Genomic DNA, 143,426 nt, shown 5'->3' with positions numbered 1-143,426 from the left:
GTTCTAACCCTTCTGCCATGGGCAGGGATACTTTCCACCAGACCAGGATGCTCCAAGCCCTATCCAGCCTGGTCTTGAACAATGCCAGGGATGAGGCATCTGGAACTTCTCCGGGCAGCCTGTTCCAGTGCCTCACCACCCTACAGTAAAGACTTTCTTCCTAATATCTAATCTAAACCTACTCTCTTTAAGTTTAAAGCCATTCTCCCTTGTCCTATCACTAGATACCCCCGTAAAATGTCCCTTTCCAGCTCTCTTGTAGGTCCCCTTTAGGTACTGGAAGACCACAGTAAGGTCTCCCTGGAACCTTCTCCTCTCCAGGCAGAGTAACCCCAACTCTCTCAGCCTGTCTTCCTAGGAGAGGTGGTCCAGCCCTCTGATCATCTTCATGTCCCTCTTCTGGACCTACTCTAACAATTCTACTTCTTTCTTGTGCCGGGACCCCAAAGTTGTATGCAGTATTCCAGGTGGTGTCCTAGGAGAGCAGAGTAGAGGGGCAGAATCACCTCCATCAACCTACTGGTCACACCTCTTTTGGGCTTCAGCCCAGGATATGTTTGGCCTTCTGGACTGCAAATGCACCTTGATGGATCATGTCCAACATCTCACCCACCAACACTCCCAAGTCCCTCTCCCCAGGGTCGCTCTTGCTCCATTCTCTGCCCAGCCTATATTTGTACCTGGGGTTGCCCCAATGCAGGTGCAGGACCTTGCACTTGGCGTTGTCAAACTTCATGAGATTCGCACAAGCCCACCTCTCAAGCCTGTCCAGGTTCCTCTGAATAGCATCCCTTCCCTCCAGCGTGTCAACCACACAACATAGCTTGACACTGACAAGGATGTTAAACAGTGCCAGTCCCACTTCTGACCCCTGAGGAACACCAATTGTCACTGGTCTCCAGTGACAACACCATTGTCACTGGACATTGAGCCATTGACTGCAACTCTTTGAGTGTGACCATCCAGCCAGTTCCTTATCCACAGAGAGGTCTATCCATCAAATCCATGTCTCTCCAGTTCAGAGACAAGGATGTTGTGCGGAATAGTGTCAAATGCTTTGGGACAACTTCAAGTAGGTATCATCAGTCACTCTTCCACCACTGCTGTAACCCTGTCATAGAAGGCTACCAAGTTTGCCAGGCATGATATGTCCTTCTTCAGATGCATGATTTGCATCTTCTCACATGTAGTAGTCTTGCATTTCAGGAGTGAACATCCAGACTTACTCGGAATATCAATTCTCCGACTGTGAGGAGAACCTAGGATAGCAGGGTGATGTTTTGCTATTTATCACCATGAGAACTTGCATATTTCTGAAACCTGCAGTTTCACAAAGAAAAAATGTATGTGTTTCTTCACATCGGCTTCTCTTTCTTCAATCCTACCTGCCCCAGCACACCAACAAGTCATTAATATTTGCCAAATGTTGGTGTTGGAGTGAATGTTAATAAGTCACTGCAGTGGTTGATCTGCGAAGAGCAGATGCACTAAAGATGTCAGAGATAATCTGTAAAGGAAGTTTTGGGGAGATCTAGGGGAATAGGGCCAGCGTGGCTTTTCCAACTGAAAATGCTTTTGTTCCAAAAGCTTTGCAATATAAGGTCTGTACTATTGTTGTCAATGCTTAGTGCATGACTAAATTTCTATTTTTTTTTCAAACTCTGGCCTCATTCAACCTCAGTGAGCTTGCATGGGTCATTTAGAGTGAAAGCATGCTTGTAAGTAAACATTGATTCACTGTGGTAGACAAAGAAGAATGAAAATGAGAACAAATCACATTACATTTGCTTTGATGACATGTTCATGTACCTTACCGATGGACTCTCTGTAAGCACATATCTAAAGCTCATCTCAAAAGATAAAAATCAGAAAGAAAAAGCAATTTGGTAACAAATTAAATGTGCAGAGATGTGATAGGTGCAGAAGTAATGCTTAAGCAATCATGTTGACCAAAGGGTCTCACTGATAACCCTCTGACAAGAGTCCCACTCTTCCCAGGCCAGCTGGCCTGCTGAGACACACACACAGCTCTAGTAATTGCTGGCCTTTTGAGCTTTTCCAGATCCTTTTCTCTGCCCATGTTTTCTTCTCTCTATTGCTTTTACTGAGTGCCTTGGCACAAATTTCCTGTCCTCTGATGACTGGCTTAATGCATACATCACATTTCCTAAATTAAAGCTATGGGAACAGGCAAATACATATTCCAGGTTTGTTTTGTTCACATAGCTGAACTGTCATGCAGTCATGGTTTGTGGTAAAATAGAGACTAGGTACAAAATAGAATACTTTTCTGTACCACCTCTGAATATTCATTCATATGCCCCTTCTCCTTCTCAGGAGTGATTCCTTCCCTCTTCTGCAGACCAGTCCACGAAGATTGCCCAGACACATCACATACCACAAATCACTGCTTCTCCAGCCATGAGCTGTACAGCTCTGACAACTAAAGGGCAGCTGTTCCATTGTAGGCTTTGCCCTTGGTTCTTTCTGCTCTGTGTCATGGACTCAGGTCTCTTTGACCGTGGTCTTTCCTTCTCTCTTGGTAACACTGTTTGTAGGGCACTTGCTACATCAGTGACTCAGGCTGTTCCAGGGCTGTACTGCAGTTCTGGAGAAGATCCAAGTTTTCATGCTTCTGAGGGTCCTGTTCTTTCACTGCACTTAGTACTTTAAAAATTAATCTGGGAAGGTAGAGGGCATCACTGCACCACTTGCTTGTCAAGAAGACAACAGACAACACCTTAGAGCAGCCGTATTGTTCCCTGTGAGAGGACTACCCTCATCAGCTGTGAGATACATTGAGCAATGTGTTTTGGGGACTGCTGAGTTGACATGAGACATCAGTATCACATTTTTTATCTAAGAGTAACCTGCATGAAGCACTTTAAAAATAGGACATCATTCAGACTCATTAACAGGCCTTGCTGTGCCAATGCGGTATCATTTTTCCCTTTATATTTTTAATCTTTTCCTTCAAAAAGTCTCTAGAGGACTTTAAATTGAACAAGAAGTGGGACAGCACTGTAATTTAACATCTGAATCTTTTTTTCCTGGCACTTAGCCTATATTTTTCTTTTCTTGGTCCTATCCCATTGCTCTTCCCTGTATATAACAGTGTCCCAATTATGTAACTCACTTTGTGCTTTCCTATGACTTTTACAAGTGTTCATCTTTTCTCTTCCCAAAGGTAATCTGAGACCAAGGCAAAACTCTGCCCATCTGCATCCAGTGGAGTAGGCAGGAGGACAGGCACAGAAAGCATCATCCAGCAAAGCTGCACAGCTCCTTGGCATGAACATCTTACCTCTCCTTTAGGAGAGTTGTGCAGTTCAGGCCACTGGCTGGCTCAAAAAGAGTAGGAGGCTGATATGAATTACACACAAAAACTTGAATGTCCAGCAACATGGTAAAGGAGACGAGGAACTTCCCCACAGTATGTGTAACTATCGCACACAGTGTCAAATTCATGCTTCCACTGGGAAGTGGGAACAAGAGCACTTTGCTGGATGAAAGCATATTCTGTTCCTAAATGGTATTCCTAATTCTGTAATTAAAAAGGACTCATAAAACAGTTACTCTCTCCCAAAAATTCTGCTCTTTTACCCCCCCCCAGCATTGTGCATTACATGAAGAATCCCTGGAAGCCTCACATCAGTGTTCCTAGGAGTGTTTTTCCAGGGCTGAAAAGGTTAGTGGTTTATTTAGAGGTCAGGCAGCATTGTCTATTTTGCATCTTAAAGACTTCAGGAATTAGGTTTTCATCCAGTCTTGCCAGGAGGAGTCTTAGAAATGGGGAGGACCTGGGGAATGCCTCCTGAGAGGGTTAACTTGTTAGCAAAAGTGGCAGGAGTGTGGATGGCTGACACAGCCCTAGCTTCTCCCGGGCTCATCAGTCACTAGGAATGCATGGGCTAACAATCACAGAAAAACTCTAAAGTTGAAATGGTTCACTTAAAAAATCCCATTATCTCTGAATTGCTCATTTTCAGGTTTTTGCCTCTTGTAATGTCATGTTTCTGTTACTTCTCCAGACATAGTGTCTCTTAGAGAAGAGTCTGAACTTCCCATGTGAGAAAACAAGCAGGTTTTTATTTATGACACCCTCTGAATCACCCTTAAATATCAAGGAATAGGAACAAGGCTTTCTTTTCACAGAAAGACCTTCAAGAGCTAATTTATAAAGCTCTTTTGTTTCATTCTTCTAGGCTACCAACCATCTACATTCACTGTGGTGATGGATAATGCCAGCAGAAAGCCATGGTATCTTCTGCACTGTTTATCACAAGTCCAATGTTGACTTTCGTGTCACTTCCAAAGTGGGGGTGAAGCCTTATCCCCGTCACACAGTATCGTCCTTTTTCCCACAGTCTGCTTGGTTCACAAAATGTGAACAGCCCTGTTTGATCCAGAGATATAAAATAGGGTGAAAGGAACAGCACAAGGGCTTATGTCTCATGCAGACAGAATGGGAGAAAACAAACTAGAGGGTCAAAGCAGACTAGATGAAAGAAGAACAAACTGATATTGCTAAGAACTAAGTCAATGAATGCTCATACCACTCAGTTCCTTGTAAGATATGATTGAGCTCTGCAGAAATGATACTGAATGGTGAAATACAGTCTTGGGCAGAAGACCAGACAGGGTCTGTGCATCCCTTGCATCCTACTTAACCTGTATGGTCTCAGCAGTGCAAAAGATACATGCCTGGTCTATCCAGAAGACTAAATTTTCGCTTTATAATTTTCAGCAAAGAGTGAACAGTGAGAGTTTCATCGTGTTTAGGAGAGATGGGGTAGGGGCCTCTTTCCCACAGAAGCACAGCTGAATGTTTTACTCTGTTTCTTTTTGTTTTTAAGATGCTGCTTTTGATGTTTCTCCTGAGCAAGTCACTAAAAAGGCACATTGGTAGATAACTTCACACTTGTAATTTCCAAGAGGAGTCTCCTGTGGTGCAGGAGTCCATTTTGCTCACCAAACCAAGGGATTTAGCTAAAGTTTGCAATTGGAACAGTTTTCTTCAACAGTTTCTTTTAAGTATGGCTTCCATAAAGATAACATATCTGAGGTGGTTTTAATGAAAAGTTGGGGGGAATGGGGGTGGTGCATTAGATTAGATTTTAAAAATTAGATTAGGTTTTTTTAAAAAAACTCCCACAATTAAAGTGATGAATTATCTTCCTACTGTTGTTAAAGTTCAGGCTCTGTCTTGCTGCTATGCTGGGAGGAAGGACTTATCTGCTGATTCATAAACCAATTCTTTGGTAATGCACTGAACTTCCTGGCAGCACTGCATCTTCCATGCTGCCTGAGACACTCCCTGCCCCTCCTCTTGGGGACAGCAGGTGCTCTAGTGTGAGAAAAAACTCTTCCAGACAGTGACTCCTTGGAAGGAAACCAAACAGGAGGTCCCCACACTGTAGTTTTTATGAAGCACCAGAAGCAAGTCCAGATATGTTTCTGTTTACGTATTTCAGCCAAATTATTTGTCTAACTGGCTAACAACAGCTTGTTATATAATTTTTACTGCCTTTTGTTTCAAGAAAGGGAATGGACCCTCTTCCTAACAAATACTGGCTCCCCTGTGAGGGGAGGGAAGTGAGCCATTGCCATACTACTCGTGGCACAGACTAATGGGGTAGGGCAGAGTTACACTAATCTGTACCCAGTTCCTGTTTCAGTGCCACCCGTCCCATTACTGCAGCTGGAGAAGTGTTGCACCAGAAACAACAGTGTGACATTGGCCTGGAGGATGCCACCTTTGAGCCACAACCCAGTGGAGGGTTATATCTTGGAACTTGATGATGGAGATGGTGGCCAATTCCGAGTGAGAATTTCATTCAGCATTTATTTGTGTTTCTTTGTATGTGAGTTTCCTCTGGATATGGATTTGTTTCTGTCTGAGGGTGGGGAGAGGGGTTAGGTAAGACACAAGCTGTCAAAACATCCCTGCTTTTCCATTGTGTTGATGTAGAAAGCAGTGCAGATGCTGCTTATTAGAAGGACCACTGGCTTAGGTAGAAACTTGGCTGAGGTTATTCTCAAGCCTCTCGCAAAGCAGGCCTTGAAGCATCCCTGAAGTGTACCAAAGCAGAAAATCCCATACTAGCCTGCAGGAGCTGGAAGCGGTTCATGCACACAACATTGATTTCTTTGAAGCCCTTATTCTCATCTGTCCGTAGCACCCCACTTCAACAGCTGACATTCTTGCTCCGGAAATGCAACTCAGTTTTTCTTGATTCTCTGAGTGAAAATGAAATCCTGCATAAAAATACAGGATTTGTAAAACTTTTCCCTGGGAGTGGATGAGACCAGGCTGGTGGAAGCTTTCCACAGACAAGCTGTGATGGAGTTGGTAAGTATGGAAAGGCATCCCAAGTGCTGTACTTCAAGAACCTCAGGGTGAATGTCACAACTAATTGCTCCTGGTTGTTGGTGCAAGGTACTTATAGGCTCCCATCCTTTCCTGACATATCCTAAAAAACAAACTACAGAAGTAATGCAATCAGCTTTCTACCAGCCATGTCTTGCTAGAAGCTGTGGCTCTTCCTTGTCAGGCAGGCTTCAGGCTCCTGTTGCTCCAGGACCAGGCTGGCCCAGTGCTTTCCCTAGGAGCTAGTGCCTTGAAAGCATTTGGAGATCATTTTGGGGTACAGCTGTTCTCGTCACAAATGGGAAATTTTGCTAAAACCATGCAATGGCATTCCTTTGGGAGCTGCAAACTGGCTTCTCACTGGAAACTTAAAGATTTCTCAAGCTGAAAATATCCTGGCATGGATCCACCTAAGGAACTGCCTCCCTGTGCCAAACCACTACACTCACAACCAGTAAAGGTACCTGATTTGGACACCCCTCATTAGAAGAGGCAACAATATTGGCAGGACATTTTGAAGTGCACTATGGTTTTGTAAGGTCTCCTCAGTTCCTTGGTCCAAGTAACATTTTACAGGGATTTGGTCTCCATTACTGAGAGTCTAAAAAGATACTTTTGCGAATGGCTGCTGGGAGCTGCCAATAGAGTTAATATTAGTAGACAAGAGTGTTGTCAGTGTGCAATGAATGAAGAGTTAGGGACAAGGTGTTAGAATTCCAGTGTCTTTGATAGATGTTTTCAAATAGTATGCACGTCTAAATAAATACTTGTGAATAACAAGACTTCAGGCTGGTGCGCACCCAAGCTCATTTGTGCGGATGGGTTTTGTAACTGCCAACGGTTTTAGGACTGTTGGCATTGCCATGTCAAGATTTTGGATCGAAAAAGTTACAGAACCATCTCAATCCTTAAAAATATAGAGTGACAAGTTCTGAGGGGAATGCTCTGCTTGCTGTGGTAGAAACATCCTCAGCTTTACCCATTAAAAGATAAAAGGCAGGCTTCTCAGCAGTGCCATTTCCACAAGGGTTTACTAACTCTTTTAATGAAGAATTATATATCTGAAAGCAACTACATTGACCAATGTTTATCAGTATTTGGTGGGTGGATTTAAAGAACAGTTTTTGTCTCCCATTGGAGCAGAATCTGAATAAACAGAAACAGTGAACAGTGGTAAAAATGAAGCAGATTAGAAAATGTGAGAGTTTTCCTACAAATACAACTTTTTTGCACAGACAATTGCATGGACATGGAGACAAATTAAGTTATTCTAAGAAAACTCTTCTTTGTCTCCATGAAAGATCACCAGCTAACTCAGGACTCAAGAGATTTTGTTGTTTTAGCAGCCACCATGGTAGCAAAGCGGCCAAACACATGGCCTGCTGTAAACTTAAGTGATCCCTTTCCTATTCATCACATACTTAATTCACTATAGGTACATAGCAAAGAGCCCTAATCATCAGAACTGCTCCTAGGCATGTACTTAAGTGTCTTAACTGAACTGGGGCCTGAGTGGTCTGCTTAGTGACAGGCTTAAGCACTTCAGGGCCTTTGCTACCATAAACCTATGGACTTCACAGAGTCAGAGAAATCAGAGGGGGAAAGGAATTGTGTCTTTCAACCTGCTGCCAAGACAGGATTTGTTTCCTTTTCTGTCAATTTCTATTCAGTTTTCAAAAAAACCTAAGTTTCTAGGCTTCATTCAGTTCATAACAGCCTTTATAATGTGACTGATCCTCTTCATTGGTCTGCCTAGATGTTCCTCTTCCTGAAATATTTCACATTACACAAGTGCTTGCTGTTTTATAAATCTTTGCAGACTTTTTTGACGTCTCTGTTGTCTAGTTACTGTTTAGTCATGTGGTGTGTGTGATCCTAATTCTTAGGAGATCGTTTTCTTCTGGCTCTGTGTTTTAAAATTTCAAAATTATATTTTAACTCAGGCATGAGGTAACCTTTCTAACAGAATAAAAGTGCACTTACTTGGCTTTTTTATTTTTATATGTTCCCCTCTTTCTGTCTTACATAAATATAATAGTGGTCACAATGTGTCAGACACTAGGACTACTATCCAAAATAGTGGTTTGGAGTAGATATTTAGGAGAGGGGATAAAAATCAATATTTGTCTGTTGCCCTATATTGCTTTACCCTTCCAGCTTTGTCTTCACTTTAATGTCTCCACTGCTAACAATCCTTGATGTCTCCACTGCTGTGTCTGCTTGTGATATAACGGTATAATTGCCACATCCTGGGAAAAAATGAGAAGCTGTTCACTTTTGGCTTATATTTATGGAAGTCCTAACATGTGACCATGAGGCACAGAGGAACAGTTACACTATGTCCCTCTTTCTCTCTCTCCCTTTTTTTTTTTTTTTGGAATGTTTAGGAAGTATATGTTGGCAAGGAGACCCTCTGCACCATTGATGGCCTTCATTTCAACAGCACTTATAATGCAAGAGTCAAAGCTTTCAACTCCTCAGGAGTTGGTCCTTACAGCAAGACAGTTATTTTACAGACGTCGGATGGTGAGTTGGGTTTTTGCCAGTTTTTAAGTGAAAAGCTGCAGGTCTAAGTGGCATGACACTTGCATACCTTTACACCCACTAATGTGTTTGACACTTAGGGCATGGAGGTTTTGGATCATCTGAGAGAAGAGGTGAGGAACTGAGTGTGCACAGGAACTGAACTCTCTTCCTACCACTTTTGGTGATTTTCCATTATCAGTAACACACTTCAGGTTTCAAATCTTGTGATTTTAGTTAACTGTAAACATCTAGGATTTAAGTAAGATGCTTGCTTTAGCATACAGAAGTAGTTATGCAACTCATGTGGTACTTTTTGTTCCACTCTGTCTCCCCTTCTCCATATATCTTTGGGATTTGCCTTTTTCTTCACTACTGCTTCAATTTCCCAGCAAAGTTTGATAATACAGAGATGGGAATTCATGCTTGTTCCTCTGTAATTATACTTGACATCCATAACGACATTACAGGAAGTTCATCTTCATTAATGATATTGTAATGAATCAAGAAGTGCATGCTACTACCACTTCCACTTCTATGCTGTGTTGTCAAAATAGGCCAGTATAAAATATTTATACTTTAAGAGCTTTTTCATTTTTTTTTTAACTTTTTTTAAAAGAACTTCACTTTGATAAAATAGTGAAGTCAGTCCTAACCAGCACCGGCACAGTGGATCTCTATTTCCATTAAAACTGAGGTTGAACCAATTCACCTGTGTGAGCAGTTTCCACATCATGAAGAAGTTTTTGTCTCCTCAGTGACTCTCCTGTTACTGTGTGTGAACAGAAAGTCACTGTCCTTAGCAACTTAACTTCAGGGGAACAATCATAGATAATAAAAGGCATTTCTGAGCTGAAGAACAGCTGTGTACCAGCTCAGATCAATCTTGTGTAGCTGCCTACAGTACCAAGGAAAGATTGCCTTTATTATCTTGAAGTGCAGTGGGGTTTTTAGGAAAGCAAAATCCCATCCTTCTTATTGAAGTAGAGGAGTCACCACTTGGACACAGCCCCTCCTAATATAATCCTGCCTTTCCTTTTTCCCTTCCACAGTGGCATGGTTCACCTTTGACCCCTCCTCAGCTCACAGAGACATAGTGCTGTCGAATGACAACCAGACTGCCACCTGCAACAGCTACGATGACCGGGTTGTTCTTGGCACAGCAGCCTTCTCCAAGGGTGTGCATTACTGGGAACTGCATGTGGACCGGTATGACAACCATCCAGATCCAGCCTTTGGCATTGCCAGGATTAACGTTGTCAAAGACATGATGCTGGGCAAGGATGACAAGGCATGGGCCATGTACGTTGACAACAACCGCAGCTGGTTCATGCACTGCAATTCTCACACCAATCGGTAAGTGCTGCTTGCAAGCTTTTCTCATTACTGCATTTTTCATTTTTTCTGCTGTACATCAGAGGCAAGTGCCTCAGAGAGCCATCTAGTCTAACTACTGGCTAAATGTAGTTATTTTATTACTTCTTAAAATCACTAGTGACAGTGATTGCACCTTAACAATCTGTGTTGGTGTTTGTTATCCTCACTGTTAGCAGTTTTTATCTCAGGTCTAGCCTAAATCCCCCCTGTTGTGATTTAATCCCATTACTGTGTGTCCCATCCACATCAGCAGATGGGAGCACAGCACAATGGTATGTAGGGTTTGTCTCTCATTGCTGGGGAGCATAGGGAGAAAGGTGGTTGATTCTCTTTCGTAGGAGGAGTCTTTGCTGTGGGTTTGCACAACAATTAGGCAAAGCATTGGTGATCACCTATTCCAAATGCAAGTGTTTATTTCTAGTCCTGAAAGCTGATTAAAGGTAATGCTATAGGTCACACCTAGGCAAATCTGGACACAAGGGACTCTCTGACAGTAAGGGCTAAGTGACAGCTTTCGTTCAACTGAGCCATTGTACCGAAGAGCTTTGAGAAGCGTCTCAACTAGAACAAGCAACTTAGACAAAGGAGGATTTCAGAAAGCCCCCAAACTACTCTTAACTCTCTCTCCCACCTCTCAGAGGCTCTGTGTTCTCTATGCAACAGAGAAGTGGGGAGACATGTTCTAGCTGAAGCTATGTCCAGGGACGGATCACGTAGAGAAAATGACTGTCAGCACAGATCCTGTGTTGTGCCGACATGGCTGCATGACTTTCAGTGCTCAGGATAGTTCCTTCTGCCTAGTGCTGGCTTTGTTTCATTGAAGTGATGCCAGACTGTGTAGAGGAGACATGGCCAACTTTGCGTGAAGCTCCTGAGGTATCACCAGAGCAGAACTGCACTGCTCTCTCTCTGTGTCCCATGAGAGGGGAGGCCTCAGCCAAAGGTCATATGAGTACTACAGTAACTGAGATCCTTGAGAAGATCTTCTCTGAAGAGAAAATGAAAAATGGTGTATTTGTATACCTATTCTGTCACAATGATTGATGTAGGAATAAAGTGACTGATCAAGGATATGTAGCAGGTCTGTGGCAGAGCAGGAATCAATTTTGGTTTACTTTTCTACTGACTGTCCCAGCAGGTCTTCCACACTCATTACCTCAGGTGTTGTTTCTGTTACACCAAATGATTAAAAGAAAGTTTTGCAGTGATTTTTAAAACACTCAAATGCAGGTATCTTCTTAAAGGGATAAGTTCATGTCAACATGCACTGTATCCTAAGGTTGGTTGTAATGTCTCCTGTTGAAGTTATTTATACTCTGCAGCTTATCTGTATTTTAAGCAAATATATTGCAATTGCTGGGACTTTTTGTTTGAAATATGGTTTGACTTTGCAGTTCATTACAGACAGGTAGAAGAATCTTTTAGCTAGATCAAAAGCCATCTGAAGTCAATTGGGTTGTTTTCCATGACTCTAAAGACCTTCGATCATGTCCTACGACAAAATAGAGTAAAATAACATCAGTAAGACAAAACAGAATAAAATAACATCAGTATGATAAATATATCCAAAAGTTCTCTGTCCCTTTAACATCTTGATTCGATTTAGGGCGGAAGTAATGTTAAGCTGTATTAATTTTAATGCTCTGTGGAACAGCTTATGTTTTCTGGAAAAAGGCTGCCAACCATTCTGTGTACTACTGTCCCAGAAACCTATTTTATGGATTTGGTCCTCAGCATGCTCCTCCCGGCAAGCCACATGCAACCTAAACAAAAGGTTTTTTTCTAGGAAGCACAAACCATGGAAACACTTAGGATTTCCAATCATCCTTCTTAATCACGAGAAAAAAGTGCTTTCTGTTAATGATAATTTCCCAGTTTTTACCTGAAAAAAGACTTAGGCACATCCAAAGCATAGATAAACCCATGGAATATCTGTTCAAGTGAAGTACACTTGCAAAGGGCATGTAGTCTTATGAAATCATATGCGCTTCAATGAAATTAGGTCTAGGCATTATATTTTTAACTGTGACAGTCAACTAGGTCAGTTTTTTAACTCATTAGCTGTAATAGTCTTGTGGAAAGAGTTATTGCTGCCTAGTTGTTTTTCTCCACTGGATGCAAGTGCATGACAGCACTGTATCACGGTCCAAAGAATATTCATTGTCGACTTCTAGCCTCTTGGATGTTAGTGTGATGAAAGTTACACCTTAGTAATAATTTCATGCTTCCTAAGCTTCGTGAGAATAAATTAGGGCAATAAATAAATGACCATCCTCAAAAATAACCGGAGGTAGAGCTTGAAAGACTGATTCATGCAACATGTCACATTTAGAGGACTTTTCTGTTCCTTTCACTCACAGCATGCAAAATTGGATCTCTTTACATTCTTAAAAACTAGCATGATTTCTGTAAAGCTGGAAGAGGTATGAACAGAAGACTCTAATGCTAACAAAAAGCATTACTATAGGTCTACTATAAACCTCCTAGCCAGGATAATGACACTGATGAATTATTCTTTGAGGAACTAAGGGACTTAGTTCCCAGTCAACTGCCCTTGTCCTTATGGGGGACTTCAACTCGCCAGAAATTAACTGGGAGCATCATACAGCTGCTACAACCTGAGCCAGAAGACTCCTAAAAAACTTGGATGACAATTTTAAGGAACAGGTCCTAGGGGAGCCAGCTTGGAAAGATGACCTCCTTGGTCTGCTGCTTGTCAACAGAGGGGATCTTGTGAGTGAAGTGGAGGTTGGAGGCTGTCTTGGCCACAGCAACCACAAAGTGGTCAAGTTTAGAATCTCTGTTGACAGGAGGAAAAGTGCCAGCAAAACCTCAGCTCTGGGCATGAGGAGAGCAGACTTCAGGCTGCTTAGGAATTAGTAATTAAGGTCCCCTGGGAAAACGTTTTCTGCAGGTGGTGGAGTCCATCAGTGCTGGTCACTTCTTAAACATCATCTCCTAAGGGCACAGGAGGAGGTAATTCCCAAATGTTGGAAGTCAAGCAGGCAAAGCAGAAGGCTGAGCAGGGATCTTCTCTTGGAAATAAGGCAAAAAAGTGAGGTGTATGCACAGTGGAAGCAAGGTCAAGTGACACGGGAAGGATACAGAGACGCCGTTTGCTGTTGTAGGGAGAAAATCTGTGCAGCCAAAGCTCAGCTGGAGTTGAAGCTGCCAGAAATCTGGATGACAACAAAAAGAGATTTTTCAAATATATTAATGGCAATAGGCAGTATAGAAATGTCATTGTCCTGTTACAAGATGAGGATGGTCACTTCACAAACAAGGGCAGAGACAAGGCAGGAGTGTTTAACGCTTTCTTTGCCTTTGTCTTCAACACAGATGACAGACCAAGGGGGGTCTTAGTGCCCTGGGCTAGCTAGAGCACCATGGCTGTGAGAATTATCAACTCCCAGTCAATCCCAAAATTGTTCAGGATGTGCTGTTCAAACTGGATCCTTATAAATCTATGGGGCCTGATGGGATTCATCCCAGAATCCTCAAAGAGATGACTCATGTCATCGTAAAACCTCTCCCAATGATTTTTGACCAGTCTTGGGAATCCAGAGAGGTTCCAAATGAACTGGAAGCTGGTGAACATTGTCCTGATTTTCAAGAAGGGCAAAAAGGAGGACCTTGGAAACTACAGGCCTGTCAGTCTCACTTCAGTGCCTGGTAAAGTTACGGAGAAGATTATTCTGGAAGGTATCAAAGAACACCTGAAAGACAATGCAGTCATTGGTCACAGCCAGCACAGCTCCACGAGATGAAAGTCCTGCTTATCAAACCTGGTTTCCTTTTATGACCAGGTAACGCACCTATCTAATCAAGAGGAACCAGCTGATGCAACCTCTTTGGATTTTGGTAAAGCTTTTGATACTATTTCTCACAGGATCCTTCTGGATAAACAGTCCAGCACACAGCTGGATAAACATACCTTGTGGTGGGTGAGCAATTGGTTCATGGGTCGAGCACAGAGGGTAATAGTGAATGGGGTGACACCAGACTGGCAACCTGTCACTAGTGGGGTTCCACAGGGCTCCATCTTGGGCCTTGTGCTCTTCAGCATCTTCATAAATGTCTTGAATGCAGGACTGGAAGGGATACTAAGCAAGTTTGCAGATGATACAGAACTGGGAGGAGCTGTTGACTCCCTGGAAGGCAGAGAAATCCTGCAGAGAGATTTCGACAAATTGAAAGACTGGGCAATCACCAACTAGAAGAAGTTCAACAAGGAAAAGTGCTGGATTCTGCACCTGGAATGGGGCAACCCTGGATGTTTGTACAGGATGGGGAGTGAGATGCTGGAAAGCAGTGCCATGGAAAGGGACCTGGGGGTCCTGGTTGATGGCAACATGAACATGAGTCAGCAGTGCCCTGGCAGCCAGAAGGGCCAACCATGTCCTGGGGGGCATCAGGCAAAGCATCACCAGCTGGTCGAGGGAGGGGATTGTCCCGCTCTGCTCTGCACTGGTGTGGCCTCATCTTGAATATTGTGTGCAGTTTTGGTTTGAGAAGTGGGAACCCTACAGGAACCTCGTGAGTTTCAACAAAGCCAAGTGCAGAGTCCTACATCTGAGTCACAGCAGTATGGAGGATGAAGGGATTGAGAGCAGCCCTGCCAAGAAGGACTTGAAGGTGCTGGTGGATGAGAGGCTAGACATGACCTGTCAGTGTGCAGTTGAAACCCAGAAGGCCAGCTGTATCCTGGGCTGCATCAAAAAAAACTGGCCAGAAGGTTAAGGGAGGTGATTCTCCCCCTCTAGTCTGCTCTTGTGAGACCTTACCTGGAGAACTGCATCCAGCTTTGTGGTCTTCAGCACAGGAAAAACATGGATCTCTTGGAACTGGTCCACAAAAATTTTCAGACAGATGAACACCTCTTCTCTGAAGAAATATGGGGTAGATGCCTCATTCCTGAAAACATTCAAGGTCAGATTGGATGGGGCTCTGAGCAGCCTGATCTAGTTGAAGATGTCCCTGTTCAGTGCAGGGGGGTTGGACTAGATGACCTTTAAAGGTCCCTTCCAAAACAAACTATTGGATGAGAGGTGATGTATGCCTGCTAACAAGAGGCACTGGCATGCATTGCAGTAGATCCATTCCTTGGCAAAGTTCCCAAGAGCAGGAATACCAGGTGCTACATGTGATACTCCAGCTACTATGTGTTTATGTAAAGAAAGACGTGGAATTCACACTGAAATGTTTTACACTGAAAGACAACAGGAAGCCAAAATCTAGAGTATTTGTGTTTTAGTCTTAAAGCCCCCTGCAATCAGGAGAGTCTCCTCACTGATTTCAGAGATCTAAATGCAAGTTTTTTTCATCACACAAAAATGTTACGATCGACTGAAAAATACTGTCATTGACAATAGACAAGGTAAAATTGTTAAGTTGCTGTAAAGCTAGAGATTAAAATATTGTTAATGGAGAGTTAAACTAATTATTCAGTTTACTAAAGTGTTCATAAATTGTCAAAACTTATTTTTCAATAATGGTGAAACTACCCTTCCTAATTCCTCAAGCCAATTCATGCAGTCCTATTCAGCACATTGTCCAAGCTGTTACTGAACGCATCTTGGAGTAACAGCCTTCACTGCCACCAGCAACGGCATTTTTCATGGTAGCCAAATTCCCTTTTCTGCACTCCAGCCTTCCAGACTTCTGCACTCAGGATGTATTGTCACACACAGAAATCAAAATGCGCAGGACAAGCGGGATTTACTTGAAATAATGGAAGTGAGGCATATTTCCAGAATGGGATTATCATTTAATGATTGCTAAGTATTTATTGAGGAAGTGTTGTAACAAAAAAGTTGAATTTTCCTTTTCATGGCCTGCAGATTACTGGGGGTCTATGGTCTAACTGTCATTAAGTGTCTTAAAAATGCATTACAGTAAAGCAGCAGCTTTTATACATGCTGCCACAGAAGTGTACCAGGAGAGAGCAACATCAGTTTGTCTCTTGAGCTAGCTGGCTTCTTTTATCACAACAAAGGCATTATTAGAAAAATTATCCGTAATCCTGTCTAAATGGTGTACAGAAGTGAGGAAATGCCTTGCATAATTTTACTCATGAACCTTGACTCTCCCTCCTCTCCTCCTAAAGAAAGTGACCACGAAAGAAGTCCAAAAAGCACTGGAGTCCTCAAAGCCCTCTTCCCAAGGAAAGCGTGGGGTGCTCAATAAGAGCAGCTGTTCAGCCTCAGAAAAGGTCTATCCTCCCTCACAGTAGCACGGTGAGGAGCTCCTGCTTGCCTCTGTCCCTGCTTAGTCCTGCCAGAGTCAGACTCACTGTGGGGAGACGGCAGCCAAGGAAAGAGGCAATTTACCTGCTGAATTCCTGCAAGATTTGGAGCAGCAAGGAAGGGAGAAGGTCCCCATCCCTCTGCTCTGCCCTTGCCCCTGTGGCTCCTGGAGGGGCTTCAGCTGGGTACTGCCCTTTCCTAGGCTGGAATCTGCAGGCAGCATCTATCTCTTCTTCAGTGGGGCTGTCCCCAGGGGCTGCAGAGGAGTCACTCAATGTCATTGTGCAGCATGCAGCTAATTAGCTCACAAGAAACAAATTAGCTTATCATATAGGAAAGAACATAATATCAAAAAGGCAAATTTGCTGTTTCTGTTTCCCTAAGAGAATCAATGTCATTTAAAAGGATGTCATAAAATCTATATCAAGTAGGATATAAAATGTGGGGTCCTACAATCAAAGCGGATCCTAAACAGAGAAAAAAATAATGTAATGTATTTGTAAATAGCTCCAGATCATAGTATTTTTGCTTCCCACAGTCTTGTAATGAGGTTTATAATTGAGTTCTTTTAATAAAAACAGTCTAGATACTGAGATACTGAGGAGAGGTAAGCATCTTAACTTTTGATGGAAAATTTACTTAGTGGTTTTGAAGAAGAGCTTAAAGAGAAATCTACTAATGTTCATAGGAACAAAAAGCAAATCAAAAGAACCTCAAAATGGTGAAGTTTGAAATCCAACACATCTCAAAGCCAATCTGCAATTCATAGCTATATTATTACTGTTTGAAGAGCTTTAAATGGAGAAATCAGAATAGTATTACCTTCAGAGGAAATGCCACGTGCCACATTTAGTCTAAGGGAATACAGTTTATGACACCTAGCGGACAAGAGGAAAATTTCTTACCCTGCACTATATTCTTCCTAATCACATTCTCATCCCTACCCCCACTATTTTTTTAATGTTTTGTCTACCTATTGTGATAAATTTTATGTTAAAATCACATTAATCTTGTGAATGTTGTGTGCCTGAGGCAAGTGCATGGGACAAAAGACAGCTGCTTCCTTTCCCCCTGCAAATTACTTGAAATCTGATTTACCCTGAACAAATTGTGTCAGGCCGTAAATCCATTGCAGAGCCCCATGATATTAGCAGAGTAGCAGTGCCTGTGGCCAATCTGCATATCTAGTAGATATTTTTGCTCTGTGTTCTTTAAAGTAATACTGGGTTTGACTAACCCCCAAGTCAAACTGCATTAATGTCAAATCACTCAAGCATGTAATGGCTGGCTGAGTCTGTCCTGGCAAGCTCTGATACTACAGTAGATCTCAGCAGCTGCTCCTGACACAACCAATTCTCACTGGCATTAATAACCATGCCTGCACACTTGAAACAGCTCTCAACTTTCCCACTTGAAACAGTCTGATAGCTGAGCACCTTGTCTCTCTGGGAACTACACTTATTTGTAACCATCCCCACCTTCCCTTCCTCCACAAAACCACTGTCTGTTACAACTGTGCTGGCTCCCTGGACTCTGAAAATCTGGATCCCCTTGGAGCACACCAAGGTGAGTAGTTGAAGTCTGGGTCTTGAGCTGTTAGCAGGCATAATGATTAGAAATTAACACCTAGGAAACCAGCTTCCTACTTTTCATTTCCTGCTGTGCATCACTCCACTATAGTAGGGATATCTCTGACGTGCTGTGTCTCCAGGACTACTGTCCCCACTGGCTCACTTCCCCATATCTCAGCTGAGTGGACCCGTTAGTTCTAGACCCCATTTTCAGCTCTTAAATTGCAGTTGCAGGAGAGATGGATCTAATTTCTCTTTAGGATCCACCCATTAAGCTCCCATGAATGTGGTGCATATGTTTCAGGTGAAGGTATGGATCAGTCACTGCCAAATGCCACAGGGATAATCATTTCACTGTGCTGCCCCACTCTCCCTTTGCTTAGTAAGACTTGTCCTAGGGAGAGCAACAGCAATGGGGACCTCTGCCTTCACCAAGTGTGATCCCTTTGTACCTTAGGACTGAAGGAGGAGTTTCTAAAGGTGCCACTGTTGGTGTTCTCCTGGATCTGAACAAGCACAACCTAACCTTTTACATAAATGGGCAGCAGCAAGGACCTCCAGCATTTGAAAACATCGAGGGTGTCTTCATGCCTGCATTGAGCCTCAATCGAAATGTCCAGGTAAGTCCTCTGCAGTCCAGTCCCACTTACCCTTTTCACCTAAAGAAGAATGTATGCTGCCAGCATATCAGCTGCTGGAGCTGACAACAGCATTTGTAGGTAGTCAGTATGGATAGGGGCTCTTTCCTTCTCAGTCTTACACCTAGGCTACTACTACTTTTTGGACTGCATTTGACCTTCTGCCTTGCCTGACCAATGCAAGGAGTAGTGCTATAAAACCAAGTAAAAGTATCTGCACTACCCCACTAATTTCTGCTCTTATTTTCCTGCAACACTCTCCTTGGAAAGTAGCATCACTAACATTTCCTCTGCCAGTTTGACTAAAAAACATGTGTATCCCAATTCCTCTTAGATCTTATCTCTAGAGATAATTAACATTGGCAAAGGACTGAAACAGGAGCAGCAGAGCAGTAAGGAGAGCAAAGGCGACATAGGTCAGAGAATTAGTGCAGAGAAGAACCAGTCTGCCATCATTCCTGCTCTCTGTTCACAGGAGGTTTTCCGCTTAGAGGAACTATCTTTAAATATAATGCATTTTTACTTCAAGACCACTGCATATGGCTAGAAACGGGGCGTGGTATAAGGAAGAACCTATGGAAACATCCAGGAGCCTGAAGACTGAAGGAGGTCAGCTTAGGTCAGGCAGGACCAATGCAGCCAGGGTGGAATACTCATCATTTAAAGCACTCAAACTGAAATCAGAAACCTCACATGACCTTATTAGTACATGAACTTCCAGCATTTTTTATTGGTGGCATCCAAATCTTTCAAGAAACTTTCTCGGCTTTATTTAATTTGATGCACCAACGTGGATGACAGGGGCACTTCTCTAGGCACCTCACCTCACAGATTTTTACTCATAGCCTATCTTCAGTTTTAGCTACTACATCCTTTAAGTACCTGGCTTACATTTCTTACCACAACTGAATTAAGGCAGAGCATGGCTGATGAGGGGGCAGGGGAAAACTCTGAAACTAAGCTTGTGTTTGCTGTTGAATGGTGCTCTGGTCCATCTGTGTGGAAACTCTGACCTTGTAAATATGTTGAGTAATAGAAGGAGCACTAAAATGTCCTGTGCTCTGTTCTACCAGGACAGAAAAGATAAAAAGATTTTCTTATATTTAGTACATGAGCTCCACTGTGTGATATCTGTCCTGAAGTACTTGAGGTCCCTTTCAAACCCTGTGTCTAGCAAGCAGCACTGCTGGAGACCTACAACTGGTGGCTAGATTTGGGAAAAGACAGACACCTGGCTTCTAGGTCCCAAAGTGTTCAGGAGGGAAGGGGGGAGGAGATTTGTTTATTTCAGGGGCTGGATATCATCTGCATTAATATTCTTGACTTAAACTTGGCCCTGAAGTCCCACAGCCTTTCCCCTGTCATTTGTCTGCACTTTGCCTTCATGAATGCTCTCTGCTGAGGATGTCCCACTTTGAATCTACATTCTTCTTATTTCTTCTTTGTGCAGGTGACTCTGCACACAGGATTGGAGGTGCCACAATGTGTAAAACAGACCAAGCTGCCCAACAACTAATGAAGCCCCTGCCTGACACTGTGTTGGACTCTCTAAGCTTTCTCAGTGTGTTTTGGCACTTCTCAGTAAGTCAGCAAAAAAGCATTCTTTTCCTTGACTTAAAACACTGTGCGGCATGTTGCTCACCAAATAATCAGCTGGTTACAACTAGACCACTCCCTTTTTTAATTTAACAGCCATAGCAAGCACATCCACTGAACTGGCACTCAACTGAAGATGTGTACCTGAACATATCTACAATGCGTTGCACACATATGTATACTCGTGCACACACATGCAAACACACACAAAAAAAGTTAAATGAGTGTATTTTCCCTCTCATGGCTGGATTTGGGCTTAAATATTAGTGATGCTGGAAAAAATGGGTAAGACTGAGGGGCAATGGATGTTGGAGCAATTTACCAGTAGGTGAACTGGATTCCCTTGCCACCTGAAGTCCTTAAATCAAGAAAGCATATGTTTTGACAGCTGAAGTGGAGGCTGTATGCTCAAGAATTCCTGGTTGTCAATTATATTCAGGGGCTCAAACGACCATTAATTATTCCTTCTGGCTCTAGTCTGCAGTAAGCTATGGGATAATGTCCCTCTAGAAGTCTGTGGCAGAACTTACCTCATTATCTGTGACAAGAATAGGATTGGTTTCCAAACACTGCCATGAAATAGTTGTGCTCATTTTAGCTAACACCATGATACATGCAGAAATCAGATACAAAAAACAGAGAGAAAAACATCCTTGATAACATTTTAGTGTTGGTTATTTAGGCGTGACTGTGGAGACTATCATATCCAGCAGATTTGATTGTGGTTATCAGCACAACTCATGGAAAACAAGGTAGGGGAGATTCCTTTCAACTGAATTGATAAGAAATTTATTTAAATATGGCACACGCAAAGTCTCCCATGTTGAAAAATGCTGCTTTCCAGCCTTGATCCTGATAAGCCCTAGGCAGCTGTAGTTCCAATGTAGCTTTGAGATCAGAAGCCTTAATTTTCTATTAGATTACTGTGAGCTAATTAATGTCTTGATCCTAATAAAGCACTTGAGAGAGATTCCTAGCATTAATGCAAAACCTGTCCCTAAGAATTTTTCTGGATTGGGACATAAATCTTTTGCAAGACTTACCTGTGCCTGGCATCTCCCATGAAAACAAGCAGTCATTTCAGGTGCTACCCATGACAACTGGAGTCTGTGACAACTAGAGATAGTGAACTTCTCCCACAGCCATGGCACTGTCACCTGCCTGCAGTTGTCAGAAAATACACTGATTTGCCTGTGTGCTTTTTCTGAACCCAGTTAACTTATGCAAGTGTGTGTGTGTATAATGGCAATGCGTGAGGACAAGATGCAGCAGACTGGGTGAGCTCATGATATCTTGGACTCCGTCATTGTATCCTATGTAAGTGTGGTGCTATCAAACAAGAGAAACATAAACTCTTAAATCCCGTCAATGTTCTATTTCAGTTTTTTAAGTCCTGCTGCTTATACAAATTTTCCTCTTGAAGCATACATGTACGCACACACACGTTATCAGGCATGTAATTATCAAACCTGAAAACAAATATTCTAACCAAAATCCAGCTTATGGCCTTGCATTAAAGCACAGCCACAGAACAAATGGCCCAGGCCTGCCCTCGGGCAGCCTGCCAGCCCCCAGGCATCCTGCTGCAGGTCCCTGTATGGAGCACATCACTCAGGTAGTGCTGAGCGATGGCAACACTTCCCCGTGGCAGAGCACACAGTCATCCCACTTCAAAGCCATTGTGGGAAGGGAAAGGTAGCCCAGAACAGAACAGTCCTGGGCTATTGCACAGACAAAAAACAGTCTGCCATCCTGTTGCCTGTAACCAACCAAGCACCCTGTAGCCCACCTCTCCTGCAGAACAGCAGGGCACCTTCAGCAATGTCAAGATTGAAATAGTAAAACCAACTATGGAAAAGAATAACATATGCTTTTAAGTGAGAAAGCAACAGTACTTTCCTCAAAGTCTGGAATGGATTGTATTAGTAAACTTGTAGAGAATAGAATAACTGTGCTATGCTGGTCTTGGTTTTGTAAAGAATATCAGAGACCAACTGTGTTATAATCTTCGGTTTCATTCAATACCATACGAACTCATGCAAGATTTTCTAATTAGCAGGTCTGTTTTAACCTACCTCAGCTAGAACACTACCAGACCCTGAATTTCCTCTTGAGTGTGCTCTTCTATGAACGTAACAGTTGTAATCATAGTGTTGGCTTTGAGTATTGCCAGTCAGTAGTGTATGGGAATATTGTACATAAATTGCACATAGTTTTTTATATTGGGAAACATCCTGTGATAATTTGAATATGGAAGGCACTCTACCTTCACATGTATTAAAAGCAAGAAGGCATTGTTTGTTTTGGGACTGAACCTTTGTCTTTACTCCAAACTTCTGTAAAGGAAACACATGAATTTACATCTTTCCAATCTTCAACCACTGCTAGATATATAAAATTAATTCTGAATGGGTTTTAGAAGTGTTTGCAGTACTCAGTTTTGGTTTTCATAGTTGCTTTGGTATCGGTTCCTGGTGTATTATACCTCGGGGAGAACACACTGAGTGACACGTTATTAATTTCTAATGAAAATACAGACAATAGGTGGGATGTGCTTCAGAGCAGTAGAGAAGCTTTTTTTTACCCTCTATGCATTCGAACATCGTAAAAGTAGGGAACAGATTAGCTACCATTATAGTCTCCTTTTAACCTAGCAGAAATGCAAATAAAATAAAAGGAATACAGTTACAGTAGGCTACCTGCATTAGTAAGACTAATTTACCCTAGGCCAAAAAGTAAACAACGTGTTTGTGCGTGTTGGTTGTGTACACATTCAAGGACTTACCTTTGGCATGGCCCGTAGCAATAAACCAATTACCCTCATAGAGCGTACGTTTGTGACTTCAGCTGCATAAATTTTCATAGTTTGATTAACAGAAATAATGCTTAAGTAATTAAAATTACTGTAGGAAACTAATTATTCCACACACGAATATTTACGCAGAGTATCTGAACGGCAGTGGTCATTTGATAATAGGTAGAATAGAATTTTCCCTTTGCAGAACAGCATCAGCTGGGGAGAAGTGGGACAGTCCTATTGCTCTGCTCAGGCTAGTTAGTTTCTTTCTTTGCAGGTAACTTCCCCAAGGTCCATCTCATTATAAACCCAGCAAGTTTGCACGTTCTTCATCTACAGTATCTCTTATACCAGTTTTTGTTTCCTCCAAATCCTTTCTTTAGGAGGGAGTCAGCTTTTAGTCCTTGCAGAAACTGTGTTGCTGACTGTCCAGGGAGAACCCAGAGGGCTGAAGGGCAGCATAGATTTCCAAGGGGACCAATTGGGATGCTCTTGCTTCCTTTTCATTCCTCAGAGTATTTCTGCATCTCTCTGGGACTCCAAGCTCTTCTGGCACCTAGATATACACAAAGCTGCCTCTCATGGGACTCTTCGGCTCCCAGAGGCCAGGCTGCTCCTTACAAGCAGGAGAGCCAAGCCTTTTGCACTGGGATGAATCCCATCCACTACAGTACAGAGCCCGCACAGGGTAGCTGTAAACTGACTTAATGTTTTAAAAAACCCACCAAAACACAAACGAGCCCTCCCCTAATAAATATAACAAAGCTTGTCTTCTGCATACACAAATTTGGAAGCTCTGAACAGCTACAACATAAATAGAGCAGGTAAACTTTCTGTTCTGCAGAGCAACAAAGGACTCTCAGTTTTCACCTGTCCCTGTGAACCCCAACCTTACCCTTTGTGAGCTTGCTTCCTGGCTCTTTCCTCTGCAAATTTCCATCAACTTCAGTGGGAACAAACAGAAGTAGTGTGCCAGCACTCTCAGACTTCCCAAGGCATGCAATGCTATAAAATTTCCACTCCCTTCTTTTCCCTCATCAACTCAAAAAGAGCTCACAAGAAGTTCTCTTACTAAGACTTAATGTCAATAAAAGCACAGATGTAGCTGACAATCCCTTGTTCCTTCTGCTGTGGAAAGGTATGTGCTATAAATAAATTTGTATGTCAGTGAGGACAGTAGCATACTGTGATGTATCATGAATTTGGAAAGCAATTTGGCTTCTAAAAACAGAAAAAGATAGGCAGACAGCACTGTCACCTCCTATGTTGCCTATGCACTTCAGATACATAGAAGAAAATATATTGGACTGAACAAAATAAATAAAATAAGCATGAGCTTACATATATCAGAGTTTAAGAGGAAAAGTATTAAATGTAATTTATTATATGCATAATGTTCCATCATGTTGTAAATATTGCCATAATAGTGTATTGCTGTAGTTTGTTCTTGGCTGGTGATAGAGTTCTGTGGTAGTGCTGTGCAAGTTGGGTTTTGGGTTTTTTTTTTCTCAAAGTATAGTTAGCAAAGGTAGCAGAGAGCACCTAATACTCTGGCTTCTGAGTTGTTCTGGAGTAAGATGCAGCTTTTTTTTCTTTCTTTCTTACATGATAATATTTCTTAAACAAGATAAGAGAGATGAGATCAAGGCTAAGCTGCCACTACCACTGTATGAAAAACACCATGTCTGCAACTGCCAACAAGAGGTAGTGCATTTTTGGACCATAATTCGGATTACCCGAAGGGATGAGAAGGGATACAAAATTCCACAACCTGGTGACAGCAGCTTTCTAGTGCCATCTAGTATGTCCTTTGCTCACAAACAGAAAGATGAGTTAGGAGAGTTGTTATACCTTATCTCAGGCCTTACCAGCTTCGCAGCATCCTGCTTAAATAGCAAAATCAAGAATTCAACTTTGAACCACAGAAGACAATACAAAAACATCAAGCATCTTGGCTAGATCAACTTTGTAAGGGAGATTACAGTATCAGATCAACCATGTAGCAAATGTAAAGGGCACTTGTCACTGAAAATTACCAGGCAAAGATGGAGTCTTTTTTTTTGGTTGTTTTTTAATAAAAAAGTGAGCTGCTTCTAGTTTTTACTGACAACATTTCTGGTGATTCCTCTGCCCAGCTCTACTGAATGCTGCACACACACAGCCAGGTGGAGCAGCAGCCTGAAGCACAAATTTGCCATAAATCAGATGCACTTGATCTTCTGAGGTGCAGGAGCCCATATACAAACCTCAGAGACTGAATGTGTAGGGCTCCTGCATCTTTGCACAATACAGGAGACAGACTTGTGTTCCACTGACAGAGACACTCAGCAGCATTTTTCCTTTCTGTTAAATGACCTTTTTGTTACATTTGTTATTGCAAACAGTTCCAAGCAGAATTAATTACAAAATTATTTTTTATGCTAATTGAAGGGTTTCTAACATATTCTTATGAAGCAGTAGGTAGAAATATTCCCAGATCCTGATTGCATTCCATCATCCTCCACCTCCCTTAAATGTTGTCAATAAAAACACTAACCTTTCCAGGTAGCATGGTGAGAAGACATTATGTGATGAATATTAAAAATAAATGCATGAGGTAAACCTGCTGTTATTTCTGATTGTCATATGAAGCATGAATAACACTAATTTAAATGTTGGCAACCAAAAAAGTGCAAAGGAATAAGATAATGGTGTTCACTTCTGGTTAAATGAAAGACAAGAAGTTGTTTCTGTGTTTTCTTCTTAACTACAACACTTTTTTTTGTTACTGTCATTTCCCATAGCTTATCTTAATTTGGAGCTGGTGAAATATACATCTCTGCTATATGTGTCTATCGCCAGATCAAAAGGAAAATACAAACTTTTTATAATTTTGTACCTGTAGCAAATGTTTGTATTTTTTGAATTAGAAACAAACTGCTTTTTGTCTTTTGGTCCAACTAAAACTTTGAGTATTATTATTATTCCCCTTTTGGAAAACCTGATGTATAAGTTTATGCTGTTTTACAGTTTCTAAATAAATTCTTATAACATTGCCAACAAATTCAGCATTAGTACTGTATTTATTATTCCTGATTATTATAAAAAATATTATGTCATAATGTAAATGAGGCACTCATGCAGAACGCATGCCTAACTCTAACTGTCCATACCTGCTTTGTTACCACAATCAAGAATAATCCAGTAGCTGGAGAAACCCAAGAGTCCTCCCTCAGAGCAACCACCTGTGCCTTAACTTCAGACATACCCTGGATTCAGTGGCATGAAACACCTCTCTTTCCCAGTACCACTCCATTAGCTCTGGCTCACATTGGTTATAGGGGATCTATTATTTAGTTGCGTCCCACCTAAGACACTTTGGGTGATTTCCCAGACTCCAGAAATTTCTGACACTGGAGTAAGCAGAGCCTGAAAGAACTGTGACACCACTAGGATCCGACTGGAAAGCCCTTTGGGTAAAAGTCAAAATGGGCAGAAAGCCTGTCAAAGCAGGGGAGACAAAAACTTTGTGAGATGGTTTAAAATGACCTGTCATCTTGGAGCTGCACCCCTCTATCAAGCTGACGGCTCGTGAGAGACTGAGCAATGCTACAGAGGCAGCACACAGCCCCTGCAAAAAAACAGTCATTGAGGCCACACAACCTTTACAGATGTCTGCTAAAAAAGCAGAATAAAACATGGTGATAACAGTGACAGCAGTACCAGGGTAAGAAACAGGAACCCAGTCAAAAAACAATCAGGAGTAACTATAGATGACAGTGTGGAGACACCATCTATCACACCTTTTCTTTTTTTCTCCCACAAGAGACAACCACCTGGCATCAACACCTTTATGGAAAGGGGTTTGACTGGGAGAAAAGATAATCACAATGGCTTTAGCATATAGGGAAACAGGGAATAAGGATAACGGTTGTAGGAAAAGGCATGCAAGAGAAAGTAGATAAGGAAAAATCCTTCTGTTCTTCCTTTGTACTTCATTCCTGTATGCAACTGCAAGTAGAGGGCAAAATAAGATGGGCCCTGCTCCCCCTTTCCCATAATCAGTTATTCAGTCAACATTGGCATTAGTGTATAAGCATGTGCTTAGAAACCAACAGAGCTTACTGCCTGAACATAAACTTACATACTCTGCTAACTACCAGCACATGCCAGCCCAGGAAAACGCTGGTGCATAACAGGCTCTAAACAGTTTTATTTGCCAGATGTGATTGATGCATCTAGTAACAAAACAGGACTAGAAGTACCATGCTTACCTGACAACAGCATCCTACAAGAATGTAGCATGGCCAGCTCAAATCACCTTGGAGACTTGATATAAATAAGTAACCTATCGCCATGTAACAAAGCTTTCATAATGCATACACACCAACACCATAAACGAGTGTGAAGATGCAACACTTTGAATAAACTTTTTGTTTTCTTCCCTCAAAAACCTTAATGTTCCACTACCTACTCAGCATTTCAGTTTTCAGCCTTTTAAGAACAGATTTTTTTCATCTCTTTTTTACAGAGCTTACAAGCTTGAGACCAGGACTGTAAAATTAGACACCCCATTCTGACCAAGTTTCACTCCCAAACAGCTTTTGGGAGCTGTAGAGGTGGAAAGTAAACCCTTTAACTTACCTAAGCTGACTGAGAACATAAAGTCCCACAACACATACGCAAACAGCTGAACAAAACTTCATCAAGAAGTGAGCAGTGAAAACTAAGCTCAAGGATTAAAAAGGAATTAAAAAATACAGGTTATCCCACAACATCGAAGGCCCATCTGTTGCCTCAACAAGTCTTGATGCTCTGTACTCAATTCTTCTTAGTGACTACACCTTCACACGCCACGGTGATTTGACATTTCTATAATGTGAAATAAGACATTAAGTCTGTAACCTGATATGATTGTTAATTCCAGTTTGAATCTGCAAGCAATACTGAATAACAAGAAATCAAATTATGCAATTATGAAATGTGATAACAGCATTTAGCAACCCAACTCTGCACAACCCTCCTCTTCCCACACGGCTTCAGAAACACTCCCTTCCACTTTTTACCTGCCTCTTGATCCTACAGGCTCTCTCCCTCCTTTTAGTCCTCTCTGTGGTGGCAGAGCACTTTTCCAGGACCTTCAGTAAGGTGGAAGATGTGAAGGAAGGAGCATGCCAGAAAGCATCCCTTTCTGTGGTGTGGCCTTCCCTACCCCAGAACACTTTCCCATCCTGTGACAGGGACAGCCTCTGATGCTGCTGTTCTGTTTGCTGGCTGCAAGCTGACACAGACCCCACTGCTCACTCAGGGTTAGAGATCACCTAGCTCAGGCTCCCAGCCCACAGGGGTACTGGTACACCCAGAAGTTTCTTTCAGTTTGGAAGGTCACTAACCATTGCCAGTTCTAAAGGATACACCACCTTAAAAACAAAAATACCCTAAAAAATATTTAGCTACAGAAGACAAAAACTGTTCTTCCAGAAACACCAAACTGCTGAAATCCAAATAGCATCAAAACTTCAGTTTCGACAAAGATTTCATAGAAAAGCCTTAGAGGCACAGGGACACTCAACAAAACAAACACGAGTTATTAGGAACAACCAGCAGCTATAGAGTGTCTATGCCTCTTTTGGCTTAGTCTTACATGGTTTTGTTTTTAAAAACAAACCATCCAAGCCACCAAAACACTATTTGAAACTGTTTATTTGGAGATCTCTGCAGATGTTGAGTGTGTAACTCCTACTGTGACAAAACTTCAGAAAAATATTATTTTCATTCCAAAGCAGGTAATTTTGAAATCTTGAGGTTTTGCTGGACAAGAAAACTCTTGTGCAGTTCCACCATTAGTTAATGGATTAAATGAATATTTTACTTACAGCCAATAAGCTGATTCTAGAAAGTGAAATGTTTGTTTTGACATGTATTGACTAATAAAAATAGACTGTGTGACCTTCTTAATAAAAACTCTCATTTTTATTTATAAAATGGTAAATTCTCATATTCTTCCCAGGGCAGAATGGAACATAGAAAATGCTGCAACAACAAAATTTAAAAAATTAGGGCATGGTGGGAAAACGAGAGGCTCTGTAAGTCTGTGTTGGTAGCAACATGAATTCTATCTTATGCATATTGTCCATTTCACTCTATCATTAAGTTCATTTCCTAACTTTGGATGATTTGATTTTCTTTATGTCATGGCTTTGCAGAATCAAGGTCCCATCTCTGAATTTTCCAACTTGTCCTGCATGCCAAATGCTAGGCACTGATTTCTTCCTTTTGGCCTTCCTGAAATAAGAAGAGGAAAAACAATAATTAAGAGAAAAGCAGAAAAACATGAAAATGCTTAATATGGTGAAAAATGTCACCTATTTATGCAGGCAGTGTTTGGTATTAAGGAGTATCAGATCATAGCAAGTAATGATCCCAGAACATTTTACCTTCGTAGACATTCAAAATTTGCAGCATATTACAGCATGGATTTACATTTCTAAATGTTTAGAAATATAAAGATCTTTGGATAGAGAAGGAACATTAAGAGCACAGAGTGAACCTGTTACACTACAATTAAGAATGTCAGCTCACTTTCAAACCCCTGTATACTGTAGCTTGTATTTTGCAGAAATTATTTCTGAGGGCAAATGCTCTGAGTAAGTGCTGCATCGGCACACAGGGATTTTCATCCATCTCACCTCCAGCTGCAGTCTTAGACATGTTGGGACAGAACTGACATATTTTCAGTTAAGCTGTGTAACTAAAGCCTCTGAAACTGCTAGACAAAGAGCAATGTCACCATTTTTTGAGGAGTTCTGGATTTGGAGAAGTTCATTCCACTATGATGTGCATGACTTCTGGTACAGTTACATAGGGGATATGCACTGGGGAGACTATACAAAAGCAAGTTAATTTCAACTCCTTAAAAACAGCTCACCTCTCCTTCTGTTCTTTCTTCTTCTTCTTAAGAGAATCACCCTTATGTTCCTGTTTTTAAAGATACATATTTTAATGAACAAATAACAAACAGAACATGTTCATTAAACAACCACCTGCACATAAAACACGCTGTAGCCTTTGCTTCACAGAGCAGCAGGCACTTAAAGCCAGCTGGGAGACCTGACAGAACAAATGATGCAATGCATTGTGGAGTCACTACTAGGAGTGCCAAGAGCCTTTCCTGTCACCTTACAGCCCACTCATGCCCAACAAGCTGTCCTTGCCACGTGAGGAAGCAGAGGCTTGCTCCTTGGGCATATGACAGATCCTAGGGTCAAAAGATGGACTTGCCACCAGGTAGGTGTGCCCTGTCCCCCAACTGAGTGTATCTGTCAAATAACAGGGTTCAACATGCCTGGTCATGCAGTGGATGTGCTTCGAGCCACATGACAGAGGAGGAGAAGTAGGTCCCTGGAAAAGAGGGTGGCAGGAAAGCAGCTGCCAGAGCAATTACCCATGCCACAGCCTGCTCCCACCTACATGAGAAGGCTGGGAGTAGGCTCAGAGCCAGATGGGCTGTGCTAGAGGATGGATGCAACAGAAACCTCACCCTTGCTTTAAATAATGAGCAAGATCCTAGATGGAATTGTGCTGATATAAAAGTAGTTGAAGATCCGGCTCTCTGTGGTTAGACAACATGCAACAAACTTTAATTGAGGGCCATTTTTTTTATCTTAAAAGGATAAAAAAAACCAAACGCTGCTGATGTTGTGTCATCAGTCTATAAGCTTCAAAGGATGAGGCAATGAAACCCACCACAACACAAGATTAACTCTGTGCCCTTCATACTGCACACAACTAGCTTTCACCAATAAGGTTAGTACTGTGGGAGCCAGGAACCCAATCCATGGGGAGCAGCAGGTGTCAATCTCGGGCAGTCCTCCTGAGCCTGAGGCATTATATGTCAGGCTCTTGGGCTAGTTCTTACATGCTGCCTTTTTATACACAAAATTTCACACAAACCTTTTCCTTATCAGCATCTTTCACTGCTTTTTTCTCTTTCATTTTCTCTTGGTAAGTCCTGTAGTTCACATGTTCCTTTTTGGGGGGCTGCAACAAAGATTGGGAGGGATACCACTGATTAAATTTTAAAATAGGTTCAAAAATTATTGACACATTTGCATGGACAGTATTTTTCAGGTAGTAAAGGTGAAACATTAGAAATGCTTATTTCCTTTTGGGTGAGAGAAAGGGACTTAGAGGATGTAAGGTAGACACCTAGAAACCCCATTTTTCTTGGTGAAGACAGTAGAGAAAAACGATAATGCTCTGTATCAGTCCTACAAAGTTTCCACGTACATACCTCCCCCACTCCATAAAAAAATCTAAAAAATAATTTTTCTTTTATACTAGTGATGATAAAATGAAAAGTCCTCTCCATCTTTAACTCACTGAGAGAGTGAAGCTTTAAAAAGCAAGCCTCTCTCTCCAACAATTTAGTTTTGAATGGCTTGATTAAAAATTAGTACATGTTGTTTTTCAGCCTAACCAGTCACTACTTCTCCGATAACACAACTATACTAGTTTTCCATTAATCTTCAGAAAATAAACAAGACAGAATAGAAGATGTAAAAGTAAGGATGAAGTGGGAGAAGGGTCAGGGTAGGGGACCTTGTGTTTTAAAAAAGTAGTACCAAAGCCCCACATGTTCTTTACCACATTCATGCACTGTAATAGTGGGTGACCTCTCAGCACAAACCAAGTGACAATTACCTTGGCTCCCAGCATGATAGCACGCTCCTGTTCCCATATGCGTTGTTCATGCTTCTTGTAGCCAGTGATTCCAAACTTGTGCACTTCCAGACGAGCCTAGCACAGAAAATTGCAAGCGTTTCATAATTTGTCCAACCTGTTGTACAGTAATGCTTGGCACACCACAACAAAGTCATACTCCCAAAGAAATCCTGGCTAATGCTGGAAATCAGCACACTATAAAATAAACTAGCTGAGTTTGGAGCTATACCGCCGAACAGTTAACCACTGTCCAACTAATCTCTAGACAGTGAGGACTGCCAGGGGGACAATATTCAATTCTCCTCATTTCACATAAAACAACACACAGAATGGATCTCCTCCATATAAAAAAAAAAGAGAACCAGTGAGAAACATGAATGGGCAGATGGTGAAGCGGTTTGACTACACATATACATATAGTTAACACTATACAAGAATACTCCAGCAAAACCAGTGCTGAATTCATAATCTTTTTAACATCAGTGATTAAATCCTCACTCTTCTTAGCAGTACAGAGCTCCATGCAGAATCTCCAGTGAGATATTTCACAGGATCATAGCACATCCCCGAGCAAAGATTAGGTACATGAACAACTTGCACACATCTGTATATGAATTAGTATCTAAGGTGGCCAATGCTAGTTATGCTCATATAAGAACAGAAGAGAATAAAAAGACAAATGGAAAAAAGCCATCTATTGTTTCAATAGATGCCAATACACCTTTTTTTCCCTCCCCCATGAGATCAGAAATCCAACATTTAACACCATGGGCCTGAAAGAGCTATGCTAAACATTATGGGTACTCCAGTAGTTTTACACAAGTAACATACAGTGTTCCTTCTCAAATTTGCATTGAAAGACCAGAAGAAAGGCTACAGAATTGTAATAAGCCTCTCTTCACACAGAGCAGTTGATTACAGTCAGCATGTTCCTCCTTTGGCATGGCATGCAGACAGAATTACCTATTAGGAAAGCCTCACCGATAAGAGATACCCATTTCTGGAAGTGTTTCCCATTGGTCCCACCATAGCTTTCCCAAGGATATAAATACACACACCTGCACACTAAAACAAAGAGATTGGACAGGTGCTGCAGACTTACTTTTTCAAAGTTAAATTCTTGTTTGTTCACATTTGTCTCTTCGTTCGCTATTTGGGTCTATAAACAAAATAAAACATTTCAAATTAATATAACAAATAAAACCAATCTAAATGTTGATCGTAATAGTTTTTTTGAAAAGCAGTGAAATGTAAACTGAGTTGTAGGTACAGCTTTCCAGCAGTACCTTTTCCTAGCTTTATTACCTTGATCTATTAAAAGAGAGAGTCTCAATGGCATTTTTAATGTGTAGATATTATAGTGTCTTACTGGAACGATCTTGCACATTTTATAGGGTACCATTACAGTGCATATAGCTTTGTCCTGCACTTCCTTGCCTAGATCATCTATCTGCTAACGTTTACAAAGAGTTTCATAATTCAGAAACTTATTAATAGCTGCAATTAATTTATACACTTTCAAGAATAATTACATCTTATAAGAGAAAAGTCATTTTGTTTGAGCCAGGCAGCGCAGTGGTAATAGGTACCGACAGCTGGGGCAACACGCAGAACAAGCTTAATTCCCAAATGCATGTATATATACTAGTGCCCATATCCAGCTCCACTAATGCAAGACAAACTGCTCCAAAGGGTGCACTGTCAGCAAATGGCAGAACCCACTTAGTGGTGTTTAAAGAAAGTACTCGCTCAAAAGGAGCTCAATGAAAACCACATCTTTTCTAGTCCATGATTTACACAGAGACCTTCCCTCAGCAGTTCTCAGTTTGGAGGGGAACTCTCCAGGGGGAACAGGCTGTATCCTAGGAAGAAAAAGAAGCGTAAAATCCCAAGGAAAAGAGCTCCATGCTTGCTTGTTACAGGAGTGTCCCACACAGGACACTCTGGAGCACTAATAAATCTCCCAGGGTTATTTTAGACTGTGTCTGCTTCCTGATCTAAGGGAGGATATGCCAAACCACCTCTCTGAGTGGAAGCTCTGACCGCTCCCAGGCCCACTGATGTGGGCAGGCAGCACGAGCAGGGAAACTGCCATCTGCTCAAGAGCATCATCTGCTCATCTTTCCGCATTTGCTCTCAAGGCTACCATCCCCCCTAAGGATGCAGGAATACTACATAAGTATTAAAGCTTTTCCTTTTCACTCTCCAGGACCTTAAGCCACACTGAGTCATGGGTTCAGGCCTGAGGGTTACACCAGGGCTTCCCTCTGCATCCACTGCAGCCAAACTTCTCTCAGCTCTGCAAAAGTTTCTATATAAAAATGTCCTTCTCAATCACAAATAAAGCCGGTTATCTTCAGAGCATTTTGCTAACAAGCCTAACAGCAGTCTTCTCAGGTATAAAAATTTAAGCTGTAAAAAGCATAAGAAAATAAATACTTAGGGCAATTTTTAGAGGAAAACACGCTGGAAAAAGCACAAAAGTTTATGGATTCAGCCAACTGCTTGGTCAGTCTCTTGAACCTCCCAGTTCCAAGCAGTTCAACCCTAGATATCAGTAAGTCTCCCTGAATTCAAGACAGCCATATGTTGGCCCATCAGAGTTTATTTTAGAGTTGGGCTTCTGATGTTATGGTCATAAAGGCAACTCAAGGAAAACAACCAGAGAAGCAATAAAATCTGGAGACCAATGAACCAGCAAGGGATCCCTCTGCTCAGCTTCCAGCCAAGCCTATCCAGGCCTTCCCACTGAAGCAACTCAGTTATAGTTTTTGGTAGTGTGAGGTAATTTAGCACCAACAAACCAAACCAGAAGACTGAGATCTAATGCTGTCATGCCTTCCCCCATCAACTACCCAATACTGATCCTTGAAGACACATGTTTCTTGTCAACAGCCCAGTGTTGCTGTGATGCCAGAGAAGAGAAGAAAGATTTGGCACCTCACATCCACACCTATTGACAGGAACAGAGCAGCAAACAAAACACTCGGGCACTGAAGTAACCAAGAGGCTTTGCTTTCCATTTCATTCCCTTCCTGACGTATTGTCAGTCCTGTCTGCAGATCAATTTATTTTGCTGGAATATGCCTATTTCAAATATAGGATACTTAACCAGAGATCTTCTGAAACCGGAAAAGAGTAGTTTTCAAGTCCTAACCCCACCTCTGCTTCATCCAGCAGTCCCGCAGGATGAAGCAGGACTGGATGCCATCGAGCTGAGCACGCGGATCGCCAAAAGATCCCGGATTTCCAGGCAGCTGTATCAGCAAGCGGGACAAACCCAGGCACGGGAGGGGGCCGATGCCGTGCCCAGGGAGCGCACCTCCCTGTGGGAGGGCGCAGTGGAGTCCCCCTACCCTCCCGGCCCTACCTGGGCTCCTCCGGCCGGCGCTGCCGCGGGGCTGTGCCGCTCCTTCCTCTCACCTCCTGAACACAAACGAACCCTCCACCGCCGCGCGCGCCGGGGCGGCGGGGCAGCGCCCGGCGCGGCGCTCATCGGCCCGCGCTCCCCGAAGAATCGCGGACCCCGCAGCCGCCCACCGCCGCCGCTGCAGACCCCGGCGTCTCCTCCTGCTCTCCATATCCTCCATCTGCCGCCCGCCCCTGCGCTCCCTTCTCGACCGTCTGCGCAGCGCTGAGGCGCGCCGGGCTCCTCGCCTGACGAAGGCGCGCACAATGCACCGCGTCCAGCCCCGCCGCGCCGCCGCTCCGCCCCGCTCCGAAGCCGAACACGACCCGGCCCCCTCCCTTCCCCGGGCCCCCAGCAGACCCGTGCGGCCCAGCGCCCGGCCCGCCCAACGCGCACCCACCAGAGTCTCGTAGAAGGGCTCCAGACACCGCCTCCAGCAGCGGCGGGCTCCCGCGGCCCACATGGCTGCTCGGCAGCGGGCGCATCGGCGTTGTGATACCCACGGCGGCTCCCGTCGGCCCAGATGGCACCGCCCATGGCGCCGGTGCCCCGCCCTCACGCCCGACCGCACACGCCTTGACAGCCGGGTCGGACGGACTCGGAGGATGAAGCGCGCCGCGGAGAGGCTGCGGCGGGCGGAAGAAGGCACCGCGCGGAGCGAATAGGCAGGCATCGCGCGGGCGCGCGGTGAGCTCGCAGCGACAATTGGCGAACAGCAAGGCGCGCGCGCCCGAGGCGAAAGCCGGCGCGGCACGAGGGCGCGCCCAATGATACTCGGTAGGCAGCGAAGCAGGCGGCGGAAGCGGGCTTTATTGCCGGGGGGAAGGGGCTGCCAGCCTCAGCCACTGTGAGGTGCCGGTCACTCCGAAGCAGAATGGTGCAATCCCCCTCCGCTCTTCTGCCCCGACTTGGGTCCTGAGGAAGCGGGGGCCGCGCTCCGACAGGAGGGGCGAGGCCTCTCCCGGGCTCAGCGGGGTCGGGTCAGCGGGGTCGGGTGGCGGCCGAGCGGCAGCCGGACTTCTCCCCTCACCAGTTCACCTTCCTGGGCCCGCTTCTTTGCCCCAGCTGCACTTCCCGGACCTGTCGTGTCAGTCGCGACAGCCGGGGCTCGCGATTCCGATCGCCGCGTCTCCCCTCAGACCGGCTGTGGAAGGCCAGCCGGTTTGGGTGGAAGGTGGGACGTGGCTTTTTTTTCCCTGGCGTGGGCTGTGGTCCCGGAGCAGCTGTCGGGGGCGGCAGGTGTCCGGGCGCTCCGCAGGGTTTCAGCCCCGCAGAAGACTGACGTGCCAGCGGCGGTGAATACAGCGCTGGGAGATAGTTATGAGCATGGAGTGGCAGAAATGGGTTTTCCCGTGTTACATGGTCGAAATGACTTTATTGACCTTGTTTGTTCCCTACAGTTCCTTTGCCAGCTTCAGACAAGGAGGTTTGAGTGCGGGATGCTAAAGCCCCCCACCTCCGCCCAAGCATTTGGAGGAGGGGACTAGGGATAGAGGGAAATCGCTCCTTGTTTCGGCAGAGATTCCCAAACTTCTCTGTCGTCTCGTATACCAAATGCAACGCAAACACCATCCTTACATTGCATATCCTAGTTACATGGAAGTGGAGAAGCTCCAGGCTCCCGCTCTTTTGATTCTGTACTTTGCCACTGTCACAGTAACTGTGCCTGTCACTGAATTTTCTCATGTCCAAGTTTCCAACAGTGTTTTTTAAGTATGCTCTCTACCAGTTGGCAATTGAAGCTGAACAGCGGCTTGGCTGTAACGTGTAAAAGCAATGTTATAAATCTTAAGTCGTTGGCAAAGTATGTGGTTTGGCTCCCTCAGTGCTCTTTCAGAACAGGGTGTAAAAACAACTATTACCATGGAGAGAAATTAGTTGCATATCAAGTCTGAAAACATGAATGAGGAGCAGAGGCAGAGAGGTGATTTTTCACTGGGCTGTGGCCTTTGCAAAGCTCTGCTCACCAGAGCAGTGTTGGGGAACGGCTGTAGCAGTGCAGCGACTGCTGATGTGGCTGATGATGCCCGCGCTGAGTGCTGCTTTTCTTTGTCTGGGTTTCGTGTAGTTGCAAATTGCAGGATTTAAACTTTTGTAATTGACATAAATGTTGCTTATATTTTCTGAGAACTGACTCGTCACACACAGGTCTAAGAAGGTGTGTACTTAGAGCCGAATAATATTTCTGCTGCTATTCTGAGCTATCCTTTTTTTTTGCCATTACAGAGCATAAGGGATTTATTTCCGATTTATTATTAATCAAGAGGGTTGATATAAGGTGTCAACAGCAACAGATGGCTAATACAAACTCTTTCCAGTCATCTTAACAGTTCTTAACTTACTTAGCTCTTGCAAAATACCAACCAGTTTAAAGCTGTGGAAGAAGAAAGGTTGAAAACTGTAATGCTATAAACTGTACAGGGGGAAAAAAAGCCCAAAAAGTTTTACATGAATATGGGCCTGGATTTAATACCCTCTATAGGATTGTTTTGAAAGTCTTTGGAGAGTTTGTTACTGTGAGGCAATTCTTTAAAATGCAGTAGTGGAAAGAAAAGTTATACAATCTACTAAATGCGATTATAGTAGGATTGTCTCATTGGAGGACTCAAATCCCACTATGATGTTTGACCTTCTCATGTTCTTTTCTCCACACAGTATAGGCAGATTTGGAGACCATCCTTTTGCCTATACTTTGTGGTGAAAAGAACATGAGAAGGTCAAACATCATAGTAGGATTTGTGTCCTCTAGTAAAATGAAATTGGCTTTTGATGCAGTTAAAGCTTTGAAGGAATTTTTGTCGTTCTTCAGTGGAGATATTCCTGATTTGAGTTTTTTTGTTTTGTTTTGCCAAATTATTTTGTGTTGATAAATGTACAGTGATTAAAGGTTTGCTTTCTACTTTAAATGTCAACTACTCTGTTAGTGTTGCTGATGTGGCCTGTGGGCAGCTGGCAGTGGAACCTGACTCCTTCTCCCAGGGTTGAAAACCCAGCTGCCACTGCAGGGCATTTTGCTTATCTGTTCCTGGTGTTCTCCTGCATGTTTGCTGGCCAGACTTTCTACTCAGCACCAGAAAAGGTCACTGTAAGAGCCCATGAAGCAAAGTGGTTTATTTCTTCATTATCAGATTGGTTCTGCACCAGTCGTATATAGGAAGAAGAAGTGGAATGAATGAAAAGGATGCCTCTGCTACCCTTCGAGTGGTACTGTGGAGGAAGACATAAGCATTTTTATTTTTAGCATCTTCTTCTAACAGATATACTTGATCATAAGTGATACTTTTATATTTGTGTTTCACAGAGACTTACTCCAGTAGTCTCACTTCTCTGGTGACTAGTGTTGCTGTTTTTAAGTTTAGAGAAGTACAATTTCAGTCTTGGAAAGACCAAGGGGTCATTCATACAAACTGTGGTGTTATAGGACATAATAGGAGACATCTCTCTCCAGCGCAGAGATCTACTGACTCAAGGGGAAGAGTTTTTTCTCTGAGATTTTTGCAGTAGGATGGATATACAATTAGTTCTTGATGTGCCATTTGTTTTCCTGCTTAGCAATGGTATTGGTAACTCAGAGGCTGTGCTCTCTTTTTACCTTTGTGTGCACCATACAGCATTTTGATCTTCACATGGCTGACGGCGCTGGGTTTTTTGTTTGTTCCTGCTTGGCTATGTTTCATGTACCTTATGTCCAAGCTTTGTGAAAACTACCACGAGTCAGCAAGGTCCCAGATGCAACTTTAAGTAGCAGGGATCATTTTTTGTCTGTTGATGGTTGTGTTTTTATAATGTCAGTCATAGCATTGTCTTCATCAAGCTGTGAGAGTTGGAATCAAAGGTGTTTTAGTTAATACCTATTAATCATGGAGAGCCTGGAGGCAAGGGACTTTAGCTTTAATAGCCCAGCTGTTCTCTCAGCTTCTTCCTGTTGGGCAGAATTAAGTAACGTGGCATAGGGTGATTTGGGGATCTTTGCAGTTGAAAAGGGTTGGGGTGGGGTTTTGGGGGGTTTTGTTTGTTTGGTTGGTTTTTTGTTTGTTTTTCTTTTTAATTTCTTTCTGAATCACTGTTTCAAGCAGGTAATATTAGTTCCTGCACTCAGAGTGTGGAATACAGATGTTATTGAAAGCTAAAAAGAAACCCCAAAACGTTGCAGACATATTGCAACATGTAGCCAAGCAGATCACCAAATGGTTCAAGACAGTGTCTCATTCTTCATTTGTATGTTCCTAGCAGAAAGAGCTCACATCAAAGAAAAGAGATGAGTTTGAAGATATCTTGGAGGAAAGACGGTTGTCCAGTGACTTGAGATACGCAATGAAATGTTATACTCCTGTGATCTACAAGGGACTTTCACCTTGCAAGCCAAATGCTATTAAAAGTGCTGTTCTCCAGTCAGAGCAGGTTCAATATGTTATCAAGCAGGTGAGTCTGGACACTGAACTGTAAGATGAGGTAGGGTGGACGCAGCCAAGCTTTGTGTGGCAGCAGGGAAAAAGACCTTGTCAAAATGATAGCTGTAGTTTGGAAGATAGCTCAGTAAATGAGTAACTTAAGAGCCGTACTCTTTTGGCAGGAAAAACAAATACTGATTTATCATAGAGCTGGCATGTCAGATAGCTCATTCATGAAACAGTGTTTTGATTTTGTGTATACAACGCTTTACCATTAACTTATCCAATGTGCCTGATTTTTTTTTTTTTAATTTCTTCTCCTACTCCACTGCCCTTGCCACAAAGCAGCATTGTGAAAGACAGAAGCACTCTCCTTCTTTGTAGACATTTTTGTGCTTTGGGGATGTCTTATTCTAATTTTACAGGCTAGTGATGTATTTATGAGACAGTCCTAAATGCTACTTTCATTAAAATGAGAGTTACATTTCAGAGATAATTCTTTGAAACACTGTCTAACATGTAACCATATTTTTGTTTTAAGATGAAGGGCAGCTGCTATTTTGTAATGAATAAAGTATTTTATGGTCAGACTGGCTGATATTTTATATTGTATTGAAATGCCTGAAATAAGAGCATGTGCTAGTTAGCAGAGTAACTATTTTCAGTATTCATAAAAAATACTTCCAAGTGAATAGAAGTATATAAGATGTTTTGGTTAGTCCTGAGTGGTCAGTGGCTGCTGTAAAATTTTTCTGTTTGTTTATTTTAATGGTCAGTGTTACAAATGATGTATCAGTGTCTGTTATGATGTGACAAAGTAAACAATGTCCTGCAAAGTAGTCCTGTTGCACATCATGGATTGCTAAGTAGTATGAAATCCAAAAAAGTCTTTCAACTTCAGAGACACTAAAAGATTTACTGAAAGAAAATACTTTAGAGGACTTGACAGAAAGACATTTGTATGATGTTTTCTTCTGAAGTGCTGCATTTTTGATGGAAAATTATTTTGATGGATATTTTCTGGGCTAGCATCACATGGTTGAAGGGGGTCAGCAGACCACCCATTGCAGCCTAGTTACCAGCAGTACACAGAGATTACTGAAAGTATCTGAGACTGTCTTGGGCAATGAGCCCAACAGTCTACGATTAGTGACCCTCCTTCCTGAGCAAGGTTTACACGGCTTTACACAAGCATACTAGAATTTGTTCTCGTGCCAAATTGTTGAGGTTACTAAAGTTCAGTATTCAAAATGAAGGTCATTTGTTTGTTTTAGCTTGCTATATGTCACTGATCTGGTTTTTTGATTCCTGATTTTGGGGAATAAGTGCTTAGTTCTATAGTGGATGTTCACTTAAATCACACAGGATGATCTGTGTGGTAATCCTTTTGCTGGTGAGTAAGAACAGTATCTCTCCCTAGTGAATAACAAGAAGAACTTTTTGGCTTCCTAAGAGAAACTGATTTTCTTAGGCTGAAGTGGAAGCAGCTTTTGACTTCTTTAAGCATTTAAAGTAATCAGTTAAAACTACATGTGGAAATACTTAGGATGAAGGATAATGCATTTAAGAAAACACAACTGAAACAGTAGATATGATGGAGGAGATGGATTTTCACATATGTCGCAAAACAGAAATAATAGGTAAACAGTGCTGGCTTCTAAACAGAGCTGTGCTTTTTTTGGTGGCTTTTTCTTCTGCCATTCCTTCTCTTTTCTCCTCTCTGTTCAGTAGAAGTCATATTCCCTATTCCATAATAGTAAAAGGCTTAACTTTTCAATTAAATATTTCCAGATTCAAAGTATCAAATAGGAGGGATGACCATTATTTAAATCTGTTTTAAGAAACTTCAAAAGGGAATGTGCATGGCAGCAGAAAAAAAGTCATTAATATGCACAGTTGGTAGAGAGTGCTTTGTATGCAATTCAGCTACCCATTGCCAAAGTAATACATTATCAAGAAATTGAAGTGTGACAGGGCTGAGGTTCTCCATAAACTCTAACCCAAATGCACTTAAAATATTTCCGTTGTGATTATCTCTGCAAATGTAGGTTAAATTTTACTAGTCAAAGAAAAATGCACACAGCCTTTTTTAGACAGATAATATAGGAAATATTCTTTGAACTTAAATCTCCTCTGCACATGCTACAAGTTAAAACATTCAGATGGTGTGTTTGGTGTGTGGGGGGAAATCATTGCACACCCTTCCCCCTGCCATTGACATCTAAGCCCATTCTTGATTTTTGGGCAGCTTTCACTTGGCTTTCTCGTGTTGACAAACACCGAATAGATTCTGTATAATTAGATAAATGCCTATCACATAAAATAAACTCTTGTGGACTATTGCAGTAGTTCTGCCATAGTAGCTGTGGCACATTAGAATGGTGTGCATGCGCAAGGGGAAGGGAACAACTTTTCACTGCTATTTTGTTTCTCTTTAGTTAGCCAAAGAGATGGGAGAATCACCTGATATTATTCAAGAAGAAGCCACGGAAATCCTGGATGAGATGGGCCACCGGATGCAGTTAGGAGCTGTCAGATTTTTTGCCTTTACTCTGAGCAAAATATTTAAACAGCTTTTCCAGAGAGTTTGTGTGAATGAAGAAGGAATGCAGAGAGTGAGTACCGGTGGGGGAGAAAAAGTTATAATATTTTCATACCAGTCACTTAGACAAGAACTCTAATCTTTAAGTAAAAAATATGAAAAATACCCTTTGGTATTTCTTAACAAATGTAGGAGGAAAGAGACATGATATATAAGTATTTTAGAGGCAAACAGCAATTAGGAATTTTGTACATTTTCCAAATGCTTTCTATGGTAAGGAATGCCATGTGCCCATGATTCTGTTAGATCAGCCACTGAAAGAGTCTTTTCTATATCATACTATAAAATAATAACACTTTTAGCTGAATTGGGGGTGAAAACAATGTTACGAGGCTGAGTGGACTGGCTGTTCTGCAAAACCTTCATACGACTAATGGTAGTGAAACACAGCACCTCTGAGGCAGAAGATGCTTTAGGTTTGCTTCAGTTTCCTGGGAGCCATTGTCTCTCTCTTTCATTTCAGGATGCTGCTGTTTTGGAGGGTGTACTTTATTCCCTGGAAGTCAGCAATGCCAGTCCTGATAGCCCCTATTTGGTTTTTCATCCCCATTTAGAGGGATTTTAATTAGACTATCACATAATGAGGTGGCCCTAGTTTTTGAGTCCTGTGATACCTGTGAACCACAGGTTGCTAGTCTGGAAACAATTGCTCCAAATTTCCTATGGATTCCGTGCTGAAAAAGGTGTAGAGTGTGTGGACAGAGAAACCACCCAAACAAATCAGTTTCTGTTTGTCTTAAGCCCACTGAAAGTTTACATTTGCAAATTTCAACAGTCAGTTGGTAAATACTGGAACAATATTGTTTGCACTGTTCTTTTTTAGTTGCAACACGCCATTCAGGAGCATTCAGTTGTACTGCTGCCCAGTCACCGAAGCTATGTAGACTTTTTGATGCTGTCTTATTTGCTATATACGTATGACTTGGCTTTGCCTGTCATTGCTGCAGGAATAGGCAAGTATGTTCTTTTAACAATGTTTTCAGGATTTGGAGAATCGGTAGCAAGGGGTATGGTAGCTGCAAAAGTATTTGTGTTTAACATCTGTTCCAAATACGTCTTGTTAAAGCCTCCTTGGGGGAGAGGCTTACAATGTCTGAAAGCTTCTCACTGGTGCTGAGTTTTTTTTCATAGCAAGTTCACCCAGGAGTACCCCATCTGCCCAAGGCTGGGGCAAATATAAGAGTTGCAAAGGCAACTTCTCTATCGCTTTTATGGCCTGGGAACAGGCAAAACCTTGCTCAAGAGCTACTGTGGATGCAGAACTTCTTTATACTTCATTATACAGTTTTAAGTGCAATCACAGTAGCCAGATACGAAGTGCCAGCCACCTTGTGTTTGTTGCCACTGTGACTGATTCCCTTGAAGCATTGGCATAACTCTGTTATGTGAAATGCTGAGAGCAGAGCTGGCTGGGAAGCAAAATTTCATGTCAGAGGTCAGGATTTTGGACATACTTAGTTCTGAAGCAGACAAATCCAGTATATTTGTGGGAAACAATTCTTGAAGACTTGAACAATAAATGTGTTCTGAGTTAATATGTGTTTTGAAAACCTGGACTCTGTAAGCACTTAACTGGGAAGCCTGATCTTGGAAGTCTCGGGTATCAACCAGGTCTTCTAAGCAGGCAGAAAACCACCTCAAGGTCTGGTGCAGCACTGTAATATGTACAGGTAAGCTAGAAAAGATCTGGGAACCTACTGCTTTACTGTAGTCTACTTTTCCTGTCAAGAGGTTGGAAAGACCAGTAGAAAACCAGCAGAAGCTGGGAGAATGTGCTTGCTATGGAAGATGAGATTCCCATGTTCTTTGAGTTGGCATCTGGGTGATGCAGGTTAGATTCTGGTGAATTCAGAAGTCAATGTCTCATAGCTGCCTGGATCAAGGTGTTACATTATTATGTTAAAAATCTGCTCACATGCTGTCATAGGTATTGGTGTAATCCTTTGCTGACTTGGATTAGAGTCTTTTTGAGTTTTGGACCTCAAAATGGTATCTTATGATACTATTAGTTTAGCTTACAGGGATTTTTTAATGATTAACATTTTTTTAAGTGTTTTGGGTGCTTCAAGGTCAAAGTTCTCCTAAAGAATTAGGGGCTTGCAGCTTGATGTTGCATGTGTGTATTATTTTTAATTCCTCTGGAGCAAATACAGTTCTCTGTGGTTGTAGTTGTATTTACTGTATGTCGTGTTAGAGGTTCACAAGATGTGGTTTACAAACTCACTCTCAAAGTGATACTTGTGCTGAGTGGAAAGACACTCTCCTGATATAGGTGGTAAGTGCCTTTGCTTTGTTAATTATCTCTTGGCCTCAAGTAGCATATAGAGAGATCTGTGGGGATTAGCTAAGAGAAGGTAAACAGTTGTCAGTAACACTGGTAAATCCTCATGCAATACATTAGCAGGAATCTAACTGGTGCTAGGATCACGTTTCTGGCATCTATGATGTCTTCAAGGCAGTAATTGTCAGCAATGCAGCTAGAAATGTGAATTTATCTTAGTGAATAACTGTTCTCAAGTATTTCATGGATTGAAGTGGCAAGGAGGTTGAAGTGGCACATGGCCAGCTGCTGTTTAGACTTGTTTTAAATGCTTCCTTAAGTAATTTTTTTAAGTTAAGTGTTTCCTGGTTTTAACAAGTTAAGCATTGACCACCGTTCCTTAAAACTAAAAAATTTACAGAAAATTTTAGCTGGTTTGATGTACGTCCCTCAAAGTGATGATTCAGGATCATAAATGATCTAATGTAGTTTAACTAGCCAGGTAATTTCTGTGTCTTCTAGGATACATTCAATAGTAACTGCTTTTTTCTACAAATGAGTGAGACGATGTACTTCAAAAATTTAGTCTTTATTATGGTTGAACTCTGGCCATCTAAATTATGAAAATAAATTGCTCTAAGTGAATGCAGCTTACCACGAAAAATTGAAAGGATATTATAATGTGCCATTCATGTCTACATAAGTCTTGCTAGGCAATCTGAAGACAAATAAGCATATTGGCAACAATGGAGTCCTTGTAAGAGATTTTCTGTATTCTGGTAATTGGGGTATTAGAGAACATGGTTGATTCTTCTGGCTGATATTAATCAATAAATTTTGTATGTGTGGTTTTGTTTTCTGTTTGATTGTTTTTCAGATTTCCTAGGAATGAAAATAGTTGGTGAGCTGCTACGAAGGGCAGGTGCCTTTTTTATGCGCCGTTCCTTTGGTGGGAACAGACTGTACTGGGCAGTGTTTGCTGAATATGTAAAAACAATGTTGCGGGTAAATAAATTACTAAACTCTCAAAATGTATGCTTAAGAAAGACTGTTGGAATGATTCATGTGAAATATGCAGGATGCTGTTATGGGTATGTGATTGAAAGTCTTCATGGTGATTTGATTATGTCAGAATTGCTGTAGGTGAAGACAATTATTCTGTTATTACAGTTCAGCGGTAAGTGATAAACAAATTACTGCTTATCAGTTGCTTTGGATTGTGTGCCCATAACTCATGACAGATACAATATTTTCATTAATTTAACTATATGGTGTGGCAAATACAATGAATGAATATAGGCATAGAGATGAATGAAGTTAGACATGCGTATCTTCCATTAAAAAAAATAACTTACTTACACTTGAAGTACTTAAAACTATTGTGGACAATAAAGAATAAGTGTTTTTTTCTGACCAACTTGTTTGTTTGTTTTACTTTTGAAGAGTGGCTATGCCCCAATTGAATTTTTTCTTGAAGGGACTAGAAGCCGCACTGCCAAGACTCTGACTCCAAAATTTGGTAGGTTTATTGAAAATGTGGAATTTTTTATTATTATTATTATTATTATTAGTGTTTTAATTACTGGGTATGTGCTTTGTAAGCTCCTCAGATAGAAAAGGATGTTAAAGTATGGGAAACTGGGAAAATCTGTCAGAGTACTGGAAAATATTATGGTTGGAGTTCCAAGACCATACAAAGAGCAGCAATACATGTCACTTACACTCCACTGCTTTTGCTCCCTTTTATCCATTGTGTACTTAATTCAATTGCTCTTTACCGTTTTCTTCCTAGAAAATAGGCATCTCCTGACCAGCAGAGAAATATTGTAATCTAACTGTAAAAGTAATGGGGAATCTTTAAAAGGAAGATACTGTGTGACCACAGAGCAGTCTGCTGAAAAGAGCACAAATAGCTATCTTAAAGGATTGCTCCCATTTAGCTTCTGTTTTAAAGCTTGGGCAATATCTTGTGCTTCTGCTTGCTTGAAGAGAGAACAGGCACAGTGCACACCTGTTGGCAGTTTCTAAAATGCAGAGATACCCTTTTCAAAGTTAAATTGCAGTTCTTTTCCCTCTTTGAAAAGGACAGGTGATTCACTTTTTCTTTTTCCAATTTGCAGGTCTTCTCAGCATTGTGATGGAACCCTTTTTTAAACGTGAAGTCTTCGACACATACCTTGTTCCCATCAGCATCAGTTATGAGAGGATATTAGAAGAATCTCTCTATGCATATGAACTCCTAGGAGTCCCAAAGCCCAAAGAATCTACATCTGTATGTAAATTCCTTAAGAACAGGACATAAGTGGATGTATACACACCCTGTAGCACCAAAATTTGAGTTTTGCTCTTCCCATTTTCATAGGGGTTGTTAAAAGCCAGAAGAATCCTCAGTGACAATTTTGGTACCATACATATCTACGTTGGCCAGCCGGTGTCCCTTAGAACCTTGGCATCTGGGAGAATCAATCGGTGCCCATACAATTTGGTTCCCAGGTACCGCATCTTTCCATGGTGTATGCACAGGAAAAACACTTGTTTAGTCCTCACCTATGTAAATAATTAAGATGTTCTCTTGTACTTTGTTTTCAACTTCTCTTGCCTCCCTCCGTCTGACTATTGAGACCACTGAACCTGTTTTGCCTTAGCAGAGGCTTATCATGCTTGTGAATGGGTGTTTCTGAAATGGGTTGGTACTTGCGTGGCTTTGCCCTGTGTTGAGAAGATGCCATTTTAACGTTTAATGATGATGCGTGAGCCAGGCAAAGCTCTATGTTCTGAGAAGTCAGTGCTTTTGCCACTTTAAAATTTCCACCTTTCCCTCCCTTCCTGCTTTATTCCTGCAAACTGTTAAGTGACCACGTTTCAGGGAGCTGTAGCTGTGACTGAATTGGGTGGCTTTTGCAATTTGTTATGTAAAACATAATGCTTTTGAATTTTATTTGAAGATACCAAATGTACAGCACCAATACAGAGTTCTGTGCTTCAAGTACTGTCATGAAGCTACTGATGTTTCGCTCTATACTTCTGTTCTACCATAGCACAGAGATAGAATCACCCTCTAGATGTTAGGTGCTGTAAAGTAGTTATGAGTCTAGGAGCAATATGGAAGAAATGAAGGGGGGTGTGATTTATATTCCAGTTTTCGGAGCTCTTTACTTTGAACTGCATTGTTCTTTTCAGGCATCTTCCCCAAAAGCCATCGGAGGATATCCAGGAATTTGTCAGTGATGTAGCTTATAAAATGGAGCTCCTGCAAATAGAAAACATGGTTTTGAGCCCATGGGTGCTAGTTGCTGCTCTCCTGCTCCAAAATTTGCCAGCCATGGAATTTGAACTTCTATTAGAAAAGACCCTGTGGCTTAAAGGCTTAACACGGACTTTTGGAGGATTCATTGAATGGCCTGGTATGCACAAAAAGTGTTTTCTGTTCCTCTTGTTGCTTATGAAAGATAAATTAGATTTCTGTGGAAGCAGTGTATGATGACAGCTTTATAGAATGTTTTCTCAGAGTTGTAAATGGATTTTAGGGTATGCTAAAAATTATGCTAAAACCTGACAGGTTTTGACTTAACCTTTAGAAGATACTATTTCGAAAAATTCTTAGGTGGAAGGAGATCAGATATTTTACTATTATATCCTAAATGAGGGGGACATGGTAAGGTACTTGTATTAGAGTACTGACATTAGTCTAGTGTCTGTCTTTCTGAACCCTATGGAAGTCACAGGCAATTTTCTGATCTGCAGCAGTTAACTTGGTGTAATGCTACATTTTCTGCTTGATATTGACTGTAATGTAAGTTGTTACTGTGGCAAAGAACTAGCAGAAACAAATGGGGGAGAAAAAATCAAAACTCTTCAGTTGTCTGTTAATTTTTAAATTTCACTTCATCTCCAGAAACAGTGATGACTTTTTGGAAAGAAGGCTTCCTTTGTGGTTTTATTTATATACTTATACACAAACACACTCTTTTTTTTAATATATATATGCAGGCTGCTGAAAGATTGATTGTCCTTTCAGATTTTCTGTTTTAAACTTCCCTCTGTGAGCCAGGGTGACACAGGTAATTAATTCTAGAGCCTCAGGATGTAAGTAGTAAAGCTAGCAAAGAAAAATATTGTGTAATGCACCATTTACCTTTTCACTGTAGGTAGACTTAAACCATGGATCTTTGCTTTTGTAGTCCTGTATATAAACAAGGATCCCTTACACTACTGCAATAAAGAAATAGGAGCTGGCTACTGGTATAACAGAACTCTGTCATTTCTGGAAAAAAAACACTTCTTTCAGGGATCCACACTGCAGGGGAAGCAGGCAAGTTCTGCTTCTACCAGACTGGTAAAATCAAGAATTTCATGACAGTATTTGAACAATGTTTAGAATCTTACTGCACAGTAAACTGAACAACATACCACATTCAGGTTAGCTTATTTATTTTGTTTATTTTCTTAGCAACAGTGAATAAGCATTTGCTTTAGTAGGGTTGTGATATAGTTGGGGAATTGTTGGAGTGTGCTGGCTGTGCTCAAGGCATCAGTTGCATAGAAACAAGGTTTGTTGTTTTGGTTTAGATTGTCAGTAATTTGAAAGAATAAATACATTTTAAAGGCTAATTTGGTGGTGTCAGCAATTATGTGTACCCTGTCCATTCTTCTGTCTCCAAACAGCTAGTTGTTTCTTCCTTTGTGATGCAGATTGGTTGTTACAGGCAGAACATTTGCTTGACTGTTAGAAATTTTATATTCAAAACAGGAACTGCAGAATTACTTACTCAGTCTTCTGCTTCCTATTGCATTGAGAAACTTGGGAGCTTTAGCAAAACTGGAATAAAGTAGGCTGAAGGAATAAATAAGATGCAAGGAGACTTTGCATGAAATCTGTATTAAAGGAAAAGAATAGGCGTGTTTTTCTGTCGGAGGCTATATTGATGTGATATGCTTGTGGTGCTGTGAACATGCAAAATGTATTAAAATATTCAGTAAAAAGTATTTGTTGCTTCTTTCCTTGAATGGCAAATTGATTCCAATTTTGATGCGGGGAATCTTTTGATAGTATTTAAAGTCTAAGGTATTCTAAAAGGGTGAGTATATTTTCAAGAGCAGAGATACCACTCTTTATCTGAATAAAGTTTGTGGTGTGTCACACTGACAAAAAAACTTTACCAAAGCTCACAGGTTTATGATACTCATGCCTGCCTTGGGAGAATTCTCAAGTGTGCAACCCGCACACTTCCTTACTTTAGACGTTTTGAAAGGATTATCTTACATAACAGGAAGAGATTTGAGTTTAAGTACAGTCCAGTTTCTCATTGAGCAGGTATGTTACATTACAATACTTATGTTAGGATTTCCATAAATTTAATTTGGCATGAGGCCTTCCTTGTGTATGAGAGTTGATGAAAAGGGCTATAAGGACCTGTACATCTGATTTAAAACTTGTAGTGTCAGAAATGCCTAAGCAGAATTATGGTCTCCATTTCCTTAGTGATGAACGTATCCATCAAACCTCTTTTTATGTGAAGGCTCAGAATACTCGTTCCAGAGACAAAGGAAGCATTTGTCACTGTTAGCCAGTGGAAGGAATTAAAGTGTTTGAATTTAAAGTGTTTTAATTAGAGAAATGTCTGGAATTGGTTCTCTCCGTGTCATACTATTAGGCTGCCAGTTCCTGGTGTGGATTGTTTTGGAACATCTCTCCAATTGAATGTTTGGTGTAATAATTGGTCTTCAGTGATAAAACTTAATGAAAGAGTGGTGCATTTTAGGCTGTTTCAGTAGAGTTATTCTCCCTTTTGCATCTTCCTGAGTGTTGTGTTTTCCTATTAGATAACCTGTGTGCCAAAAAAGCAGTCCTATCTGGCCTCACCCTGCATTCCAACGTTGCTCAACTTGTCGATGGCCACGTGGTCCTGAATGACAAAGGAGTGGAGGATGGAGCTATAGGGGAGATTGTCTTCAAGCGTGCCCTGGCCATCCTCATGTGTGCCACATACAGAAACCAGCTGCTGAACGTGTTTGTGCGTCCATCTCTGGTGGCACTTGCCTTGCAGATGACACCCAGCTTTAGAAAAGGTACATTTGGATTCTTGAGAACCTGCTGGCTTTGCTCCTTGTGCCATCAGCTGTGAGAGGAGCTTGAGGTTCCTGTGACTGCTAGAGGGAGCTATTTGAGACCGTTATACTTGGGATAAGGCCCATGGCTTACGGTGGATGTGTTGGGGGGGCATGCGGGTAGTTTGCTTGTTTTCTTTTGTTTGTTTACCTTTTGATGCCTTTGGAAGTAGGTATATTGTGCTGAGAGGGCAGGGGCAAGGTGAGCTGGTCTCAGTTCCTGGGTTCCAAATTGCACGCAACTCAAGCAGTTATACAGTGCAGTCAGGTCTCAATCTTTCTTCCCGCTGTTGCTTCTGAAGTAGTTAAGTGTTTTCCAATACTTGGTACTTAAAGGAACTTTGCGGAATTCACACCTTAGTTTTTTTGCAGCATCTGATTATGTGGCATTTAAAGCATGTTCTGAGAAGCTACAACTCCTTGCTCTTTTCTTTTGTTAACAGTTGAATCAAGTTCTTTGAGTCCTTGCTGTTCTGTTGTGGTGGTTTCTGATGTATGTGTATGTATGTATGCTTTTAATGTCAAGTCCATGCTTTATTTGAAGTAGGTACTCTCTCAAATAAGGGATAAATGGCTTTTCACTTGCATGTCTTAAATTATGTTTTTAAACAACAGTACTTAACAATGTTTTTTCCAGAGGAAGTCTATAGCTGCTTCAGCTTCTTGAGAGATGTTTTTTCTGATGAGTTTATCTTCTTTCCTGGCATTTCATTGAAGGTAAAAACATGCTTTATACAAAAATACTGATTTACTTGCAGCCAACCAAAATAGCATCTGATGCCAGGGCTCTGCCAAACAAGTGCTTTGTGATAAACTCCTACGGTGATATCACCTTGATCTGTAAGTGGAAGGGAGAATTTAAAAGGGGGTCATTTGGTTAGTTGCAAAATGCAGTCTGAATCCACAATGTTGCATATGCAATCTTTTTTTCCCTGAAATTGCCCAATTCTGAACTATTAACATGAACTGTAGCAGAAATCTGCCTTTTTTGCATAAAGCTACCAGTTTTCCAGCACAGGTATAAAAATATATGTAAAGCAGTCTTTTAGATGAAGTGTAAATACTGTCCTCTTGCTCTGCAGTTATGAAAGAGACCTTGGGCAGTGAAGAAAAAAAGTGCTAATGTAGATTTAATTGAATTCTGTCACAGAGTGGGTATGTTCTGTCAGCACAGAAACAAAACTGGAATTCTTGTTGAGGTTACACTAGGATAATTTTTTCTGAAAGCTCTTGCAGACTCTGTAGCAGAGGGGCACTGCTGTTCTTTGTGGAAGTGAAACTATAGGTATTATACCAACTAATGACCAACCGGTTTCTGCCGTTATCTTTGACAAATAGAGTATGCAATTCTAAATTTAAGTACCTATTGTCCTTTGGGTGATTATACCCCTTCTCCTGCTGCTGTGATTAGTTGTTCTGTACAGCTCCACATGTGTGGTCTGTGATGGCTGGGCTGTCAGAGGCCCGATAACACCCAGTGCCTCAGCTGTTCGAGTGTGCCTCTGTACCCACCTCTCCTTGACTGCACAGCGTGGCAGTATCTGCTCCTGTAGTGTCTATACAATGTGTAGTGTTCCTCTTAGGCCTTGAACTCTGAAAGTTTCTATGTTCCAGTGTATTAGTAAACTTTTTTTTTCAATATTTTGGTGGTTTATAGTTGAGCCCTTTTAGCTTTTTATTATTGGCATTTATCTCGTGGAGAGTCAGGTAGTACATTGTGAGCACAATGAGGGATGCAGCCTGTGAAGTCTTTTTAAGTGAGAACTTTCCTATGGCATAGCAGCGTCCCTTTTAGAGTCTTACGGAAGCTTTAGTTGCATCCTGTTTTCTTGAAAAGAGTTTCCCCTCATTTTACCTCCTGCCCCATGCAACCATCAGCTCAAAGGCAGTACTGTTCCTGTGTACTTACTGTACTTACTGCAGGGCTCAGTGTGCCTGTGTGCACCCCAACACAGCTGGACACAGGCAAAGCGGGAACACTGCGGGCAGCACTTGCTCTCTGCAGGACTTGCTTTGTTAGTTTGTACACAAACCTGCTGAATTGGAGCTGGCTCTGGTCCAGCCAGCTTGAAATGCAGGTGAGACAGGCTTATCAGTAAAAGAACTGGTTCAAAATCATGCCCAATATATATTGTTAAGTCCATGTGGAATTTTTTGTCTGGATTTTAAACCTATTACATGGGATTTTTGTCAATGCTAAGGCCAAATATCTGATGGTGATAGTTGTGATCTTTCCTGCATTAGAAAAGAGATAAGCATAGTTTTTCTAAGAATATTCAAGGCTTGTGGCTATATTAAAATCTCATAGATTTTAATATAGAAGAGAATTGGGCTTTTTTGAAAGGCTGATTGGCACAGTTATGTTTAGTTTTATTTGTAGTTTTTTTTATTTTGTAGCTTTTTTGAAGTGGCTGAACATAGCAGGGAGCAGGAAGGTGGCTGACTATGACTGACTTTACTGGAGTCAGATGAAAGAGTTGCTGTAATGTTAAGCAATCTCTTACCCACCCCTCTATTTGTTCATGTGTCTGTTGTGTCTATGTGCCATGCCCTTGTGTTATCTGTGTGTGTGTCCCCTCCCCCTTATGCCCATATTGGCAGTAAAATGGTATTGTCATTGACATTTCCATAATTTGTAAACTTTTTGGCTGTTTTATTGTCTCTTTGATAGAGGGCGGGTCAGTGAACTGTATTATCATTTATTGCAAACAGTGGACATGAGGTAAAGGCAAACCCTTACTTTAATAATAGATAAACAAAAAAGAAATACTCACAGAAAAAAATCAGACAACCTGACCCTATTTTGACAAAATCCTGAGGGAGGATTTTGCAATAGCAGCCACAACCACTCTCTTTGTGCCAAGGCCTGCTGTGCATCAAGATACTGCTGTGTTTAAGAACATGTTCCCACTGCCTTTTTGTAAGGTTATTTCTGGTAGGTAGGAAAATATTGATTCAAGTCTCTTGAGAACTGAGTTCAGAAATGAAAGTCATGCCCTGTTGTGGTTTCTGTTGATGATTTTGTGGGAAATGGACTTCCTGTAAATGTTGAAATGTCAGTTATGCATCTCTCGCCCAGGATTTTGAGGAAGGATGTTTTCTGCTCACAAAATGTGATGCCATTCAAACGAGTCAACAGGAGATCTACCCTACTGACAAAGGAAGTGTAACAGTGTCTTTCTTGTCAGCTATGTTCAGACCTTTTGTGGAAGGTTACCAGGTATGTTGTCCTTCTGAAAATTATCTTTTTTTTTTCCCCTGTGTTTTATAGGGAAAGTAGGAGAGCTGTGATACTTCTGCAGCATAAATAGTGACTGTTTTCATGGTGGGCGAGTGCAAGAGTTACAAAATAGCAGTAAAACACCACCCTCTCTCCGGGATCCTGATTTTAGCTTTTGACTCAGCAGTTTCCAGTTACTAAAGTAGTAACTATCTTGTAGTGTGATGGCTCATTGTAGGTTTTTAGGCTTCCTGGGGAGTGTGCTGCTACCAGGTTCATTGTTCTTTTTTACAGGAGCTCTTGCTTAATTCATTTTATGTGGGCTGTCCTCCCAGGTGTGGAAATGAGTTTATATCTCCTATCTAATAGCTTTTATGTGAGTCATTAATTACATCTGTATCTCTTTAAATTCTTCTGGTTTTCCAAGGTTTTAAAGAGATTAAACACTTACATTCCTGTAGTAAGCAATGTATACAAATCCAGGAGGCTAAAATCTCAAGTATGTCAGCACAGGATTAGTGGGACTGTAGATGTTTAACATAGTGGAATCTGTTAATGATCTGATGTATGACTTGGGCCGAACTGTACTGATTTGCCCAGTTTTCCCATCTGTGAAACACATATTGCTTTACAGAAATTAAACTGGTTTTTGTTGTTAGAACAGGAATGTTAAATTAATGTCTAAGATAACTATTATAGAAATACTGAACCTTATTTTAATATTGGGATTCTCATGCCTGTAAAACAGTAATAAAACTTTCAGATGCCCTATGTAGTGACCTTTTGAGTTCCTCTCCTACACTTTTCAAAGTGGAATAGTACTACTCACAAGGACATGTCTGTTTGTAATTCATAACAAGCTGACAATCAAAAAGAAAGGAATGCTAATTTTCTTTAAAATGTTAGTTAATTTTCAGATACCTCTCAAAGGAAATGAAAGAAGCATTTACTGAGAAGCAGTTTATACCTGGCGTCCGCAACTTTGTTTTTCAACTTCTTGAGAAGGGTGTGTACAGCTGTTATGCAATATGATTTTACAAGAGTAGCCTGTTAATAGAAAATTATAAAAATTTTAATTGTTTAATTGTTTCTGCTCTCTCCATAGGGGTTACGCAGTGTTATGAAGCCCTGTCTTCTGACATGCAGAAAAATGCCTTAGCAGCTCTTGTGCAACTAGGTGCTGTGAAGAAAAAGAAAATGTAAGCAATGTTGGCTTTTTGATCTGTAGAAGTCAGTGTGTAGTCTTAGTGGCAATTCTTAATGTCTGAGCTCTTAGTATGAAACAAAACAGCAGAACCCCAACTGCCTGGGCACCAGTCATATAGTGGTTGACTGGATTTCTGGAATCATAGTGAAGACCTGGTAGTTCCTTTCTGTACAAGTAGAATGGCACATCCTCATAGTGAAAAGACTTCTGTAGGACCTAGCAACAAAATTCATTAACTTACTAGTAGGCTGCTTCTGAGTCCCTTTACCTTTTGGTTTTCAAATTTTCTCCCAAGGCTCTGATAAGCAGAAAGAACAGAACTGCTTATTTGTAATAGGAGAGTTACTCTGTGTGTTACAATGAGCCTTGTCAGGCAATGTAAGCAAAAGTCAGGAATACTACCGCTTTGGGGGAGTTCAGCACTGACATCTCAAAGCAATTTAACTGAAAGCTTAATCATTAAAGTCTTTTAGCAGTTCATAGTTTTTAGGCCTAAGATTAAAATTCACCATTGTTATACAAAAGTATGGTGATACACATTATTGTGTTATCAAATTAATTTGTGTTGTGGTGCTTCTTGCTGTATTTAAAAGTATGACCAAGGAAGTCCCTGCAGTGTCTTGAGTGTTTCACAGAACACAGTTGTCAGGTGATGACCCTGAGCTATTTCCTTATGCCTCCGTTCAGGAAATGAATAGGTTAAAGTTTGTAATGCTCTTGAAAAGTACACAAAATACTGTAGTCGTTATGTCCCCTGCCATGGCACTGTGCTGGATAGATGTGTATACCTAAATTGCACTTTCAAGTAAAAGGAATAAATTGCGTGCAACAAAATTTGACACCAGATGAATATTTGGTTCAGTTTCAGAGAATCTTGAAAAATACAAGATTGAAAACAAACAATTGTTCTCTTCCTGCAGTTGTCCCCTGTTAAAACTGAGGGAAGAGGGAGGCATGGGGACTGTGAACAAGAGAAAGGATAAAGAAAGCATAACTCTTCTTGAGTAGAAGTCTGATGTCCTTAAATTTAATATTAATATATAAATACTATGTAATTGTGAAAATGTTTTAAGTCAGGTTTTAATTCAGGTTTAATTCATATTTGTGTAGAAATTACTGGAATAAGAAATATTCATTGAAAAAACTTTTTTTTTTCTTGTAACTATAGGTCGAATGGATTCACTTACAATGTAAATCAAGAGGCTGTTAGTAAAATCCTGGACATGTTTGGTAAGTGTTCTCTAATTAATTTGAAGAGAGCTTATCAAGTTATAAATTACTTTTGGACAATGCACATACATTCGGTGTAGTGCTTTTTCCCTAGTAATTCCATAGATTTAACTGTGTAAAAATCCTAGTAATATTTTTTTATGATACTTTCTCTGGTGTCATTGGCTGCAGCTTTGAATCTCCCTTCTTTATTTCACATATTGTGCAAACCAATGACCAAGAGAAATGAAGTAACAAGTAGTTAAATGGCATGGTCTTTATAGCAGGTTGATCAGAATGTTTACCCTTTTTTTTGTTAGATGCTCGGATACCTGTACAGAAACCTGTGGCTGCACGACTCTAAGTGGTTCCTGATACTGTGAGTGGATGTAAGTGCCTGCTGAGAACACGGACCACTGCCCCACTGGAGCAGGGATGGGAGCGGGCAAGGTTCCCCTCTTGCCCAGCGAGCCTGCAAGCTGAGAGGCAGAGAGGTGTTTTACAGCTGGGCAGCTCTCCATGACCGCTTAGGAGTTGCTGCTGTGAGGGTTAGAGTTGTATTTGTATCCTCACTATCTTTTGGTTTTTAAAACAAATTAAACATTGTCTTTTTTTTAATGATAAATATTTAAAGAGACGTGAACAGTAATCGCTACCTAAATACATTTTTCTAAACTTATAACAAGGAATGTGATTGGTTTCAAGTATTTCATGGATATGAAAATGTAATGGAGTTGACAGACTTGCTATTAATATTTAGAAAAAAAACCATTGCGGGCTGGCTAAATGCAAGGCAAGGCATTCATAAGGACTGAAGAGCACAAATCAAACCTTGGGCAATAACCAGGACTGCTAATTGTTTTGCGTTTTGTGTTTTGGTATTTTTTTGTTTGGGTTGGGTGTGGGTTTGTTTTTTTTTGAGGCAACTTGGCATTATTTTAATTACTTCATGAATGTTATATTTAAACACTGAATTAAAGCAGCGCCGTTAATGTGTCTGTCTGTCATCTCTTCTCCCCCTTCCCATCGCTGACTGCGGTGCCCGTCACAGACCCAAAGTGGGGACAGGCGCGGGGGGAAGGCGAGCGAGCGGGCGGATCACGGGAACGCCGGGGGCGGGGGCTGGGGCGGGGCAGGGCTGGTGGGCGGGGCGGCTGTTCCGGGGGAGCGGCCGCGCTGAGCGCGGTCCTCCGACCGGCGAGGCAGCATGGCCCCGGGAGTGGAGCTGGGTCTTCGCGGCGGCGGCGGCTGGGCCGGGCGGGGCTTGAGCGAGCTGCGCAGCGCCACTTCCCCAGCAAGGTCGGGGGCGGCCGGCGGGGCTGGCGAGGCCGGGCTGCCGAGGCCCCGCCGCCCTGCGCGGCGGCCCTGCCAGCCGGCCCCTGCGCCTTCCTGACCCTCCAGCATGTTACGCGCCGCTGCCCGGCCGCCTCCGACGCCTTCCACCGCACCCTCTTCGTGTTCGCCTGCCGCGCCCAGCCTGGCCTACGCGTCGGGACCGGGGGCCTTTCTGCGGTGAGGCGCAGGGAGGGAGGAGGGGAAGGAGGGGGGTGGAGGGCGAGGGCGGCCGCCCGCCTCCGGGCTGACCAGCGCCTGTCTCCCGCAGTGTTCCGGAACCAGCTGCCGCGGCGAACGACACGTACCCCGAGGAGCCGCCCCCGAGGGCCGCCCCCGGACCCGGCCCCCCGCCCCCGGGGCCGGCTGAGCGGCGCGCGCCGCCGCCTGCTGCCGCGTCTGCGGCTGCCCCGGGCCGCGCTGCTGCGGCCGCTGCCGCCGCGCCGCCTACTGCGGACCCGAGCACCAGGCGCTGGACTGGCGCCGCGGGCATCGCCGCTCCTGCGGGCAGCACCCGGCCGGAGGTGGGTCCGGGGCAGCGGAGACCTCCGAGGCGGGGGAAACCACGTGCTGCTGGATGGTTAAATGCTGGAGATGTGCTTGATGCGCTCGTGGAAACTTTGGCTACTCACAGCATGCCATAGAAAAGTATGAGAAGTGTTATGGCCATCAGGGCACCTGATGCACGCTTCAATTGTCTGGGTGTGCTAGTTAGAAGGAGATGTGCACCGAGCTGCCAAGCTGCAGGTTTTGAGTTTTAAAAATGCACCGAGCTGTGAAACTGCGGGGTTTGGGGTTGTAAAATGCTGCTGCTAGCACTGTTTAGTCTGCCTTCCACATCACTTAGGTTTACAGTATGTTCAAAACAACATACCTGTTGTAGTTTTCCACTGTCCCTAATATAGTGTGTTTCTTACCTTCTAGTCACATCTAGCAGTGATGTAAATCGTTCTTGCTCATACCATGTTTGTACTGTATTGTTGCTACGTAGTTTGCTGTGTGGCTTTTGGGGGGAAGGACGTGAAATACGAGATGACGTTGTGAAGTGGTACCCGTTTTCTGTTTTGTAGATGACTCGGTGGATGCAATTCCAGAGCATAATGAATTCCTTTTTCCAGAATATGAAATTTTGATAGAACCTGAGGAACCAGAATTTCCTGATGACAGCACTATAGATCCTGGTGATGAACAAGTAGCTGCAGAGACATCAAAGGACCTGAAAGAACAAGAGGAACTTGGAGCTACAGGCAGTGCAGGTCAGAAATAAGATGCTGCCTGTAATTCTTCACAATGAAGCCTGTATCACATCTTTAAAATATAAAATACTGTGATTTTTAAGTGTTCATTGTAAACTACTGGTGAAAAAGGACTAATTCTACACTCATTTATGATGCAAGTTTGTTGTAGATGTTCTGTAATATAAGTTGCTTTTATGGGAGAGACTTACTAAGCTCTGACCCCAGAAGCTGTTAAAGCAGCTGTTGCTGCAGGTAGCTTGTAGTTACACTGTGTCCCTGCATACTTCCAATAGGTAAGGAACAACTCAAGTGAGAAGGACAGGACCTTGAGCTGCTGGATGCTGTTGGAATTGGGAGATTAAATTAGACTGTCTTGGCTTGACTTGGTTCCATTTGTCTTAATTTATAGAAAATACTTAAAATCTCCTTGTCTGTGCTAGGAAAAAAAATGTTTTGAGGCTATTTTAATTGACCTTGAATTAAGCAATTGAAGTGCAGGCCCCTTCTTCCCTGCTCCCCCCAAATTCATGATGTGTTTGCAGCAACTTAGCTTTGCAACACTAGCTTTGAACACATCCAGGGTGGAGAGTTTGTGGTAGTGCAGGGGAAGGATGCTGGGTTACCAGCTGTGCCTTGCTGTGGTCCAAAGCTGTCTCAAGACTGTTTAGCGCCCTGACTTGATGTGAATGTTGTTGTGTGACAGATACACTGCTCAGTACTAGAAACTGAAGTCTGGCACATGCACGGCACTGTTGCACTTTTTTCAGATGTCATACCCTGAAGGTTCTGCAGTCTCAGTGATACCCACTGGGAGCCATAAACTGCAATCAATTAACTCCTTCCCTTTTCCAATGTTCCAGTACTGACATCTATGTTTAAAATGCATCTAAAACTAGTAAATGAACCTGTGTGTGACCAAATTTTAACATGCCACAAAAAGAAAGAAATCTTTGAGTGATTTATGCAACCAATGATTTGTGAAGCAAAATGCATTTACAGGTGCTAATATAGTTTTTAATTTTTTACTGTCTTGTATTAGCTCATAACTTTTGTTGTTCTTTTTTCTTGTTTAGGTGAAGCACTTCAGTCCTTAGATGAAGAGACACTGGAAGCATTGGCAAAACGTGAGACTGAAGAAGACAAGATCTTCCAAATGTTTAAAGAAAAAGTAGCTGCTGAACCAGAGCAGGTGAGATGGGGTGGCCTTAGAACTTTGTGGTTCTGGCACAGCATCCTGCTGCCCCTGCAACGTTTCACTGCCTTTTGTACCTAGTTAGAAATGAGGATGCCTCCTTACCCTCCACACACCTAACCAACACACCCTCATTCCTTATGTGCACAACATAAGTCATGCTGAAGTAAGAATTCAGCACCTGCTCATCTATCTTAAACAGAAGTTGGTCAGGATGAGATGGCACAGGGGTGCTGAACCCCCCAGAGCGTGGGAAGACCTGCCATCCTGTGACCTGCCATCCTTTCGTTCTAACCAAAGGACATAGTGAACACTGCATTATTCCCTAGCCTGTGGCCCTGTTGGCTTTCCTTCTCAGCAGAAAGAAAACTCCAGAGAAGAGCTCTATCATTGTCACCAACTGCACTGGGAGGTGGTTTGGTTATTTTAAGGTTGAAGAAATTAGTGATGGCTTTAAAATTTTTACTATTTCAAACAGAAATTCCCCCCTCATACTATTTCTTGCTATTACAAGAGGCTGAGTCACATTGTCAAACAAAAGCATGGTCCCTGGTTCCATTGAGAGGAAACACAGGCCTAAATCCATGAAAGTGGTGAAGGAAGAAGAAATTCTCTCAATTTTTTGCCTGGTACCCGAGGGGTTAAGGTACATATACAAAAAGTAGGAGACTTGAGTGTCTCCTTCTCTGCTTTAGGTATGTGCATCACCTCTCTCTGATCATCCCTGTACTGACTGATCTGCCCAATGTCCTCTTGTTGATAATGCCTGATTTGCTATGAACAGAAAAACTAAGGATATGTCTGAAAATGCCTCCTTCTTGGGCATTAGGACAATCCAGTTGCATTTAGATGCAGTAATGCATAACAAGAAGAGCTGGGTTGCATTCCTGACTTTGTGTGCAGTTCTGTGTGCTAATTATCAAGCTGCTCTTTCCCCATCTCAAGACTGTAACATACATTTCTGGGTCCCTTAATTAGGGAAATGCAAATAATTGGAATTTATCATTGCAATTTATCCCTGGATCATTGAAAAAGTGTTGCATAGTTAAGAAAATGCATATAAAACAACCCATCTTATTTTGAATACCATGTTTGCAAATGATATTTTGCCATGGTTATTACTTAAAGGATCTGACCTTATTCTGCGCCGTCTACAGCTTTGTCTAGCTGTAAATACCAATTTTATACCAAAACCAAAAGATAGTAATGAGAACTTAAACTTCTGCTCTATTTCAGATTATTAGATACTGCAGAGGAGGAGAAGGCCCAATCTGGGTGTCAGGTGAAAACAGGCCTGAAGAAAAAGATATCCCAAATTGTTTATGTGGTGCCAAAAGGATTTTTGAATTCCAGGTATGTAAACTCATTTAAAAATAATACAGGTAATGTATTTCAGACTTAACAGGATCTGATTGTACAGGTGTTGGCTTGTAGTCAGAGCAAGAAAGTTGAAGTTGCTACATACTAACTATGCTAAATGATTGCACAGAGCCTTTATTTACTATTGTAACTGCTTTTTCCACCAGATAATTTGCACTATACATAAAATGGTGCTCTTGTGAATATGGAACCGTCTCTTAAGTAACAGGAGTCCAGTGTGATATATTTCAAAAAATTCACAATGTGAATTGTAAATATGTCTGGCTGGAAGTATTCAGCTGTGAAATTCCAAATGGAGTGAGGCTCAGAATTGGGGCAAGGCTTATAAGGTCAAATAAAACTTCTATAGATAAGTAGGGCCATGCCTTTGATTCTCTAGGCATCTACTACACTGCTTTGGGAATTTCAAATTTATTTTATTTGAGCTGGTGCATGCAGTCGCTTCAACTGGGATTTGGTGTAAGAGGATATAAATTCTCTTACACCAAATGCAGGATCCTTCTTCAGAAAGAGAAGCAGGGAGAACGGAGAAAGCTATGGCCTGCCTCTAAACCTTTTGGTTTTCTTTGAAGATTATGCCACAGCTCCTGAACTACCTTCAAGTTGACAGCCTTGGAGAGAGCATTGACTGGGGAACACTGGTGGTGTACACTTGTGCTAACAACTGCGGTGGGGCACACGAATACCTGGAAGAGTTCATATGGAAACAAGACTATTCCGTGGGCCATGTTTTACCAAGTTGAGTCATCTAAATGGAATACTTGCTTTATTTCATTGCATCTCTGCACTATGTAAACAGGTAGTTGAACTAGAAGTCACTGTTAACAGCAGATCTTGTAACAGGGATAAAACTGCTATAACTAGACCTCGACAGCCTCTCTCTTGTGCTCCGGGGAAGCTTTTACTTCAACCTGGTAATGAAGCCAGATGTGTTTGTTCTGTGAGTTTCATTTCAAATCTCATTTCTCAATGTTTAAATAAAGATGAAAAGCTTTGGATTGGTGAAATTATCTTTTGTTGGTGATAGAACTTCAAAAACCTAAAGACTGGTGTTTGTCAGGACTTTGTGCTACTCAAAAATTAACATTCATTCAGAGAAAAGCAGACTACTGTAAACTCATTTGAGTGCTTATGCTGTACAGGAGTCATAGCTACGACAAAGCTCCATAGCTTTTTGATGTGGAACTTTAAGTCCACTTCTCTTTCTGAACAGGTGCACTCAGTCTAATTTGGCAGTTCTTACATGTTCTGATTGAGTGGTTTGTGGAGATAAAATGCACAAAATTAAGTGTTTTATCTGACTTAAACTATTTCTGCATGGGGCTAATAGTTTTAACACAGTTATCTGGTGCAGAAGCAGTTTTAATAAAGTGAGCCATACCAGAACACATTTGTCTTGTTACATACTGCCTGTAGCAGCAGATTTTCAAGCTGAATTGTACCTTAAGTCTGCCAGCTTTGGTAAAGTTTAAAAATAAGTGCCCTCTGCAGGGATCCTTCTGCTATTTGACAGCCTTATAGCTGAGGCAAGAGAAAAGTGAAGCCATAATGCTGAGGTTACTGTGGTAGCTGCTTAACTACTACTGTGGTTATAGCTACATTTGCAGAAAATGCTTTTTTTGTTTGTCAGTATAGAACAGACTTCAGTTACATACTCCCTTATCCTGCTCCAACCATTCATGGCTGCTTACCAGTGACTCTGAACGTGATTTTATCAAAGTCCTAGGCTCACTGTGGCGTTTTTGAAATCATTTAGATGTTGAAAATACTCAAGTGAGCAGGCAGAGAATGCTGTACCTGTAAGTGGTTTTGTTGATGCAGGACTTAATTTCTAGAAAGGTAGTTTTAAGCCTTGGTACTTGTCACAAAACAGCAAACAGCATCTTAAGTCACTGTAGTACAGCTCAACTGATTTTACTGAAAACCGTCCCACAGTTACTTAGGGCTCCGGGCCTTCCTAAAGAGTTGAAGAGTTTTTCAGGTAAGTTGGTAATAGTTCAGGGTCCTGCAAAAGCAGGGACAGTCCTACAATTATAGTTAAGAGCTCTCAAAGTGGTGTGGCACTAAAGGCAGTGTTTGAGTATCACGAACTTATCCTGGCACAGCTACATTATTAGACAGCATCTTTCTGATAAGAATCGTGAAGTGAATTAATAAACAACTAGTGAAACACCGGTGTAGAGAGAAGGCTGAAGATTAACGTCACTCAGGATTTGCAAATGGAGTGATATCAAAGCTAGTCAAAACTTCATTTAGTCTGGAATGAAACACCAACTTAGTAAAGAGACCATGGTTTACATTTGGGTTAGTTTTAAATAAAAATTGTTTGGAATAATGTGCAAGTCAGAGAGAGTTTACTATTAGTGAAAATTTACTGAAGAAAAAAAGTTTATTTTTAGTTTTCAGCCCGTTAAACTTCAAGTGTGGTTCAGAAGGAAGATTATGTACATACTGACTAGTCAGAAGGGCTTTGACATTTTACAGGAACACTAATATAGTGAGACTGTCATAGCTGGTAAAATACAAAAGTAGTAATTTAAAGAAATTCTAGGAGCTAAGCAGGGGTCTTTTGTTCCAATTCAGTCAAGTGTAGCTATTTAAGACTTGCCTAAATCCCATTTGTTGAACATAAGGCAACACATATTTGAACACAAACTTCTTTAACCAGTCATCTCTTTTGTTTTAACATAATGGAAGTATTCAAGGTAGATGTTTCCAAGGATGTGACTGCTGGTAAGTAAGCCAGAACATTGGTAAGATTCTCTTAAAATGACAAGTCACTTACAGTAGTGCATGTGCTATTAAAAAATCCAAATTAAATTAAAAAAAAAAAAAAATCAATGTATTTCACTCTACCAGCTGGGTAATTTTAAAATTTATTAAGACAGTTCCCATAGTTGTATAAACAGGGTTTATTGTACATGTGGAGTTGAAGAAAGAAAGAGAAGAAAGGTATATATTATATATATATGTACAGTGAGCCATTTTCATTAATAAATTTATCCTATCTTGCTTAATACTGGAAAGAGGAAATGTGACTGGCACCAAAGAAATTTAAAGTTGAAAAAATTTAAAAGCTCAAGTTCTGAAAATTATAAAACCATGGTCTTATGGAAGGAACTTAAAACATATATACATGGCAATTTAAGTGGTTTATACACTGAGTGACACAGTTGCATTTGTCTTTAAACCAACTTACAGATTTCCTATTAATAGAACTGGCATTAAAACTATTCAAAAGCTAGGATATAAATAAAAATTGGAGGGACTGCTCTAGGAACAGCCCAGTAAAGCAACTCACAGTAACTCAGTAGACATATTCAAGAATACAGTTCCCCTTGACCATCAGGGAAGTAGGCACTAACTGGGAAATAGTCCAAGTCCTGGTGTTGCAGTTGCACTGGAAGTCCGTCTCTTGTTACTGCTGTGCCATACACAATACCTTTTAAAATAGACCCCTGATTTCTCTGAAACATGTAGAAACTATTACGTTGTCTTTCTGAATCCCTTTAAAATAGGATAGATGTTTTCAAATGCTTCATAGATTTCTGCTCGTACTTTAGCACCTGAAAAATGATAGGGAATTAAGTTAGTTTGTACCTTTCACCTAATACTCTGTTTTAGCTTTTAGAATGTTTATTTTAATATGGCTGTATATAAAACCTTTGCATATCCATAAATCCTTATTTTTACAATCTTTTTTAAAACATATTTCATAGAGAGCATACATTACCAGCCTTCTGTTTATTTTGTCAAGAGTTACAACCTTCATTAGCATCTCTGTGCAGATGCTATACTTGCAAATGGGATTATCCTATAGATAATTTCCACAGAAGACCCAAATACAAAGCACAGCCCTGCAGGATGTTTCTGCAGAAAGGCCTAACTGATGGAGATTTTCTGAGTGTGAACATCTGTGGGAGGAAGGTCTGGCAGTGGAGACTGCTGCAGAGGCCTGCCCATTCCCCACACTGCAGGGACATGATTCTTTTGTCTGCCTGTCTTGTGGTTTTTTCTCCATAGCGAGACACAGTATGAAGGGAAAAGGAAGGGTGTAGGTGGAGTGCCTGAGGTTGAAGAGGTCCTAGATCTCCCCTTCTTTGTCTGCCGTATCATGGGAGAATGGCAGCATCCTGCAGCCAACCTGCCAAAGAACAGCTGGCTCAGTCACACATACTCAGCCCACAAAAACAGTCTTTCAGATTTTGCCAGAAAGATCACCTGCAGTCTTACAGCTTTTTGGGCACCTGCATACTACATTAAGATTCATGATCATTGTTCAAATGGATCTAGCCAAAGGTGGTGTTGCTTCATGCATTCTCATCTGTTAAAGAATACACATAATGCAGGTAACACATAGTGCAGGTAGCTCAGTATGCAGCTGCAGTGCTGAGCTGCAGGTTGGGATGCAGATTGAGCTGTGTGCGGCAGGACCCCCAGGCAAGAGGCCCCGTGAACTGCCGACCATTTGGGGTCCCTCCTCGGAGGCCCCCAGCTCGAGCTGTTATTTTGTTATTGCACCAAGATTAGACTGTACTGTGGGAAACCTGGGGTGGAGCTGGTAAGGAAACCTTGTCTGACTGTGTGAGTGTGGTGTGTGTAGGAAGTCAAGTGGGGCACCTGTCGGCTCACTGGAGACGATCTGCTGCAAACAGGCTTTGGTCCTGGTGCAGGTGGTGCTGGTGTGACTGCCAGAGTGGCTCCTGGATGGTTGGACAGGGAAGTTTCCTTAACAACATCATCCACAGAACATTCTATTAACTCTTCTTTCTCAGTACTGTCATCTCTAAAGGAAAGTACCTGGCAGCTTATGTATCCCTGTGTGTTCTCTGTAATACAGTCTAAATCTCACCTACTGGAGTAAGATACTGTCTTGACCTACCAGTTAAAACCACTTTTCCAGAAACAAAAATAAGCAGTACAATTCTTGGCTTGATCATTCTGTAGATTAATCCAGGAAACAATTCCGGCTCGTAGCTGTAAGAGAAGAGAGTGACAGTGTTTAAACTTATAAGCCTGTAAACACATGTTCCACTCTACCTTCTGCAGGAGCGGGCAGAGCAGATGTAGACTTCACTGAAACTTGGAGAGGGTAGTAGGGAAGATCATTTTGATGGTTTCATAATGGGCAGCCTCAGCTGCACCTAAGGCAGTGCAGAGATGGGAACAGTGCAAGGAAATAATCTAAACAGATGTCACTCTCTAAGCTAGCTAGTACACAACAGGAATGAAACACAAGCAAGCTTTTTTTTACCTGCTGAACTGCTGGTGTGTGAGTACCAATCCTTCCAGTCTGATGGGAAATTTCACATCGCAGCTGCCCACCATGTTCTGAATTTTAAAATCCAAAAATTTTGCTGGAAAGCCCAGTTTCTGAACAACTCTTGCATACTTCCTTGCTGCCAGTCTGGATTGCTCCTCACTGAAGTGAGAAAAGGATATCTCTATTATTGCCTCAGTTTTATATTACTTGAAGCAAACAGCATTAAACCACAAATATCTAGCTGGGAGAAAAATGGCTGTGTGGAGGAAAAGGGAAGGTCACATGCAAAATTTTGGTATCTAAAATGAACAAGTAGCACTGGTTTTCATGCTAATTTTGGTAGTAATATCCTGGACACCACTAGTGTTGCACTCACTGTTTATGAGGCACAAAACAGTAAATTATAAATCCATATATTTCACGCTTTTAAAATATTGACCAGAATCCCTCTAATGGGACATGAAAACTGTTATGTAAGTTATCACCATAGAACAACTTTGAACTACTACTGCTAGAAATACATGTTTCTATAAAAATCTCTCAGCTGCCAAAATCCTCTGCTTGATTGAGCCCAGGAATTCGAATAGGTTTAACACAACTGCACAGCCTTACATGGTGTTACAGAATTCAGTTTGTTTCAGTTTTGTAAACAGCTGTGGATCTGGTTGTTCCTGATGCAGAGTAGGACAACTTGAACTTCAAGTGTCACCAGGCAGAGAAAATGTTTCCCTGTACAGCTCTATTCATTCATCTCTGCTCATTAGCTTATTCCTTCTGGATTCCTAGCAGAGTTCTTCAGAGCAGAATTTCTCTTCTGGCCACCAGAGTTAAACTTTTGTTTAGTTTTCAATTCTTGTGCTTCAATGATCATGTTAAGAGCTAACTAACTAAGATCAGACAACAGGGACCAGAGACTTGGAGCTCTTATCCTGGGATGAATGAAACTATTCAAATATAAAAACCGTCTGCCACCGCCCCTACAGTCTAAGCAGTTCCAGTGCATCGTCACTGAATTTTTAAATTATTAGAAAAAAGCACAGATAACTGCAAAGCCAAAAAACTGAATATAATAACCTCTGCAACCCAGTTTATTAGACTGGATGAAAGAGCTTCAGAATAGAACTACCATTTCCCCTCTAGTTGGGAAGTCCCTTTAGTCATGAAAAGACAGTTTGCATAGAAATGTGTATTACACAAACAACTGTAAAAGCAACATTAGTTCTACCTGTATGACTTTGATGTATATATATATATATATATAAATAATATTACTTCTAAAGCATCATGGTACATGAGAAGAGACAGCCTGAATTAGTTTGCTTGTAGCCTAAACATACCTTTTTGCTCCTGTGCACACCATTTTTCCAGAGCTGAATATCAGTGCAGTAGTACGTGGTTCTCTTATTCTCATAATAACAGCAGCAAAACGCTGAAATGTGAGCGTTGAGACTATTAGTGATATATTGCTGTAATCATTACATTAAAACCAAAACTGCATCATCTAAGGAGCAAGTTACACTGTAGTGTAAAGAAATACCAAGTTCAAACATACTTACTCATAACTCAAAGTTTTCTTGAAATGCTTAGATCATAAGTAGCTTCAAACACACACAATGAGAGGTAGAGCCAGGCATGAAGGATATTTACCATTGCACTGCTATTTTACTAAGTTAATCTCTCATTACTGTATATGCAACATATAAATAATGCTAACATTTGCATCAGAGCAATAGAGACAATTTCAAAAATAAATTTAAAAGATTTCCTCCAAATGTCTTGAAATTTGATCTGTTATAAGCAGGATGGAAGACTATCGGCAAAAATTTTATGATCTGTTTTGTTTCTGTGTCTTAAAAAAATTGGACAGTGTTACAATAGCAGCAAACAGATCAGCTGGAGATGAAAGTTCTGTGTAAACAGAAGTCACCTTGGCTACCACAGTAGGACACAGCAGCCCGATTAGCTCTACCTTTTTATTCTAAGTAAGCATTTCCAAATTCTTAAACTCCTTGAAGCTAGAGATATTGGAAACTGATATGGGCATGCATATACACACACACACACACACACACACACACACAAGTAAACCCTTCTTTGTTGTATTTAACTTGGACTAGCTCACCATGCAGTCCCATGAATTGTTCTGCTGACATAAACAAGGTGGTAGCGTGGGTTACCCAACAGCACACTTGTCAAAATATGTCTTAAATAGTACAGGCAAGCAACAGCTTTCTGTGATAGATGAGTGTACTGACTAAACGTCAGGAGTGTGTTACATAACCCTCCTTTCTCTCTGACATGGAAAACAGTATTTCGTATTGATTATTCTAGCCTACGAGTTTTACACAGCCACCTACCCTCCTACCTTAGGAGTCACCAGGCATGCTCAAATTTTTGCTGCATTAGTATCTTACTCACAATTATGTAACAGCATCACTGATATAAGCTTACAGTAACAGTTGTTTATGACATATGCCTGCTTTAACCTTTGAGAACAGAGTGCAGGTAAACTGCAGCAAAGTCCTAAATACTAAAAGAAAAAACCCCTACGCCTCAGGAAAACTGAAGCCTTCCCAAGGTTAACCAATTCAACTATACAACACCTAAACTTTTGTTAGTGTCCAGCTACTGTGGTTGCAAAGATAACATTTCCAAGAGGAGCCACCCAAAAGAAAACTGAAGCAACATAATTTTCTTGATTTCACACTCCAGATCCTCTGCTGTTGTTCAAGGTTTCCGAAGCTAAAAAACCCCACAGTTTAACAGAGTACCACTTAGGAGTAGCAGGCAACTTAAAAGTCGATGTGCAAAAAAATCAATTTCACTTCGCTGTTTCACCAAACTTAGCCATCAGAAGCAATGAGATGGCAGGAGTACTGGGGGAGAACACAAGGGAACAGAGAGGAATTGAGACTCTGAAAAATGAGCAACTGCGCTGTGACCACAAGAATTCCAAGGGAGCAGGTAGGTGGAGGAAGTCACAGAGTATATAGAACAACCATGCCCATATGAACAGTAGCAGAGCTACCACAAAAAGCTTGGCCAGTGTACTACACTGTTGGTTGGGTTCTTCTACCAGATTACAAGCTGGTGCAAATCACAGCTACTTCAGTATAAAAATACTTTTTACTAATTTGACAGAATGTTCTAAGTTTATTAAAGATTTCTTTTTAAACTATAGTATAAAACTGCATCTCTAGCAGGTTTTTTTGGTCTATTGCAGAAACCTGCAGCCACAACTTTTGATATACATTTCTCTTACCTTGGGATTATATTCAGCATTTCGGGCACGAAGTGCAATAGTTTTTAGGTCAAGTTTGCAACCAAGATTCACTGTGGACACAATATTCCTGAAGACAGGTGAGAGAAATATATTAAAAAGACAATAAGTAATTCGCGTGTCTTCCTCATTTTTAACAAAGCTTAATTAATTTTACTTTTTCATTATTTTGTTTCTCCAAGTGAGTTTGAATGACATCTTTCCTACTAACAGGAGCACCAAGCACCAAGCAGTGTTTTGACTCAGGAACCTCCTTTTGTAGGGCACTAGTTCCTAAGGCATGATTGCTGATTCCTCCTTTTCTACCAGCAATTATGAAAAGTGTCCCATGAGAAGAATCTCTATTTCAGTTTGGCTGGAAAAATTCTTGATTTTGAGAGCCCTCACCACAATCAGAGAAGCTGCTGGAAACAGGAGAAAATGAGGTAGTACCATCTGAAATTTTCCTTGCTATGCCCTTCAAGGGGGAAGGTGCAGAACTAAGTGGGAATAGCACAGGAGGTAAATCCATTACCAGGAGATGGGATAGCAGGTCTCTAGAAAGTTTAAAAGAAGTTCCTAGATATAAAATTTTGTTTTCTGGGAAAATCCTGAAATTTAAAGGTCCTCAATGGTGGGGGGGGAAGAGGAGTATGAGAAACTACTCTTTCGATTCACCTTATCCATTTCACTTTGTCCCTTCCACAAATTTCTGAAAAACTCTCTTTAGAACTAAAGTTCAATGAAAATAATTCCAACCTAAACTTAGAACTAGTTCTAGGGTTTTCTTCCCTTCTTACAAACTCAGAGTTACCCATGCACTAGAAAAGGGAAAATGATGAACTCCTAAACTGCATGGAGTTAAATTTACAATAGTGTTAAATGAAGACATATCTAACACCCTCCACTGTTATACTTAAAAGATGTATGGTTGACAAATCACTAAGAAACTGTTTACATTATTAAGTGGTTTAGTAATGAAGCTAAGCTAAAAATAAAAGAAAAAACTACTCATATTGCTACAGGAGACCCATAAATTCTGAATCCTCCCTTTCCACCAAAATGCAGTACCCAATTCCTGATGTGCCTTTGGTCCTAAGTCTTTAAAAGGCTATCTGAGAAAGGACACAATGCACTAACACATGGGGCACTCACTGTAGTTGTGGCACTATCCCAGAACTCTCTGACGCTGGTGTTGCAGGAGTTATTGGTGTCATCGGAGTCATTGGAGAGGGGTACAGAGGTGTGGTTCCTGGTAAAGGGGCTGTGGTAAGAGTCTGTGAATGGAAGAGCTGGGGAGTTTGACCAGATGTTCCCTGTGTCGCTTGCTGTGACGTAGATTGTTGCGCTGCTTGTTGCTGCTGCTGCTGCCGCTGCTGTTCCTCTAATATAGACAGACTGTTGGTGCTCTGGACAGGCTGTGGTGTCAGTCCTGTGCCATATGGCATCATTGGGCTAAAAATGGGAATTCCTGGAGTCATTGCACCCTAGAGAAGCAAACATGAAAGAGAAACCACAGATCATGTTGATTCCCTTTTGTTTTTAAGAGACAAAGTTTTCAGGGAGGGTCTAAAAATCTATGTAAATTGAGTTGATGATCTCAAACCTGGAGCACACAGTAGTAACTTGTTAAAAACAGAAAGTCCTTGGAAATGCTTTACAGAATAAAGCATAAACGTTTTACAGAATAAAACACTACCCCTAGGGATCTGACACGTTTCTCACACTACCTTGCAAGCATGTCTCAACTTTGACTCACAATTTAATTTGCAATTGTTTGAACACAGACTGTGCCCATTTCACCGAACACATTCTTAGCCCAGCAACAATCTATTATGCACGTAGTTTAAAGGGCAACCACCAAAATTAAATTAATCTTTCCAACTTATCAGTCATGTTTCTACTTAGAGGAACCCCATGTATCTGCATGTTTCTTATACCTCTGGATATCTACATTGATGGTTTTACAATTCTGCTTTATACTAGTATTATTTGATACCTAGCAGAATTTTTCACATCTGCAAACAAAAAAACCTGAAGTTACATGCAAGAAATGGAAAACGCTTTCACAAAAAAAAAATAAAAATCAGATAATAGTTGCATTTTAGATCATTTGCTTTTACCTGAGGGGAGGCTAAGCCTTGAGCGTAGGGTGGCAAACTGTTGTTCTGATCCATGATTCCAGTTATTTCTTTGGTGAGGCCAGAAGTATTTCCTTCAATTAATTTAAATAAACTTCAAATCCTAGAGGATTTTTAACCGTTTAAAACATTCCAGCAAAGTAGCTTTTAAAGCCAAGCTGAAAGGTGCTAGGAAAACATCAGCTCCAGAGAAATATGTTATGAGTCTAAAACACCAAGAAAAATCTGAAAAGAAAAAGAGTAATATCTTGAGAATAATATCTAAGAATAAAATGAAAAGCAAACCTATGAGCTGCTGACTCAGATAAAAGACACACACCCACGTATAAATATATATAAGAAAATTCACGCATATGCACGCACACATGTACAGTCCATAAAAATAACCTTTTTCAGGCACACTCCATAGAAACTTTGCAGCGTGATTCTGCTGAAGTTCCTCGCAGGTTACCTGACCCACATGGGCAGGCTTCTGTCTAACCAAACCTCCCTGCACAAACAATTCAAGCTATTAATGCTCATTCTACTCTAAGGTTTGCTTTAGCTAGAAAAGCACAGATTTTTTTAGAATTTAATTCCCTTGACTACTAACCAAAAAGCTTACTGACACATTGCTTGTAAGTCTCTTCCTGACAATTTTAAGGCTTGGGCTTTCAGAATTTATTTTTTTCTTCTATGAGAAAAGCATCACTGGTCAAATCAGAACTAGGAAAACCTCTTATCCACTTCCAGTAGACTTCAAACAACAGTGACATGTGCTTTATCAGAAAAAAAAATAAATATGTGAAAACTTATTTCAGATGTACAAGTGAAACATCCATATGATTTGATTTTTTCAACTACACCTCTGTTGCTGTCTTACAGAAATAAACAAGATAAGTGAAGAATTTAAATTTTATGCTATCAACGGTATAAAATATTTTCCCATTAATTTGTAAGTTTCTTAACTATCGGCTAGAAATACTCAAGGTCATTTTTGGGCCGGAGGTTGGCCACCTCAAATTCTGAAGAAAGCTTATTCAGCCTTTTTTTTTTTTTAAGATATGAGAGCTTAGAATTACAATATTTACACTGCAGCTAAAAAGGTCTGCTTTTTTTTTCCCCCGTGACCATAAGATATTATGATCTTTACCCTCACCGAAGGTATCAAGCAGAGCATCCAGGTTTTATGACCTGGAGATAGGAGTACATTAGAAGCCTAGACATTATCCTGGAAGAAATAAAGCCAACTCCTCGACAGCCCAGCTGTTTGGTAAGACGCCAGGTTACCGGGCATGCCAGAGCCTGCGGCGAGGACACCGGCTACGCAGAGGCCCATCTTGTAACCACCTAACGAGGCTTGCCTGGATCGTCACTACAAACGCTGGGAAACGTTTTGGCCGAGGGAACAGAGTCCAAAAGCAGGAGACACCACGGAAGAGGCCCCGACCCACCCCGTTCGGGCTCCTTCCCCAGCCACTTCCCGGTGGCCACTGCGCTTCCCGGTGCCTCCAACCCCTCCCGCTCCCCATATCCAGCACCGGCCCCGGCGCCGCGCAGGGTCCCGCCGCTGCCCGCGCCCAGCCGCCCCCGGCCGCCAGCGGTCGCCGCTCGCACCCTGAAGCCACGCCGGAGCCCCGCGGCGGGGCAGCAGCAAAGGGCGGCTGGGAAAGAGGAGTCCCTTCCGCCACTTTCCCCCGCCGCGGCTTCAGGCCGCCGCGGAGGCGCGGTGCGAGCCGGCTCCGCGCACCGTCCCCCAGGCCGCTCCAGGCCCGGCGCCTGGCGCCGGCCCGGCCCCGCACCCAATCGCAGCCCCCGCCGGCAGCCACCGCCCCTCCGCGGGCAGCGGGCGTGGGCGGCGCGGTCGCCCGGCGGGGCTCGGTAAGAAAAAGAAAAACCCTGCTCTGCAGGCCCCGCTCCGCTCTCCCGCCGCGCTCAGCGCCCGCCGGACCACGGTCCGACCCGCCCCCGCCCCGCCGGCGCGCCCAGCGCGTCACTTCCCGCCGCCGCCGGGAGAGGAACCTTCGCTGGGAAGAACCTTCGGAATTTCAACAAGGGCAAATGCGGGGTCCTGCACCTGGGGAGGGATAACCCCATGCACCAGTACAGGCTCGAGGCCGACCTGCTGGAAAGTAGCTCTGCGGAGAAGGACCTGGGGGGTCCTGGTGGACAAGGAGCTGTCCGTGAGCCAGCAGTGTGGTCTTTTGTCCAAGAAGGCCAATGGTGTCCTGGGTGCATTAGGAAGAGCATTTCCAGCAGATCGAGGGAGGTTATCCTACCCCTCTACTCCACATCTGGAGTACTGTTTCCAGTTCTGGGCTCCTGACTACAAGAGAAACATGGAGCTCCTGGAGCAGGTCCAGGGATTAAGGCGCTGGAGTATCTCTCTTATGAGGAATGGCTGAGGGAGCTGGACCTGTCCAGCCTAGAAAAGAGGTGACTGTGTATAAATATCTAAAGGGTGGGTGTCAAGAAGATGGAGCCAGGCTCTTCTCGGTGATGCCAAGTCACAGGATGAGGCAATGGGCAGAAACTGATGGACAGGAAGCTCCACCTGAATGTGAAGAACTTTCTGTACTGTGTGGGTGACTGTGCACTAGAATAAATTGACCAGAGAGGTTGTGGAGTCTCCCTCATTGGAGATATTCAAGAACCATCTGGAGACAGTCCTGTACCATGTGCTCTTGGATGATCTTGCTTGAGCAGGGAGGTGGCCCACTGTGGTCCCTTCCAGCCTGACTGATCCTGCAGTGCACGAGACCTGGTTGCAGGGGCTGTGCTGGAAGTTGTTCCCCACATTATAGCTGTACAGACTTACACACTGCAGTGCTGCACTGGTGGCTCTTGCTGCTGTCGTGTGCAGCACCCATGGAGGCTGCAGCCACTGCAGCTGTGCTTCCCAAGCAGAGTGACACGCTTCTCCTCCAGAACACCATGTGTCCCCTGCATCTCCCTGTCCCCCTGGCCTTCTCCCCTAGCACCACTTCAAGCTTCTACCCCAGCTCTTCTCTTGTTTCCACTCATGCCATGGCACCTGGCACCGCAGCTCATGGCCCACCTCAAGGACTGGTGAGACCCCATCTGGAGTACTGTGTCCAGCTCTGAGGTCCTCAGCACAAGAAAGACCTGGACCTGTTGGAGTGAGTCCAGAGGAAGGCCACCAAGATGCTTAGAGGGATGAAGCACCTTTTGTACAAGAAAAAGGTGAGATAGTTTGGATTGTTCAACCTGGACAAGAGGAAGCTTTGGGGTGACCTAATTGCAGCCTTCCAGTACCTGAAGTGAGCCTACAATAAAGACTGGGACTTTTTACAAGAGCATGTAGTGACAGGACAAGGAGGAAGGGCTTTAAACTGAGAGAATCAGTTTAGATTAGCTATTAGGACGACGTTCTTCGCTGTGAGGATGGTGAGGCACTGGCACACATTGTCCAGAGAAGTTGTGGATGTCCCATCCCTGGCAGTGTTCAAGGCCAGACTGGATGGAGCTCTGAGCAACCTGGTCTAGCGAAAGATGTCCCTGTCCATGGCAGCAGGGTTGGGACTACATGATCTTTAAGGTCCCTTCCAACCCAAGACACTCTGTGATTCCCGACCCAAGACACTCTGTGATTCCCGACCCTTGGTCTTCACAGCAGTTCTCAAGGTGCTCCCTCTTACAGAGCCAGAGCCACCCTGGTCCCCACCTACCCAAATACTAGATGCTCTTTGATAACTCCACCACAGCTGCTTATTAACCTGCGCGTTTCCAAGAGCGGGCACGCAGATGTCAGGGGCTGGCAGCGCTTGGACAGGGCAAGAACCGGTGCCTGTGGTGCCAGGAGGGCCCAGGCGCACACCGAGCTGCTGGCGGGGGCGGCGGAAGGACGGGGCGGGTGACAGCGGGGCACGGGCGAGGTCCCGCAGGCCCCCCCGCCGGGGCACGGCGCTCGCCGCCCGGCAGAGCAGCCGAGAGGAGGCGGTGCTGCCGTCCAGAGCGGCTCCGCTTCCGCCTCCGGTGCCGCCATTTCGCCGTGAGACAGCACCGATGGCGATGTTGTCCGCAGCGGGATACGGGCCCTCCCGGCCTGAGATGGGCTATGAGCTGGATGGGCCCGTGCAGCATTACCGCTTCTCGCCCTACACCTTCAACGGAGGGTGAGCAGCCGCGGCAAGCGAGCGGGCGGTGGACGAGGCGTCCGGGGGAGGGCGGCGGTGGGGCTGGGGCTGGGGCTGCCGCGCCTTAACTCCTGCTTCCCCCCGGTGCTCAGCGCGGGTTTGTCTCCCCTCAGGAGCTCCTCCTTGCAGAGAAAGAAGGGCAGCACGAGGGGTAGCAGGGCTCGGCCTCGCCCTGGGTCCGTGCAGCCCTTCAGGTTGTTCGTGCGTGGCTTTCGGCACACTCGGGCTCCCTAAACAGTTACTGCTCGTTAAATAAGCACCTTTTGTTCCCCGGGGAACGTTTTTCCGTGCCTCAGGAAACGTAGGAATTGGTCATATTCCAGAGTCATAGAATTGCTAGAGTTAGAAGGGACTTCTGGAGATCATTCGGTCCAACCTCCTGCCAAGGCAGGATCACCTAGAGCAGATGACAGAGGAACCCACCCATCCAGGTGGGTTTTGGATGTTTCCAGGCAGGGAGACTCCACAGCGTACTTGGGCAGCCGGTTCCAGTGCTCTGCCACCCTCAGTGTAAACAAGTTCTTCATGCTGGGGTGGAACTTCTTGTGTTTTAATTTATGGCCCTTGCTCCTCGTCCTGTAGCTAGTAAACATGTAACTGTGTTGAACGCTGCCTTGCTGTACCTGTTTAAGGCAGGTGATGTTTTACACGTCTGAGGTGGTGGCAGGATCTGGCGAGGATAGTGTTATTTGTTTTTTTTCTTATAGTGCCTAACTACTTTTTAAAGGGCATCTGTTACTTAATGGTAGTACACCTGTGGGAATCACAAGGCTAGTTGTTTGGAAGTCAATAAGATAACATCAGATTTAAAAAGCGGTGATAATTTAAGTGTCCTCATACTGTTACTTAGTACTTTGCTTGTTTCAGAAGGGTGAATCATTATCAGGCATCTAAAAGACTTAGTCTATTGAGTCTGTTTCTTGCCTGGTGTAGGGACTCTGTTTTACCAAGTTTCCATACGATTTTTAGTCGAAGTAGAGGGTCACGTACATATATTTCCCTCACTGAGTCTGTTACCTTCTTATGTTGGTCTTGGGTTACATGTAGGGATGTGCATAGAGGGGAACATAGCAAGGAATATAACGTGCTTGACAAAATGTGAGTCTGGATATAGAATTCCTATCTAGTCTGTTTCTGTGTTGCCTAAGAAAATATTTGTGCTGAAACTCATGATTATATCAATACTCTTCATTAAGGACTGTGCTGGCGATTGCTGGGGAAGACTTTTCTATTGTTGCCTCTGACACGCGGCTCAGTGAAGGCTATTCAATTCACTGCCGGGACAGCCCAAAATGCTACAAGCTGTAAGTCCAGATCTTGCAAAAATTGAAACAGATGAAAGATGTTTTGTATTGCTGACCATGTCACCTACCTCCTGCTTTAAGTAGAATTCTTACACAAAAAGCACAGTAACAAAGTAGATTTTGGAATCATGTCGAACATTGCTGTAATTCAAGATGTGATGTGATGTTGTAAAGATAGCATGCTCTTGCAGTTAGCTGATAACAGAACTATTTTAGGATGATACAAGGCTTAATGTAAGCTAGGTGGTGGGTTTTTTTGGCTGGATAATCAGAAGAACTTTGGTGTTTAATGTAGCCAAACTTAATCCTGTGGTAACTCATTCTGCTTCATCAGGGCACCTAGTGTTAGTACGCAGGTGTGCCCCCTGCAGTCAGTTGTACAGTTTCTCTCTAGTTAAACACCCGGCACTTTGGAGAAGTATTTGTTTTAGGAAAGGTAAACCTGTCAGTAGTTCCGTTATTGAACTTTTTATGCTCATTTTATGTTTTTCTTGACTCACCTAGATAACATCTCCTTAGTCTAAAAGTACCTATTGTTTACATTCATTCGACTGCAGCAGGTATTTACTTAGTAGGCTGCCATCATTTTTTGATTCCTTTTTTCTTTGTGTTTTTTTCTTTTCTAAATTGTTGACACAGGATCAAAGGAACTTACATTTCTCCTGGCTAACTCCTTACTATATCTTTGACTCTCTGATACTGCCCAAATGGAAATTGCATATTGCACACGATGGCTTTGTGCAATTCTGGTGACAGGCTGAGAGAAGATTGCATTTTGAGGTGTTTTCTGAAGGACTGCTTTGTGTTAGTCTGTATGTGTTAATGTTTGTAGACTCCTCTTTACTAGAATTTAAATTTCAAGGGTGTGTTGCTGTGGCTAGTTCATGAAGCATTTTGAAACTGAGCAGAGAGCTAAGCTTTTGTAATGCATCTACAGCCAGATAACTTCTCTTGCACTGATACCATAAATGTCCTGTAACCATTGTACAAGCTTAATGCAGCCCTCAGGTCTGATGGAGTAAAATTTGGACCGAGTGATAGGATCTTTGTCTCCCCAGTGTAAAACACATCCTTTAGCAAGACCAAATTGTTCTAGATAGAGTGAGGAGTGCATGCAGAAATTAAGAATTTCTTCTTATTGGTCTTACTGACAGTTGAAGAAAGATGGTTTGAAGACAGGCTTTGCATGGTCCTGTGCTTGATGAGTCATCTCCAAGATGTAGGTTGCAGTTACCTTTCATACACCACAGATCTGTTACTACATTTTAGACAACTGTTTTTGATAACAGTAGAAGAACTGAAAATACATTTTGGTGTTCTCAAAATAACCTACTGTGTAAGAAAATGCTCTAGTTCATACTAAATCTAAAATTGCAACAAAATGTTACGTTTTTCAGAACAGAACAAACGGTCATTGGATGCACTGGTTTCCATGGTGATTGCCTTACCCTTACTAAAATTATTGAAGCAAGATTAAAGGTAACTACCTGTATTCTTGTATTTAGAAACTTACGTTCTTAATATTATGCTTGAATCGTAATATTATGTGTTTTAAATACAGTTTTTGCTGTTCTTCAAATGTCTGTATCTTAACTGTATGGCTAGTGATAGATCAGGAAGGAGAAGTTGATGCTGTGTTCTTACTAAGTGTGACATCACAAACTTAAAGAATGGAGAAGCTGGAGAGGAGAGTGTTAATGAGGTAACATCTATTAATTGTAAAACTTTAAAGACATTTAATTTTTGGCTTGTAAGAAGGCTTTAACTTTTAGACAAGTGTGTTGTCAGTAATCATGCTAGTTAAAAATCTTGCTTAACATCAGATTCTTCTGTAATGAGGTTACAGAAAATGTAATTTTGATTGAATGTCAGATTTAGTGTTTGACTTTCTTCTTGGATGTGCTCTACCACTGGCAGATGTACAAGCATTCCAATAACAAGACCATGACTACTGGGGCTATTGCAGCAATGCTGTCTACAATCCTGTATTCTCGACGCTTCTTTCCGTACTATGTTTATAACATAATTGGTGGACTTGATGAAGAAGGTAAGAATTTACACCAAAAAAGCTAAAAAGGAGAGGCTGAATTTCTGTGAGTGGAAAGCTATCCCTTTACATCTCAGGTGTATTGATGGAATAACAAAGTTTGTGTTCCTATTCATAACACCTACCTTTAGGCGTTATGATACTTACACAGATCAAATACATATTATACATCTGACTTGTTTCCTAGTTTTTGCTGCTAATTTGATCTTCCGTTTCTGAAGGTGTGAAAGTCTAAAAACTGTTATAAATATTTGATTACAAATAAAATCTCCAGAAGTGAAATCTGTCGTATTTTAGACTGGAAAACTTTTTAACAGCTTTGCTGGATTTCTTAATTGCACCTTTAAAGGAGATGTTACCAGTAAAATTGTGTATATTTTACCCAGACCTGTGAGTGTGGTAGAGATTATTATATATGAAGATTTACTCCAGAGACAGGTTTCTACAAAGTTATTTTTAACTGTTAACTGACGTCTGATGAAAATCATGATTTCTACACGGAAGCTGTAGTTTAATGTACAGCCCTTCCAGGACTTACTGGGCTCTTGTCCAGTGATTTGGTTGAGTTGATGAAATACTGTGTTCTCTGGCTTTGAGAAGGAGCTCCGAGGTGGTCTTGTTTGGATAATTTCAGCCATTCCCTGCAGTTTGTTGTTACCATTAAGTTATATTGCTTTCCCAGTCTTGCTAAGACATGTCTGCGGTATGTGGAGTCTGGAAAGGGATTAGTCTCCCTTGCATAATGGTAAATTTCAGATTATGAGGGTGCTGTAACACTTGCTCAGAGTGTAGGTTTGCATGCATGGACTTAGCTTGGGTCCAGTAAGATTGATTTTTGGTTTGGCTAGCTTTCTTAGGGCTCTTCAGCTCCTGTGCCGTGCTGCCAAGTGCACTGGCCAGTTCATTGGATCTGATGCAGCCTGTCTGAACAGAAAGGCAGGGCTTGGCCAGGTCCTGCCTTTTGACTGGCATGTCCTCATCAAACCCCGATGCTTCAGAGCTGCAGTGTGTCTGCATCTCTGATGTTAGTGCAAGCCAGTCAACTTTGCACAACCTGGCCTGGCTCCAGAGGGAAGTGTCTAAGAGACCAGAGCATCATTCCTGGTTCTGGGAGTGCAATGCAGAGGAATAAAAGTATGCTTTCTGGAGGTAATTCAAGAACTGTAGTGCTAAGAATGATGTCTAAACTGCTTCTTGTTGTTAGCCTTAGAACCTCCAGGGTTCCTTCTGCAGTACTATGCTCTGGCATATTTTTCTGCTTTGATTGCACATCAATACTTTTTCTGTGGTAAGTACTGTAGAAAATGTCTGTTGGAGCATGGTTGTAGCTTAAATAGAGAAAATAATCTTGGAAATCATACCAGGCCACAACCATAGTGAGCCTACTGTACAAAGCATTGTCTGAACATACTGCAGTAAGTATTGTTTTGTAAAGGTTTTCTGGGATCTGTGGTGTTCCTGACACTGCTTACTGAGAGTGCTAGTTCTTGTTGTATATGCTTATCAGTGTTGAGAATCTTTCTGAATTGTTACTAGATGCTAATTTTTTTGTTTGATTTCCAGGAAAGGGAGCAGTATATAGCTTTGATCCAGTGGGCTCATACCAGAGGGATTCTTTCAAAGCAGGTGGATCAGCAAGTGCCATGCTGCAACCTTTGCTGGATAACCAGGTAAAATAGTTTATCGGGTTTTGGTTTTTTCCTTTCGTTATCTCAGTAAACATTTATGACATTCAAATGTAGCTTTACTTCTGAGAAGTACTGCTTTTGAGAGACGTTGTAAATCTATTACAGGTATGACCTGTTAATCCATACATTTATGAATTATGTGGCATTACTTTCTCAGGAGAGATCAAAGTTTTGCTTTGGGATCTGTTCAGGTTTTTAATATGTAACTAACAGTGCAGCCCCTATCTAAAAGACAGATGCATATTTTAATTAGGGAGTTAGGTTTCTCATAGAAGTTGTTTAGGGTTTTTTTTCTGGGTTTTGTTTTTTAGGGTTTTTTCTTAGCTGATAACATAAATGTGCCTGTTACTTAGCATGAAATAATACCAAAATAAGGTATAATTAGTACATACATTTTATCACTTAATATACACTTCTTTAAGTCTTCAGTTTTGTACAACTCGGATACCATTTTCTAAGAATGTTCTTACATAAAATTAATGGAAAATTATTCAATTGACTCCGTCTAAAAATACTCTAAGAATATTTTCATATTTAGTTGATGCTGTTAGTGGTTGAATGGGAGAAATACCAAAGCATGTTTTACTTAATTTATTCACTGACATGGGTGTTGGTATTTAGTCAATTGAGCCTGATATCAACACAAATTTTGTGCTTAAAAAAGTAATAAAGGAATAAGCACTCTTGACTCTTATCAGCTGAGAAAGGAATAGAATCTTTCCTTTTTTTAAAATTTAAATAACAGCATGTTTTCAGCTTTGACTTAGTTTTGAACTTTATTAACTGAAGGAAATAAAATATCTTCTGCACAAACAAAAGTTTTCATAAGTAGTTTTTTATTGCTTATGAGTTTCAGGCAAAGTGCACTACTCTCCTCATTTACCTGTTCTGATGCTTAAGTTGACATTTAGATTTATCAGGTAAAATGCACTATTTAGTATGATCAGATTTGCTCCAGTATAGACTTATTTTTGAGTTCTAGGTACGCTGAGGAGTATTTGCTTTAAAGAAATGTTCCGTACTACAAGTGACTAGAGAGAAAAGGCTTGTGTGCAGTTATGATGCTGCTAACCCGGTGAAAAGTTTTTGAAGGATTAGATCAGTTCAGATCTGAATGTTCTTTGTGATCTTGTATATGCTGAATGAGCACGAGCAGCTGTGCTAGCTGTATACTGGATCTGCTTCTTGTTACTGTATTAAGAGTATCAGCATTGGCAAAGTTTTCAACTGTAAACTGTGTGGAGGAACGCTTTTGTCAGCTTTGGGTTTTTAAAACAGACAAGCCTTTTCTTCTTTTTAATGTGTCTAAATCTGTTAATTCTAGTGCAGAGACTGAAACAGCTTTCATGCTAGATGGATCATACTTCCTTTAAAATGCATTTTCATCTTTTCTTAGATTGGCTTCAAGAACATGCAAAATGTGGAACATGTACCTCTGACCCTGGAAAAGGCTTTGCAACTGGTTAAGGATGTCTTTATTTCTGCTGCTGAGAGAGATGTGTACACTGGGGATGCACTTAAGATTTGCATTGTCACAAAAGATGGAATTAAAGAGCAAAGTATCCAATTGCGAAAAGACTAATTCAGTTCCCTTATAAACAAGTATTCTATAATGTACAATTTACCTGTGTTATGAAGACATTGGTCTTATTAAATTTTTTCAAGAAGTTCAACTACTGTAATGCTGAGTATTTTCTTTGTTAGAAGTGGTGGTGTTTTTTAGAAACCAGAGCAGTTCCTGGTAAGGAAGCAGCTAAAAGTTACAAGTCAGTTTTGTTTGTCTCATCTTAATCTGTTGATCATTCCAAGTCCAATGAGAGTTTAACCCCCCTTCTCACAATCTCTTATGCTGCAAATTGGGAGAGTTTAAACCTAATAAAATTTAGGTTCACAGACTATTCTGCTGGTAATGCTTTCCATTCAGCCTTGGTTTAGCGACAAAAGCATGTGTTTTGTTCGTGCTGCCTTCTCTGCACTTCATAGCTTGCTTTTCCTGTCTTCTCCTTTCTCTCTCTGATGTGCTATCCTGACATTTGACTTCCGTGTACTTATTTAGAGAGACTGCATGGGTCACCTGCAACCAATTTCACTGTGTAAGAGGGAAAAATGTTAAACGGAATTTTTCAGAGTTTAGTCCTGGACTCTGCATCCGTGCTCACTTCTACATGTTTCTGTTTGGTTAATGCCTCAAATTTGAAGCATCATTGTTTTCTGGCTACTGATGGAAAATGACGTAGTATGGAGATTCCTGAATGCTTTTTAATGTTTGGGAGCTTTGTTAGCCCTAGTACTGCTTTTGATTCTTGGGAAATTGCATTAAGTGTAGTTTGTTTGATGTGCTGTATTGCACTTCTGGAAATTGTCTTGAGTACTAGGACCTTTAGAAAAAAAAAACTGCATCACCAAGGGCAAAATAGTTTTCTCTTGCCTAGGAGTCCTTTCACAGTCTGTAGCTATTTAAAAAAGGACATATAAAATATCTCATTGCTTGAGGTGGCATACTTGTTCTTTAAAAGAATAATTTTGCTGATGTGCTTGACCCTATGGTAACCTCGTCTCCTGTTAGGGTGTTAACCTCGTCTCCTGTTAGGGTGTGACTGGCTGCCTTCAGTGCAGCATTTTGGGTGCTGTGCATTATTCCTAGCTCTGGCTAGTCTTCACTAGCAATGGTAGTCTCAGGCTTTCTAAACCATTTAGATAATGGGTAGTATTTTGAACCTCAATAATTGAACAGCTAGTGCATTTAAACAGACTAGCTGTGTTCAAGAAATCCACTGAGTGGGAATTGAACAACTGCCGATTCCCAAAGTGTTTGTGAGAGCACTTGACCACTGGGTGCCAGTGTTGGACAGAGTAAGAAGGGAATTGCTGCTCATCCGTGGGGAACTGGGCAATGGGAGAGGCACATAGCATCTTAGTCTGAGAACACTGGGGCTGAAGTGACTTGGTGACACAAGTCAGAACTTCTAGACATGTTCAGGTAACTTAAGAAGATGTTTAATGTTTTTTTGCAAAAGTCGGATTAGGTTGATTGTATAAATGACTGTGTAACTATATGCTGTCTATACTGAGAAAGCATATGATGCAATAATTCTAAGAACAGAAAGCTTATGCCTATTTAAAGTACAAATCAGTAATACCAAATTAAATACATGCTCTGTTACTTCTGTAAAAGTAAATTAAAGCACCTTGAGGTTGACTGTCTTTGATGCCAGATTTGTGTTGAATTGCCCAAGTGTTTCACAATAGATTGTTAGAGCTTTATGCAAGGTTGGTGAAGTTTAGTGAAACTAAATAGCATTTCTGTTGCAACGAAAAGCAGCTGAGGGTAACAAGTTGACATACCTGCCTTTGGGACAGGTCTGGTTGCAATATTTAAAGGTAAAACAGTAAAAGGATAGGGCAACAAACAAGGGGAACTGTTTTAATTTTTACATTAATTAATTTAATGTTCTTGCAGGATGCCAAATGTGTAGGAGAGTTGCAGTGATTCAGTTGAAAAGTTTTGATGAATTTGGATGCTTTTGTATTTAAGGGTAAATTTTACATCCAAAAGAAAAGCATATCAACAGATTTTAGGAATTACTGGTTTTAATGTGAGTTGTCTAGGCTTATCTCTGTAAGTTCTTTCAGGAGAAACTGTGATTAGAGTGTTCAGATCTCATTTGCAATCTCACAAGAGGTACAACAGCAGATGCCTGTTTTCCTGCCACTGTGTGTCAGCGCTATCATGTTGGTGCACTTGTGCAGATCTGAGATGGCCATTTCGTCTCCTTTTCAGTTTTCCCTGCGAAGTACCTGTGGCTGAAAAACGCATTAGGGACAGGAAGCCTTTCCCCAGGTCCATTGGACTGAAAATACCAAATTTCTTTCACAGAAGAATGTAGCACTGCATTCACTCCCTCTGTGGGTGGGTTTGGAACCAATGATGTGGGAAGGCTTGTCTTCCACATTTCTAACTTCCTCTGTACCCTGCCCTGATGTCATCACTGCTCCTGCTCAGAAAGAGGAATTGCAGGAATGACAGAATATGTGTGACCACGGAAGTAGTCACAGGCTGCTCAGCTAGAAGCTACTTGCTTGTTAGTATTAAAATATCCCAAAATTTCAGATGTGTCTTACAGATAAAAGACACCATGTTCCTTAGCTCTGTGAGATTGTCATCCTCGGCCTGGAAGGTAGGAATCCCCTGACTGCAGCTCTTCTTAGTTCTGTGCCTGTACTTCCTATGTGTAAATCAGCTCAATACTCATCTTGCACCATATCTACAACGTGAATGAGTAGTTTATGAAACACTTTGAGCCTTACTTGGTTACAGAACTGTCTAGGCGGGTAGGCTGTAGAGGTACACAGCTGGGCAAAGCAAACATGACAATAGCACTTCGGGTTGCTAGAAGCAGAGGTCTGGATTGGGCAGACCTACTTGGCCAGGGGTTAGATGTCTTTATTACAATTTTGTGTAAGAGAAAGGAAGGAGAGGGAAAATGTTTATCTTGCAATCCTTTCCTTAATTTTAAACATGTTCTGTGTTATCTTTCGAAAGAGAGCTGTACTGCAGGATTGCAATAACCTCGGAGCAAGCACTTGTAACCACCTCGTTCAAGAGCTTGCAAGTGGCAGGGTGTACAAGAGCAGTGCACAGCGGCAGGAACAGCTAGCTCGACTTCACCTGCAACAGTACTAAGGGCTGCCTTAAGATGGCAGTAGTTAGTTGCTGTCGCAGGCTTCTACACGATTACACGCAGGGCCGGTAAAAATAGTCACACATACTTTAGCAGTTTCCCACTATAATGTGCTTTGTGGTACCGTGTGTTGAGGAGATGGGAGGCTTTATTTTGATCTTGGCCAAATGGCTGCATACACTTGCTTATATAAGGGACTGTTCAAGGTCAGAATCAGCCTTAAAAACTGAATTTTTAAAGCAAAGTCTACTTTATTATTTTTGGACATGTTTTCAGCAATATTGTTTATGCATCAAATCCTTTTTATGTATGGAGGAGGGGGTTTGTTACTATGGAAAGTGAAAGTGCTTGACAAGACATAAATATTGCATATATGCTTCTAAAAGCTTAGGTCACTGTATCATTCAAGGATAAGTTTAATTTACCTTTAACTAAAACCAAGAATTTCTTGAGGTTGAATTGTAAAATGTTGTATAAGCCAAATATCAAGCTTTCTCACTCTAGGTTGACATATGCCTTTTATACTACATATGCCTTAGTGTGATGGGAGTCAGGAGCAGGCTGCTGACTAGAGAAAACCATTTAAATTGAAATTATAAAACACTGTATGAAGTACAGAAGTTTGAAGTTGCCCTACAGCAACTTACTCCTTACTCCTTTACATTATTTATTTATCTACTTAGGGGACATAGTTGTAATTTCTCACACTTGATAAACTTTTCTGGATACCCTGTAATCATCCATCCTGGAAAGTAAGAGAAAGCTGCTCTGGCAAGTGATCTCAATTTAGCAATTTGGGATTTTACAAACCTAAGCCTGGAGAGAAGTGGCAGGGACAAATGGGGACTGATTGAAGCAACATTAAGTGAATCTGAGCAAAATAAAGTAATTCTGTTTCTTTTCAATCTAGTAGAAGATAGATTTTAGGAGCATGAACTAATGCTGCCTTATTCAGGGTTCCTGGTCCCAACTCAAGAAATAACTTTTGAGTAGAAGGGATTTGGAAATGACAGCTTTCAAATTCCTCTTTTCTCTTTCTTTCAGCCAATGCTTTTGTTCACTGTGAATGTCCTTTGCTTTTACACCATTTGGGGCAGTCGTAAACCAAACAATAAGGCACACGGGCCTGAAGTTAACTAAGGTTTGTCTCCCAATCAGTCTTCTCAAGCCAAATTCCTTCTGAGAAGGGGTTTTGTCTGTGTGAGTGCAACAGAGTGAGACCAGCCTTATATTCTTTCGACAGTAATATGTAGTTAGTTTAATTGTATGGACCATTTTCTGTGTACTTCCTTTTCCACACAATTTCAACAAAGTATTCATAATTACAAAACCGTGGTTTAGCAGAAGAAAAACAAAAAATCCTGAGTATCTTTCCTGTTAGGCTGTTCTTGGCCCTTTTCCTAACAGTTGCTGGCAAAGTTCAACTTCTGTTCATTTCGGAGGCTCAAGCTGGGGGTAGGGATGGACTTTATTGCAGCCTACAGTAATTAATATTCTTTGGCACAAGACACACATCAAAGAGGTACTGGCAAGAGAGTAGTCACGGTACCAGAAATTCAACCAGTTCTTTGCGCTTTAGCTCAAAGAACCAGAAAAGGAAAGTTAAAAAGCAAGATTCCCCTTTTTGCCAAAGAAGAGGAACAAGATGTGGAAGTTTGCAGTGTTACATAGGTATTTTTCACAGTTGAAGTGCTTTTGTCTTTCCTGAGACCTGACTTCTCTGAAACTCAGGTATTTCCATTCCTTAGCTTACTATAGCCACACAAGTTTTGTGATCTCCTTGATGGTTCTACAAAAAGTCACCAATGTGCTGATCCACACAGGTGCCCACCCAGGTGGGGGTATGTGACACCTACAGTACCTGGCCCACTGAGGTGGCTTAGGTGAACAGGACCAATTCTCTGTTTAACCAGGCTTTGTGAAAACTGGCTGTAATCAGCTTGGCAGTCAGGCCTGATGGATGATTGAGCTGTTTATTTGTCTTTCAACACCACTCTCATACTGGAGACCCTGGGTGGCTCAGCTGAGCACCTCTTCTCCACAACCAACCTTGAGCCATGAGTATGGGTGGAGCCATACCCAGCTGGGGGTACCTGGGAGGTGAGAGATGCTATAGAATGCCTTGAAAGTTGGTCCCCTACAAGGAGCCCCTCCTCAAACATCCCAGTAGAAAACATACTTCTGTTTATAGCTTGCTTATGCAGCAGTGCAGAGAACCTCATGCACTGAGTTACCAGAAAGTTAAGAGGCCTGGGTTTTTTTGGGAAAAAAAACCAACAAAAAAGAGGAGGGGAAGCTTTTTTTCAAAGTTTATATAAGTGACCGTTTTGGAGAAAGCTGCATTCCAGTGTCACTGCCTTGTGCTTGATCTGAACTTATGTACCCTTGAATGCAGAATGGTTAACACAATCTCCATTAAGTCCTACGGCAAACAAACATTTTGGTGCGGCTGGTATGTGTTTGCTAGTTGCAGACAAGCCGATCTCATTAGAACTGCATTTACAACTTTTGCCAAGCATTTTGAAACTGGTTGACATGCATAACAGCTGCCTGAGCTGGAATGGCATTCCGTTCCCTGCCTCCATCTTATTAGTGCAGGGGATGGCTTGATTAATGACAATTAGATGGGATTTTTAAAAATTAAAGAAAATTTGTCTCTGGATGAGCCATGCAATGTGTTTTCATTCTCTGATTTACAGTAAGTCACAAAGTCTGGGGTTTTATGGCTTTTCACAAAATCCAAGAGAAGTGCTCACCCTTAGCTAACTCACAAAATTTGAAGTAAAAATATTTTAAAGAGTGATGCAAAGTGTTTTCAGCTGCTACTTAGGGGGGCTTTTTACATTAAACTGCTTTTAAAAAACACTCAAACAAGATTTCAATGGTGACAGATTTTTCTCATACAACTCCAGCATGGGATCGCTGTGCAAGGTAGGGGAAGGAAAACCTTGCTGTCCACACACTGTGGCATGTTAAGTGATGCTGGGCAGAATTCACATAAGCTCCTGTGAAGGTCCCTGTGATATATGGCTCAGCTTGGGCTACACGTTTGCTAGACCACTGTATGACAGAGTTTATCTGCAATCCTCAACTCTTTGAAGCTATTACCCTGGTGGCCAGTGTCTCTTGGCCAGCTGTCCTGTTTCAGCTAGAGCATGCACTTGATCACAGAGGAAAGCATTTCCGCAGGAACGTGAGGACCTGATTCCCCCTCATTTCTCCAGGCCCTCAGTGCAGAACTGTTGAGCTTACAGCCTTGAATAGACAGGCTCTTGATTTGGTGCCGGATATTGCATCTAAACCATCCAATGTATTTTGTTTGGCTCCACAGCCTTTAAAGTCAGTGACTGTGGTGCCCTTCACCTCTGTTAAAATGCTTCTCTGTCAAAGGGACACCCTCTGTCAAACACAGTGAAGCACCAAACAGCCAAGATGCTCTTCTCTGAGCAGCTGGGGAGTCACAGTGGCCAAAAGAGTATCTATATGCAGGCATTCACATGCCTAATTTAACCCATAAAATTCCTGCACAAACATTTAAGAGAGGTTTCTGGCAGTTCAGTTTAAACCCGGCATTTAGTTTAGACCTGGTGTTGGCAGAAAAGCTGCACTCGTATTCACTCTGCACAAACCTAGAGCTCTGAGCTCCAATTCATGCTCCCAGATAAATTTAACTATGGTGCTAGAAGTCACCATTGCAGTTAAAATAAAAAAAAACAACAATGAATCAGACTCCTAAGTAAGTTGAGGTCCTTTTGCCTGGTTGGCTCAGATTAAAATAAAATAAAGAATAGACTTCTCATAAGAGAATGCACTTACAGTGATTTAACTAGTATTTTGACCTGCACAGGTAGAGTGCTTTTTCGTAAGTTGTTTCCATTCAAAGCCAAAATGTATTTTGGAGCTACTCCAAGAATTTAGTTTCTATTAGAGGCTACACAAATCTGCCCTTTCCTTGCACCATTTCCTTCTCGTGGTCTTGCTAACAAAAAGAACATTGAGGCCAAGCTATCCAACAACAACCAGTGGATGGTCCTCGAGTGTCCAGTTTGAGATCCCAGAAGTAGTCTTGGCTCTGAACTGGAGACTAAAAGCCATCTGTTTGTTGATTTGAACTGAATAGCTCCAGTTAGTCTCACTACAGAGAAGGTAGATTCAGAGGTGGTCTGATACATTCAAGCTTCATCTCAGAAGCTGTGGGAATGAGTTCACGAGAGATACAATTTTCCATCCACATCCCAATCCGCATGCAGGCACTTGGTCAGCCAGTGTGGCTCTAGCTAGTGTTGGACTACAGGATCGCTGCCTTGTAAATGCCAATTGTAAGTTTTAATGAGACAAACCCAATTAGATGGCTTGACAGACCATCACAACAGTGACGCAACTGCACTCAACCCCCATTACAGAAGCAGCAGAATTTCAAAGAACTGCTATTAAAGTCACAGAATAGCTCGCACACAGCCCTGCAAACAACAACATCACCCACAGGCTGTGTGGAGCAAAGGGAAGGGCAGTGAGATTAAAGGCAGAAACAAGTCAGAGGAATTAATCCAAATACTGATTTTTCCCTTTCTAGCACTCAGCATGGGCATAGCTTGGGTTTCAGGTATCATCTATGTTCTCTACATAGCTGCCACTGTATTGGTCTAACAGTGCTTACAGAGTTACAACGTGGCCTTTGCAAAAATGCACCTGTACGGAGTCACTTGTGGCAGGCAGTGCATTACACTGTCCTACAGATACCAACTGATGCACACAACCTTATTCATTGACCCTCCCACACCCACAAGGTGTTTCATTCCCGAAAGCCAGAGAAGATTTTTATCACCCTACCCCCTGACTGCAGAGGATCGATCGATCTGGATTTTAAAATTTTGTCTTGTCTTCCCCCTCCAGTGGGGAATCACCTGCTATCCCTCATGGTTTGAACTTGGAGTCTGGCCATGCCATCCCCACAGCTTGCTACAGGCAAGCTTTCTGAATGCTTAGCCTCAAACCACTTGTTTTTAGCATGTTGAGCCCAACACCATAAATGTCATCAAGACACAATCCAACTAATGGAGCGTTTGAGTAACACTCAAGACAAAATTGCCTTTGCAGAGTGTGCATTGATTCCCAGCAGTTACAGTCCTCTCCTGTTGACACTGAAAGACACACCAAGTAGAAGGTCCTGCAGGCTTGGCAAGGCCCTGCTTGTCAAACCAAAGAGCATTTTACAAAGTTCATCTCCTTTCCAAATGAGCCACTTTACCTCATTTTTACATTTATGTCAAGGAGGATCCAAGACTAACAAAAAATGTAATGAAAGTTGCTGGCTACTGAATCCTCTGTGGCTTGTCAATGTTATTTTCTCTAAATTAAAGACCCATACACACACCCTGCTTGAACCTCACGACACAGGCTTCATAGAAGAAAATCTCAAGAACTGAGCTGATTCTGAGAGAACAATTTGTTTGTCTTACTCATGAGAGGGAAGGAGACCCCTGTGGTGCTGCTGTAGTACACTGAGAGAGATGCAGGCAGCAGGGGCTCACGTGGCTGCATGGAACATCTGTTCTGCCCTACAGATGCTGTCCAAGTATGTCTTCCGAGCCTAGTGCCAGCCATTATTCAAAGAAGTATTACACAGAGACACCTCCTTTGCCATCAGCTCTGACTGAGCCCTGTCCCAGTAAGCTGTTGGTGGGAAGCATCCACCAAGGACTGGGAGGCACCGTACTGTGGTTTCAGAGTCAGATCCAGTAACCATGACATAGCTGGAGCTGCAGCACAGGCCACCACAGATTGCAAATTTTCTGCTTGCTTTTCATGTTAGTATAAATCACTTGACACCATATGAAGTATTGCTGCCAGCTCTTGACAGCCTCTCGGGAAGATTCAACAAACCACAACTTGTCAGTGGGAGTTTTGCCTTTACAAGTTCAAACCGAACTACCCCAACCCTTGTGAACAAAGAGCAACACTTCAGGAGGAGAATAGATGAACTCTGTAGCACTAGAAACATGTCTGTATTTGTTTCTGCGGGGTAAAATATTCCCTCAAGCAGCAGGTCATTAACACATAGCTAGGTAGTTTTCAATAAACTGGTGCCCAACCACTGTGGCAGTAAATGATAACCTAGTGCATCACTGAAACCAAAGGACACCCCATTCCTAGCCACCACGTAAACTCTAGTCATTGCTCTGGAGGCTGTGACATGCACAGCAATAAATGATATGCTTTGAGAAGAGGAAAGGACAAGGCAGGGCAACATGGCATGAAGTAGAAAAGCTGCTCTGCAGACAGCAAGATCACTGTAGGTGCAAAAGGTTGGCAAGGTGGGAGATACACACCTCAGAGCTGCCCTATAGCCTTTATCCAACCCCAGAGAAAGGGATGTTTCCTTGGAGAGCATCCTCCATGCACATGCATTATAGACACCAGTGAGGAGCTGCTGCCACAGGGATGTGGTGGGCAGCACACACAATGACTGCTTTCTAGGGGCGTGAGCTTAACGAGGGGAAACAGCTGCCTTATTTTCCACACTCCATCCAGAGCACTAGAGCCAGTGGCAGGTCATATCTCTGCAGACTTATGTCAAGGATTAAATAAAAGCCGAACTGCTGTAAACAGCAAAGTGAGCCTGCAACTGTATGCCAAAATGTGCATGCAGGTCTGCAACCTGCCTCTCTTGCAGAGTACCCTGACACACTACTCAAGAGGCAGAAAATCAAACCAAACCAAACAAATAAAAAAGGCAAGATGGAAGGAAATAATTACATGTGGCTTACAAGGCTGTTAATTACAAGAAGAAAATCTTGCATGCAGTGACTGCTTGGTTAAGCCAGTCAGTGAAACTTGGAGCAGTGGACAGCATAGCCATTTAGGAGAAGCAGAGCAATAACAAGTACTGAGGTTTTCAGTGTTTTCCCTGGTGACAGCTTTGATCCTTACGTTCCTCAGTCAAGTAACTGAAATATGCATGAGATGACACACAAGCACAGTACAGAGCTCTCGGGCCTTTCTACCCCCAGCCGCTTCCTTCCTGTTTACTCAGGCACCTGTGTAGCAATGTGTCACAACATGTCAAAGTGCAGCACCTCGGCTTGGTGCTTCACGCGTATCTCCCCTCTGCCCCCCAAAACCCACCCGAAATTGTCACAATGGCTCAAGAGGGAGTGAAGCTGGCTCTCCTCTGCTGGCCCCCTCACAATAGAGGATTGCCCTATTTGTGTGTGAAGGAGAGGGGCTGCCGCCTGGGCCACAGCCCTCGCATCTGTAAGGGCTGGAGACAAGCCGCACAGATAGGCAGAAATCAATAAGCTGGCGGATCAGAGGGCCTGGCGGAGGAGCCGCTCTGTGCACATGCACAGGGGCCGAACATCTGTCAGGCAAACAAAAAGCAACCCAAGCGGAACAAAAGAGAGGATTATTTTAACTCAAGTTCTTCTTCAGTCTCAGCAGGCAATGTTCAAGCCGTCCTCATATTCAGACACTGAGGCCTTATGGAGTACGGGCTGTCCGGGAAATGCCAAACGCTGTTACCACAAGACAAAAGATGGGTAAAAGAAAAAAAAAAAGATATGGAAAATTCAGACTGACTTGTGAGTGCAAGCGAGCAGGGGGAAGGTGGAGGGGCACTGGTAAGGGGACGGAGGAGAGGGAGGCAAAGGAGGACAGTGTGACAACATGACTAAGAAGTTGATGACAGATCTCCACAGCAGTACTTGAAAACAAAGCTGATCATATCAAACGTGCCACAGAAGAACAAAATATTGTTGCACAGCTATAGATTGACAAGCACTAAGGCTATACCTCCCCCAGCTTCCTCCCTCACGTGAAAGGGCAGGGTCACTGCAGACCTTCTGCTCATGCAGGCGAACACTGGAGAGTTCTCAGAACTGGCCTTGTACCCAATGCCCTCCTCACCTGAAGGAAGCCCAGCTTCAACCACAAGCCTCTGGCACTTCTGGGGGAGCAAAGGATTTAGGATAAGCTCGAAAACAAGCTGCTATGCCTCTCCCCTGTGCTTGGTGTTAGCCAGCAGACATGGTTACTTTGAAGCTTCGTTTCTCCATCACAGCTTTCTCTTCTAATCAGTGTGTCATATATTTGCTAGAAATAGGTGCAAAGCAGTAAATTTGAGATAAAACAAATTTAGTAAAATCATATTTGGGCTTAAAATGTCAGAAACCTTCATCCTTTCTGAAAGAGAGGGGATGATTTCACAGCTGAAAACCCCTGGTATTGTATTCACATGCTGCTGCTCTGTGCCCTTATGCCACTGTTGACTTGGTACATTTTCAAACTGAAGTATTATTAGGGGAAAAAAACTTCTAGGTCTTGGGTTTTCTTCAGCAGTTTCAGAGTATGTGAGCTGCCTCCACTGCTGATAGCAGGAGGTGTTCTTAATAGAGGTGAACTTGCTTCGTAGAAGTTTCTGAACTTGCAGCTCCATGGCCTTGGAGGCACCCACCCATCAAGTACTGGCCCACAGCATCCTATAAAACAGATATATGTCTCGGCCTTGAAAGTGGTTTGCCATAGAAGACATGGGTTCTTAATGGCATTTTAGGAAGTATCACACAGGTATTCTGAGCCAACTTCATTTAATTACGTTCTTTTTGGGGTGGGGAAGGGATGTGAATTGGAAGAGGTTTTGACTTAGGGAAAACAGGCTCCTTTTTTAAAAGAAAAACAAAGTAGTAACTGGAACAAAAAACCCAAAACAATATGCTTAGCTTCTGCCTTATCTTAGAAGCTTCTGAATTTCCTTATCCTTATTTACAGTGCCAGGCACAACTGGGTTAGCTGTCTTAGTGAGACCTCCAGGATGACCCTTAAAAAAGAGTAAGCCTTGCTTTTTGTTTTGCTGGAGAGAGTGAAGAAGAAGGGCTGCCTTCCCCATCTGGGGGAAGGGTCTTGGCTCCAAGCCCCAGCTGGCCACAGATGCCTTCTTGGATCTCTTGAACTCAGCCTCTACACATCGAGGAGGAGTAAGTAAGGCTTTGAGGGACTTATGGCACCTGTGTCTTTTGCTCACATGTACCACCTACCTGAGAGGAACCAGAGGCAGCAGACAGGGGGCTCTTGTCAGAAGGCAGAGACAGGCACTTCAGCCTGGTGCTGGCAGCATGTTCCTCCATCATGGGCAAAAAAGGGCATCTGTCATAGAGGGAGCTTTGCTCTGGTGTACAGGGAGCCTCATCCAGCTTTCCCCTGAGAAAAGTCCCAAACTCAGACGCAGAGTCTGCTTCCCACTTCTGCTTCTGGTATACCCAGGTTGTTGTTGACTTTCCTTCATCAGCAGTTACTCAACTCACCTGCGGCCTCTCCTGGATGCCTCACTTTGCCTGGGCTGCAGTTTCTTAATAAGAATTTCCAACCGACTTCTTGGTTGTGTCTCAGGAATTTCAGGGGTCCTCTATTTTCCGTTTACAAGCAGTTCTTATACAGACAATCAATAGCAAATCAGTTACGTCTTTTCTCACTGTTAGGATATTACTAATATTTGTCCATAGTCAATGTTTTTCCTTAAAGCCAAAGCAGTCAAGTTTCTTTTGCTATTTTGGGTTATTTTTTGCAAGTCTAGAACCATATAGAAGTCCTGTCTTAAGCCATACAAGCAAATGCTTCTATAGAGCTGGACTTTAGAGAGAGGCTGTTAAAACACGGGGTTTGATGTTATGCTGATAAATATGAAAAAATGATACAAAGCTAAACATTTACAGGAGAGAAAACCGTTTCATATGAGGAACAGTTATGTTAAGGGAACAGTATAGTATATCATGCAATAAAATAGGTAGGATTTTGCCCTTTAGTTCCCACCACAGAAACATGCTCCTAATTCTCCCTGCGCACTGGCTCCTCCAGAAAATGGATAAGGAATAAAGGAAAAGAGAAGAAAGGAAGGTAGTAAACCCAGTAAAAATAATTAATATACGTGCATCTATAGTGTGACATTTTGCAACTTTGCCTTTGGAAAATAAGTATGTTTGAGGTGTTTAATTTAGTCCTTGTCTATCCGCAATAAAAAAAAAGCCATCTCATCAGTACAATCTTTTTTTGAAGGAGATTGGGTTTGAGTCAATCTGGCTGTGAGAGGCTCTTGGATTAGGAGTCATTGGAGGTGTCTTTATTGCATATAAAATCTGACATGGCCAGTTCCTTACAAAAACTGTTTTCAGGGTTGTTTTGATGCCTGTGAGGTTGCACCACAGGCAAAGGATGGGTCTGGAACACGAAAGCCAGGGACAGGAAACAAAGACAGCAGAAGGCACTGGTCATGTGGTCGTGGAGACTGACAGAGACTTGATCTGAGAGCAAATCTCTTCTGTGACTTTGATGGTTCCCCATTTCCTCTGGAGCCATGGAGCATCCTGTCATGCTCCCTCTCAAAATGCTTTTAAATGAAGCATTAGAGAGACAATGCTAATGCGTGATGTTAGAATGACTTCATACACTAGTTGACACAGTCCATTAGATTGCAGTTTGAGCACTTCTGCTCCAAGTGCCTAAAAGAGAGACAGGACTAACCAGTGGCTCTCAGACAAGCAGCTGTGACACGTGCCATCACAGTAAATTAATGGTGGCCACAGTTTTGACAGTTTAAATCGAAACAGAATTGAACAATCAGAGCAAGTTTTTGTCTTGTGGGTTGCAATGAATTCCCTAGTGACTGCATGCAGCCACTATTATTGTCTTTGAGAGTCACTGTCCTAAGAGATGAGTTTTTTAACAAGTGAACAAATAACTCAATTAGAAATTAGAACAGTACATTTCTGAGAGAAGCTCAGCAGCCTCTTCTCCCATTAGCAACAGTGGGAGTTGCCATGCTCTGCACATGGCCAAGTGATAGCTATTCTCCTTTCCTTCAGCAGATAACTCTCATGTTACTGCTTCACAGTGTCATTCCAGTTTTCTTCTTTTGGGTACCATTTGCTGATATGTGGGAATGTGTGGATTTTTGGTCAAGTTTCAGCCTAGAAAAAACATCCAATTACACAAAACTAAATGAAAAAGGCAGGGGACCAGAGATCAGTTTTGTGAGTTGATGAGTGAACTTTTTGTTGAAAAGTACTTATTAGAGTATTCACTTCGTGCATGAGCTTGTTCTATCAAGGGGAGAGAAAAATAAGTCATTCTAGGATCTAAAAACAGTCAAGAAATCAAACTCAGGCAGTCTGAAGATGATAGATTGGTTAACCTGAATTATGTGAGGAGTACAGATATAATAACTTTCCTCCAAGGTAGTAAAAAGAGAGAAATGTATGTTTATTAAATGTATTCAGTGGGCATGGGAAGCTTCCTGCAAGGAATAAAATGTCCTTTGAGTCTATGTCGTGGTAGTGTGGTACTGAAAAACAGAAGGGGTGAAGGAATTGTGAACAGCTGGTGAGTGGCAGCCCTATACCAAAAGAATGAAGTGTGAAGAAGGGGAGAAGGCAATTAAAAAAACCCAAAACAACAACAAAAAAGAGCTAAAATCCTAACAGCAGTAAAATAGAACCCAAACAGAAAAACCAAACTGAAGTGTTGGGAGTATACTGTCAAACACCAGCTTCCCATGCACTGTAAGAGCAACAGAAGCCATTGTCCTCTGCTGGGGATGGGAACCATAAAAAATAACAAGTTGGGCTGGGAACATAGCTGCTGTGTGTTCTCGGTCACATTTCTCAAATAAGACCAACAACTCTGTCTTCAATATAAGAGATGCTCCACAGAGGACGAGTGCACCCCTGCCTAGCTGGGGAGATGACCTGTGAACACTCACCTTCCTTAAAAAAAAATCCCAACAGTTAGAATGTAATTAGTTCATTAAGGCTCTCAGGTGAGAAATAAATAATGGCTCCATGCCAGGATGGTGGGGATGTGGGACAGGGAGGCAGCCAAACATGCAGTGCAGCCTGTGGCCGATTCCAGGGAGAGGTTTGGGCTGGGGTGGTTGCAGGCGGCAGCATGCCCTGCTCCTGGGCACACAGCTGGCACAAAGCTCTGCTCCAGATCTCCTGTCCTCACAGCTGCACGCCTTCCTGACAAGAGGAAGACAGAAGTTTATGCTCAGCCTCAGGCGAGGTGCACAGACTTTCCTGGCAGGCTTGCCCCCACGGCACGCTATTGTACAAATTGTCCTTGCATGCTTTCACTTGGCACAGCAGTATTTCAGAGGTTTGGGCACTTCTGCAGTAGAGCTGCCTGCTCCCCTCTAGATTGCTGGGGACCTGCTTGTGGCTGAGGCAAGCTTGGCACGTCCTGGAGGACAATGGCACAACACAGCACTTGCCCCGTTCTTGCTACCCCAGCTGTGCTGGAAGTTGGGCTAAATAATGCGCAAAGATGCTTAAAAGCAGGAGGTGATTTTTGTGAAAGATGAAGCAGACAGACTCTAATTGAGCAACAACAGTGATATGTAATATTGTGACAGATATGGAGAGGCAATAACGGAAAAGTTATTCACCACTTCTCACAGTACAAATATTAATGGGCTTCACCTGAAATGATGTGACAGCGAGGCCAAAACAAACAGAGGAAGTATCTTTTCCTATATAGTATCAATTATAAACACAAAGAGACAAATCTGGATAAGAATATTCTCTAAATGCAACTCAACACATGAATACAACCTGAACTCAGAAGTCCTTAAGTCACAAAATACCAGATACCAGAAGGCTATACAGAAAGAATTGTCTCTCTTTGCTAGCCATGTTCTTACACAGTGCTGTTGACCACTGTTGAAGGTTGGAAAGATCTTTGCTGAACACAAGGGTATAGTCTTGTTTTCCTCAATTTTTTATTTGTCCTTTGAAACTTGGCATACTCAGTGATTAAAACCAAACCTGTCTTTGAACCAAATTTATCCAAATCACATGCATCCAAAGTGCTATGTTAACCTTACTGCCACATGTTTTGACATTCAGTATTTTTAAACTTTTTAAAAGGCTTCTGCTCATGGCTGGACTTATCTTTTTCAGGGCATGATTGACAGGGGTCTATTTCAAAATACCTTCCATTAAGGAAAAAAAAAAAGAAAACTACCTTAATGGTGAAGCAGGGAATGACAGCAGCAGACAAAAGATCATTGCTTCTTTGTTCTTGAAATCTGAAGAAAATACACAGAACTCCATTGTATGACTTTTTCATGCACAACATTGTCTCTCTTGACCCCATGCACATCTGCAGCATGAAGTCCTCTGTTATCTCTGGATAACAGCTGTTGCATCACTGATTATTCATCAGCTCCACTTCAGTCTGCCTAAGGTGCTGTGAAAATCCCACAAATTGCCGAGTTTACTAAGTGAATTCAAGATAAAGCCTTAAATTGATGAAAAAAAGTAGGAATAACAATGGATAACTCTTACTGGACATTTTGTTTGGTTGTCTGTAGCACACAGGCCTGTATTTTAACATGTTGGAATTGGAGGACTTTTAAAAAATATTATAGAATCCCCCAGTTTTCTCATCTAACTCCTTTATAGTTTTAATTTGGCTTTGGAGAGCAAAACACAAGGGCAAGGAACACATGCGGTCAGTACTGGAGAAACAAGCAAGCCCTTCAAGTTATATGATGTGCAGAAGCAGAATTTACAGAGCAATTAATTAGTGAGGATTTCCAGTTAAAAGAAGGTGACTGAAGAGGTATGTGCACAACCCAACCCCTTTGAATGCAAATACTCCTTGATCTTTATTTGGGGCAGCGGAAGTAATTTCTCTTCTGTCTTCTCACACTTGCTATGGAAACCACAATTCAGTATGTACCTCCTCCCCAGGTAATTCATCTTCTGGGCTCCTCCACCACCACCTCCCCCAACCATTTTCCACCCCTACCACTCCCCAGTTACCAGTGCTCATATTCCCACATGGGTGCTAAATCCCATCAGTTTTTCTGTCCAAAGGATAAGGATGGAAGAAGATTTCTTTGATCTCCAAGACTCTTTCATGGGTCATTTGAGGGGTGAGGACAGAAGAAGGTGAAGATTTCCAGTTTATCATCAAGGCATTGACGGCCATCAGATTGCTGGGAACATAATAGTGGATATTCCTGAAAAAAAAAAAAAGAAAAGGTTACTTTGCAGCTCAGCACTAAATTGTTAATGAGCTCCTGGTGTAAATTCATGAGGTGTAGGGACTCAGTCTAAGCAGGTGGCTCTGCAGTGACATGCAGTGTCCAATTATCTACTTACAAGCAAGTTGTACAGCTCCATGTCTACATGGTCAGCGTGTGAGTTTAGATTAGTGCTATGGAGTCTACAATGTGATAGGCATATTTCCAGATATATGAGCCTACCTTACAGACTGTAAACCAGAGAAAACAGTTTCTGTAGGAGCCCCAGAGGCTATTGCATGGAGTGGTCCTGAGTCCTGGTAGCAGTGGGTCATTTGCCTTGTGGCCATTTGTAAAGCAGACTGCTTAGAAGTCACCACTCTTCAATCTCTCCAGATGTGAAGGTGCCACACATGCACAGATGTTGCTGGTAGCTGCAGTTTGTCTTTTGGAGTTATGAGTGTTGAAGCTCAGGTACAGGATGCCAACACGTAAGTCCACTGAAATGATACAGAACCACAGAGTTAAAAGTACATCATCAACCTTTGTTCTAAATTCCCTAATTGGATTGCAAAATGACTTTTTTTCATGCTCTCAACTTGTCTTTTGTCTCTTCCAGTTAATCTACATCACATTCCTTGCAATTATATCACGCTCCCTTTGTCCAATGCCAAGTATTTGCTGAGGACTTGTAAAATCCTCATCCCCAATAGTTTACCTGTTTGGTACAGGATTTCTGTCTTTCTTCAGAAGGCAATTCTGCTCCAGCCTCCTTCTGTTGGGCAAAATTATGCAAATTGCATAGATTAAATTGCTGTATAATGGTTGATCAGCTTTTCCTTATTGTTTGCCTTTTGCTACACAGGATTTGTGTGCATTTAAGAGTTTTATGTGTTTAATAGTTATTTAAGAGGCTTAGCATAGCTAATACCTTCAAGCAGTTCTGTCCCTGCAGACTAGAGAGAAGTAAAGGCTACCTCTGGCATCAGTGATTTCGACCGAAGGAGATTTAAAAATTGCTTAAAAAACCTGAATGGCAAAGTTTCTGGGAAGAAGATACAGTGACTGTTGATATTGTTTGGAGAGTGTGCTGCTGTTTACCAAAACTCTCTTCTGTCTCTCTCCTGATAAAAGGAGCTGCAAAGAAGACCCAGCTCCCACTAGAGGAACGGGTCCAGCAGGATGCAGGTCTCCAAATTCCATGTTTTCTATTACAGCGTGTTTCCACTCATGTACATGCAAATGCTTGAATTCACTTTGGCACGGGCATAGGCTCCTATTCCAGCTCAAGGCTGATTGCAAGAGAACACATAGGCATTTCCTCTCAGTTGCCAGATCCTGTTCTTGTTAACATTTTGCCAAAGCATTAATCATATCCCAAATCCCATGTGCCCTTGAGCAGACTTTCCCTCCCAGCTGCTTCATCCCCATCCCTTGATAGACAGACTTTCATCTGTCTCCCACTCCTTACACATCCTTGAACTTTTCCAAGAGCTGCAGCCCCACCAGAGCAAGCAGGACAGGAACAATGAGTGGTTTGCTGCCATCGAGCTGGCTTTTACACATCCTCACTGGTCACATAGTGGAGGCCACTCCAGTCCACTCAGCAAAGCACACAGAATCCATGCAATACGTACAGCTTTTCTGTAAGCAATTAACTGAAGAAGTCAGGTTTGGTTTTCTTAAACAAATTAGCCTTTTAGTATTGAGTTATACACACCGTTGAAAAAACAGAGAGTAAAGTAAATACGTTCTTGAAAAGCAGCCCTTCTCCCATGCAGCTCCAGAGAGTACTACTCACACATTTGCCCACTGCAAACAGATGGGCCATTTTCTCGTGTCTCTATTAGGTAATAGGCTCAAGCTGTGAACAAATAAAGCAGAAAACACCCAATATGCCAATGTGTTAATTTTGTCTTCCTGTAGGTGTCCCTGTCGATTGCAAAACTGAGGCAGCCCCAGCTTTGTAATGTCTTACTTTTTTTCCAACAAAGTTATAATAATTTTCCTGGGCAAAATAAATCCTGAGCATTTTTCACAGCGATAGATATGTAAAAGGTGTTGATTAAGCCATATGTGAGAAACAACAAAACTAGACCTAGCAACTTGATAACCTATTTGTTTCTGTGTTATTTTTTTAGATAGCTGGATTCTCTGTTAAAGCGTACATCTCTATGCACATTCTTTACCAACTCTAAGTTTTAATGATATGCCCAGAACCATTTTACCTGATACGCATATGAATACACACAGTATGTATAAATATGTGTCATTTGCATGTGGTACATGTACTTCACTGTATAGCTCAGTGCAGAATCTATCTCAGGCTGCACAGATCTTAAAAACTAGTAATGTGTGTGAATGGTTCATCATTGCTTTTATGCACCAGACGGTCCCCATGTTTACACTGGCATTGCCAGAAGGTTTCCACAGGGAACAAAATGGAATATGATGTCTTCTAAAGAGGTCTAGGTATTGACTAAAACTAAGAAATACTCAGTATTCTTCTCCCAAGATACTCAGTCCGACTCTGAGGTTTTATTTATTTTGCCTAGAAAGTCTTTCTCCTTGCAGGGCCAAATTCTTCAGCCCGAAGAGGAGCAAGTGTTGAGTGCCACAGGGATTTGTGTACTTCCCAACACAAATTTAACAGTTCTTAATGCACTCAGGCCTATACCCAAGAAATATAAAGGTGCTTCTCTTTCTTTAAAGCTTAACCTGATTAGAGTCACTCCTATGACTCTTAATTTACCACTATCAAACTGCCTCTCCTATTGTTATAACCTTTCTTTCTTTCATGAGGGCTCTTTGGAAGCTTTTCACATACTTGTTAAATGCTCTTGGTCACAAAGCCTGCTCAAAGTTCCCTTGATCATGTCATTGCTATGGTGTAAAATTGAATTACTTTTACAATGCATGCTGTACCCTGGCAAAGTGAAGTCTTTTCCCACAGTTAACAGAGGTGGAAGGCCTCAAAAATAAATGAATAAAGAAGGACCAAAAAAAAGTGAATTTTCATTAAACTGAGGAAAATAACTTTTTCCTGAAATGTAGGCTAGGCAAGCTCAAACATCTCTTTATTAAGTGTCAGCTAGGCACATCTCACTGTTTCAGAAGAGAAATGGGCTGACTTGCTGGGGAGCAGTTAATAATAGTGAAAAGTAAAGTATTTGCAGTTTGCTTGATTTTTTTTTTTTGGTGGTGGTTATAAACAACATCTTGTCTCTCATGAAGAATCAAGAACATGAACAGCTTTTTTATTGTTGAAAATGCCTGTGGGATATTGTAGGGTTGTGGATCACAAAGTTAGTTTTCATCCTTACTTCTGTCCTTTTTATGGGATTGGACATCACATGAATGAGGTTATCCAAGCCAGAAATAAGCATTAAAACTAGACAAGATATACTCAGAGCATACTCCCCATGCCTCCAAAAGAAATCCTCTCACACATCCCTTTGCGGAAAATAAGCGGGGCTTTGTTATTCGTATTGTATCATCTAAATAAAGGACTTTGATTAGCCCTGCTTGTTCCAGGTTCTTGTTACACAGTACAATAACAGGGCTGAACTGGCAGCCCATGGCTTCATGCTGGAGACAGCATAGTGCCCCTCAGAAGGCAAGCCTCTCTTTGGAGAGCTCAGTGGTCCTGCATTGTCTACAAGGTAAGAAACATATGCAGTAAAACACATGGACATGGCTAATACCTTTCTTGAGTTCAGCATTATCTTCCAGTGACCCTATTGATAAACTATTTTACCTGGTGTCAAAAACTCAGGCTAATTTTCCTTTCCCCTCTGTTTTTGGTGCATGACCTGTTTATTGTTGTTTTACTGTGAAGCTCAGGGTCCTTCCTGTCACAGCCACAGTGGCTTCCTTCAGCTTCAGATCTTCATGTTCTTGATAGCAAATTTAATCCTCACACCAGTGGGCCGGGACTGGCAGCAGCTCATGGCCAGGGGTGCATCAATCATGACCAAGGTCCTACCTGGAGAGGGTCTAGATGCACCCTTTCTTATCTTTGGTAACTCAGGTTCAGTCTTAGGACTGTCTTGAACTGAACAAGGACTTTATGGATTCCTGAGTGGTTTCAGTCCTACCTATCCTGTAAAAGGGACTGTGCTGCCATGTCACAGGGTAATCATCTTCCACAGGTATTCTTCTTGCACGTTTATATTCTGCTAAAATCATGCTTTTGTGGTGAGAACTGCCATCCTGCCAAGCAGGGTGATTTCATTGTACTGTTATCATGAAAGGGAGCTGCTTCCACACTACCCTGCACTGGGGTGCAAGCAGAGCACATCTGGGCAGATGTGACCTCTCTGTTGCTCAAAGGGATTCCCAGTTAACCAAGCAGCAAGGAGAACAATGGGAGCAACACCCTTTTGACTTGCATGGTTTTCATCTTTCTTTTGCTTCCCCGGGATTTTCTAAGGCAGGCTGTGAATACTGAAGTGTCACCACTTGCACTTAAAGACTTTGCAGGTGATAGTGTGATGCTTGTTCACACCAATATGAGAGGAACCCCACAGCAGGAAGTCAGTTCTTTCAGACCTCTTTAGAAATGTGTGATAATCTTATAGTGCATCAACACTTTCTCCCTCCCCTCTCTCCTTACCTCTAATTTCTCTTAAACAAGGCCATGTTAGTCTCTAGGTTTTCATGCTACTGCTGACATAGCTCTCCTTTCTCTAAATTTGTCTCTTTCACACCTCACTATTCAGTGCTTTGGGGATGGGTTTATGTATTCAGTCTACACCTAGCCTGCTGTGTTGCACTCTTCATGATGCTTTTTTCCACATGCTTTGGAAAAGACACATTTGGTGATAGATATGCAGGCCTTTTTGTGTTCCCTTCCTTTTTTTTCTTCTCTTCTTGCTCCTCGCACCTTGCTTTCTCTGTAAGGTTTGTCCATATTTGAATTTTGCACTTCTGAATAACATTCCTTGTATTCTTACTATGTTCAGAGCCAGTCAGATTTTCATGTTGGTTTTTTTTTTATTTTAACACAAGCAGCTTTTGTCAACCAAGTAGCCCAACTCTGAACAGTTTTCCAGGAAAGGAAAACCCCAGGTTCAAGACCCTCTATGTAGTTAATGGCAATTTGAATATGAATCCACATCCCTTGGGAGCACACTTACTGCCAAAATGATGTTTGTTCTATGTATGTATTTATTTTAATTACCGATCCACTAAACAACCTTTGAAAGATTGTTTTATCTTGATGTGCAATAAAGTTGAAGGATTTGAGAAGTTTCCTGGCCAGCTCTATTTATATCACTGTAATATCTGAATTTCTCCCAGAGGTTGATTAATTTGCTCATGCAATCCAGCAAACAAGGCAACAACATATCAACATGGCTTTAGAGTTGGAAAATAAACACATAGAAGACAGGTTAAGCAATTTTCTCAAGGTCACACTCCAAATTGGAATGCGCTCCTGCCACAAGAATCTCTTCCATGCCACTTACATTTTGTCTCCAAACTCACCGTTTTTATTTAAGTACCAAGAAATATTTATGCCATCACCTGATATCAGAGCACTGAGACTTACTGAAACTTTTATTAAAGCTGTGTACAAATGCTACATTCTCACAGTGTCCATCTGGCGTAGCAATCACTATTTTGTCTCCTTTGCAGGTTGTGACACCGGAGGACATATGGGAAAGGCGATATGACCAAAACTGTGCTGAGAATCAGCAGAGAAAGTACTGTCATTGTCCTTGTCTCCCCACATGCACACACTGGGTTCCCTGTGGAGGACACCAGGTTCTCAGGCTGCTTCTCATCTGGTTTAAACATTGGATGTTAATACTTTTGTGTACCTTAAAAGTCCTGGTGAAGATCAGTGTTTCCCTCTCTAATGCAACAGAGGTGTGTTAAAACCCACCAGGACTTACACACCACGTGGGCCTCTCTTAAGAAGCTCAGCTGTAAAAATAATTCTCATCGCACATTACAAAGTTGACTGTGGTGTTAAACACAGCAGACATTTGGTGAAGTGTACTCCTGGACGGGACCAAGTAGTTGCTAAGCATGCTAAGAAACAGTTCTCTCATTCAAACAGAGGCCACCAAAATGGTTTTTGAATAAGAACTCACTGAGTTTTCTTTACCCTTTCATCTTGTCAGGAAATCTGTGTGAATTTGCCTCCTCTCCATTTGCTTTCCTTCCCCTTTCTCTGCTGTCATTTACCAGCTGGGCTATTTTCTTCAAAGTACCCTCTAAATGTCACAACCACTGAACAACCACAGCAAATAATGGAAATGCCCTAGTAACCCTTCCCAAAGCACTTATATACCAACGCTGAATAATTTGACCTGCTCTCATTCTTGGGAACATATTTCACAGTAGCGGCAGAGGAAAGAGAATGGTTTTAAGATTTTGTTCCCTTTTTTCTTGGTTCTCTTTTGATGTAAGACAAGCTCTACAAACATGAACTAGAAAAACCCTTCAGCCCAAACCAGATGCCCCTTAGAAGGAGTGTGCCAGCTAATGCAGCATGAGGAACATTCTCATTTTGAGTGCTGTTGTGCATGCTTCACCATGTACCCCTAATTATAAGAAAATTACTTAAAAGTCCTCAGGGACCTCTAAAAAGAATAATCCATAACAACAAAGGGCTTGGGTATAGTGAAGATGTGCACATGTTTGAACACAGGGTTTCACCCTGTGAGACACAGTCTGTGATACAGAATTTCAGGCAGGAATCCAACTCTTACTTCAGTTTTTAGAAACTAGGAGTTTTTCAAAGAGCCATGAGAACTGCTCTTTTGCTGATTCTTTCTAGTGTATCAAAAGGTACTTGCTAGAAAGGCCCACAGTAACAGGCATTTAGCCATGATAAAATATGTTAAGACATCCTACTTGACTGATCTTGGAATTTCTGTATAATTTCAGTGTTGGTTAAAGTTCTCACCTCCTGAGTGACTTATTCTTATCTATTTCTTTGATCACTTTGAATTTCATGCTATTTTGTATTCAAGGTGTGCCTGAAGCAGTATCCTCAAGCCAGCTACTGCCCAAGATGAGAAAACAAATATTGAAATCAGGGCTTAAGCTTTGAAGATGATCTTATTGAAGTCCCAACCCTCTCTCTGGATCTAATCTAGATCAGCGGTCACTGCCCCCTTTCTCTTTTACAGGGTCAGGGCAATACTGAATGTATTGTCTTTCTCAGGATAGTCTTCCCTCCTTCCCTTCAGGCCTTTCACTGCATCTAATTTGTTTTTCCCTAAACAAGCAACACAAATCTTATCTTCTCTCACTACAGAGACACTTTAAATCTAATCTGAGTTAGTCACTCTGTTTTATAGGTCAGGAGTGAACAGAGCTGTCCTCTTCAGCTCTCAGAGGTGTGGGTTTAGCCACCTGTTCACACCTAAGTTCCTCCTGAACTGCTTCCCATCTGCATCAAACAAAACAGCAGCACTGACAGTGCAACCAGACCAAAGTCTAGGGGCTTCCCTGGACATGGCTGGAGTACACAGTGAAGGAAATTCAAAAGAAAGATCTGCCTCCCCCCCCCCGCCCCCAAAATTAAGCTCTGCTATTTGGCAACGAAGAGAAAAATTGTTTCTGGATCCCAGCTGTGAAACTGGAGGACTGATATAAACCTCCCGCCTGTAGACCTGTTCCCAGGTCTACACTGGAAATTCCTCTCAGACCAGCTACAGAAGCAAGGAGTTGGAAAAAAATTCCTTCTGTTACTACCATTATTTTGCCAGGAAAAGACTCTGTTTAAGCACAGCTAAATGAGCAGAAGGATTTACTGTTATTTCTGCTCAGATAATGAATAGGATTGATACTAAACAGAGGACATGATGGCCAGTAACTGGAGGGCTTGCCAACACAGTTCAGGGAATAACTGCTGCCAGATACCCTCTGGAGCACAGAGAAAGCCTTGTCCTCCTCACTGTACAGTTGCAGGAGCTGTAGGCCTCCTTGACACCACGTGGCAGTGTGTTCCTCTGGGTAATTAGAACCGTCATAAGCAGGAGATTTTTGACACCCAGTCAGCCCCCTAATACAATGACTATGGAGACAAATTTTTGGTGGATGGCACTGGCCTGTTGTACCAGAAATATGTTGCTGCCATGCTTATGCTACTTAGGTGCTGAAGCCTTTCATCTCTCTTCTGTCAGGTTTGTGCAGAGGACGATCAGGGTTCCCCGATGTATCCCTGTTGTATCTGAACCCTTACACAAACAGTTGCTAATGACGAGATCCCCTACCCTCAGTGTATAACAATAAGCAAACAGTTAAAAGTTTCAAATGCTCAGCTCCAGCTTTTGCTGAAACAATGGCCAGTGGAATTTGAAGAAAAGAGGTCCAAGCCCTCCAGCAGTGCCCCCATCCCCTGGGCAACTTGGCCTCCTCCATTTTCGTTTCAGCCTGTTTGTCCATGTGAAGTTCTTCACCCAACCATCAGTACACTGAAGGTCATAATTTCCTAACCTGCCCTCTTGGCTTGCCCATGTAATTTACAAGCTTGGACCTTCTGGTGATCTGATTTCCATGTGTATGGGATGAGGTGAGAGCATTGCCATTTCAAAGCCTCGGAAATAGACCTCCAGCACTGGGATGCTGAAGGAGGACAGGAGAATCAGCATGAGAATGTTATCCTAACACCTTGGTAAGAAAGGGAGCCCTCATACAAATGTTTATTCAGAGGCAGAGAGATGACCCTGCTGCAAAAATAAAATGCTGGGCAGCATTTTATTTTTCACTCCTAGGAGTGTGAAAGGAGGACCCTTAAAGAAATTTACAACTTGTAATTCACCTTCTGAGACCTAAAAGATGCTACAGAGTTGTGGAAAAACAAAAGGCTTTTGAGATGAGGGAGGTAATTCACTGCTCACAGTGAGCTTAAACCTGCAGCTTGTACTTCTGACTGTGCTTGAAAAAATTCAGACATGAAGTTGATGTCAGTAGAAGATGGAGCAATGGGATTTTGCCCAAACCATGGCTTTCAAAATCAAACAGGATCCTTCTTGTTTGTGGCTGGGAATGCTCAGCAGCCTGATACAATCTGGCCGCAGATCTGTGCAAGGCGTGAGACACCTAACAGGAGATCGGGAATCTGGTCAGGTAATGAAAGTTACCATCTGCCTAGCAAAAGCTGTGAGGATTGATCTGGTGCTCTTAAAAGAGCACAAGGCATACTAATTAGTGTCAGATGCTAATGAAAAGCTAACACAGTGATTGCTGCTGAACCAAAGCAGTGGCTGCTCCTGCTTCTGCTCAGCACATGGTTCAAGAGAATGCAGAGAAGGGTCTTGTGTTCAGGACCAGCCCATCCTGGTCTCAGCTGTGTCCTGGGAGCTGCCTTCAGCTTCCAATAGTCCCTCTCTCCCATGTCTTCCCTCTATAATAAGAACAGGGCATGTGGCTTTTTATCTTAACATATCACATCTTTCTCCTGTATGAATGTGCATATGGGATATTTCTAAACATTTTGTCCAATTTTAGAAGAGTTTTGCAAAAAAAAACAAGCCCCACAACATCCCTTGGGAGATCATCCTGTAAGTATGCTTCAGATACATAGAGTGACAGCCAAATATATCCAGAACAAACTGCAGACAGGCATATTTCAAAACCAGAAAGCCCACTAGATTTTTCTGACCTGAACACTTGTGTGTCCTAAGGGTCCTTGGCCATGGAACTTCAGCACATTTTTCTGTACAGAGAAGGGCTTTCACTTCGGGATGATGATAAATTGCTGTGCCTTGCAGGAGGTTAAAGCAGGTAAACAGACAGCATGCCCTTGACCTATTTCTCACAAATTTTGCACAGGTGAGTTCACCCAGTTTCTAAGGTTTACCTACCTGTCAATGATAAACAGTTTACATTAGCTTGCTGTTTTAACCACCAGCCTCTGGCTATCTTGTGTTACAGGGTCACGCCTCTCTATCCAAGATCAGCAAGTCCATCCCCATGAACGTGCTTCTGACCAAAGCCCGACAAGCTGAGGAGGAGCTGAAGTGATAATCCTAGCACAGTAGCTTGATCTTATTGACCAACCATTCAGGACAACTCAAAGAGATGAACATATTCATCTGTACATCAGAAGACAGTGGCACATACTTCTAACTTGTGTTAATGGGACTAGGACTAACACCGTGTCCAGTTCTGGGCCCTTCAGTTCAGGAACGGTATTGAGGTGCTGGAGCAGGTCCAGAGAAGAGCAACAAGGCTGGTGAAGGGACTCAAGCACAAGTCCTATGAGGAGAGGCTGAGGGAGCTGGGGCTGTTCAGCCTGGAGAAGAGGAGGCTCAGGGGAGACCTCATCACTCTCTCCAACTACCTGAAAGGAGGTTGTAGCCAGATGGGCATCAGCCTCTTCTCCCAGGCAACCAGCAGTAGGACAAGAGGGTACGGTCTTAAGCTGTGCCAGGGGAGGCTTAGGTTGAATATTAGGAAAAAATTTTTTACAGAGAGAATAATCAGGCATTGTAATGGGCTGCTCAGGGAGGTGGTGGATTCACTGTCCCTGGAGGTTTTTTGTTTGTTTGTTTGTGGTTTTTTGTTTGTTTTGGTTTGGTTTTTTGTTGTTGTTTTTGTTTTGGTTTGGTTTGGTTTTGGTTTTGGTTTTGGTTTTGGGGTTTTTTTCAGGTTTTTAAGATGAGAGTGGATGTGGCACTTAGGGCCATGGTCTGATAACCACAGTGGTGTTGGATCGAGGGTTGGACTTGATGATCTTGGAGGTGTTTTCCAACCCGGTTGATTCTATGATTCTATGATTCTCTATGCAAGGCCACTTTTATGGAGCAATGTGTTGGTAAGCAACAATTTTTTATTACATTTAGCTTTCAAAATAAAAGCAGCCCACTTAGTTAAACCTACAGGCATCAGTGTCTGTGTTCAGATGTCACAGCAGACTATTTTCTAATCAATATAGCATATATTTTCGCTTCATGAAGAAAACCAGCTTGGTAAGCCCAAAGCTTTTGACAAGGCACTTCTGTCACATAGATGGTAACACTTATGGTCTTCCTTATTGGAAGAGCAACAGGTCCCAGAGAGAGATTTCCAGTGAATGGGAAGAGCTCCAGGGTTCTGCAAAAAGCCCTCTGTCCCTCTCCTCCAATGTAAGACTTCAGGAAGATAATCTGGTTTCATCCCAATGCTATCTCTCTGAGCTGCCCATTTCTAACACTCGAAGGAAAACCAGCACTTCCCAGAAGCAGACTTGGGTCTCAAGTGAACTAAATGACTCTCTGGAAGAGACTGGCTTTCTCCTAGTTTGAGTAGAAGCAAAGGGAACCATGAGGCTAAGTGGAATAATATATTTCAGGTTACCAAGCCACCAAAAATCAGGCTTCCAGGTCATGTTAACACTATAGGCTCCCTTTAAGTCAGAGACTCCTGTGGGAGACTATTTTCCCACCTATTTTAGGAGGGGCTGAACCACTCTCTGAAAATATCTGTTATGTCTTGGACTGGCAAGTAAGGAAGACAGACTACCAGTTTGGATCTGCAGCTTTCAGACAGCTAATGCTGGGTGAGTGCCCTTAGACATCATAGGTTAGATGGGAATCTTGGCAAAATACCTTTGTCAACCTCAGAGAGGAGTTTCACATTTTCAGTATTGAAACCCTTCTAAAAGAATCAGAAAAAAATGGCAGATTAATTTATATTGCAGCCTATTTATTGGACACTTATATTTTCAAATTGAATCATCTTCAGCTATGTGATGGCAAAACAAGAGCAATCAAAAACAGCTGCAGCGATTTCAGCTGAAGGACTAAACCTTCCAGCCTGGGCTGAGATCTTGCACACAGCCTGGTCACTCTGGCTAGTGTTAATCTCACTAGCATCTTGGAAGATCAGATGATAAGCTTGCACATCTACATGGAATTTTCCACAACAGCCACAAGGCAAAACATATTTTCAGTGATCCAACCTCAAACTTCCTATCAAGGCATTTCAATTCCTGTATAACTGAAGACAGAGCACAGCTGGCTACTGATTTTGGGGATAGTAAAATTGTATGGAAAATTCAGGTTGTAGATTTAAAATACTCAAATAATTATAATTAGAAACCCCAAGACGCTCTAAATTCCATGTCTGACTAGGAGGAATCATATACAAACAACTGATACTGAACCAAAGAAGCATTGTACATTCTTTGCAATGTTATAAAGAAGCATTTCTGATTTCTTTATAAATTATCAAGCTCAGCCCATATCTGAAGGTAGTGTCAGGCAAACTGAACTGATGGTCTGGTCTGGTGCAGCAAATCCCATTTTGTTTTGATTTCAGCCCCTTTTTTTCCACCACCAGTAGTTAATGTTTGATATGCAGGGCACAGGGATAATTATCACCACATCTGTTTTCTCTATTACAGACTGCATTTTTAGCCATATAATCACTTACAATTGGATGGAGGATTCTCAGAGTGTGTTTATCAAAGATGAGTATTGAGAGGCATCTGTTTCATTTAGTCTGGAATGAAAAAAAAATAAGTCAAAATTGAATACTCACCCTGGAGCAATGTTGAAATTATGCTATATACTAAAGTCCAGGCTACCGCTCTATTAAATCAACTTTTAATGCCTCCTTGTTAAGTCTACTAACCTTTCCTGCTCCAGCCATGCCCAGATTTCATGAGCATCCTTGCCAATACTAGGAAGCAACCAAGAATAGAATGCAGCAAAATTTAATTCCCAGAGTGAAACCAGCTTGTATTTTCCACTGTTATAATAAGCAAACTCTAATTAAGTGTACTAAGCAAAGCCGTGGCTTGCAGAAGCTCTGCACAGACTGCAAAAGCTCTGAAGGGCAGGAGATGGTTTATTTGACAGCTTTTGCTAAAGAAAATAAAAATAAATACTTACAAGGAACATTCACATAACCCCTTGCTCATTTCAGAGTCTGTGGTTTGCAGATTACTGCAGACAAACTAAAATTGCAGTGTTGGCTAAATGAATTCCCACATATCTGTCTCAAAGTCTTGTTGTTCTTTGAAGACAGAGGAAGTTTAAAGTATCAAAACCATCTTTAAGATCTTTATGAGGCAGTGTAACAAGGTACTTTGTGCTTGTATGGAGATGAAAAACAAAAGATCTGAAAGTTTTTTTCCAGCATTTCTTATGCTACTTGTAAAACACCCCGGTACGTGGAGATACTATCTTCTCTCCCATCTATTCTCCTCTCACCCCACATCTCCTTCCCAGTTCCTGACAGAGTAGCTGGTAGAGGACCTTGGGCTGCAGAGCAGAGGTATCCACTAGAGAGATGACACTTCACAGGTCTTGGTTGTGCCTCAGCTGTGCTACATTCTACACCGTTTACATTCCACACCGTTCTACAGCCTGCCCGTAAAGGTGTCGAGGTCCCCACATTCAAACCACAATGGATCAGGTGGACTAAGTTAAAAACATCTCTTCAGCTGGGGAAGATCAGAGGTTGGTTTGCATGAGCTTTTTGTCTGCATTAAAACTCTGAGATGTATGGTGATTTCCAATAAGATCTGGAACTATCTGTCTATCTATCATCCTTCCATCCATCCATCCATCCATCCATCCATCTATCTATTGACCCAGAATTACCAGTGTTAACTGGTGTTAATAAACCACGGCATAATATTTAAATATTTAGAAAACCCGGTAGCATGAGGTCAATTTAAATAGAAGCACATGTTTCAAAGTCATAAAAATGACCAAAGATGGACTTCTTACTCTCTCAGCTGGCCGCTGTCAGTACAACGAACGAAGCACTTCCATTTTTTAATGCCATGTAAATGATACCACTGTGTTGTGATACGTCAATTAAGTTCTTTGAATAAATTAATCAGAAAATTCCGTAAGAATGCTTCTTTGCTTTCTAAAGGGAAAAAATAATAAACTCAAGCACAAACCCAGGCTTTGTGTTTATCTGGTGGTTTGTTTTCCTCTGGAGTTAATTCATGGGTTGAAAACTCCATGCATATATATTCACACATGTAAATAAGGAATGAAAAGCTTCACATTCTGTGTGAAAGGCCTCAAAACACTTCTCATAATTTAACTTAATAGATGTTAGCAACATGCCAACTAAATAAAGTGCATTACACAAATTTAGATGAAGTATCAGTTTTGCAGCTGACTGACTGCTCCATTATTTCTACTAATTACATATTTATCTGCCTTAAGGAGCAGTTTTACTATTGATTCAACTAGAAACAGCTTGCACAAAGCCAAAAATAAAGCAGCATTATGAAGTCAGACTTTTACATGCAAATACAGGATCCAGTTAGCAGGGTGTAAAGCAGCAGAATCATGTAACTTCACTGAGAGCTGCACCACCTCAACTGACAACCAAAATTGTTTCATCTCAGGTTTTGACATAAAATCAGAGAAGTTGATTATTGCAATCAGATGATCAGATGAACTAAGGAATAACAGTACATGTGAATGTCCTCTGGTTAATGTAAACACATTCGTGCTACGCAAAAGAACAAGAGTCAGATTCAAAAATGCTAGTATTGTCAGAGCTCTCATCATGGCATGAAGAACTTGGGTCCTTCATAAGAGGGTAAGGCTGTGTTTTGAACAGAACCTAATTTCTTGAAAACTAATAGACTTTTCTTCTCTCTCCTTTGGTATGCACAGAATGAGCTGAGATCAAACCTTGATTATGCTTGAGTTTTGCTGTAGTGTGACTATGTTGTAACATTATAAGAGTCAGCACGTTTTCTACCTAATCCTTGATTGCTGCATCAAACTTAAATTCTGATGCATAACTTAAATCCTAGATTTCATTTATAAAACTTAAATCATGATTTTTATTGCTTACAGCTTCTCAGGAGAGGCTCTGGCTATCTGAGGAAATGAGTGTAATATTTATCTGTTGCACAGAACTCTCAGATGCTGATTTTGTTCAGTCATCTCCAAGTATAATATATTTTTATTGACTCATAAAAGGTGCATTCTCTCCCTTGTTTCCCCCAAAGAACCATAAAATCAAAAAAAAAAAAAATGAACAAAAGGAAGCATCATTATATATCATAGATCCAAATCTTACCTGGCATGGACCAAACCACTGATGCTGAAAGTCTATGGAGTTGCACCGATTTAGGCAAACAAAGAGATGAGACACTGGACTGCTGCAGTCTTAAAATATGCCCCTGTAATGTTCTTCAAAACTCATAGCCCACAAAGGAATGACACAGCCAAGTAAGGCAGCAAAAGTCGAGGTGTTCTGATGACAAGACAGTGGGAGGCTACCTTATAGCGTGGTTCTATTTCTTTCTTTTTTTTCTTTTTTTTTTTTTTAATTATTTGAATAATGTATGTGTTTAGGGATTTTGACATCTAGCATATGAAAGGTATATATGTGATTACTGTATACGAAAGGAGAAACAGTATATATTGTGTATAGGTGATGAAAGGGTACGTATGCATGTGTGAGTGAATGTTATATATTTTCAAGGGAACACAGGAGTGATTCTTTTGGACTAAGGAAGAGAGCAGTAGTTGATGGGGGGGATGGAAAAGTCTCTCTATCACCTTGCAAGACCAAGCATCATAAGTACTGCATACTGGCAGATAATAAGTGTTAATGCCCTTAAACAATGTGCGCTTGAAGAAAAAGGATGAATGTATTGAAAGAGGGGAGGTTTGCAAATATTGTCCAAAAATCATTCAGTATTTCTTTCACAGTGCAGCTTTAAAGACAGACTAAATTAGCAGTCCACTTCCCCCGCTCTCCTTCCCACTCAAGTCATGTCTGTTTACCCTGAGTAATGACAAAACGTAGACAACTGTCTGCTAGGACTGTGGTGACATTGGCACACACATACCAGACAAGCAGAATGTTGTGGGAAACAGAGACTGAAGCATCTTGATATACGAGAAACAATTATCATGGGAATTGTTGTTTCTCAATGCAACAGCTATAATAAATAGTTGCCATATGCTAAGCACAGATGCCTCCTTGAAAAGCAGCCCTGTGATGGCAGAGCCCATGTTCTCCAGAGTTTGGGGCTTTGATAAAATTATTGGCTTTTCGCAAGCAGAACTGCTGCCCCAAGGAAAAGGTGTCTCCGGCCACTGAAGAGCTTAAGGGTAAAAAGAAAAAAAAAGGGGGCTCAGTAGCAGCTTTGTGTTTTGCAGGTGGCTTTTGCAGGGGAATTTGAAGCTGATCACTTCAGTCACGTGGGAGAAACTGGGATGCCTCTTGGTAACATGTTTTTCACCTCTTCTGGCTTCTCAAAAAAACCAGATGAACAGAGAGGCACGGAAAACCTTTTTGGGGAAGTTGTCTGCATTACACGAATCAGAACTGCAAGAGAATTTAGTGCACTGCAGGGGTCTCAGGCTTTGTTTGCTTCAGGGCTTGTGGGTGGAATGCTTCATATACATATATGCACACACACACACACACACAAACACACAAACACTTATGCACATATGCATGTATGCATGTATCTTCACCCAAATATCACAAGATTTTCCTGTCAATCTAGACAGGAAAAAGTTATTTTTGTAGCAGAGAAAGATAAAGAAGCAAACAGACATCAAGAAGCAGATGGAAGATCATGAGGTTCTTCTACCTATTTCACTAATACATCACAGGAGACTTGTGCTGTTCAACACAGAAAGCAAAACAAACCAAAAAAACTAACAGCTCAAAATAAACCGGGCAGTATGACTTGCACAGTTGAGGCTGTCAGGACTACTGCTCTTTTATCACCAGTCCTGATTTTGCATTTTTCTAGATCACAAGTTTTCTAAAATCTATCTTTCTAACATTCACAAAAACCTACAGGCACATTTCCAGCCCTTCCAACTGCACAGTGCAAAAGCTAGATTTTCTAGGTGCTTAAGAAGAGTCTAGATGTCAGGACATTAAATATCTGAAGGCACCTGGCTATCAGATTTCAGTGAGAGTTGGAAGGGTAGATTCTTCTGAGGGAAAAAAAATAATATTATCTGTATCATTAGGCATCAAAAACTTAATTACCCCTGACTCTGTATTCTTCAGTTTTACAGCACTGAGCAGTCTCAAAACTTGCATTATGCTACAAACAACTACTAAAAATTTCTACTTCTTCACTTGTGCTAAAATGGATTTACAATCTCATTCTGGGCATCCAGATGTTATTGTAACAGAAACATCTGTTTAACATTCAGAACTTCACTGCCAGGACACACAAGAACTGACACTCCAACAGGTTACACTAAGTGAGAAAATGGGATGGAAATCTAAACCTGCCAATGAACTGGGGTGTGTGTGTGGTTTTTGTGCATGTCACTTTAAGAACATGGAAGGGCATATATTTGGAAAGTCAGCTGTAAACCCCTTAGATAGGCTTTGGAAAAAGCCAACCCATCATGCACAGCAGATGCTGGCTTCAAAATGTCACAGAAGGCAATGATGTAACCTGCTGTACTGTTTGGCTGACATAATTTATGTGTGCTTTCATACAGAATGCTAATAGTTTTTAAAATGTGTTTTTTAAACTGTTAACCAAACTAATAAACATGTTACAAAAATATCAGCTAGTTTTTCATTTCTCATATGATTAACACAACAATGTTTAACAGCTGTGAGAAATTTCCAGTAACTTTTCACATTTTTCATTCATACAGTCTCTTTTAATCAGAAACTTTCTTTTATCTGTATTCAGTTGTATGCTTTGCTAAAAACTGTTACATCAACAATACCAGGAACTTCCTTATTATTATCCTATTTATGCCAAGGATTCTGATTGCTACCCCCCACTCCCATCTCAAATTTAAAGGAAAATGGAAAACTGTTAAGGAAAATTAAACCCTGCCGAGTGGTTGCTATGCATTTTGAATAGCCCTTTTGTGCATGTATTATACATACATACATACAACATGAACCTTTTATTGGCTAAATTTGTATCTAGTGTATGTTTATTAAACAGCCAAAAAACAAGGCACTGTGAAGGGGCTGCCTGTTTTCAGCTCTTACTGGATTTGCAACAACAGAAGATAGCTGAATAAAAGACAAATACTGAAGTGTTAAAGATTCTTTCTTTTAGCATATGAAGACTTTAAAGCTTCACACTTGGAGTTCTCACAAGTGCCTCTGTTTCCAGCATGTTTTTGAGCTCTTACTGAAACCCTTGAAACTTGTTTTTAAAGCTGATCTATCAGTCATTTAAAAACAAAAACAACAACAACATCAACAAGAACACACACCAAGGTTTTTCCCATCAGCCTTGCTATTAGCCTATTAAAGATACCATACAATGATGTCAATACGAATATACAAGCTGTTTTAACTCTGTGAATTCCACAGCACAGCTTTATTTCAAGGAAGTACAGACTCAGACCCCATGGCTACACCTGGCTGCTGACAGAGCAGCCTTTTCAGTCTCTCAGAGCTGAAGTGAAGGAATTAAATCCAATATTCTCAGTAGAGTCTGCTTTAATTTAGACCGAGGATTGGAAGCATTTTGCAGTCCTTACTTTAACCTTCTCCTCACAGCATTTTTGCTGAAAGGAAGGGAACAACCAGCTGGAGCAAGAATCTCATTGGATTCAACCTGTAGGTAACAGTGTGCAAAACAAGTTGCTGAAATGAAGCTGCCCTTGGCTAGTGTGGCACAAGGGAACAGTTTAGCCTATGAAGTGCTACCCAACAGTTCAGGTCAACACCTGCAGGAGAGAACTGAAACCATGTGAGTAAGATGCAGTTCAGTTACTCTAAACCGGGTTTTAGCTTCAATGTGTAAGTTGGCACTTGCCAGTTGTGAAAAGTAACAGAAGAAAGAGTCAGGACCCTGTCTTTGCAGTTCGTTTGAGGGAGAAGTTTAGGCACATCAAACAGTATCTATGACGGACCCAAACCCTGTTCATAGAAGACAGGAAGCATTCTTCCTCTTTGAGCCCATGCTCATTAAGGAGGGCAATTTCCTTCTGCTTCCTCTGGATGAGAAGGATTGTTCTGGAGATATTTGCAAGTGAAAAATCTGACACTCAGATGAAGGGAAGGGTTAGAAAACCAGTAGCTAGTGGAGTTAATGACAAGAGGTGTATACTCCTGAATGCTGAATCATGGTGTGTCTAGGAGGAGTGTCACAAAACACTTTGCAAAATAGATCCAGTTGAACAGAATGGCATTCATCTGCTAAGTTACACATTTTGCCAAGCCCTTCTGCCAGGAGCCCTGCCCTAGCCTCCTTGTATACATCCTCCTAGATGAAGAACACATTGATGAATTTTATATTCATAGTGCTATCAGTACTCAGAGTATGCTTCAGAACCTAAGAGCTAGAGCTTTTAAAGATTATACAACTCTAAATCATTTCTTCATTTCTTCTTACAAGCTCAGGTTGTAGTGCTTTTACAAGTACTACACCGTACTGTCTGTAAGGAGTTCTCCAGGAATGCCCTGAGCTTGAAATCAAAATGTAAGGCACTGTCTCCACCATTCCTCAACCCCAGAAATGACAGACGTGCTTGGAGCACACCCTGTTCCAAGTGTTTTCTGAGCTGCAGCAGCTGTGGGGCAAGACAGCCACCACACCCATATCTCACCAGTCACTGGGATGAGTATGAGGGACACTGACATGTCCCGCTATGGTCTGAATGCCACCACAGTGATATTGAGGGATAGAAAGTCAAAATGCAAAATTGCAAAAAAAGACAAGTGCAAAACGGCTGGGTATGTTACTCTTCTCTCTTGCTATAGTGCTTCTCTACTGCCAAACAATTTTGACGTTTATTCCATTGTCTGTAAGCACCTCAGATGATTTACTTCAGGTGTAACATCTGTATTTTCTTGTGGCAGATAGGATCTTAAATACTGTTGCACACCTTATCAGCAGCAGTTACTTTACAGCACTGCTCTGAATGGGGGTTAGTGCAGCTGTCTACAAGGAACATGAAATCTTAATAGACATGACAAAGCAAATTACATACCACAGGCTTCATATCGTTTAGTGTTATTGGTTTTTGAAGCATCATCTTGTAAAAAGCTGAATAAAAAAGGCTTCAAAGAAGAAGAAGTAAATTCAAAACAGGCACAATATTAATCTAAATATTATATTACATAAAATAAATACTAAGCATCCAAAAGTTTGCCATGATAAACAGTCATTCCAGCCACATGACCTATAAACTTGAAATAAGAGAGACGATCCTGCCCACGTCACTCACTTGACTTGCAGGGCTCTAAGTGAGGACAGTAGCTGTTTCTGACTCTGCCTTTCTTTCACCTTCCCTGTCCCAGTGACTAATTTCTGATGGACAATGAAGCCCCTGGGGACTACGGCTCAGCCTGCTGGGCCCACTGGCTATTGTTAGCTCTGCTTTCTGGTGCGTCTAATTCAGGACAGTTTCTTAAGCTTGCGTCTGGAGTGTCAAGAGTTCCTGTAGTGGGATCTTCATCTAATCTCCCCTGGGATAATCTTAAGTGCCTTGTTTTCCCTTTTCCTCTTGCTTAGGCTTTGTTCTTTTTGGTTTGCACACCAGCTAAATTCTCAAGTTGACAGCGGTTACTGAGAATCTGGAGGTAATTTCAAGTACCTCTTTCATTGTGAGAAATTCCTCCTATTTTCCTCAGCTCTGCTTTGCATAGACTGAGTATTGCTTTGGCTAATTACCTTATTTGTTCTACTTGAAGACAGATATGGTATCTGTGTTTGACTCTCGAGTTTTCCAAGGAAAAGGGAAAAGAAAAGGCAAGAATATCCAGTGGGTTCAAGCATGCAAAGCATGTTTTAAAGGGGACAAAACCTCACATTCGAAGAGCTATGTTCATGTTCATTGTACCTCCCTAAATTTTTAAAGGAGACAAGCTGTTAGGAAAAGTGACCTTCACATCAGACTCCTAAATGGACACATCAGCAATAACAAAGTGCCCAAATCACCTAGGATTCACAACCACCATGAAGTCCCTAGGAGCTGATGGAATATTACTTCACAGAGGTAAGAGTCTGATATTTCAAAACCATTTTAAGCCAAGTTTACCGAAAAAAGAATGTTCAATAATTTTCTACACATTTGCCTATCTTCAGGTACACTCAGCTCTCTTAATGGCCTTCCAGTTCACTACCCAGTTTCCACCAAGTTTGATGGAGGTTGAAATTATACTACAATTCCTGCAAGTCTCATGGAAATGGACACCTATGTTGAGGAAGGTGGTTCTGTTTGTGCCCTTATTGAAGACAAGTCCTTAGCAAATGCTTAATCTTAGTAGATGAAGGGAATCTGGATGGAAATGTTATGAATGTCTCAGTCATTGGGAAAACCCTCAACTAGAGCCAACACTTTATTAAATACTGGAGTGTAGAAACACAAAGCAGAAATCCTCCAGACATTGTTCTCCTCCAGTTTTTCTACCCCTGCCATGAACTTCTTGTCTTAAATTTTTAACTAATTTTCTTAGATGGATGAATCTCATGTTTCCCTGTTTTGGTCATTATGGGTCATTTAAAACATCCAAATCAAAAGGAAAATACAAAGCATTACACAGGCAGTCAATCTACCTTATTAATCAGATTGTTTAGTCTGTTACCACTTCTATGTTTGTGTGCTCCTTCCACTTACCACTTAAATGCAGGTAATCAAAGAAAGGTGAGTGGAAGAATTCTACCAACAATGTTCTGTATGGGCAGTTGCTTTCTGAGGGTAGTATTTATTTCATTTATGGCTCTACCAAATTCTACTGTCTAGGGCTAATGGGGGCATTTGCAACCCCATGAATTTTTTGACAAATATATTATTTTACTAAGGATAAAATGCTTCCCAGGAACATATCCTTTTCAACAATTTTCTGGTTCAGATCCATCTAGTCACTTCTTATTACAGAGAGTAGAGAATGAATGGAAAGTTTTGAGTTTTCAATGCTATATGTACGAAAACCCAGTAACAGGGGAGTTATTCATCTGGTTCCAAACAGGAGCCAGAAAAATAATAGTATTATCAGAAATTTTTGTGAGTTGAATAATGCAAAACATTGAATGAAAGCAATTTGTTCTGATGGGAATCCATCTTTGCATTATTTTGCCGTTGTATCTTATTGAGTTGTTGAATTTTGCCTTTTTGCTAAAGTTTCATACCCTCTGTGTGGTTAAGGAAAGTCAGGGATAGTGTAAAGAATATCTGTATTCCTCCTCCTGTTACCATTTGAGTGCTCACTGAAGTGGAAGTACAGCACTTTTCTTCTCAATTAATGACAGGGTAGTTAAGTGGTATAATTTGAAGAGCCAAATTTTGAGTTAGGATAGATTTATCTATATGAATTATCAGACTTTTCATTATCTCTGTGGTTTGTCTGTTGTTACAGAACTTATCTGTGTGGTTTAGCAGTTTGGTGACAAATTACTACTGTCAATCTGGTTAGCTTTTTCCAAGATGGTCACCAAATAAATGAAAACTGAATATCATGATATTAGTTTTCATTTCAAATAATAAAACGGAATACACCATGTGCTGATGCCCAAGTAAGGGACATTGCAAAGAACCAGGATCCTTGCCATTTTCAATGAAGAAATTGTGTCTGCAAGAATTCACTAATTTCTAGTGGTGTTGCTATTTGTACTTTCAAGCAAAAGAAGCAGAAATAAAAGCACTGAAGAATACCAAACGGATAATCCAAATTTTGAATATTTTGCAGGAAAAAACCCTATTTTATATGAAGTGATCTCTGCATTTTTCATAAAGGGTCTTTGTCAATCCAGATATGATAGCAACTTTTATCTCAAAGCAAGAGTGGTTCTATAGAAAAAGTAAAACCCAATAAATAATAGTTCAACTGAGAAACAAAACCTTTGGAGTCTGAAAGACCAGGGTTGAAGAAGACACTAGGTATGTATCAGCCAGAGTGGCAAAGGAAAAACAGATCACGTATCCAGACAACTTGTTGATGGATATGCTTGCCAAAGATAATTTAGTGCTGAACACAGAGCTGAAAGCAACCAAATAAAAATCAATAGGCATCCAAGTGGTGCTGTGTATAGCAGTTTTACAGGGGACAGCGCACATCAAAGTATGCAGTGAGAGTGAGCTGTGGCCCTTTCAGTCCTCAGAAATGAATTAAGTCAAACGCACATGGCTTCTTCATACAATGCTAACAGGATAGAAGGAAGACTTAAGCCCATCAGCAAGAACAGAGCAATGGATAAACCTCTTTGACTAAGACTTAGTTTATTTAGTCAGATGGGGGAAAAAACCCAATCCACCAAAGCCCCCCTAAAACCATCACTATCCCATCTGTCTGCATTATTAACAAAGCCTTGTTCAAAGGCTGAGTGGTGTTAACAAGGCATCTCTGCTCATTTGAACTATACGAAGGTGCAGAAAGTCATAAAGTTAATACATTGTTAAGCATTTATCAGACAATAACAACAAAAGGCAGTGAGAAATCCAAGAAGATCCACTACCAGCATTTATTTCAAGGACACAACTGCAGGAAATGAAATTCAAATAAGAGACAAACTTTTCTCTTGTCCCATCAGCAAGTCAAACCTCATCCAATTCTTGCTTTAAAGATGGAGTGTGTGTGTCTGTGTGTAAAGCAAAAAGGTAAAGTATATCACATCTCAATTCAGCTGTGATCCTCTCCTTCTTCCTAACCAGAGACCACCACAAGAAAACAGGACTTCTCAAAGGATCATTAAAGAAGAAAGATATGTGTTATACTGCATGCTCAAACAATGGGTAAAACCCAGCAGAATTATAGATCTTGGCTAATGCATGAGAAAGTCAGAAAACAGACACAAAGCATCACTCACTGACAGTAATATAATAGCGTGCTCCCCTGGGACTGACGCATGCAGAGCACTGATTGGCCTGCATGTCTTTTGGGGATGCAATGCTGTTAGTGTTTTTTTTCAGACAAAAGAAAACTGGGAGCCCTAGAACTCATGCAAAGAAAATGCCATTATCAATATAATGTTTCAGTGTTTGGACAACCCTGGGAGCTTTCATCAGGCTTCTTTCAGAAATTACAAGAATTCACATGCCATCTGTTTGTCCCTAAAAGTGCAACAACTGATGCCATTATCAAACCTTCTCTGCCAAAAGGGATGAAATTGACTCCAGCCAGCTTCCCCCATGCAAAGATTGCTTATTCCAGCATGAACTGCATGCAAACCATTAAGTAGGAATTTGGAGATGATTCCTGCAATGTGAACCCACTCTGCTGGATCCAGCAAGTTATGGCTGGACAACTGATGCCAAAGGGAATTTGGACATTCAGTGGATGCCTGAATCATCATCACCCAAAACTGTCTTGAAACTTATGAATTACAGATGTGTAACATCCATTCCTGCCAAACTGATGAATGCTTATGCATTAGTAATGGATTCAAATGCACAGCAACATGCAAGTTCCAAGCCATATCAAGTAAATGACTGATGGTGAAAAGGAATAGAGTTTGCAAGATCACTGCAGTGAAGATTTGGCAGAGAAAGATAAAAAAGAGAATAACCATGTTATACAAGACCTGTGAAGCAAATATCTGACATGATTCCACAGGGGGAAAATACAGTGTTGTTTATTTATGGTATGTTTAAAATTATCAGTTCCCTACTTGTGTTCAGAGTCTCTTTTTTATCCAAGAACTATGTACTCTGATAAAGTGAGGATTGTCATCAGAAACATGCTTAGCAGCACTGAACTACCCCATTGAGAAAGTTATCACATCCAAACAATGTCTAGACGTAGGAACACCTGCAAGGAGCTTCAGAAGAATTTTGACCACAGGAATCATCGGCAAGAAGAACTCCTGACTCACTAGCTGTTGGCTGGACAAGACACTCATGCCTTGTAAGATCTCATCAACTGTCTTCTTTTGGCAAGCGATCCAGCTACTAAAAATGGGCAAGCTGTCCTTGTTAAATGGGAAAATAAACTTCAGTGGAGACAAAAACCTTGTGCTAACACGGGGGAAAAGTGGTCCTGCTCTCTCCCTGTCCTAGATCCTCAATTCCATCCTTGGTGGTACCATGCCCTGTCTACTGAAACAAGGGTTTCTGTATCCATGTAATGAATTAGACTGGGAAAAATGGATTCAGGTGCACCCTTGTCCTCTTTCAACTGCAGCTGAATCTGCTCTGGTTCACCATTAAGCTAATAAAAATATAGTGAAAGGAAGAGAATAGTACAAGGGTAGAGAACAAGCAGCCAGTAGCAGAGGAAGTGTGGAACTACTGTTTTTATCAATACTGACAACTTATGCTGGCCTAAAGTATTTGTCTGTCTACAATCCTGAGATCTTCCAAATAGCTTCTCGTTTCAGCTTATATATTACCACTCCATAATCCTGTCATCACTGTTTAAAGCCGGTCAAAACATTGCAAGGGAACAGTGTTTTGGAAAAGTAAATTTCTTTTTCAAAAACTAAGGCCAAGCCTTTCTTCAGGTGTGAAAAGGACTGAATACCTGGAGACCACTCTTGCACATTTAAATTGAACATCATCTTCAAACCAAAATACATCTTGCCTCATTGCCCTTTACATCCACTACTGCCTGAGTCCTGAACATCAAAAGTTTAAAACAGAGAACATCCTACTGGGAAGGTGATCTAAAAGACTGAGGAGGAGAATGCAGAATAAACTTGGGAAACTCAAAACTGAATAAATTGGTCACACTTACTTTTTCAGAGAGCAACCTAGCTAACTAAGTTTCAGCACTCCTTTCCCAAGCTACAGAAGTGATAGCCATTCCCCAACTCCCTTCTTTTTTTGCATGCCATGCGAAGTTTCTTGTCCAGCTCTGACAATGTGCAAAACCCATGCAGGTCTCTCATCTTCAGTGGGAAAAACAAGCATTCTTCACACAGATCTGGCTTACACATTTCTATTCACTAACAGTGCCAGCTTGAAAGCTTTAGGCCAGGATTTTAAAATAAATGTTTTTCTGTCCATTAGAGCCTCCATCTTCAGGATGCTCGGATTTTTACATTGCTATGAAAAAAACTACTATCTTTATCCTTTCATTTTTATTAATTTTGGCAAAACTTCTTAGCTTCAATTCACTTGTTATTAAAGTAAATTGGCTTTTGTAATTAAAATATTTTAAACACATTTTACTAAATCTGTTGTTTTTAAAAGTTACTATAATCTGCAATATTTTATCACAATTTAATACACCTTTTAATGTTGCATTTTTGTGTGTTTTAATATAAAAAGCGTAAAGAAACAGACATGACTGAAATAAGAATTTCAGCCTTACTGAAATAAAAATAGTCAATCAATCTGAAGTAATAAAAAATGGCATATCTCTTCCTTGGCCTACATAAACACTTTTACCTTGCATACTGACTCTGAAAAGAGACATCCATGACATTCATTTCCCGTGTACTTCCCACCTCTCCAGACCCTGGCTGTGGTGGGTAGCCCAGGCTGTGTTTGCTGACTCAGTGGTACAGTGGCTGCTGCTGCAGCTCCTTTGGACAAGGCACGAAGCCTGCAGTGCTCTCCCTGAGCTACAGCTCACTAGTAAAAACTTTATGTGCACTTTTTTTTGTGGAATTGATTGTTAGTCCAAAACTTCTACATTCAGCACCTGCAGTCCTCTGGTATCTGCATACTCATTTACTCCACCTGAATCCACAGTTTCTTTGAGATCAGAGTTTTTTACATGTGCAACGACCTCAGGCAGAGTCAGATGATGATGTCAACCTTCTCAGTGTTCAGGTGATGAAAAAGGTCTCATTTCAATCTAATGACCCTAACCCATCTTTGCTGTAGAAGCCTACTATTCCAGGCAGCCTATAAGACTGTCTGAAAAACTCCTGGTAGAATTATTCTCTTTCCCTCATACCCCACTCCAGGCACTTGCATCGGTACTGAAAATAATACCAGAAACAAGTAGAAATTCCTACTCAAGGGAGAGGTGGTGCACTCAGGAGGGAGGCAGGTAACGCAGTTCCCTCCTTCTCCCCAGCAGATCCTCCCCTCGGCGGGAGCGCACACGAAAGGTTTTATGAAAGTGACATATGTCTAATTGGCTGAAAGGTAATATTCAAAGGCCCACCGCTCCTCTCTGAGCTCAGGGACTGCAGCTGGCAGAGTGTTAAATCAGTTAACAGTTGGGCCCATTACTGCGCTGCACCACTGCTGCTGCTGCTGCTGTTACCAGGGCTGCTGCCCAGTTTGGCTCATTGAGCTCCCCAGTCAATGGAGAAGGCATCTCTATTGTGCACCTCAAAGCATGCTCACAGCCCCTGAAAGAGAAACAGGCCCCAAACTACTGGGGCAGATCGTATGACAGGATTACTTGCTTGTTGTTCCTCTTTCTTTCTTTTTTTCTTCTTTAAAGGACTTCTATTGGACTACAGGAAGGAATTACGTGAGGGGGAGACCATATTACATAGTGACAGCTGGAAAACTGGGGATTGCAGACTAGTAACAGAGCTGGGTTCCTTCTGTGCCGGCTGGACACCTACCTAAGGCATCTTTTAATTAATTTGTGTGGAGAGTGATCTCCAGAACCCGGGCAGCACAGAGCAAATCCTCACACGACTGATGTCAGTGGCAGCCTGCTCCCAGCACTGTGGTGAGGAAAGGATTTTTTCACAAAGTCACACACAACAGCCCCCCTTTGCAAACCTTAGAGCACAGAAGGGCAAGCATTTATTGTTCTTACAGGATCCAGCCATCCAGATTCAGGAAATGTGTTAAAGCTGTGATGAAGCAGAGCTCTGAATGCATAACACTCCAGCCACAGTAGAGATCAGGTTCTTGGCTGGTAAAACTCAACATTTCTCTAATGGTGAGTAGATACCACCCAGCTAGGGAACTCCCCCAGCAGCCCAACAGTGCTTCTGTAAGTGGTTCTGATACCTTTGTCTAAGCAACAACAAACAGGCAATTCATATCTACCCCTCTGCTTTTGCAAGTCGAGGCCATGTGTATGCACCTCAGACACCTGTATAAGTGCTTGCAATAAGTCATCTACAGTTTGCCTTCCAGAACTGTAGACAGGCACAGCAGTACAGAACTCTGACATTGCTTAAGATGAGGACAATAATCGTTCAATAGGTGCCCATGATGGCAGCAAGGGCATCACTATCTGGAATTTCAAAATGACTTTTACCCGCTACACTTCCCTAGAAATGCGCAAACATTACAAATTTCTAGTAAAGTATGTTTATAAGCCTCATCTCACATTATTATTAGCATCTCAAAGTGTTGAAACTCTTTAATTTACCAGTCTCACTGTTTAAATACCACTCACTGGTGGTGAGTGACCACACACTGTCATCTATCTTCTCAGCCACATACAGAAAGCAGTGCCATCATTTAATCTGAGCCTAAAAACTGCACAAAACATGCGGTCCTGTCCTGCGTAAAAATAGCACTTTCATTTGGGAACTGCAAATCCTTCTGGAGGTTGGACAGATGGTGGCTCGTGCTACCAGTTTTCCTTTACACTTTTTGATTGAGGGAAAACCAAGTTGTCAAATCCTGAAGCAAAGTGTTAAATTCTGCATTGTTTTGATTCAAAATGCATAGTAGTCCAGGTCTGTAAAGATACCAAAACCCTCAAGCTCTATAACATTCTTGGAGGAGAGAAAAGATCAGCCCAATCTTCATCTACATACCAGCACATTTGCATGGTTCTGGCAACAAACAGGGACACTAATGTGGATTTAAAAGCAGACTGGCACAAAGCAAGTTGCCACAAGAGAGAGTTTGAATTTAGAGTGCTCAGGCTCCGTTGTGGTAATTGTGATAAGATCAGATAAATGCTTTTATCATACCACAATAAAGGCAAGGTAAGAGACCTGACTTGCTGTTTGACACAAGCACAGGGCACTACCTCACACGTGCCACAAAATAAGACCCAACACTCAGGCACTTACCACAGAGCAGATGAGGCAATGTAAATCCCCGGGGTGAATAAAACCAGCCTGTTGTGCCAGAACATCCTGAAATAGCAACACATGCTGAAGTTGTACATTATTATTAACACCTAGGATTACGTCAGTATGGATCAAATCTTATCCAGCTCTTCCACATGTCATGTAGTCTCTGAGCATGCATTATTGTACTATTCAGTCATTTAATTAAAACAATAATTGATGCATAGGATGAAAAATAAAGAGCCTTTTTTCTAAAAGGCTTACAACTTAGTTTTATGAAAAGATGGTGTAGATACCTGACAGGATACATTAATAAATGGGAATAGGATTTTTGTACTAGCAACAGAAGAAAAGAGAATTTTAGAAACATGAGAAGCAAGGGACGCTGGCAGAAAGGCCAATCAGAGTACAGCTGAGTGACCAGGCTGCAGGAACAACTGGACTGTGATAGGAGAGAGAAAGGATAGGCTGGATGAGAGAAAGACTAAAAAAGTTTACTTTTCTTATGTAGGGACTGCAAAGGGACAACATATCTAAAAAAAATTTTGGGAAAACATGAAAGAGGCAAGGCTGAGTGGAAGGGAAGTGAGAGAAATTGAAGGACGATGGCATAGTGCTCAGTTCCGAAGTTAGGGCTGAGAGATCATGTAGGTGATTGCTGTCATTCTGGAAACAAAACCCCAGGGCCAGTGGGGAAAACATCGGGGAATACCAACACAGAAAATGAAAGACCGAGAAGTTTAACAACTTTAGAGCGTTCAACACTACAGAGCATCCAGACTTTTTGTATCCTAATGGCCGTCACATTTTACCCTAGCTATTGTGATCACCTTCACCAACAACGTTAATTTGTCAGATGCTGCTCTATTCCCTTCACACAGAAGATGGAAAGAACTACAGGACAGGGTCTGCTCAGCCCTTGTGTCTGATATGCAGCTCCTGTTGGCACCATGGCAGAGCTGGAGCTCTTGGTGTGTAGTGAAGGGCAATCTGGTCTAGTGATCTCAGCAGGGGAGGGCTGGGATGTGGGCATGCCACACGTCTCGTGCCAGCTCTCACACTTGCTTCTCCCTCTGTAAAACGGGAATACCACCTGCCAGCCCCACAGGCTTGTCAGGAGGATTGATTAATGTCTGTAGACATTTTTAAGAGAGGGGGAAAGCTCACCAGAGCTGCTAAATGGCTGCATGCAGGCAAATGGTTGTATCACTGCTATGGCTTAACATTGTCTTCACTCCACAAACTGAGGCCTACACCATAAAAAAACCTGTTACATTTGGATTTAGTTATGTCCCAAAGATCTGTGGCTGTCAGGCACAACTACAACACGCAGCAATTCCAGAACAAGTGATTCTTAACCAAGGGAAAAGTAGCCCATCTCTTGCCTTTCGCCTGGATCCAGAAATCCCGCATATGTTCAGGGCTATGGGTGTTTCAGTCACACACTCATCACACAAACTTTCTAACCACTACCAGACATGCTCTCTCATCCCTGGGCTCCCACTGGAAAGTATGCCTACCCCTGTGTCTGAGCCTGTAATGCCAACATTGGGCACATTGGCTCTGCTGCAGCCTTTTACTAGTTTGTCCTAAAACTTGTACCTTGAATTTTGATTGCGCTCCCCCCCCCCCCCCAGATTGAGGGTAAATGCAGGGATGGGGTAACCCGTACCACGGCAGGGCTGCCATTCCAGAGCACAGATAAAAGTGAAACTTGAGTGGAAAATGTTTGCGGTGCCACTGGCAATCAAGGGCCGGGTTGTCCCAGCAACGGGAACACTTCATCAGCTCAGCTAACAGATGGTCAGTGAGCAACAGGCAGCATATGTTCCAATAAGCACTGACATCAGCACAGATGGAGGGTGGGCAGGAGGCTGGCCCTGAAACATAACCTGACATTTCCTTCTCATTTGGTGCTGCATTGTTATAACTCACATAGGAAGATTAGCAGGGAAAAGTGAATAGCATTAGGGAATCTGCTCAGGAACCGATTACTAACACTTCACTGCAGTTTTAGATTTTTACTTAACCAGAGTGCAACATTGTTAAAAACATTCAGCGGCAGAAAAGGAAAATGAAGTGGATTTTAACGATGGGGCTTTATTTTCACCACAGACAGGTTTTCCCAAGAACTAATTAACAGATTGCCACCTTCTAGGGCTCTAGATCTCCAGTTCTGATTTCTACAGCTTTTTCTTTTACTTATTCCATCCCTCTCACAACAAAATGCACCCAAATACCCCACAGGATTAAATAAAGCACCACAACACATTATCACAAAGGGTATAACTTTCCTCAGCCCACAAATAAACTTTAGTGGTTTCTACAATAGACAGAAAAACAGCCACAAAAGGAAAAAAAAAATAAAATAAAGCATATAATTCTTCTGATGAGCATTCAATAAAAAACTAGGAATCAAAGGTGACTATAGTCCTTGGAATCAACAGCAGATTGATCTGGGACACAGAGAATCAGTATGCAAATGAGTTACACACAAGTTGTATATTTATAGACTTGCATTGAGGATAATGGAGAAGCATGCTGCATGGCTGCAAAATGCCTCTTTGTGACAGATAGCAAGATATCAAGTAGATACATCCAAATGATGTAAGTGTACAGCTGTATCACAGGCAGATATTAAAGAAATGCAACATGTGCAGCAGCAGCTCTCTGTTACCTTGTGAGATACCTTCAGAAGTCTTTTCCTCTGCTAAGGCGTGGGAAAGTTTACCAGGCACCTCCCTTCAATGCTAATGGGACTTGTATGTACATACATCTCTTGTGTCAGCAGAACAGACCCTCCAGTGAAGCCAGTCTACAGTCCTGGGGGACTGCCAAGCTGTTCTGGAAATGGTAAACCCTTCCATCTCTGTTCCTTGTGGTTTTCTTTGGAGGACATGAATTTGATCAGAGATTTGCAGTCTGGATAACCCCCTGTACGCCCTCCTGTTTATTCACACAGTTTCTTCTCTGAAGCTTTACCCAGATACTATGCAGTTGTATAGCCTGATTCACATAAGGATCTTCTGCCCTTGTTCAAACTATAATCCCTCTCAGAGGTGAATAACATCAGCCCACTTTTAGTAAAATGTTGTGCAGGGAGTCAAATACTGATATTTTCACGTAGCTTCTAGTTTTGCATAGCTCAGTATCTGACCTCAGCATTGCAGAGTTATTAGGGGTAATATTCCACACATTTAGTGACCATGCACTGCAGCCATCAGTTCCCATGGCTCTAAGCTTCCTAGAGACTTTTAAAGAGGGCAGGCTGTGCTCCAACATTTGAAATGACATTTAACAAATGAAGTCTTTCAGAATCCACAAGGGTTGATCTGGTTTTGTATAATGTGCTCTTTAGAGAAAAAAAATTTCTGTATCTTTATTTGCACTATGTATGTTCTAAAATATGAGACAAGTAGGTAATTTGGATTAGTTATCCAACAAGACAGGTCCTGAGTGTGCCATTTCTCCCCATATACATATCTGGACAGAGGTAAATTTTCTAGGAGGACCAGAAGCCTAAGGATGTTAACATTGTTTAGATCTCCAGAAGTTCCTGCCTCCATGTACATCCATTAAAAAATTAAAGTGGACAAAGTACTTGAGTATTCTCTTCCAGTGAGTCCCTCAGTTTTCTGAAGCAGAATGGATAAGGACTTGAACAAATAATCTGAGCAAGGAACAGAAAGAGAGAAGATTGTTTCCACCTCTACTTCACTCTCCAACTTCCTGATCCTCAGAATGAGCAGGACATTAATGTTTACGGAAATAAAAGTTATCTCTCTCTCCTATACATCGCCCTCATTCTTCAGACTGGAGGGGTGGGATAGCAAAAACAGTATGAAGTTTAACAAACACAAGAGCAAAGTCCTGCACCTGTGACAATACAACCCAAGTACCCAGTGCATCCCAGGAGCTGTGTGGCTGAGGAGTAATCTTGCTGAGAGGGAACTGGGGGTTCTGGTGGATAACAAGCTGAAAAGGAGTCAGTAGTATGTTGCTGCAGCAACAAAGGCCAATTGGATCCTGGGCTACATCCGCAGAGATAGAGAAATAATTATCCCACTCTACTCAGCACTTTTTAGGCTACACCTAGAGTACTGCGTCCAGTTCTGGTCCTCAAAATTCAAGAAAGAGAAAAAAGTCTTTCGCTGAAAGGCTGGAGAGGGTCCAAAGGAGTCTGTGAAGTTCATCAAAGGGCTGGAAACCAGCACTGTCAGAATAGGCTGAAGAAGTCTCTTTGGAGAAGAGAAGGCTCAGAGAGAACCTCATCACAGTATTCCGGTACTTTGAGGGTAGATACAAGAGGACAGAGACACTCTCTTCACAGGGAGCCATATGGAGAAGACAAGGGATTTCATCTCAATATAATAAAAAAATTCTTTACAGTGAGAAAAATCATTCACTAGAACAGCCTCTGCAGGGATGTGGTAGGGTCCTCATCCCTGGATGAGGATTGGACAGGGTGCTAAATAATCTCCTCTGAGTTCCCTTTCCAATGGAAGCTTGAGACAAGTGTGATCTTATAAGGCCCCTTCAAAGCTGGGCTGTTCTATGATTCCATATCCCCCACATCTTAAATAAAAAAAAAAAAGTTTTACAAAATGCTCTTGGGAAGAGAGACTGGTTTCACTGCGTGTAGAAAGTCCTTTCCCTAAAGGGAAGTCTTGTGTTCCCTCACCTGTTCTGAAACTACCAGTTTCTGTCCCTCCTTTGTGCTGGCCACAGCAGACAGATTGATTAACTAATCAAAGACTAGCATTTATTTTTGGTTTCTTGAGGAGGTTAGCTTTCAGTCAAGCCAACTCCCTCACTGTGTAAACAAGGCATGAGCAAAGCAAGTCTGTGGACAGTAGTTTTCATTTTGCTATAAAACAGTCCACTGGAAATTTTCAGGACTGATGAGAGTAGTATCAGTTGACTTCAACTTCTGTGGACACATAGCTACAAGCGTGTCCAAGCATTAAGTGACAGACACTGGGCAACATGGGCCTTGTTTTGAATTTTAACCACCAAAGCTGCAAAGTACAACTACAGGCAGGACCTACATCAGATGTGATATACCTGCAAGTAAAATCTCATTCAGGGCAGAGAAATGAAATCTGGGCATGGCCAATTCACTGGAGACTTCCTGAACATTTGCCTTTGGGACACTGAGAGCAGGGGTCATAAAATAGAGAACAATCCTTACTAAGAGCATACCCTAGGTTATATCCTGAAAATGCAGGGCTAATGGTGTAGCTGCTTTGCCCAGCGTCACCACCAACATGAGGGCTCCAGTGATAGGTTAGAGCACTGTAAATAGAGAGATCCCAGCAAAATTTGCTCTGAGGAAGCATAAACAGAGCAGTTATAGCAAGGCTTATGCAATGTTAGGAGCATATTTGTGCAGGGACTGGCAGTGTCTTACAAGCAATTGCAGGTGCCTGATCTTAATGCTAGCAACTGCTTCTTTTTGTCTGTACTGTAGCCAGGACTTGTGAGTGTGAGAGAGATTGAATGCTTTGTAATGAAGGTATATTGTAACATTTCTCTCCAGGTGGCACTTTGTTAACAACAATTAGATCCTGATTGATCTTTGAAGGGTTAATTCTTATGTGGTTTGCAAGGGTCCTACAAGGAGCAAGTGTTGAGTGGGGGCACTTTAAAAGTATTAGTGAGAAAAAAAAAGAATAGTGCCATAAGAAATTTGCAATACAATGCCCAAGCCTTCTTTGCACCCCACAGTAATTTGTTCTTATTCCTGTTATTATCCCCTCGGGCACTAATGGTCACTTTATTAATTAGTTGAAAATTGCATTCTAGGTCAAATGGCAGCTTTTTTCCCTCCCATTGTTGCAAATTGCTAGTGGTATGGCCCAGTAAATGGCAGTGTTACTGCAAAATGGGAAAGATCCTTTGCTTTTCAAGATAAAGCCTATGGACCAGCTGCACTTTCCATGACATTTCTAAGCAGAGCATTTCCCCAGGCCTGCTTTTAAGCAGTTAGAAATTAAACAGAACTCACTGTCATTGTTAAGATTTCTAATCACAGGCTGTTACTGTATTTGCTCTCACTCTCTTCACCCTCCCCCACTTTTTAATTCTAGCTGAGCCTGCTTTCTAAGGTGCATCTCTGCAGTGCTTAGCCTCATTGTTCAGCAAAGTAGACAGCGTGTTTAGGTGCCTTAATTTCTGGTGCTCTGATGGAAATAATTTAAAGACATCTGCTTTAGCAGAAGAGGACAGATACTTAGCTTACTTCTGAGAAATAAGGCCACGTCTGTGGCATCTGAAGTTAGAGACCCAAAAGTTACAAATCACTCTTGAAAATATTTGCTGGCTACTGAATGTAGAAATAGAGCAAACCACAGTCTCAGAAAACAAAATGGGAAATTACAGACTTTGTGAAAGCTTTTTCATAAAGAAAACTCCTACTGAGGACAATAGATGTTTAGCCTTTAAACCGAGGATCAGCCCACCAGAAGTGAACATCAAAGCAGTCTCTTTTCCATTAACTACTTTCTGCAGCCTACTGTGCTGAATGCAATCTGTCATGTGAGTTTGTAGTCCAGCAGTCAGGAAAGCTACCAGAAGTCAGAAGGCCTGGGCTAATTTCCCAGCACTGTCAGCCTAACACATATAAAAGAGTGCAGTTAATCTGAAGTCAGTTGCACAAGCCATCTAAGACAAAACATAGCCTTTAATTTCTTTTTTTTTTTAAGCAACTCTGGCCTCATATTATCTTAATTTTTCTTCTGTAAAGTTGCTTTTAAACTAATATAACTTCTGTTCTGATGGGCCCACTTTAAAATCAACAGAATTCAGTGGAAGAAAACCTCTGTCTGGCCCTTCAGGGATGTAACTGAAGTCATATAAGAGCAAGAAAACTCTTTGTACGGGAGAAAAATGTTACAAAATTTCTTACAGAAACTTCACACATGCTACCCTCACATGCTTAAAAGTACAACTGTTTTGGGGTTGAAACTGGAAGGACAGATGTATTCAGCACACAGAAAGGCATCTTATCCTCCAGCAGGCTGGACAGTTGTCCTCTCAAAATCTAAATGCTGTGAGGTGGCACCAGCTGTAGCCTCTAGTGAGCATTACACAGAGCAGTTAACAACCCCCTGAATCACTGCACTCCTGGATCACTAACAAGAGAAGAAAAGCTTTAATTCTTTTCTTCTTTTTGCCCCCTCCTCTCTGTTCCCCCAACCCTCCCCCCCCCAGTTTCTATAACAATAAGCTATCAGCCTTGCTAGGTTGGCTCTCTCTACAGACAGATGGAGGTGTTTGTCAGGGAGAGGGATGGTGGAGGTATCAAGCAATAACACGTTAATGTAAACAAATGCACAATGACAAATTTGGATTTCTTTCCTACTCTAACAAGTAAGTGTTAGGACATGCAAACTGTCTCCTGCTAGCATGTAATATTTTTTCTTTGATGCTATTTTTTAACTTGCTTGAAGCAAAAGTTTCTTACAGCACTATTTGTTGCCAAGAATTAATATAGCAATCAGTAATGCAAAGAAGTAAAAGAATTCCCTCATCAGAGTAAAAGAAGGCAAAGAAGGCTGAATTTGCAGGTTATTATTTCTTCTGTTCAAAAAACTTCAGTAATCATTCAAAATGTAACCTTTATTTAAAACATAAACCACAATCACTGTCAAGACTTGCAGAGATGTCACACAGTTACCAAATGAGCCAAGGTATGCAGATAGTCAATAAAAAACCCCAAACAATCCTTCATTAAGTGTATTCCAACCATGATGGACATTCACTATGCCCAAGGTTTCTGAATTGTTTTTAAAACCTAGAAGTTTTGGTCTAGATGCATTGGCCACCTTTGCTGTGTGCTGCCGTGCATCAGCTCTGTAGCTGCCCACTTTCGATTGGAAATGCAAGGTTGCCAGGGGATTTGTTTGAGCCTCTCCCATTTGCTCCTTTGTGGAGTCTCCCCCCTCTGCATAGGGAAGGTAGAGTAGAAATTAAATCATGCCTTCAAAATGAAGGTTTTGTTGAAGAGAGAAGTATTGCAATTTGCCCAGAGATGGTCAAGATTCGGAGGCAGCCTTATCACCGTATTTAAATGTGGTGATCCTTCATATGTGTATTATGTAGCAAGAGGTCTTGCTTTATCAACAGCATGCCTCAAACCTTGATAAACTTCACTGAAATTTAAAACCCTCCAGCAGAATGTAGGTCAGAAGGACTAAAAGATTTGCTGGGTAATTAAACTAGGGGGCAAAGATGATTATCAGAAGGCAGTACATTATACACTTACATCCTTTTATACGAGCTGCATCATCATCACAAATGAAAATTAAAGTGTTATCAGAAAATAAAACAGAGCCGGTTAGGCCTCTGCTATTAACAAACAAAGCCTTGACCAAAATAAAGCTGGATGTGATGAAGGTAACTCCTGAATGGTTACCTTGACCTAAGTTTTCCAAACACCATAAATGACATGCAAGTTTCTCATCACTTTTCTAAAAATTATAATTGCTTTAGCTGAATAATGAATTTTTGAGCTCCCTAACGCATATTTGGAAAACACATCAGAACAGCTCTTTCAGTACAGTTTTGCTCTATAAGAGTCCAAAGGCCAGCCGCACACTTGGCTACCTAATTTTTGAGACAGGGGGCACTATACTCAAAAAGCCTGCAGTTATCAAACATTTTCAGAGAGCTTATATCTGGGATTGGTTCCTGTGCCTAGTATTTCTTGTGTCTTCTGGCATGAAAAAGAGTAGATTAATACATTTGAAGTATCAACATATATAAAATATCATGCTTAAATTAACTATATTAAGAAATAATATATCCCTGTTTATCTGTGTGACCACTACCAATAAAAGGTCATTCGATAAGTGATCCAATGATTAACTGTGGGAAAATAAGAACCAACACAAAGCTAAAAGCCTTGAAATATTAAATGTTGTATACATCCATCCCTAGCATTCTGTTTTGTCCTTGCTTCCCTGGCCTGTGAAACTTTCAGGTTTATGATTGCATCTGATCAGCAAATCCAGTCCTTCATCTCCAAAAGACTGGTAAGCAGTAGTCACAAATATCATCAATAAGGAGAGGAGAGTCTCTTGGTGATGTTTATTGACAAGATACAACTTGATATCAAACGTGAACACGCAGTGCAGAATACAACACTGTATGAAACTGAAATTCTGTAGTCAGAGCAGTTCTTTGGCCCCAAATACCTCCCTATTTGTAGCATATAGAGATGGGAGACAGAAGTTGCAATTACTACAACTGATATCCTGTCTACACTCTAATTTCAGGTGTGTTAATGAATTTTAAGTTGTGCACTACTGTAACTGCTACCAGGGCAATGAGCAGCACTCCATACAAGATCAGGGTCAGTAAATGGTTTCCTTACTTGAATAAACAAATATTCCAGACTGTGAGGCTGAGGGTTTTTAATACAATAAAGACCTATTTTCCCAGTTGCAAAATCACAAACAAATACTAGTCCTTAATTTTGTAGTAAGACTAAATAAATTTAGGTTAGTGAGTACTCAGACAGAATACCCTGCCAGCTGACTCTTTGTCTTTTACAGACAACTCTTCAACCCATCCTGTGTTGTCTCAACTACATACTCCCAGGTAAAACATCCTAGCCAAGACATTGTAGGTTTAACTTAACACCTGATCTTCCACCTAGGGCTTCAAAAGCGGTACAAGCCAGCGGAGCTCTAGGATTATCAGTTTCAAGAACATACTCTTTAACAAATAAGCTTCCATGTTCTGAAGCAGCTTCAGATTTGTGGTGTGTAATGTTGAAACATGGTGTACTCAGTAGCCTAATTATGGGTAAGAAGGGTCTGGGTGTCAGCAGCAAGGTCTAGGAGAGTGTGGTGGTTTGGGCTAGGCCTTCCTTGGTGACCAGTTTGTAACCAAGGAAGGGTCCAGATTTACCCAGTATTCCCTACGATTTTTACGTAAGCTGGGATATAAGAAGAAAGGAGGAGAGGCTTTCGTTCTCTTTCCTTCCGGCGGCTTGGAGGTGCAGGTTCCCTGCTGTTGAGTCTGCCGTGTTGGGGAGCGAGGCCTGGTTGGGCCTTGTCGACCTTGGGAGACAGAGGTTGCCGGCGATCGTTCTGGAGCGACCCTCGGTTGTCCCAGGAGAGTAGTGAGCTATTTCTTTGCTAACTCTTTTAGTGGATAGATCTTGGGCCGCTAATTGGGATATTTATATACATAATATTTTGGTTTTGTTCCTTTTCCCTTCCCCCTTCCCTTTCCCTTATTTTTTTAATTGTATATAAGTGCAAATATATTTATATATATCACTTTGGTTGTCTCTCTCTCGTTTCGGGTTTTCTTTCGTTTTTTCTCCCTCTTCTCCCTGAGGTTTGAGGGGGGGGGGAACTCTGGTGGTAAGGTTTGGAGACTTGGCAGGGAGCCAGCTTCAAACCATATCAGAGAGCAATGAATGCAAGGTCCTAATTGTATAGAGATACACAAAGACACTTTGCTGGTTGTAGCCGTTTCCAGTTTTTCAAGCTGTTTTCAGCAGCAAGTAATCCCACAGACCACATCTATTGTTTTGACACCATCCAATTACTATGACAGTTTCAGCTGAACTTTCTGACCCCCTATGCTGTCAGGGCTCACAGGGCAGCAAGGGTGGCCTGCTCCACAGGGGAAGGCAAGCCAATCATGGCATGGTAACGTAGTGCAGTGACCTGACTTGTGAGGGTTCAGTTCCACAGTAGAACTGCAGAGCAGGTCTGATGATGGTAACCGGATTCACATAATATTTCTGTGGTCACTGGACAAGTCTATGGGGATGAGGGACATGCAGGTCAAACAAGGAAGTCAAATCAGCAAGGCAAAGCTGGAATCAGATAGGCAGGACACAGGAATACCTGAGAAGTAGATTAACCAAGCACCAAGGGCAAGGACCTGGGCTTAAATGAACCCTGGGCTCTTGAGCCAAGGGTCTCATGAGACTCCTGTGAGACTTCTCACATTTCTTACACAGGTCTTTCTCACAAACCAGCTGGATCCAAGGTTACCCAGCTGCAGGTAGCCAGACCCCTTGAGGGGCAGGAGAAGAACCTGGTAGTGCATTCAGGGGTGCAGGCATTCAGCTGTCAGGCACCTCTGCACCTGGGACACCAGAAAACACTGGTGCTTGTATACTCACCATCACTGAGCCCTATCTTGAGCAACCTCAGTCAGTCTGAATGACCTGCATTCAGGAGCAACCTTACTAGGTCATCAATATGTATCCAAAATGGCACCCTCACCAGATTCACAAAGTGCCATGGTATTCCCACACTCTCAAGCACGATATGCCTATAGGGCAAAAACATGCCAAAGGTTTCTGCTTATTTACTGAGCTGTCCATGCTTCTATATCAACAAAAGATACTCTCTAAGGAGGCTCTGCACTGCTGAGGAATATCTCATCAAACTTTCTAATGAAGGACATATACTAGCTTACCTCCCAGCTTAGCTGACAAGAGGGAGTCAATGTTTAAATAGGAATATGTAAACTTTTGATCTTCTTCCACAACATTTAAATAAAGAACACCCTTACAAAATAATACCATATGTTTCAGTACCCTTATAATTTTGCTCAGACAGCATGGTACAAAAAGATCTGTAGAGCTTTAACACTGATGTTCCCCTCCATCTCAGCACAACACTTGCTAAAGTAGCAAAGCAATTAAAACGGTGGTTTCCTGTTTTATAAAAGAGGCATAAACTATGTTTTGAGGCTTACAGTTCCACAGCATCATAGGATTATCTCAGTGTTTCCATGTTTTCTGCAGTCCAGATTCAGATTCCCAGTGGAATGGTGTCACAAATGAGTAAAGTAGTGTCAGAGGAAGGATAGATAATACATAAAAAGAGAACAGTTAATAAATGTCTTCCTGTCATTCTTGCTCTCACAATGATTATGTTACAATTTCTGCTGAGTCACAGTTGACTAAGTTATTGATGTTATAGAATATTCTCTGATTCCCTTTCCTGAAGGGGAACACAGAAAGCTAATAAATCAATCCACAATTTCAGTGAACATTGGATGACAGCTATCCAGTGCACAGGCTAGGGAAGATCGTAAGCAGTACAGCTGAACAAGAACGCTTTTCTTCACAAACACACATCACTTCAAATCCATGTCTGTTTTTCCCCTGTCCTGTAACCACTCACAACAACCCTGTAGTCCACATTTAAGGAAATCCTATTAGACTGGATAAAGACTGGAGCTCTAAGGTCATATTCTTGTCTATGATTTCCTTCTAGAGTCCATAAGCTTTTTGGTACTCTGAACAATTCAAAGCTCAGTGAGAAAGGAAAGTAGCACCTCTGTTTCGACTTCGTGCTTATGCTTTCACTCTAAAATTCCTCGTGGGAAAAAATATTTTGGTTTGGAAATAATAATAAGCAGCTTCTGCTTATGGTCTAACATTAGGGAGGAAAAAACTCTCACAGAGACACTATCAATTCTTCAGTAGTCAGGGTAATTATTACCAATAATTCACAGCATACCACAGCTAGCACAGTAAAACTCCCACTCTAGCTGTATTTAACTTCATTTATTGAGGCCAACAGAAAACTTTTCTCATATCAAATCCTGAAGGGGGAATTACCAACAAATTCTGGCACACGATCACGTTCTTTTCAAATACATCATTATACATCATGAGATCTCTGAAACTAGAGAACTTCCCATAAAACTTGGACCACATTATTCCAAAAGATTCAGGGGTGAGGGGGGGGTAAGAAAAAAATGATAGTACAGTTACAGTCAGTGACAAATCAATCAAAAAAGGAAGCAGGAATACCCCATCATGGCGGGATCCTTGGAATGCAAAGGATTTATACACTGTGTTGTATAAAAATTGAGTCTGTTAAAACTTTCAATAGAACTGGAAATCCTGTATTGCTTATTTCTTTAGTTGGATTGTTGCTGTATGCTAAGTACAAAAGAATGTATTTATTGGATTACAAACAGAAAAATACATGCAAGGAAATCATAGCATGGAGTTATGTGAGTCTGACAATATTATTCACTTGGACCTAATGTATACTAAACAGGAACTAAGTTCCACTGAGAGTTGATTCAAGAAGTTACCTGCACAAGGCCAAAGAAACAACATTAAGTGAATAATCACAGAATCATAGAATGGGTCAGGTTGGAAGGGACCACAGTGTGTCATTTGGTTCAACCTCCCTGCTCAAATAGGGTTGTCCTAGAACACATACCACAGGATTTCATCCAGGTGATTCTTGAATATTTCATGATGGATACTCCACAGCCTCTCTGGACAACCTGTTCCAATGCTCAGTCATCTGCACAGTAAGGAAGTTCTTCCTCATATTCAGTTCAAACCTCCTGTGCATCTGTTGCTGCCCAGTGCCTCTTGTCCTATTGGTTGGCACCACCAAGAAGAGCCTGGCTCCATCCTCCGGGCACCCCCCCTTTAGATATTTACACATTGATGAGGTCCCCTCTCACTCATCTCTTCTCGAGGCTGAACAGGTCCAACTCTCTCAACCTTTGATTTGGAGAGAGATTCTCCAATCCTTTAATCATCTTTGCAGTTCTTGCTTGACTTGCTCCAGGAGCTCCATGTGTCTTTTGTACTTCCTGTTTTTCTTTCATCATATACCTCCCATGTGAGAAGGAGTTACTATATAATTTGATGTACTGAAAACGTTGAAATACAAAACTAAAGACATTGTGATTCCAAAGCACATACACAGATGAAAACCCAACAGTTCCATAAACATCCACTTGAAGCAACTCTGTTCAAAGTCTGCTAGAAATCTAAGAAAAGCATGAAATTGTTGAAGTCTATGTAGATGGAGGTGCTTCAACTGAGATGCAGATCAGTAAAGAAAGAAACACAGTTCTAAGTGTCACATGCTTTCTATGATCTTATATGTTGATAAAAATTGCACGTGCTCTGTTATTTTACATTTCTTTAGTATTGTTTATACTTTATTTAAAATTAATTCATTTTAATAATATTTAAAATGTATTAATTTTAAAATTAAAGAAATACATATATCACTGAAATTGAATCACAAAGTGAAATTTATCAATTTTTAAGAAATAATTCTGAAGATAGGTGTTTGAATTAGATTTCTGGACAGAAAATAAATATCGAGCTCTCATAAGTATTATTCATTACAGAAGTAAAACATGACAGATTCTTTCTCTCCTCAGTTGACAAAGATAGAAAAAGTAGCTTAACTGGAAGTACCAAATGTAATAGCAATTTTTGTCTCTTGTAAGAAAGTTACATTTTTACAAAAAGGTGATATTGTTTCACTGGCAGATGCTGCTAACATCCGTGATGGCAGGTTTCAAACTTTTCTACAGGTTTCAGTAACAATGGTATAACCTTTAAGATACAGATATAATCCAGAGTTAAGACACAAACCACATACAGCACGAACATGACACATTATTCACAGTGGGGAAAGTCTTGTAAGATAAACAAATATAACAAGAATATGCACAAATCATAGTTTAGGTCCTAAGTTTACACTCAGAAATATCTAACAGTGTTGTAAAAAACACTTCAGACTTTCTATTATCTAATGGACAAAACCATGTAGCTGTACTGGGATGTTAATGTGCCTCAGGTACCCGTAACTTAAGTTTTAGTGATTCTGGTCTCATAAAAAGAGAGCAAACATGAAAAGTGATTAATAAGGTGAACAGCCTCAGCTTTGAGGGATTTCCTCCACAATTACGTGGTTCACTTATTTGTACAAAGTTCATAAAAA

General features: G+C 41.7%; 6 protein-coding genes across 8 annotated transcripts in view; 4 read left to right on the top strand and 2 right to left on the bottom strand.

Moving 5' to 3' along the window:
- Nucleotides 1–26,152, top strand: part of TRIM67 (tripartite motif containing 67) — a 45,007-nt gene extending 18,855 nt beyond the window's left edge. Inside the window, exons 7-11 of the mRNA XM_029961590.1 lie at nt 5,679–5,824; nt 8,758–8,896; nt 9,946–10,249; nt 18,544–18,706; nt 20,175–26,152. Of these exons, the coding sequence (XP_029817450.1) occupies nt 5,679–5,824; nt 8,758–8,896; nt 9,946–10,249; nt 18,544–18,706; nt 20,175–20,240 (818 nt within the window). The 3' untranslated portion in view covers nt 20,241–26,152. The remainder of the gene's footprint in view (nt 1–5,678; nt 5,825–8,757; nt 8,897–9,945; nt 10,250–18,543; nt 18,707–20,174) is intronic.
- A 2,631-nt stretch (nt 26,153–28,783) lies between these two features.
- CUNH1orf131 (chromosome unknown C1orf131 homolog) lies at nt 28,784–35,766 on the bottom strand. The gene is made up of 6 exons (XM_029961589.1): nt 35,191–35,766; nt 32,923–32,979; nt 31,800–31,895; nt 31,050–31,136; nt 30,025–30,074; nt 28,784–29,381 (listed from the first exon to the last, which is right to left on the bottom strand). The coding sequence occupies exons 1-6, from the start codon at nt 35,764–35,766 to the stop codon at nt 29,252–29,254; spliced, it is 996 nt and encodes a 331-aa protein (XP_029817449.1). The 3' UTR covers nt 28,784–29,251.
- A 287-nt stretch (nt 35,767–36,053) lies between these two features.
- On the top strand, nt 36,054–57,222 carry GNPAT (glyceronephosphate O-acyltransferase). Its single transcript, XM_008923607.3, has 16 exons — nt 36,054–36,081; nt 39,463–39,651; nt 42,059–42,235; nt 43,046–43,175; nt 45,360–45,487; nt 45,926–46,001; nt 46,603–46,754; nt 46,845–46,975; nt 47,663–47,886; nt 50,306–50,551; nt 51,228–51,307; nt 53,670–53,810; nt 54,717–54,816; nt 54,916–55,009; nt 56,186–56,247; nt 56,547–57,222. The coding sequence occupies exons 2-16, from the start codon at nt 39,544–39,546 to the stop codon at nt 56,588–56,590; spliced, it is 1,893 nt and encodes a 630-aa protein (XP_008921855.2). The 5' UTR covers nt 36,054–36,081; nt 39,463–39,543; the 3' UTR covers nt 56,591–57,222.
- Nucleotides 57,223–57,433: 211 nt separating this feature from the next.
- PDCD2 (programmed cell death 2) lies at nt 57,434–62,363 on the top strand. The gene is given in 11 exon segments (XM_029961610.1): nt 57,434–57,457; nt 57,459–57,653; nt 57,655–57,745; nt 57,830–57,850; nt 57,853–57,886; nt 57,888–57,936; nt 57,938–58,082; nt 58,629–58,814; nt 59,870–59,985; nt 61,225–61,341; nt 61,941–62,363. Coding segments are annotated over 11 exon segments (1,149 nt in total). The 3' UTR covers nt 62,112–62,363.
- A 1,375-nt stretch (nt 62,364–63,738) lies between these two features.
- Nucleotides 63,739–75,720, bottom strand: TBP (TATA-box binding protein). 3 transcript variants are annotated; one of them, XM_018077444.2, is made up of 8 exons: nt 75,700–75,720; nt 72,014–72,256; nt 71,046–71,377; nt 69,894–69,981; nt 67,969–68,060; nt 66,623–66,790; nt 66,251–66,345; nt 63,739–64,934 (listed from the first exon to the last, which is right to left on the bottom strand). In XM_018077444.2, the coding sequence occupies exons 2-8, from the start codon at nt 72,065–72,067 to the stop codon at nt 64,855–64,857; spliced, it is 909 nt and encodes a 302-aa protein (XP_017932933.1). In that variant the 5' UTR covers nt 72,068–72,256; nt 75,700–75,720; the 3' UTR covers nt 63,739–64,854. The 3 variants fall into 3 exon arrangements, with proteins under 3 accessions (XP_017932933.1, XP_017932931.1, XP_017932932.1); XM_018077442.2 differs by lacking the exon at nt 75,700–75,720 and adding an exon at nt 73,170–73,285; XM_018077443.2 differs by lacking the exon at nt 75,700–75,720 and adding an exon at nt 72,624–72,687.
- Nucleotides 75,721–75,985: 265 nt separating this feature from the next.
- Nucleotides 75,986–82,879, top strand: PSMB1 (proteasome subunit beta 1). The gene is made up of 6 exons (XM_018077437.2): nt 75,986–76,146; nt 77,364–77,471; nt 78,869–78,950; nt 79,389–79,518; nt 81,082–81,188; nt 82,603–82,879. The coding sequence occupies exons 1-6, from the start codon at nt 76,037–76,039 to the stop codon at nt 82,786–82,788; spliced, it is 723 nt and encodes a 240-aa protein (XP_017932926.1). The 5' UTR covers nt 75,986–76,036; the 3' UTR covers nt 82,789–82,879.
- Nucleotides 82,880–143,426: the final 60,547 nt, after the last annotated feature.

Source organism: Manacus vitellinus, unplaced genomic scaffold, assembly GCF_001715985.3.
Source record: "Manacus vitellinus isolate BGI_N305 unplaced genomic scaffold, ASM171598v3 scaffold_37_pilon, whole genome shotgun sequence".
Classification (NCBI taxonomy): Eukaryota; Metazoa; Chordata; class Aves; order Passeriformes; family Pipridae; genus Manacus; species Manacus vitellinus.
Note: the sequence above shows the minus strand (reverse complement) of the source record. Positions and strands in the feature narration are given on the sequence as shown.

What these genes read in the sequence shown, in the direction of transcription:
- CUNH1orf131 (XM_029961589.1), bottom strand. Translation starts at nt 35,766, where the DNA reads ATGGGCGGTGCCATCTGGGCCGACGGGAGCCGCCGTGGGTATCACAAC. An exon ending in CGCCGGCCGGAGGAGCCCAG is followed by an intron (nt 32,980 to 35,190) that starts GTAGGGCCGGGA and finishes TTTTGTTTATAG; the next exon opens with ACCCAAATAGCGAACGAAGA. An exon ending in AAGAATTTAACTTTGAAAAA is followed by an intron (nt 31,896 to 32,922) that starts GTAAGTCTGCAG and finishes TTTCTGTGCTAG; the next exon opens with GCTCGTCTGGAAGTGCACAA.
- GNPAT (XM_008923607.3), top strand. Translation starts at nt 39,544, where the DNA reads ATGAAATGTTATACTCCTGTGATCTACAAGGGACTTTCACCTTGCAAG. An exon ending in TGTCATTGCTGCAGGAATAG is followed by an intron (nt 43,176 to 45,359) that starts GCAAGTATGTTC and finishes ATTGTTTTTCAG; the next exon opens with ATTTCCTAGGAATGAAAATA. An exon ending in TTCCTGGCATTTCATTGAAG is followed by an intron (nt 51,308 to 53,669) that starts GTAAAAACATGC and finishes TCTCTCGCCCAG; the next exon opens with GATTTTGAGGAAGGATGTTT.
- TBP (XM_018077444.2), bottom strand. Translation starts at nt 72,067, where the DNA reads ATGGATCAGAACAACAGTTTGCCACCCTACGCTCAAGGCTTAGCCTCC. An exon ending in AAGGCTTAGCCTCCCCTCAG is followed by an intron (nt 71,378 to 72,013) that starts GTAAAAGCAAAT and finishes TTGCTTCTCTAG; the next exon opens with GGTGCAATGACTCCAGGAAT. An exon ending in TGGAAAAGTGGTTTTAACTG is followed by an intron (nt 64,935 to 66,250) that starts GTAGGTCAAGAC and finishes ATCATTTTTCAG; the next exon opens with GTGCTAAAGTACGAGCAGAA.
- PSMB1 (XM_018077437.2), top strand. Translation starts at nt 76,037, where the DNA reads ATGGCGATGTTGTCCGCAGCGGGATACGGGCCCTCCCGGCCTGAGATG. An exon ending in CCCTACACCTTCAACGGAGG is followed by an intron (nt 76,147 to 77,363) that starts GTGAGCAGCCGC and finishes CTCTTCATTAAG; the next exon opens with GACTGTGCTGGCGATTGCTG. An exon ending in AACCTTTGCTGGATAACCAG is followed by an intron (nt 81,189 to 82,602) that starts GTAAAATAGTTT and finishes ATCTTTTCTTAG; the next exon opens with ATTGGCTTCAAGAACATGCA.